This window comes from Manihot esculenta, chromosome 18 (genome assembly GCF_001659605.2).
Source record: "Manihot esculenta cultivar AM560-2 chromosome 18, M.esculenta_v8, whole genome shotgun sequence".
In the NCBI taxonomy this organism is placed as follows: Eukaryota; Viridiplantae; Streptophyta; class Magnoliopsida; order Malpighiales; family Euphorbiaceae; genus Manihot; species Manihot esculenta.
Window position 1 is genome coordinate 1876659 of NC_035178.2, and position 138782 is coordinate 2015440.

The 138782-nt window shown below is 35.8% G+C and overlaps 17 protein-coding genes across 26 annotated transcripts; 8 read left to right on the forward strand and 9 right to left on the reverse strand.

Moving 5' to 3' along the window:
- Window positions 1-1904: 1904 nt before the first annotated feature.
- Window positions 1905-2563, forward strand: LOC110606539 (histone H3.2). The gene has a single exon (XM_021745388.2). The coding sequence runs from the start codon at window positions 2004-2006 to the stop codon at window positions 2412-2414; it is 411 nt and encodes a 136-aa protein (XP_021601080.1). The 5' UTR covers window positions 1905-2003; the 3' UTR covers window positions 2415-2563.
- Window positions 2564-9834: 7271 nt separating this feature from the next.
- Window positions 9835-14451, forward strand: LOC110606537 (protein WALLS ARE THIN 1). Its single transcript, XM_021745386.2, has 7 exons — window positions 9835-9999; window positions 11439-11794; window positions 11908-11970; window positions 12095-12211; window positions 12309-12717; window positions 13315-13466; window positions 13821-14451. Exons 1-7 carry the CDS (start codon window positions 9835-9837, stop codon window positions 14011-14013), a joined length of 1455 nt encoding a protein of 484 aa, XP_021601078.2. The 3' UTR covers window positions 14014-14451.
- Window positions 14452-14792: 341 nt separating this feature from the next.
- On the reverse strand, window positions 14793-18406 carry LOC110606540 (protein NRT1/ PTR FAMILY 8.2). The gene is made up of 5 exons (XM_043953342.1): window positions 17890-18406; window positions 17705-17813; window positions 17374-17591; window positions 16694-17253; window positions 14793-16588 (listed from the first exon to the last, which is right to left on the reverse strand). Exons 1-5 carry the CDS (start codon window positions 17986-17988, stop codon window positions 15703-15705), a joined length of 1872 nt encoding a protein of 623 aa, XP_043809277.1. The 5' UTR covers window positions 17989-18406; the 3' UTR covers window positions 14793-15702.
- Window positions 18407-19471: 1065 nt separating this feature from the next.
- On the forward strand, window positions 19472-22160 carry LOC110606806 (purple acid phosphatase 2). Of its 2 annotated transcripts, none has more exons than XR_006349322.1 (8): window positions 19472-19841; window positions 20008-20208; window positions 20309-20420; window positions 20502-20731; window positions 20818-20956; window positions 21215-21455; window positions 21594-21715; window positions 21817-21957. XR_006349322.1 is itself a non-coding variant. In XM_043952901.1 (8 exons), exons 1-8 carry the CDS (start codon window positions 19665-19667, stop codon window positions 22016-22018), a joined length of 1404 nt encoding a protein of 467 aa, XP_043808836.1. In that variant the 5' UTR covers window positions 19476-19664; the 3' UTR covers window positions 22019-22160. The 2 variants fall into 2 exon arrangements, 1 of the variants encoding a protein (XP_043808836.1); XM_043952901.1 differs by having other exon boundaries at window positions 19476-19841; window positions 21215-21435; window positions 21817-22160.
- A 3029-nt stretch (window positions 22161-25189) lies between these two features.
- LOC110605775 (dehydration-responsive element-binding protein 2D) lies at window positions 25190-27178 on the reverse strand. The gene has a single exon (XM_021744407.2). The coding sequence runs from the start codon at window positions 26058-26060 to the stop codon at window positions 25350-25352; it is 711 nt and encodes a 236-aa protein (XP_021600099.1). The 5' UTR covers window positions 26061-27178; the 3' UTR covers window positions 25190-25349.
- A 137-nt stretch (window positions 27179-27315) lies between these two features.
- On the reverse strand, window positions 27316-41157 carry LOC110606499 (probable GTP-binding protein OBGC2). Of its 2 annotated transcripts, XM_021745331.2 has the most exons (11): window positions 41048-41157; window positions 40475-40944; window positions 40085-40176; window positions 39661-39744; window positions 36592-36669; window positions 36208-36408; window positions 36021-36128; window positions 28768-28842; window positions 28578-28634; window positions 28388-28500; window positions 27316-27854 (listed from the first exon to the last, which is right to left on the reverse strand). In XM_021745331.2, the coding sequence occupies exons 1-11, from the start codon at window positions 41128-41130 to the stop codon at window positions 27755-27757; spliced, it is 1461 nt and encodes a 486-aa protein (XP_021601023.1). In that variant the 5' UTR covers window positions 41131-41157; the 3' UTR covers window positions 27316-27754. The 2 variants fall into 2 exon arrangements, with proteins under 2 accessions (XP_021601023.1, XP_021601024.1); XM_021745332.2 differs by lacking the exons at window positions 28388-28500; window positions 28578-28634; window positions 28768-28842.
- Window positions 41158-42032: 875 nt separating this feature from the next.
- On the reverse strand, window positions 42033-45377 carry LOC110606501 (glucose-induced degradation protein 8 homolog). Of its 3 annotated transcripts, none has more exons than XR_006349323.1 (8): window positions 45095-45377; window positions 44135-44276; window positions 43431-43578; window positions 43277-43352; window positions 43070-43181; window positions 42880-42971; window positions 42371-42587; window positions 42033-42201 (listed from the first exon to the last, which is right to left on the reverse strand). XR_006349323.1 is itself a non-coding variant. In XM_043952902.1 (8 exons), exons 3-8 carry the CDS (start codon window positions 44178-44180, stop codon window positions 42543-42545), a joined length of 519 nt encoding a protein of 172 aa, XP_043808837.1. In that variant the 5' UTR covers window positions 44181-44276; window positions 44727-44856; window positions 45095-45376; the 3' UTR covers window positions 42033-42542. The 3 variants fall into 3 exon arrangements, 2 of the variants coding, with proteins under 2 accessions (XP_043808837.1, XP_021601025.1); XM_043952902.1 differs by adding an exon at window positions 44727-44856 and having other exon boundaries at window positions 42033-42587; window positions 45095-45376; XM_021745333.2 differs by having other exon boundaries at window positions 42033-42587.
- Window positions 45378-66086: 20709 nt separating this feature from the next.
- LOC110607002 (low-temperature-induced cysteine proteinase) lies at window positions 66087-69155 on the forward strand. Its single transcript, XM_021746043.2, has 5 exons — window positions 66087-66612; window positions 67134-67369; window positions 67535-67675; window positions 67760-68191; window positions 68703-69155. The coding sequence occupies exons 1-5, from the start codon at window positions 66189-66191 to the stop codon at window positions 68802-68804; spliced, it is 1335 nt and encodes a 444-aa protein (XP_021601735.2). The 5' UTR covers window positions 66087-66188; the 3' UTR covers window positions 68805-69155.
- Window positions 69156-71276: 2121 nt separating this feature from the next.
- Window positions 71277-73635, forward strand: LOC110606807 (mannan endo-1,4-beta-mannosidase 7). Its single transcript, XM_043953258.1, has 5 exons — window positions 71277-71941; window positions 72026-72220; window positions 72495-72617; window positions 72702-72904; window positions 73030-73635. The coding sequence occupies exons 1-5, from the start codon at window positions 71618-71620 to the stop codon at window positions 73430-73432; spliced, it is 1248 nt and encodes a 415-aa protein (XP_043809193.1). The 5' UTR covers window positions 71277-71617; the 3' UTR covers window positions 73433-73635.
- On the reverse strand, window positions 73499-78512 carry LOC110607081 (glucose-1-phosphate adenylyltransferase large subunit 1). The gene is made up of 14 exons (XM_043953257.1): window positions 77749-78512; window positions 77517-77639; window positions 77163-77336; window positions 76640-76732; window positions 76481-76564; window positions 76320-76375; window positions 76140-76233; window positions 75862-76047; window positions 75658-75738; window positions 75489-75575; window positions 75305-75409; window positions 74943-75049; window positions 74139-74199; window positions 73499-73987 (listed from the first exon to the last, which is right to left on the reverse strand). The coding sequence occupies exons 1-14, from the start codon at window positions 77983-77985 to the stop codon at window positions 73886-73888; spliced, it is 1590 nt and encodes a 529-aa protein (XP_043809192.1). The 5' UTR covers window positions 77986-78512; the 3' UTR covers window positions 73499-73885.
- Window positions 78513-82193: 3681 nt separating this feature from the next.
- Window positions 82194-83021, forward strand: LOC122722508. The gene has a single exon (XM_043953497.1). It carries the CDS (start codon window positions 82194-82196, stop codon window positions 83019-83021), a length of 828 nt encoding a protein of 275 aa, XP_043809432.1.
- An 8521-nt stretch (window positions 83022-91542) lies between these two features.
- Window positions 91543-94251, reverse strand: LOC110606117 (abscisic acid 8'-hydroxylase 2). Of its 2 annotated transcripts, none has more exons than XM_021744878.2 (10): window positions 93936-94251; window positions 93511-93832; window positions 93099-93248; window positions 92815-93004; window positions 92607-92686; window positions 92426-92515; window positions 92190-92268; window positions 91994-92100; window positions 91791-91909; window positions 91543-91692 (listed from the first exon to the last, which is right to left on the reverse strand). In XM_021744878.2, the coding sequence occupies exons 1-10, from the start codon at window positions 94223-94225 to the stop codon at window positions 91590-91592; spliced, it is 1530 nt and encodes a 509-aa protein (XP_021600570.2). In that variant the 5' UTR covers window positions 94226-94251; the 3' UTR covers window positions 91543-91589. The 2 variants fall into 2 exon arrangements, with proteins under 2 accessions (XP_021600570.2, XP_021600571.2); XM_021744879.2 differs by having other exon boundaries at window positions 92426-92512; window positions 93936-94250.
- A 4055-nt stretch (window positions 94252-98306) lies between these two features.
- On the forward strand, window positions 98307-108898 carry LOC110606531 (inositol-pentakisphosphate 2-kinase). Of its 3 annotated transcripts, none has more exons than XR_006349380.1 (10): window positions 98307-98466; window positions 98548-98661; window positions 98805-99011; window positions 99307-99454; window positions 99874-99914; window positions 100038-100148; window positions 100350-100949; window positions 101136-101338; window positions 107398-108025; window positions 108431-108898. XR_006349380.1 is itself a non-coding variant. In XM_043953196.1 (9 exons), the coding sequence occupies exons 2-8, from the start codon at window positions 98560-98562 to the stop codon at window positions 101289-101291; spliced, it is 1365 nt and encodes a 454-aa protein (XP_043809131.1). In that variant the 5' UTR covers window positions 98307-98466; window positions 98548-98559; the 3' UTR covers window positions 101292-101338; window positions 102006-102367. The 3 variants fall into 3 exon arrangements, 1 of the variants encoding a protein (XP_043809131.1); XR_002486525.2 differs by having other exon boundaries at window positions 107398-107561; XM_043953196.1 differs by lacking the exons at window positions 107398-108025; window positions 108431-108898 and adding an exon at window positions 102006-102367.
- Window positions 101962-104702, forward strand: LOC122722509. Its single transcript, XM_043953498.1, has 3 exons — window positions 101962-102112; window positions 103111-104069; window positions 104372-104702. The coding sequence occupies exons 1-2, from the start codon at window positions 101962-101964 to the stop codon at window positions 104061-104063; spliced, it is 1104 nt and encodes a 367-aa protein (XP_043809433.1). The 3' UTR covers window positions 104064-104069; window positions 104372-104702.
- Window positions 108899-109722: 824 nt separating the features above from the next.
- LOC110606532 (bifunctional dihydrofolate reductase-thymidylate synthase) lies at window positions 109723-113834 on the reverse strand. Its single transcript, XM_043953195.1, is given in 9 exon segments — window positions 109723-110177; window positions 110775-110841; window positions 110925-110999; window positions 111074-111135; window positions 111461-111526; window positions 111685-111729; window positions 111857-112015; window positions 112018-112252; window positions 112328-113834. Coding segments are annotated over 9 exon segments (1524 nt in total). The 5' UTR covers window positions 113032-113834; the 3' UTR covers window positions 109723-110066.
- Window positions 113835-114536: 702 nt separating this feature from the next.
- Window positions 114537-121606, reverse strand: LOC110606530 (phosphatidylinositol/phosphatidylcholine transfer protein SFH6). Its single transcript, XM_021745379.2, has 14 exons — window positions 120639-121606; window positions 119924-120239; window positions 118981-119080; window positions 118551-118817; window positions 118361-118438; window positions 118146-118247; window positions 118004-118053; window positions 117814-117913; window positions 117595-117693; window positions 117377-117487; window positions 116781-116913; window positions 116269-116672; window positions 115017-115091; window positions 114537-114925 (listed from the first exon to the last, which is right to left on the reverse strand). Exons 1-14 carry the CDS (start codon window positions 120670-120672, stop codon window positions 114905-114907), a joined length of 1890 nt encoding a protein of 629 aa, XP_021601071.2. The 5' UTR covers window positions 120673-121606; the 3' UTR covers window positions 114537-114904.
- A 677-nt stretch (window positions 121607-122283) lies between these two features.
- Window positions 122284-126018, reverse strand: LOC110606952 (bifunctional nuclease 1). Of its 3 annotated transcripts, none has more exons than XM_021745966.2 (11): window positions 125641-126018; window positions 125095-125413; window positions 124775-124945; window positions 124624-124673; window positions 124428-124484; window positions 124188-124253; window positions 124014-124088; window positions 123710-123822; window positions 123087-123178; window positions 122566-122630; window positions 122284-122473 (listed from the first exon to the last, which is right to left on the reverse strand). In XM_021745966.2, the coding sequence occupies exons 2-10, from the start codon at window positions 125393-125395 to the stop codon at window positions 122569-122571; spliced, it is 987 nt and encodes a 328-aa protein (XP_021601658.1). In that variant the 5' UTR covers window positions 125396-125413; window positions 125641-126018; the 3' UTR covers window positions 122284-122473; window positions 122566-122568. The 3 variants fall into 3 exon arrangements, with proteins under 3 accessions (XP_021601658.1, XP_021601659.1, XP_021601657.1); XM_021745967.2 differs by having other exon boundaries at window positions 122284-122469; window positions 125630-125995; XM_021745965.2 differs by having other exon boundaries at window positions 125630-125995.
- Between the last annotated feature and the right edge of the window lie 12764 nt (window positions 126019-138782).

Here is a 138782-nt window from a genome sequence, read left to right on the forward strand (position 1 = left end):
TTTTCTCAAAATCAACACTAAAAAAAATAAAAAATGTATGTGAGATATATATATACCCATCAAAAGGAGGAGCAGATGAATCTTAAAAAACAATGCGATAACATGTAGATTCACAAAGTGAATGAGATTAAAAAACAATGTGATAACATGTAGATTCACAAAGTGAATGAGATTAGGACACAGAGTTTATTTGAAGTTAGGGGTAGTAAAAGTGTGAGGATAAACTTAGCAAATGAGAGGAGTAATGGTTATGAATTTAAAGTGTTTGAGAGTTGAAAAGGAGTTACAAGCTTGAAAAAGACAAAATAAGAATTCATCTTCTAATGAGGGTAGGGGTGGGGTACTGATGCATCTGTTTATACAGATACCTCTGATACATGTTTATTTGGAGCAAACCATTGCACTTTCAATAGAAAATTTTCAATCGGTTCATTAATGATAAACAATTAGGTCATTTAATGCTTAACTTGCTAAGATCATATTTTTCCTAACACGTGTGAAGTCAGAGTAGTAGAAACACGTGCATTTAAAATCTTGTATGAGTATTCATAAAATAGTATATCTGAATATCAAAACTTAATTAGAGTTACTAAGAGCTCGAATCATTCTAATTCCTTCCAAGCTCTTTTAAACGAACATATAGATATACAACTTTTTTAGATGACCGTATACATGTTATAATCTTACATGGAGTATATTTTATACTATATTATGGTCCTATGTTATTTTAATATTTTGGCAAACTAAAAAAATAAAAGAAAACTTTTGAAATAAATTTTCTTCTCAATTTTTGTGACTTGTTAGTTATACATATATGAGCTATTATCTTATTTATAAGCCAATATTAAGTCTTAACTAAATTTTGTGATTTTCCTTTTAACTTATTAAATAGATAGACAAAACCAAAGATAATAAAATTTGGAACACAATATAAAGCAATGTTGAGAATTAATAGTTACACATTCCCTTGTATCACACTATTCACAATTCTTTTTTCTTGTTTTCAGATTCACAATGTTTTCCATACATACAAAATCTCATCCTCTTGCAAATAAATTTATTAATTATCTTTCAATTTTTAGAGGATGTTATATTTTTACTCATTTATCTTTAATTTATTAAGTTGCTAATTTTTAAAATTATTATTTAAAATTTTCTTAAAGTTATTTTTTATTCATATTACTGAATTCATACACGATAATGTCACATTATAACAATACAAAAAAAAAAAAATCAAAGTGCTACATAAAATATTAATAATATTATCTATCCACACATATTTTTAATTGTTTGAGTTTTTTAATTTAATACTGTGATATTTTTACATTTTAATTTTTCCCTATAAATAAAAAATTAGTTTGGGTATTTTTATGAAATATTTATAAAAATAAGCAATTTTTTTAATAATACTTTTAGAAATGAAAATTTTTTATGTAACATGAAAAAGTTTATGATAATAAATTAAAAACGAGCAATTAAAAAATAATAAACTTCAATTAAGAGTTTATAGGTATGAATTGCCCATTTATCAAAATAACTATTACCAACTTGCAGGATAATTACAGATTAGTTCTCCGACAGGGGGGCAATCCGTGCCACTAGAATCTCAGCCGTTAATAATAGTACCAATCTACGGACGAAAGCTGTTATTAGAAGCGCTTTTCAGTTTATCAATTAAGAAAATACACTACTGCCATTGGTCTATTCCCGCAACGCACGGATCGTCATCCGCGTAGTGCTCCTCTAATTTATTGCTAGCCGTTAATTACTCGCACAATCGACGGCTCAAATTTTACATTTTAGCCTCTTCGAGGTAATACCCAACTGGAAAATCCGGCTCAAAAATTCTCAAAATTTTTGAATTCGCGCTTCTACGCACCCGCTCTTCTATAAATTAACCCCAAATCCAAATAGCCTGCATCACATTCTCCATAATCAAGCACGACCCGAAGATCAAAGCTGCTCTCATTTACCTTCTCCATTCTCCAGTAAACGAAGAGTAAATGGCTCGCACCAAGCAGACTGCTAGGAAGTCCACAGGAGGTAAGGCTCCCCGGAAGCAGCTGGCAACGAAGGCAGCTCGTAAGTCAGCACCAGCCACCGGAGGTGTGAAGAAGCCTCACCGTTTCAGGCCTGGAACTGTCGCCCTGAGAGAGATCAGGAAGTATCAGAAGAGCACCGAACTTTTGATCCGCAAGCTCCCATTCCAGAGGCTTGTGAGGGAAATTGCTCAGGATTTCAAAACGGATCTCAGGTTCCAGAGCAGTGCTGTTGCAGCTCTTCAAGAGGCAGCAGAGGCTTACCTTGTTGGGCTCTTTGAGGATACCAATCTCTGTGCTATTCACGCTAAGAGAGTGACTATTATGCCCAAAGATATTCAATTGGCCCGTAGAATTAGGGGTGAAAGGGCCTAAAATTGTTGTTTATATGTTTGGTAGATCTGTGCTTATATCTAGATTAATTTGTTTCGTGTTAGATCCGTTTATTTCTGTCTCTGGGCCTTACTATTGTCTAATCAATTTGTAATCGCTACGGAAATCTAATGGGCAAGTGGTTTTGCTAAGTTTTGTTTGCAACATGCATGTTTGCTGATTGCTTTCTGCTGTTTCATTGTCTTTGAACCGTTCTGCTTCATGTGGGGAAGTAAGCCCAAGTAATTGACTTGGGTTACCTGATTTGTCTAATGTTCCTGATTTATGTGGCGATCTGTAACTATATTATCACGCTAACTTCGCTTCTTTTCATAAAAGATATCAGTTGGACAAAAAAGAGGGGAAAAGACCAAACTAACCAATCATTTGCTTCCTCCTATTTCTAACCAAATGAGGTCAGATAGCGTTTGATGATTCACAAACAAAAGCGGTGTCCTGGAAACGGCAAAGGTCTGGTTGATGAAGTGTCCGTTGGTGGTAGCGAAGTCATGGGAGAGTCATTCCTGTCCTTCAGATTCTCACCCTCTCGCTAAGGTCGTTCGAGGATCCCTCTGCTTTACAGGTGCTCGTAATCTCTCCCAATTTTCTTGTAACTGCCAACTTCAGTTCAATTCTTGGTGGTTTGCCTAAAATTTTTAGTTCTTAGATGTTGTAAGCCTGCTCTTATAACACCCCTTATTTTTATTCAGTTAAAAGCAATTCTACAAGCGAATGCAAAATTTAGCTAGTATAGTAAGGTCATAAATCAATTGCGTCTGTACTGCACATAATTTACTTATTTAATTGGAGTAATTTTACTGTTATCAATTTATCGTTAACATTATCATCTGCTTACTGTTCACAGTAGCGAGATTTAACTAGGTAATTTATTCAGTTATTTGTTGTTAGACAATATTTTATATGCTAAGTACATATGTTGTCTTCTGTATTGCTTATATTTCTTTGAGTTCCAATATATAAGTAATTAGGTAATGACTTGGTTACAGGGTATTGAATCACATTAGGGGAATTGCAATATTGGTGTAGCAAACTGCAGTTGGAGTCTTATATTTGACTCTAATTGCTATTCTTATATCGGTTCTTCTGTGGCTTTTGCACCTTTCCAATGTGGCTTTTGCAAAGGCACTGATACCGGGTATGTACCTTAGTGTTTTTCTTTGAACATGTTTAAAGACTTTTTTCCAATGTGCATCTTTTTTGAGACGAGTTAAGGTGAGGTTCTAGTTTATATCTTCTGACATCTAAAAAGAATTATATGTTTGTTTTACTAGGTTTGAAATATTATGCGTGGCTATTTAGATGAACCAAGAGGCATGCATTTGTTAGGTAAATGTTCTATCCTGATGCTTCTTTTTTACTTTCATAATTTTTTCCTTGGTTATTGTAAGTGTGAGTTTTCAGGTATTGCCTTTAAATTTGTTCTAAGTAAAGAATATGTAGCATTGACTTTATTAAGATACTGTTAAACATGGTTCACTAAATTTCATAATACCCCTGTAATTCTAAGCATTGATTAATAGAAAAATGAAAAGTCTTCCTTTATTTATGTGAGTCGCTGACTGTTGGCCCTAGTGGAGTTAAAATTACATGTATCATGTTTACTTTGAATTTCTGATATTCAATTAAGATGAGTTTCAACAGAAAAAAAAAAAAAAAAGAAGAAAAAGAAACAAAAATTAACGGTATATATCCCTGAGCCAACATGCCCAACAACAGATGGTAATGAAAGCTTAAGCTGTGCATTTGCCAAATGGCTGAACTGATGGTTTGAAATTGCTGGAATTGAAATAATTTCACTGCTATGGTTGATATTGTTTTATTCTTGCTCATTTTCGGTAAAATTTTCAAGAGTTGCTGGTTTCCTTGTTTCATTGTGTTCACAAGTTGCAATTTTAGCTAGAACCTCATAGCACATATTTCCTTGTCAGTTGTGAAAAATGATTAGGAGACTAGGTTATGTTACTTGCAAAAACACCAACAGCAGCTGCTAAGCATTGATCCCAAACATGTAAAAACAAGTCTAAATTGTTGGTATGAGTTGTGAAGGTCATCTGAATTGTGTGACCTTGACCTCAATTGTGCAAATTGGATGCTTCTATAGACGCAGCTTGTATACCTTGGAAATGACCTGTGATGCTGTTTTCTGCAATATGATATGTACCTTCATTTATGTTCTAGTTTTCTTCCTTGCCTTGGGCAGTTGGGCTCATATTAATAACTGAAAAAACTTATTGATTTTATAGGAAAAGTTGCCATGGAAGGAAAGTGGAACATAAATTTGACGTGAAGCCCAATGGGCCCAATCTTTTATATTTCCGATTAAAAAGCCCCTAAATTTGTACACTAAATCCTAATTTATTAGAGTTGATAGGGTCATCCACTAAATCAACACATAATCAAAACAATAAATTTGACATAATTATCCATATTCATGTTGAAATCTCAAATTTGTAAATCTTCAAGGATTAATCTGGGCTATAATTAAATTTATACACTAATTTAATTAGTAACCAATTTATTATTGAAATTATAATAGATTTTACATAAAAATATGATGGATATTATTTAAATTTTTTATTCATTACAAAACAAATCAAATCAACTAATTCTAGGTTATTCCCATTCCATTAACATTCAACATAGTTAATAACAGACAACAATCAAAGAAGTTGGTATTGGCCGGAGCAACTTTCTTTTTCTATATGTTTTTTGTGCATTCCACCTTCTCCATGATCTGCGCCGAAAACGGTAATGAGAATCTCACTAATGCTGCGGTGAAAGTTGCTATCATTTCCACTTCCACACATCTTCAGAAAATTTTGGCCTGAGGAAATTGGTTGCATGGTTTAATTTTCTTGATGATATGACTACTCAAGACAAGCAACTTGATCCAAAAATCCACAAAGAAATGTTTATGTTTCCCTTAAGAAACAACGTCGTTATATGTAGTTTCATTGAGTGGATTTTGAACGGGATATTAATTCAAGCTAGAAATTGAGCTAGCTCTTGTCCACTGCCAATTGCCACTGAGGTGTCTCCCACTGATCCTGCTTGTTGGACCCACGATGAGCCGAAGTCTCGAAAATGACCAACTAGGAATCTTCTTTGTCATCTTTGTGAAATTTTCTCACACACCAAGCATCAGTTCTTTTACTCAAAGATTCCACTCAAATACCACCTTCTCAACAGAGAAATAAGCGTGCAGTTGAGCAATATGTTGGAAAAATACATTATTGAACAACATAGAGAAATACTTTATTAGATGTAGTAAATTTGCTGTACAATGCCTATGTCATTTATGGGACTAAAAATAAATTAAAATTTCTAATAACTCGATAAATAATTAAAAAAATAAAATTAAAACTTTTAAACAAATATAATCTAAATGTTAAAAGATATTCATATTTGAATTAGTTCCAACACAATATTCATCAAATGGGCTTGGATACGACCTTATATTGGTGTTGATTTTCTTTAGGGTACCCCAGCTAAGGGACCCTTTTTCTCACAAATGGTGCAAATCTGAAGAGGAATGGTAATGGAGACCTGTCATCCCAGGAAGTGGATATCTACAGTGTTGAGCTCAATAAATGAAGAGAGAGATACATAGGCTAGAGAAAGGTGTTTTTGTGATCGGGAATAAGCAAAGAGTGGTCCATTATCCATGATAACATTCTTCCTTATTAGATCAAACATATCCATCCATCCATCCTACCAGATAGATAAGCACCTTTATAATTTTTATTTTGTGTTCTCTGCTATGAGGCCCCTAAAGAAAATCATTTGCCATTAGCCTCTGGTGCTTCTAAGGGTGGAATTTATTGCCTAATACAATATTCATTTTTCCATTGTTAGATTAAGACAGGTTTGGTGGTGTCTGGTTTCATCTAGGGATTTCACAGGTTCCATATTTTCTGGATGTCTCCAAGATCTGTGGGGAAATGATCAATCTAGCTACCTTGCAAAGATTTTCTATAGGCACACACTGTATAATATAAGGCATTAGGGCAAATTTGGATTTTGACAGGACAAAAAAAGAGTTTTCCCTCAAATATTTATTTTGTAAGAAAAATATTTAAATAAATTATTGTAATATTATGCATGTTTTTATTTTCTTTTAAAATAAAAATTTTGTAAGTCAAAGAAAAAATAATTTTTTTATTCTAAATAAGGAAAGTGATAGAAAAAAATTGAATTAAATTGAATTCTTGGGAAATTTTTGATTTCAAATAAAGGGTATAAGTCCTTATTTTTCTTCGCTTGATCTTGTAGGTATACATGTCTATTGCCTCCATAGACCATGGTTTTCGATTTACAAGCATTTGAGAGAGACTGGCCAACAACAGTCTTATCCCTTTGAAGGTATAGTGGCTAGGTTTTAATTTTTTATCTAGACTAAATCTATATAAATTTATAGTATAAATATATAATATGGATAATTTTTATCCAGACTAAATTTACATAAATGTGATAAAATTTATGTAGAAAAATCTTGAATTTACATGATGAAAACTTTATTTATGTTGTATTAGAAAGAATAAGGCTAAGAATAAGTGGCAGATGGTCGTTGTGAAGTTAAAAGAAGCTATCTAATCATGCTGGGTCTCTGTTGAAAAGGGCATATGAAATTATTTTCACCAAATATCTATGTCTTATTAACCTCTCTTATAGTTGAGTGAGGTGGTGGGTGGAATCACTTTACGTACCACAACATCTAAACAAAACCAATAAAGAAGATATCGATCGCTAGCGTGTTCACTGCTAGCTACTGAAAACTCGAAAAGTGCCAACCCACTTAAAGCTTGAGGGATCTTTCCAAACAAAAGCTAGCTGGGGCTACCTTCTTATTGCCTGCTGGTTTGGTTCTATAACATCTCAATCTAAATCTACACTTCCATTGATTGATATGAATGCTAGATAAATGTGAACATTTGGTTAATCAGAAAAAGGGTATATTAACTTCTTTATGAAAATGGCCAAACCTAACCTAATCTATTGATGTATGCCTAGATACTGATTTGCCATGTTTTTGGAAGTTTGCAAAAAGAATAATCCTCTCCCCACAATTATACCTTTTTTGTGATAGAATAATGACCAAATATTTGTATTTATTTAATTTAATTTAAAGTTAAAAGTAGTTTAATCCAACAATTGTAAACTGAATATTATTTTAATTTTTTAATTGAAATTATTAGATTATTTTGTAAAAAATAAAATAAATTGAATTAATTTCTATTGGATCATGATTTTAAAAATAATCTGGAGAGGTTAATTAAGATAACGTCTAAGCTTTTGTTTTGCCTCACCTCAGAAGGGAATTTTCAACAAAATAAAGAGAAGGTGGCCGCTCTATGGTTCAATTATCTTGTCGGGGCCACGATGCTTCAAGAATCTTTAAGAATTGGCAATGTGTAATATATACTTTTGAAGAAAATCCATGAATTCTTTAGAATATAAGATTCACTACAATCAATAATTTAAAAAGAAATCATTATAAATACATCGATTTAATTAATAGAAAATTTTACTCACATAATGTTTTATTTTTTATAAGAATTTTTTTATATACGTTAAAATATATTTAAATTTTAAATGTGGAAAATATCATAATTTTTAATTAATATATCGCTTTTTCCTTAACTGAATGTATATCGGCTTACGAATTTGAGCTGATCTGAGCAAAATTTTAATCTCTACCTCCATCTCTCATGGATTAGCACCAATGTTTTTTAAATTTTAGAAATTTTAAATGAAGACAAGTGGCTAATACATGTAATTGTACAAGAAAAAAGAGATGGAGGATCTGGTCCAGCTGGGGACTAATATAGGAGTTGTCACCCCCACCAGTTGATACAATTTGCATTATGCCTTTTATCTTCTTCCCCGTTAAATCAATGTCACTCACACTGGGCAAGTGACCTAATCCAATTCACACGCTGCTGCTGCAATATGACCCATTCCATTACTGTTGAAGATGGGGCTAAGATTCAGCAAGTGACACATAGTTTTTCTTATTATAATTGTACTTACCAAACAATACCCATATAATTAAAGGTTCCAATCTGAAAAAATATCTACTTATATCAAAATATGCATTTTTGATTTTTTGATTAAGACCCTTCTAAGTTTTTGAACGTGTAAAACTAGAACACTAGTTAATCGTGATTAAGATTCAATGGTATATTGAAACCAACTTTGAAGGCGACTTATCACCAGCAGAAGCCATAATTCAGATGATATGGAATCATCCATGCAGGGGCAGCCACCTTTGTCGCCCATGCATAAATGATCAGTGGGAACATAAAAGACTCACGTTGTCCTCAAAGTGCTCTACATCGTAGTTAGGTCGTGATGAAAACGATTCTAGAAACCATTCAATTTGTCCATCATTCTCTTTCTCATATATTCAAGCCTTCAATTAACTTGACCCATCTCATATATTTTCTTCCTTTTTTCAACCATGGGTGGGCGAAAATGCTTATTGAAAGTTAAAGAAAGGTTAGGCAACGAAAAACTTAATAATTGTAATAAAGAAAAAGTTAATACAACATTATAATTAATTTCAAGCAAAAAGAAAAAAAAAAAAGAAAACATTATAATTGGTAATAATTTGTCTTACGGCACTAGAAATCAAGGTAGAGCTGCATGCCTGCGTGCTCGGCCTCATAAGTAATTAGCTTTCACCGTCTGGATTAATTAACCTGCCTTTTCTTATAATTACTCGTATCTTTTTTTTTTCTTAAAAAAAAAAAAAATTACTATCCAAGAATAAGCAGCAGTATTCGTGGACCGTAACTCGTGCTGTCAAAGTGCCACGTCTCCATCCTGCACATGTAGTGTTGGTGTCAGTGGCAAAGAGATCACCAGAAGGGGTCTGAATGGATATTCACTCGCATACTATATTTTGTAGGTGGTCTATATATATGGTATCTTTCTGCCTTTTCTAAATACTAATAATACAAGCCGAATCATAGAGAAAATGGAAGTCCACTATTTATTTTATAATGAAATTTACGTTGCGATACCCTCTTACTTTCTGCTACTTTCCACATTAAAATCAAAATAAAAATTGACACCCATATTTGATTTAATTACTTTACTTTTCAAGTAAATTAAAATATTTCATGAGAAATTAATTGATATTGACGTTATTTTTAAAATTAGAAGATTTTGAGTTTAAATTTTACTGAAAATAATAAAAAAATAAAAAAAAACTCGTGAAGAGACTTATGAGAGAAGACCATGCTGGGTTAGCTGGATTACCTGAGTTTCCGTGGTGGGGATGAGCGACATACTCATGCATTATATATATATATCTTTTGATTATTAAATAACATGGGCGAATATGGAAATTCTGCTTAACTTAAGAAACTCTTTTGTAATATTCCCTTTAATTTAGTTAATGGAAATTAATTGGGGCCAAACAACTCGACTCAAGCCTCGACCAGAAAGAGAGTTAGAAGATCCACTCGTGCAGAGAAAATCTACCCTAGCTGTGAAGCATGTACTTATGCAACCCAAAAGAGAAAGAAGCTGTGCCAATGCAATTAAGATCCCAACTGGATTGGTCAGGATAGCGTCCAACTGGTTCATGCAACTCGGGTCAGACCCAGTTGTGCTCTTTCAAAACCCCAGATGCTAAGCAATAGAAATTTGCAAAAGCAGGCATTTGGTGTCAGATAAAACACTTTGTAAAGATGAAAAAAGGCTTAATATCCTCTTTTTTTGAAAATTTAGAATGATGATGGTCTCAATGGAGGGTGGCACCATGTCTCTGAAAGCAACCACATTCATTTCAGGAGACTTTTTGCAGTGGAAACACTTCATTAGGTCCTCCACACGATCAACATCTTATAATACTAATCATCATCATTTAATCCACTTAATTAATATTAATTTGTGAAGCTTTTTCATCATTCTTGTTTATAAAAGGAGCAGAAAAAAAGATGGATTCCTCCTCTTCTCTCCTACCTTTTCCTTTTTTATAACAAAGTGAGGTACGATTTTTCTCTTCCATGAACAATGGTGGGGCCTTCTTCCCCCCGTTTTCCATTTTTTTTGGTAATGGTGAGCCCTCTCCTCATCTAAAAGCGACCTCTCTTCTATTTATCTTATACATGTATTCTCATCCAACTAAACCAGCGCCCTTTCCAAAAAATTTTAATTTTTCCTCCGAATCAAACCTAAATGAATATATATACATAAGAATTTTTTCAAAAATATCTTGAATCTTCGCATAAGAAATATAATTTATATATATAAACATTTTTGTGGATACATTATTATTTAATGTGAATCTAAATAGATAAATAATTCAATAATAGTGTCAGTATATAAATATAATATGGCTTAAGATTCTTAAGTCCTATGGCATTTATTTGAGTTTTTCTTTAGTAAAAGAGAGATTAATTAAACAAGCAGCTTAAGTAAAATGACTACAATAATATTTTTTTTAGATTAATTTCACACGATTATTTCGTCCAGCTCTATTTTTTAACGGGATGATTACTCAAATTCTAAATAAAATATATTTATCTTATCTAATGAATGTGGGATAACAAAATTAATTTATCATGTTAAATTTCTAAGGGAAGGGTTAATTTTAATCATTTTGTTAAATTGTAAACCATAAAAAAAATAAATAAATCTTGATACCAGACCGTGCCAATCTTAGTTTCATGGGATGATAAGGCACGGGATACCCACTTCCCCTCGTGGGCACTATCTATCAATGGCGGCTCATCCCCTTCCTTAAGTTTTCATCATTAATGGCATGGATCCTAAACAGTAGCCGTGGATCATATTCTCCCTCCCTCGTTCACTTTCACTTTGCCTTTCTTTAATTTCATGCACTATAGTAGTCGCTTAGCTTAGCTAGCTGGAGCCTGGTGCGATTGGGGGTTGTCTTGTCAGCTGATTAGGATGAGGAGGGTGGAAATAGAGAAGAATGTGGGAGACAACCAAATGAAATTTGAAGGCTGTTAACAGTTGACAACGTCTTTTTAGGCCCTACCCGGGCCCACTGTGGGCCATACTCTCCACGTTCTACTCTCACCCCCTCCAACTATATTTATACCTTCCACTCTTCTCTTGCACTCCACAACTTCCCTTCCCTTGTTTCTTCAGTTTGGTGCTTCAATGGCTGACAATGGAGGTTCCATCTCTTCAAGAAGAATGTGGTGTTCGGTTCCTGAGAGACTTCAGCTGCACTTGGCCATGTTGGCCTTGCAGTTTGGCTATGCTGGCTTTCATGTCGTTTCTAGGGCTGCCCTTAATATGGGAATTAGCAAGCTTGTCTTCCCAGTTTACAGGAACATCATAGCTTTGCTCCTGCTACTTCCTTTTGCATATTTTCTTGAAAAGTATATATATATCTCTCTCTTTCGCAGTCATACTATATCTGCTAGCAAATCTTAATCTCCATACAATGACTTATATGATATGTGACACGTGCTTGTATTTTTCTTTTGTTCAGGAAAGAGAGGCCAGCCATTACTCTTAACTTCCTCATTCAGTTCTTTCTCCTGGCGCTAGTAGGGTATGATAAATATTCAAAAAAACCAAAGAAATAAAGCAACGATTCATCAATATATAGAGATATTCTCAGCAAACTAAAAATATTCTCTTTTTCATCTTTTTTTTTTTTGGTCCTACGTGAACAGAATAACAGCAAACCAAGGATTCTACTTGCTGGGCTTAGATAACACTTCACCCACCTTCGCATCAGCGATCCAAAACTCCGTTCCAGCCATTACCTTTCTCATGGCAGCCCTGCTCCGGTAAAGCCCCCATCTTCCTCATGATTCTGTAGGGCCTTAATAATATTTTCTGCAGTATCTTACCCTTGTTTTTCTTTTCCTTTGTTATATATTGCAGGATAGAGAAAGTGAGGCTAAACAGAAAAGATGGAATTGGAAAAATAGTAGGAACAATCTGCTGTGTAGCAGGGGCCACAGTTATCACTTTATACAAGGGTCCAGTCATATACAGCCCAGCTCCACGGCTAGACAGACCCAGCACACAGATGTTTGTTTCTCTTGGAGATGCGAGGGGCAAGAACTGGACCCTGGGTTGTATCTACCTTATTGGCCATTGCTTGTCCTGGTCCGGGTGGCTAGTGTTGCAGGCTCCGGTTCTTAAGAAATACCCAGCCAGGCTTTCTGTCACCTCTTATACATGCTTTTTTGGGCTTATACAGTTCTTGATCATTGCTGCCTTCACTGAGAGGGATCCACAAGCTTGGATTTTTCACTCCGGAGGAGAACTCTTCACCATCCTCTATGCAGTTAGTACTCATATCCTTAACTATCTCCTTGCTTTTTTCCTTTTTTCTTTTGACTTGATTAATTATCTCCTTTCCTTTTAGTAAAGCTGTTCCTTAATTAATATAATATACGATGGCCAAGTCATTGGAACAATCATACGTTTCGACTTTTTTTTTTTTTTTCAACATACTTAATGTATTAATTTATGTATCAAAATCCTACCTTATATACTTAAGAATCCAAATCATAAGTTTTTTCTTTTTCTGTTTTTTCCCTGCCTTTGTTTATAAAATTCAAATGAAACGATGTGTAGTCAAAGAACAAATAGAGTTATCCCCGTGTATGTACTTTGGAGAGGGTTGAAAAGCCTGATAGTTCTCATTCCAGCAGAAATGAAAGGATGACTCGCTGACTTTGTAGCCTGTGAACATGTGCGAAGCCAGTTGCTATATTGCTAAATGCTAATAGCTATGTTTGTAAGCTTGTTTTTATTTGTTATATGTATTATATGATATGATACAAAAGTGGATATGCAATAATTAAGAGTGGTGGGTGTTTTTCTGAAAACGAAATGAGAGAGAAGCTTCTTTTTGAAAATTTTGTGTGGAAAATTGCAGGGAGTGGTGGCATCAGGGATTGCATTCGCTGTACAGATATGGTGCATTGACAGAGGTGGCCCTGTCTTCGTCGCTGTTTATCAACCTGTTCAGACTCTTGTTGTCGCCATTATGGCTTCCATTGCTTTAGCCGAAGAGTTCTATCTCGGAGGGTGGGTCCTTTTTCTCTATTTATTTCTTTGCATCCAATAGTAGTTTTTACTTACACTGGATGCATCCATTTAATAATTCATTCCTTTGTTAAATTAATAATTTAATAATTTAATATCATATCAACGACTATGATTTAAGTATAAATTGTATTATTAGATACTAATTTAATTGTATATATATATTTCTAAATTGCACTGTCACACATGCGGACAGAATAAGAAAAAGCGTGAGGTAAAAAGTTTAAGACAAACTGACAGAGAACTGCTAAAGAGTATTACTGAACAGTATTCAAAGTTTGAATCTTTTTGACTGATGGGAATCTACTTGTGTTTGCTATGGACGTGGATGTACAGGATCATTGGGGCAGTGCTAATAATAATTGGATTATACCTTGTTCTATGGGGCAAAAGTGAAGAAAAGAAATTTGCAGCAAAGGAAAGTGCAGTGATCCAGTCTGCGCCAGAGCACGCAAACCTCAGGCCACAAGCTCACATCAAGACGTCCCTCACTCAGCCACTGCTCCCTCCGTCAACGGAAAATGTTTGACCAGCAAAACCCTACCTTTAACGACCCAGTTGGCTGGAAAAGCAAGCAAAAGCTAAAAAACAAGCCACTACTTATCAAGAAAGCTTGTGTGTGTATGAAGAAGTTGTTCTATTTCTTTTTTTTTTTTTTTGGCCTTGGTTTAGTAGGAGGTTGAGGACGGGGGAGATTTTGAGGGGATGAAAATGATGATCATTTGTTACTTTTCATGTGGCCCTGTGAGGCCTGAAACCAACCCCTTTATGCTTTTTATATGTTAAAATATGGTTTGTTTTTGAAAAAAAAAAAAAAAAAAAGGATATGCACATTATAATCATAGCTATGCTCACAGTTCATCGTGGTTTGAATCTAATGGACCCACGACTTCTTTGTACTGCCATCATAACCTTTCGCCCCTAAACATAATTTTGGTCGGCAATTCATTAAATTTATCATTTATTATATATATGGTCAAAATGCTAATTTTTCTTATTTATTTTTTCTTTAAATAGTATTAATTTATCTCCTTAATTTATCTTTTTTATTTAACTTTCCAATTTTCAAATTTTAGAATAACTTAATTTTTATGTCTAAAACCTGATATTTCACTTTACTCCTACATCATATAAAGTTATTTTATAATTTAAAATTAAAATAACAATATATACTTATACACTCGTTTACACGAATTAAGTTATTTTTAATTTAAAAATTGATAAAGTAAATAGAATTAAGTTATTTCTAATTTAAAAGTTGAGATATTTGAAATTAAAATGATGTCTTTATCAAACTACGAGAGTGTTAAAAGAAAAATATAAGTTAATTGAGAAACTTGATAAAAATTCCACTCAAAGGCCATTATCTATTAGGTAATTAGCAATAATAAAGGCAAGAGCAAACAGACAAAATTCTAGGTAAGACTATCTTTATTATAGGATCCACACCATTATCTCATCATATAATTAATAAAGAGCTTTTCCAAAAGCAGTGGTGATTTAATGATGTAAATGTGAATGACCATCTTTAATTTATTATCTTGCTTTACCTTTCTTTTTAACGCTTTCGTGTTTTATTTTTAGTCTTCCAGATGCTATGAGATAATCTTCATCCCAAATTCAACGTTAAAAAAGTCTAACAACCATCATGAATTTTGAATAAGGTTGGACTCATGACAGGAACAGCGACATATTGCATCAAAAAGCCAAGCGGCCTGCAGATTGCAACCTAAACCTATTTTTTCCGACCACCGTTGACGAACACAGATTTGGAACTCTTCAACTCCTGTTTCACTAAAATTTAACAGAAGGTCAACACGAGCTGCAACGGGCTTAAAAAGCTGTTGGAATTTAGTTAAACTTATTAGATAGCTCTAATTAATATCAATCTACGTTCAATTGAGCCCAGGCCCATATAATGGATCGGAATAACGAAAATGTGAGCCCAAAAAAACAGGAGTTGGTAATGCGGAAGCCCATAAAAGAATAACACATGAAATCTCACTCTTTTTATTTTTTTTTTAAATTTATTTATTTTGCCACACGACCCTCTAGTTGTACAAATTTCAAATTTTCCCAAGTAAAAACAACATTAGAAAAAAAAAAAAAAAAAAAAAAAAAAAGGGAAGAAGAAGCTACATGTATATAACACCATTAAACGAACTTTTACTTTGGACAGGATAAATTGAATATTTAGGTAAAAGGAAATTCAATTTAGTTAGAAGGCTATGCTTTGAATTTCCCCTTTATTATCCTCCCTTTTCTCTGCTCCACCATCACCAATGGCCTTAAATAAGGACTCATCAATCACACTCCTAGTTGCTCTGCTCCTCCCCTTGTAACGCCAAGCAACCCACAAATAGATGAAGAAATTAAACCCGTTAATGGCTGTTAATATCCAGTAGAAATAATCAAGTCTGCTTTTGTTAAGATTATCCCTTAGCCATCCTTTTTCTTCTCCACCAGTTGTTCTTTCAATGATCTTAACTATTGCTGTGCTTAACCAACTTCCAATTCCAATCTCAGAAAGAAACAATGCGCTACTGATACTTCTAGTTCCATCAGTTGCTTCATCGTAGAAAAATTCTAGTTGCCCCACATAGGTGAAAACCTCTGCTGTGCCTATTAAAAAGTATTGTGGAAACAACCAGAACACGCTCATATCTGATGGGCTGTAGCTGTCACGTCTCTTTTTCTCCACCAAAGCAGCAGAAGCCAAGGCAAAGATTGAAACAAATAGACCCACACCCATGCGTTGCAATGATGTGATGCCTCGTTGGTGGCCTGTGTATTTACTTATGATTGGAACGATCAGTTTTTCATAGATGGGTACGAGAATCAGGGCATTGATGGCACTGAAGACGGTCACAGAACCTGCTGGGATAGTGAAGTTGGAGGAGAGTTTTCTGTCCATGATGTTGGCTTGGCTGGTGAAGAAGGTTGCGAGTTGGGTAAAGGAAATGGATAGAGCAATTGTGGATGCCCATATTGGGAGGATTCTAATTAGGGACTTGAATTCTTCAACTTGTGTTACTGTGCACAGTTTCCATCGATTTCCTGTGTTGGCTTCTGGGTCTGTAACAACAGCAGCCTTGTCCAAGAACCTGCGCCAATAATTAATGTAAGCGATGTAGTTCGAGCGTTTAATTCAAGAAGAGCGATTTTTTATAGATTAATTGCAGAAGTTAACAGGTTATGGCAGTACTAACGTAAATTGTCTGGTGTGTGGAAGCTTTCGAGCACCTCTGATATCAGACTCCTCACCATTGACTTCATAAAGCTGGACTTCAGCTCCCAACTTAACTCCTCTCAAATGATTCCTCGTAGAAGCCACCATGACTTGAAGAAACCTGGTGAAAGCGCTCCCCATAGGCTTTTGGAAACGATAGTGACGTATACCAGCTGCTAAAATAATGATAGAAACCATCATGGCCCCTGTAGGCACCCCAAAGCCCCAGCCCCATCCCTTCTTCTCCTTTATGTACACCATTATTGTTATACCCAAGAGTGCTCCCATGTTTATAGCAAAAAAGAACCAATTGAAGAAAGCAAATTTCTTCCTCACTTCTTTCTTGTCTGCTTCGTCGAATTGGTCGGCTCCAAATGATGAGACACACGGCTTGATACCCCCGGTACCAAGGGCTATGAGAGCAAGTGCAAAGAAGAGGAATGTGTTTTGGCCATCGGTTGCTTTTGTGCATGGTTTCGCTGTGCATGGTGGCGGACGAAGGCTGTCTATGGAGGCTGAGAGTGTCAATAACACCATCCCCTGAAATATTAGAAAAACCAATGCCAGTCACCATACTGAACTGTGGGAGATTAACGGGTACTCTTTAGTATGCAAGAGAATAGCATATGTTCCTTGCATTTGCATATATTAATTTCTTACCACAGCGTAGATGCAAGAGAAGACAATGATGGTCTTGAATCGGCCAAAATAAGCATCGGCTAAAAAAGCTCCGAGGATAGTAAGAACATAGGCAGCTCCCATCCAATCAGTCACATGAGTAGCAGCAGCTGGAAGAGATTGTCGCATTTCAGATACCAAGAAAGCCACCATGTTCACAGCTATTGCGAAAAAAGCTAACCTTTCAGCCACCTCATTCGCTGCAACCACAAAAAATTAATTAACTTCAATCTCCATATACATGACAATTAAATCTTCTAAACTTTTTCCTTTATAGCTAGCAAAATGATTTTGGCTATAGCTAGTTCTTAACCAATGATAAATGGAGAAGCTTTCCATCCTCCTGTAGTCCTCTTATCTGCAATTCTGCCTCGATAATCAACACACCCATTGCTGACCAGTGTGGTCGGCTGTGTTTCCTCCTGCAAAATCCTCTCCAGCAAGCGTGAGAGGCCGAGGAATGTTAACGCTATTAATTAATAAGGCGAAATTACTTACTTCATTATCAGCTTGGCTCTGTTGTTCTACGAATTTCTCCATAGATGGCTGCATAAAGGACTTGTCTAATGGATCACCGGAGGAATGAATTGTATCCATTTGAAGATGGAGATATCAAGCTCTCTTGAGTAGTATCTGTTATCTCTGCAAGTGGCAACAGAGCAACGTATTTGACTAGCAAGTGTTACTATGGTGCGTCATATAAGTATCAGAGGTCAGCTTGTGTTGCATACAATATATATTCTCGTGTCGATGTGACATTTTAACCTTAATTTTGGAGCTTCCTCCCATGTTTGTGGCTGGACTTATTATGTTGCCGGCCTCGGACATAGTATAAATGTTAAATCTGGCGCTGAATAAGAGAGACACATGGTCTCCTAAGAAAGTGTACAATAAGGCTAAAACTGGCGAAATCTGTTGGTATAAACGAAGTGAGAAATATTCAAAGTGCCGCCCTGGGTTGCAAAACCAAGATCATGTCTGACTAAGTCAGTCTATACTCTTATTCATTTCTTTGTGATTAAGAATATATCACCAAGTTTGAGAGAAAAGAGAATCTTATCTGTTGTTGAATAAGCAAAATCTTTCCTCTAGTAAGATTATCCAATAACATTTATTTATTTTTTATTTGCCTTAGGGTATCCGCATAATCTCTTCTACTCTCCTAACCTTTACCAACTCTATTGGAAACAATCAAACTTGCCTTCTTTAAGATAAACTAATATATTAGCTCATATTTTAGCAAAATTTAAATATTTCTCTGTCAATCCTATTATATGGGATACTCTGATCTCATGACCATAATGAATATTTGCTTGCTGACCTATAAAATTTATTTTCTTTAAAAAGAAAAATTAAAGAAAACACGCCTTCATATAAATACTAACTTTTTAATTATTTATTATATATAAAGATGTGTGTATTTAATTAAAAAAATATTTTTATCGTATAGATATTTTTAATTTAAAAAAATTATTAATTAATTTTGAGAAAAAAAAATATGTGTATACTCCTTAATCCCCTTGAATTTTTCAAACTATATTAAACAGAAAATTGAGCTACGCAGACAATAAAAAGAAGTCTTACTCTCATCACTGTATGTATAATACATATAACATAATAAATTGTTATATTTAATTAGAGGTGAAACTAATCTTAATTAATTCTTGGTTAGATATTTAATTTTATTCTTATACTTATTCAGAAGCTTTAAATTTAATACATTTATTTTTTAAAATCTAGTTTAACTTAAAATTTTAATTAAAATTAACTTATCTGAAAATAAAAAACTGAATTCCTTAATTAAATAAAATAATTAAGAAATTAAATTTATTAATTTTTTAATCAAATTAATTTATTTAAAATAAAATTTAATTAATTGAAATAAAAAAAATAAACAATTAAAATTTTTAGATAAATAATTAAGTTGAATTAAATGTTAAATCATTTTCTCAAACAATTAAAAGAATACCGAATATAATCTAAAATTTTCTCAGATAATAAATGGCAAATCTGTTCTGTATGAGTCCTTTTGACTGACAGATAGACATACGTGTACGAAGTTCCTCACTGCCATAAAATGGATTCCATTATTACCATTAGCTTATTGAAAGTAATCAACACTTCTATAGATTATAGATTATCCTTCTTCAGATTCGTATCAAACTGTGGATATTCCTCTCTCTGTTAACATAACTTCAGTATTCAATTATTGCCCATAATCATTCTGTGACGCTTTAGAAGCTGAGAAATTATTTGAGGATTATAAGGTAGAGATGGAAGTTAGATGGAACTCTTTTCTTGTTCTTGTTCTTGTTCTTGTTGTGAGCTTTGCAGAGATTTCTAATGGTGGAAGAACAAGCACTTTTGTAAGAAACGATGACTTGTCTCTTGATATGCCTTTAGATAGCGATGTCTTTAGAGTACCTCCTGGTTATAATGCTCCTCAACAGGTGCGTATGCCTCTGTTTCTTCACTTCCATCTCATGTACTGTAGTGTTAATCAGGCTACTGTAGGGTTTTTGCTTTCCCCAAATTTTCAATTTTTCCCTCCATTTCAAGGTGGGTTTAGTGGGTTCTTGATTTCTGATTCTGAAGCGTATTTTCTTGTGATGAAAGGTTCATATAACACAAGGGGATTATGAAGCAAACAGTGTGATTGTCTCTTGGGTCACTCCAGATGAACCCGGTTCACGAACAGTGATTTACTGGGCTGAAAATAGTGAGCTCAAGAATCGTGCAGATGGCTTAGTTGTTAAGTACAAGTACTTCAATTATACTTCTGGTTACATTCATCACTGCACCATCAAGGATTTGGAGGTATGTGCTCGGAGTTTCACTATTGATACATCACTGTGTCTTTGGCTTTGAAGTCCTATAATCTGCGTAAGCAAAATTAATCGGATTTTATTGTTTGCAGTTTGACACTAAATATTACTATGAGGTTGGTACTGGAAAAGCAAGCAGGCGATTTTGGTTCATCACCCCTCCTAAATCCGGCCCAGATGTTCCTTATACTTTTGGCCTTATAGGTAGTTTGGCTTTATTTTATTTTTAATAGTTAGTCATTTTCTGTAAGATAGTGATCTTACTGCATCTAAAATTTTGAGCAGGGGATCTTGGCCAAACCCATGACTCCAATCAAACGCTTACCCATTATGAGTTTAATCCTATAAAGGGACAGACAATATTGTTCGTTGGAGACCTGTCCTATGCAGATGATTATCCATTTCATGACAATGTGAGGTGGGATACATGGGGAAGGTTTATTGAAAGGAATGCTGCCTATCAGCCTTGGATTTGGACCGCAGGGAATCATGAACTTGATTTTGCTCCTCAATTTGTAAGCATCTTATATCCCTTTTCACTTAATATTTCAAACATGATTGTCAATTTTTAATTTATTAAAGAAGGCCAATGCTGTTGCAGGGTGAACCTATGCCCTTCAAGCCTTATTTGCACAGATATCATGTCCCATATACTGCATCTGGAAGCACATCTCCTCTTTGGTATTCCATCAAGAGAGCTTCAACATATATCATTGTCATGTCCTCTTACTCAGCATTTGGTAATGATTTGAGGTTTTCACTCCAAGCTTGAGGCTTTTTTTTTTCCAAAGAACATAGACTGAGATAAAAATTGGATGAATATATATGAGTTGATTTTGGCGAACTTCTATATTAGCCATTGGTTATCCACTTTATTGTAGGATTTGCAAGGAGTAGCTTCTGAAACTAATGCCTATGACACACTTCTATTGTTACTAGATATGAAAGATGCAAAATTTCTGGGAAACTTGAAATTCTTTTTCAAACATTTATTGCAGGGAAGTACACTCCACAATACAAATGGCTAGAACAGGAGCTGCCTAAAGTGAACAGGAGTGAGACACCATGGCTTATTGTTCTTATGCATTGTCCAATGTATAACAGTTATGCACATCATTATATGGAAGGGGAAACCATGAGAGTGATGTATGAAGCTTGGTTCGTGGAGCACAAAGTTGATGTTGTCTTTGCTGGTCATGTTCATGCCTATGAACGATCTGTAAGTGCAAGGACTCCTGAGTTAAGCTCTGTTTAATGTATGCTTATGAGGAAATTGTTCTGTTGAAATATTAAAACAACAGAACCAAATTAGCAGAGAAGGAAAATTTGATATAAACTAATGATGCATTATGAAACTTTAATAATTTTGCATTGCAGGAACGAGTATCAAATATCGCATACGATATCGTAAATGGGTTGTGCACTCCCGTGAGTGATCAATCTGCTCCAGTTTACATAACCATTGGAGATGGAGGAAATCTAGAAGGATTAGTGACAGAGTAAGTTGTTACTGTTGTTGTTATTATTTCAGGGCTGATCAGCCCATATTGAATAGAAAGTGTGATGTTGCATTTCGTAATTGGTTGTTTTCATCATCCAGAATGACAGAACCACAGCCAAGCTACTCAGCTTTCCGTGAAGCCAGCTTTGGACACGGTACTCTTGATATAAAGAACAGGACTCATGCCTATTTCAGTTGGCACCGCAATCAAGATGGGTACGCTGTGGAAGCCGATTCTGTATTGTTGATCAACAGATATTGGAGGAGCTCCTTGGAAGAATCATCCATAGCTACATTATGAGAAACTGACCATTTCACAATCTTCGCTATAGATAATATACTCGCTTGCCGCAACAAGTTATGTCCTCGTCCTTGCATTATCATAGTGTTCAAAAAATCTTTTGCTTATTAAGTATAAAAATTTCACTCTTTTCTCTTTCCAAGAGAGCAACGCATACGTATGAACTTGATGGTTCAAATTCACAGATAGATGGGAATTATTACAAAAGTATAATTCATGTTAGACAAGCGATGACTGAGACCAACCTCACCCTACGACCAATCAAGTTTGGAAAACTTATTCACTGGGTTTGGACAGAGACAGAAACGAGCTAACTGTTATTTATTGTTGCTTTGGATTTTGGGATATTATTTTATGAGCCGAATTGAAAAGATTTGTGTTGCTATCTGAATTGAATTAAAAGTTTGATAAGAAAAATGGAAATTTGTGTTGGATAGGCCATTGAGGTTAGAGTTCTTAGAATTTGAGAATTTTAAAGGATTATAATAGATTTTATTTCTGTTTTACTAAATTTTATGTTCTTAACTAACTCAAGATATTAAAACTGATTTTTTTTTTTTTAGAATTAAATAGAAACAGAAATATTTGACTAGATTGTCATTTCATGTAAGGCTACATAAATGAAATAATAATCCAATAAAAATTAGACATATGGATGAAATACATTCTATAAATTGAAAAAGTGAAGCTTCAAAAAATAATATCAAATAGTTATATGAGTAATGGTAACAGTGTAACTTGCCATATATACAAGTCCTTACATGGAAATGAATCTTTCATATTTGAGTGGTGGCATAGCATGCAGTAGGGCTGCGCCATTTTTTTAAATCAAATCCAATTGAAATTTTGTATGGGAATGGAAAAAAAAATTGATGAATTTGTTTAACTATTTAATTTTAATTTTTTATTAATAACTGTATTGAAATCGAATCAACTCGTAATTATGAACTAATTATATATATATATTATAATGATTTTAATAATATTATGATTATATTATATTATTTATTTTATTTTATGTAATTTCAACATAATCTTATAATATGTATTACTAAAATTATAGGATTTTATTTGATGAATTCAAATTTTAATTTTATAAATGTTAAATAATATATTAATAAAAAATATAAATAAAGAAAAATATAAATAAAATAGTTATTTGAGAGTTGTTTTAAATATAATAAAAATTTGATTTATTGTGTGCATATACACTCTTTTTTCATTATTTTTATATTTAATATTATTTAATTATTTTTATAAATTAATTTAAATATATCTCTCTTAATTATTAAAAATATTATATAATAACTATATAATCGAATTAATTATTAGAAATTTCTAACAGATATAAATCATTTAATTAGTTTACTCTCTATATATATCATTTTAATTATAAATATATTAATTATTTTATAAATTTTAATTATATTATATGAGTGGCTCACATATTAGTAGTATAATATATTTATATATATTAATTACATATATTTTTTATTAAAAATATATAATTAATAATTATAATGATATAGTTGAAATGTGATTTAAATTTAGAAAAAAATGAACGTACGATGGTTGACATCTATAGTAACCATTAACTACTTTAATTTTGAAGTAAATTGGAAAAAGGTGAATATAATGAATTGTTTGAAACTCAAAATTAGTTGTGTAATAATGCATACTTTAATTTATGTGTTTATGAGTTTTTATATTATCATAGGAAAAGTGAAGTTGGTTATTAAATTTTTTAAAAATTTAATTGGTTATTAAATATATTAATTATTTTATAATTTTATAATTTAATTACTTTGATCTATGATTTATTGAATCCAATTTATATTATTTGTAGGAATATGAATACTCTTGAAAATTAATCTATTCAAAATTGAACTCAATTTATATTAATAATCTCTAAATTCGATTAAAAATTAATATAAATTATCTGAATTCATTCTAAATTCAATTATTATTAATAAAATAAAATCTAGATGCATTTAATTTTTATACATTTTAATTAATAATTTATATAAAAAATATTTTTCATTAATAATTTTCATTTTAAAAATTAATGTTTCTAAAAAGAAATTTAAAATTTAAAACTTAAATCAAAATATATAAAAATTATAAATATTATTGTAAAATATATTTTTTATATTAAATTAATTATTTATATAAATAGATTATTATATATAATTTGAATTTAACTTGAATTTATTATGAATGTTATTTTTTAAATTTAAATTTATTTTAAATTTAATTATAAATAATTAAATTTATTTTATTAGAGTTTAATCGGATGAAATATTTTTAAGTATTTAACTATTAAAAATTTAATTTTTTTTTTAAACCAACAAAAAATAATAGCAGTTGTAATTTTTCACAATTAAGCATGATATTAAAAGTGTATTCCTTCGTAGTCACAATCACTCACGTTTTCTTTTAAAATATTTATTTTTAAAATAAAACCAAATAGTATGAATTACTTGTTCATTAATTTATAGACTAAAATTCAAAAGAAAGCATTTTACTTCCTTATAGAAATTCAAATTAAAAGGTTAATAATTTTTAAATACAAAATATGAAAAAAAAATAAAGACAATACAAACTTTTCTGATAGAACTCAATGGTAGAATGAAAAAACTGAAATAATAGCCACGGTAGAAAAAAAAATAGAAAGAAAATAAAAAGAATAAGAGATGAAATTTTCTGAGTGCATACACTCAAGAGGAAATCACCCAATTGGTGGAACAGCTCTGAAGAATGGTGCAGACAACAGACAAGTTGCCTTTTTTTTAATAGTTGCAGAATAAATTTCACTTTTCAGAGCAACACCAACTGTCTCTTACTTTCAAATATTCCAAGTTCGTCAAAATAAATATGGAAGCGAAAGTTCGTTATGGATGTCAGTTGAAAAAATAAATAAAGCAGCGGTTAAAGATAAACAAGTCAGTGGAATCGCTTAAGAGAATGAAATTGTTTTTTTTTTAATAAATATTTTTTAAAAAGGAAATATAAAAATATAATATTTTCAGTATTCATCAGGAAATTTAAATGCTGATATTAATTAGCTGCCGCAATTGTCTGTACATATGTCTACAATAAAAACTATTTTTTTTTTATTTTTACGTTTATATAATAAACGTATATAATATTATTAGTATTAGTATTATTTTAGTATTTATTACACAGAAAGTATTGAAGTATAGTCACACTGGGGCACGTGACTGATATGTGTATGTATAGCTGCATCATAAAAGAGCCACGACTGCGCCCATAAAACTTGAGGTGGCTGCGTGGCTGGCCATCGGGCGGAGAAGACCAGAGCTGTGCATTTCTACATGCACCACGGAGTCTGCATCGCGTCCCACCCAGTTCCATCCATCAGGTTTCCAGTGAAAATTCCAGGATCATCCATAGCCGGGAAGTCTATTGACATTGCTGCTTCTGCCCAAATTGAATCATCAAACAAGGGCAAATTCACGTTCAGATTTGCCCATAACTCGTCTGTTCCTTCTTGATTTTGCCCTAAGTTCCCTTCATTTTCTGCTACCTTACTATTCGAGGCCACGTTCTCGTTTGAAAGAGGCGTAATCGAGTCATGATTCATTTCACTAGGCTTCATCAGTGTGCTGCTGCTTGATGAACATGTGGCACCCGAATTATGCAGGACTTGGGATTCATTTCCCATTTGGATTTGAGAAACCTGGGTATTGCCAGAAGGGGCTGAAAACTGGTTATTTTTGAGGGGCAACTCCGGCAGGTTTAGCTTGGCTTCAGGGCCGTATAGTTTACGAGCAGCAGCATCGTAAGCCACAGCAGCTTCGTGAGAGGTGTCGAAGGTACCAAGCCAAAGACGAGCACCACGATTGGGTTCTCGAATTTCTGCTACCCATTTGCCCCAAGTTCTCTGGCGGACTCCCTTATAAGTGCAGAGTGCATTCTCTGGGCCTCCTTTGCCTCTCATGCACCCCTTTCTTGAACTAGCCTGTGCAGGCTTTCTGAGTTGCTTTTTCTCTCCAAGAGGACCCATGATTGATTTTGACATATTAAAAAGAGATATCCAAGTCGAAAGTAACGTTACCGATGGTGTTAAGCAAATTGTAGAAAACGAAAGGCAGGTATTTATACAGCAGCAAGGAGAGATAAGCACATCAAATATCACAAGAGACGTGTCCCCATGTGGGCTTGGTCTGATACTTGGCAAGAAGAACCAGAACGCTCGTGTCAACTGAGATTTGTGTACTAGACACACTTGGCTGAAGGAGTTTGTCAGTACGCGAGCTCAGGTGGCAAGCAAGCAGAATGAGACCTTGTGCGATTTGGGTGCTATGTTAATTTTGATTGGCTAATGGCCATTTACTATTGGAGACGGTGTGCTTGGGGGGTAAAGAGGTTATGGATAAGAACATATTGGCTTTCCCAAAACCAATAACACGACAAAGTAGCAACGGTCTATTGATACGTGGGGGCTCCCCAGTCTCCCGACGCAGGGAGGTCCTTGGGAGTCAGCAACTCAGTGTGTGCACACAGAATTAAGGTTCAGGCTTGGGATTCATGCACCAGCGCAGGGACCCACGATCCAAATACTGTACACTGAATCTCTCTCCCTCCGGGTCAGAGAGGAAAACCCTTGGAGTTTTTCCAGCTCGCAAAATATTTAATCGCTCTCCATTTGGCATCCAGTCCCTGACTGTTCATGCACCCTAGTCATATGCTAAAATTGAAGAGCATATCATGAATTCAATTAAATTTCCTCCACAGCATCTACAATGAATTTTTTCCACTCTGCTAGGTGTTGATCAACCCATTGTTATAAGTATTATTACTACGTACTTGGTGCTTGCTAAATAGGCCATTTGGCCTGGAATGGATATGACAATTTTCAGTTGTCAAGTAAATTAAATCTCAAAATGGTAAAACTTTCCCACAGCATTTTATAATCCACATTGCGATCATTTACAACCCCCTGCCTTGCATAATGTACATCAGTATACAAAATATAAAAAGAGAGAATTTTTTTACATTTATTAAAAAAATATAATAAAACATAAGTAAAGCAATGAATTATATATATATATTTTTAATATACTCTCCTCTAACGTTTCATTTGTGCAAAATTTTCATCAAACTTTTCTTCGATTAAATAGGCGTTGATCGATCCATTGTTTTAAAGTATTACTACCACGTAGTAGGGGGCCATTTGGACCCGATACAAGTAAACCATTGTCCCATACCAATACCCAACCCATGTCGGGACTTTTTTTCATCATGAGGGGGGGAAATATACGCTTCACACCCAATTTGCCAACATTTCCACAATTTTCATTGTCAATTTAATAAAATCTCGGAATAGTAAAATTTTCCCACGAAATTGAAATCAAATATTTACAAGCCCCTGAAAGCAGCCAGACACTGTAGAGACTATGCCTTGCAAATCAGTATATGCAAATACAAAATTTGCCACAATTTACCAACGATGACATTATACAGGAGCTAGAGAATCAAGCCAAATCCTATGGATCCAATCTATATGACGAAGACAGAGATTCAAGGACTATAGTAAGCGCTTCAGCGTATAAGCAAATCTCCAGCATGGATAGGTTTTTGGCAGCTCTAGACCAACAATTGTGCTTCACTTGATTAAGAGTTTTTATCCACTGATCCAGAAGTATGGTAAGGTTCGTTTTGACGAATTGGTAGCCTCAAGTGTGATGAAGACTTTCTACGACTTGTATGCTCTCACCGTCCCTCACTTGGCTCCAACGCCTTGTTAGAATCGCTGCACTTTTTTAAGGCAGCTCTTATTTCCTTCAACATCCCATTCACTTTGATGCCTTTCCTGGAAACATTCCAAAAGAACATTAATAGAAAAATCAAGTTCATTTTCTTTTTCGCCTAGAGATATTTCATCAGCAGATTCGCATTGATCTTCCTACAAAATGACACATTCACTAACATAATTGTGATTAACTGGAAATCACGAATGGTTATAACATCATTGATATTCCCACCAAAACAAGATCTCTTTCTCTTCTTTGTTAATCATCTCCACACAAAACAACACGGGAATGAGGTACAAGCATATTATGCTTGTTTTTGTGTGCATGTTAGCATGGCTAATGTACGTACACCAAAAGGAGAAGAGAAAGCAAAAAAAAAAGGAAAAAAGAAAAAGCTCGAGTTTCCAAATAGCATTAAAGGCAACGCTTGGATAATGAAAATCTGAGTATAAGGAAAAATGAAGTCCACCCTCGCAAGCACATGCTAATGGATAGTAATTGTAACCCCAATGCTTGGTGTACATAGCAGAACCAACCCTGTCTTACAATGTCCAGGAAGATAGGGGTAAAACGAAATGTGCATTGAACTTACAGGACGCTAACACCCACGACAGCAAGAGGGGCTGGATAATCCTCTATTTCTTTTTCAGTTTTTGGGGCAGGATGGTCCTCTCTCTCTTTACCAGTATTATCTCCATTATTGACCTGAGAACACAATTTATCATCTCCAGTAAATAATGGTTGAAATGCATCATAAGATATTGTTTCTGGCTCAGAAGTACCTTGTCACTACCAATTCTTGATATTTCTTCAGTCAAAGATGGAAGCTTATCCCTTGCCTAAAGAGCAACCAATATACATATCAAAATTACAGCAGGAAGATATAATATTTCATATACCCACACCACCAACAGCAACAAACAATTATAAGAATATCTGAAAAGAAAAGATCAAAGCTACATAAGGACATACCTCAGGAAGATCAATCTTATTTAGCACCACAATGTATGGTCTTTCCAGGTACTCGGGATTGTACATCCTCAATTCCTGTAGATTCACAACCAATTTACTAGGAGCAGTAAAAAAATTTGCAACAGAAAGGAAATGCCAATGCAACACACAGCAAGGACAGATTTCTATAGCATATTCTTTATAGCTCTGCACAATATCATATTCAACAAAAAATTTAATGAGTTCATGTAACACCCCTTACCCTATCAAAGAGTAGATAGAGCAAGAAATGTCACAAACTATACCTTTTTAGATATATCAGGACTAAACAATTTCTTTTATCTGTAAATACCAAGTTTTTAGGTAATGCATGTAACTTTCATCAATAAATGTGAGATTTCTAAACCAAAATTTTTCGGCAGAATTTCCTCTGTTTCATTAGCACTTTAACCTGTAATACATATGAACATCACACTTATAATTACACTAACAACTGTCATTTGATATCTTACTATTTTTTTATTACATAATCTTTACAACTCACTCTATTTAATATGTACATGCCAAAATAAAACTGTACTATGACTCAGAGACTCAAAAGAACCAGCTATGATAATGGCCTTGATATCTGATGTAGACCTTTGATGAACTTCGCGTGCCTACTTTATCTACAACCTGCGTGAGGTAAAAACCAACACGCTGAGCTAAGGCTCAGTGGGTGATAACAACAAATAACAAAATAGCGTAAACAAGTTCACGTTTACAGATAAACAGAATAAAAACATCTTCTTTTTCCTTTATTGCACATTTTCTATTCATAGCAAATCACCACAGCTTAGTGCATGTAATAGATGCAAACATATTAACACTCACTAATAAGTTCACAAAATCAAGTATCAATCTTAACTAAGATCTTAGCCCTTATAAACACATAGTAGGATCGACTAGGTAGATAAGGAGTTATAACGGTAGGCACAGGGTGCCGAACGGTAGGCTCAGAGGCCAAATCTGTGATAGCAGAGCTCTGTGGCCATGCTTATGAGGTACCAGATATGTAACCTCAAATATAGATCATGTATAGGTAGCAGTACTGCGAACTCTGTATGTTTATATGGCATGCCATACCCTTAAGCTAACCCCGACTCCTATTATGTTTACCAGGGCCAAGCACTATTAATTCAATGTATCAATGTAAAATGCATACCATTTGAAGCTATTTGAATTCATTTTCCAAGTTACATATATCATATGCCAATATTTACAATATGGAAAACTCATGGCAAATAGTGCAAAACTTTATTGACTTAGCATTTTAATGTAGAAAACTACATTCTGCCATATATTGCATCAACTTTTCAAGTAGTTTAGAGTTATCATTTAACTTCAGTTTCTTCATAAGAAATGTACATTTATGTCTTATCTTTCCAACAAGGTATGATTCATGCAATTCTGGTCATCCTAACTTAAGTTATGAATTTTTCTTTACAAGCTGCTCAATCAGGTCTTAATCAGTCCAGTATTAGTACCTGTTTATAGTATCACAAAAATTATCAGATTCATACATTTCCATACAAATTAAAGCTTACGTATCTTCTACAAAGTTTTAGGTATACTTCTTAGGATTCATTTGGCACTGGTATTAACAAATTTCACTGAGTACATAATTAGTTATAGTATAATCAATACACACTGTTCCGGATGCACTAACTCTGTATCCAGTTTAGGTTCACTTCAAATTTTCATCATCTTACCTACAGATTCAGAATTTGGTCAATTCATGAAAGTTTTAGCTCTTTGTCTTAGCTTTCATTTGGTATATCTTAGGCTTAATTTCAATAACCACACAATAAGTTATAAGAATATCAACACAAGCTGTCCTGTTACAACCTATTCTGCCAGATTTGCACTTTTAGCTCTCATGTTAAATTTCTTTACTCTAAGCCTTTCAAACATCATTTTAACATTCATATAACATATTTATACAATCAAAACAACATTTCCAGCAAGTAAAATCAACCCCTAATTTCACTTATTCATGGCAGAATCAAAGGAAAACAGAAAAATCATACAAACACCAAACCTTTCTTGGATTCCTTCTTTCTTTTCCTCTTCTAATCTCTAGCTATCTCCTTTCCCTTTGATGTTCCTTCACCTAGGTAGATTTATGTCTTAGGAAAGGATTGAATAAACTATAAATTAAAGCTCTATAATGAAAATTCATGCATGAAGAAATGAGAAGATGTTATTTCCTTCACCTTTCTAAGCTTACCTTGAATTTTCAAGCTTGGTGTATATGGAACCCTAAACCTTTCTTCTTCAATTCTTTCACTATATGGCTGTTCCTTAAGCTCTTGATCTTAGGATAGATTTTGATTAAAGGAAGAAGTTGTTTTGGTGAGGTTTGGCTTGGCTTTGGTGGAAGGAAGACAAAACAAAGCTTTGGTTTTTTTCAATGGGTGAGCTACGGCAATGGTGGAGGAAGAAAGAAGAAAATCCTTTTTCTTTTTTAAATTTTCTTTTTCATTTCTCCTTTCCTTAGTTAGGTGACACATGGAAAGTAAAATTTGACTTTTATGTTTTAACTTTCCATATTTACACTTTAACCCACTAAACTCTTTACCATGTTTCAATTTAGTTTTTTAAACTTTCAATAATCATAGATTGACCTACTAAAATATGCTTTTAGCCTTTAAAAGTCCTTTTCATTTAAGCAAGCATGACGAATATAAACAAGCACCTCAAGCAAGCACGTCGGAAAACCCTAAGCACCTTTCGAAAGTGACTCGTTCCCGACTCGCTAATCACACTGTCTGCTTTATTTCTGAATACGTCTGTTTCTTTATTTGAGTTTTCTATGATTCAGTTATTAGCAGTTTAGAGTTATGCTAGCACATTCCCTAAGGCCACATAAAAGTCAAATTTTACTTTCCATGTGTCACCTAACTAAGGAAAGGAGAAATGAAAAAGAAAATTTAAAAAAGAAAAAGGATTTTCTTCTTTCTTCCTCCACCATTGCCGTAGCTCACCCATTGAAAAAAACCAAAGCTTTGTTTTGTCTTCCTTCCACCAAAGCCAAGCCAAACCTCACCAAAACAACTTCTTCCTTTAACCAAAATCTATCCTAAGATCAAGAGCTTAAGGAACAGCCATATAGTGAAAGAATTGAAGAAGAAAGGTTTAGGGTTCCATATACACCAAGCTTGAAAATTCAAGGTAAGCTTAGAAAGGTGAAGGAAATAACATCTTCTCATTTCTTCATGCATGAATTTTCATTATAGAGCTTTAATTTATAGTTTATTCAATCCTTTCCTAAGACATAAATCTACCTAGGTGAAGGAACATCAAAGGGAAAGGAGATAGCTAGAGATTAGAAGAGGAAAAGAAAGAAGGAATCCAAGAAAGGTTTGGTGTTTGTATGATTTTTCTGTTTTCCTTTGATTCTGCCATGAATAAGTGAAATTAGGGGTTGATTTTACTTGCTGGAAATGTTGTTTTGATTGTATAAATATGTTATATGAATGTTAAAATGATGTTTGAAAGGCTTAGAGTAAAGAAATTTAACATGAGAGCTAAAAGTGCAAATCTGGCAGAATAGGTTGTAACAGGACAGCTTGTGTTGATATTCTTATAACTTATTGTGTGGTTATTGAAATTAAGCCTAAGATATACCAAATGAAAGCTAAGACAAAGAGCTAAAACTTTCATGAATTGACCAAATTCTGAATCTGTAGGTAAGATGATGAAAATTTGAAGTGAACCTAAACTGGATACAGAGTTAGTGCATCCGGAACAGTGTGTATTGATTATACTATAACTAATTATGTACTCAGTGAAATTTGTTAATACCAGTGCCAAATGAATCCTAAGAAGTATACCTAAAACTTTGTAGAAGATACGTAAGCTTTAATTTGTATGGAAATGTATGAATCTGATAATTTTTGTGATACTATAAACAGGTACTAATACTGGACTGATTAAGACCTGATTGAGCAGCTTGTAAAGAAAAATTCATAACTTAAGTTAGGATGACCAGAATTGCATGAATCATACCTTGTTGGAAAGATAAGACATAAATGTACATTTCTTATGAAGAAACTGAAGTTAAATGATAACTCTAAACTACTTGAAAAGTTGATGCAATATATGGCAGAATGTAGTTTTCTACATTAAAATGCTAAGTCAATAAAGTTTTGCACTATTTGCCATGAGTTTTCCATATTGTAAATATTGGCATATGATATATGTAACTTGGAAAATGAATTCAAATAGCTTCAAATGGTATGCATTTTACATTGATACATTGAATTAATAGTGCTTGGCCCTGGTAAACATAATAGGAGTCGGGGTTAGCTTAAGGGTATGGCATGCCATATAAACATACAGAGTTCGCAGTACTGCTACCGATACATGATCTATATTTGAGGTTACATATCTGGTACCTCATAAGCATGGCCACAGAGCTCTGCTATCACAGATTTGGCCTCTGAGCCTACCGTTCGGCACCCTGTGCCTACCGTTATAACTCCTTATCTACCTAGTCGATCCTACTATGTGTTTATAAGGGCTAAGATCTTAGTTAAGATTGATACTTGATTTTGTGAACTTATTAGTGAGTGTTAATATGTTTGCATCTATTACATGCACTAAGCTGTGGTGATTTGCTATGAATAGAAAATGTGCAATAAAGGAAAAAGAAGATGTTTTTATTCTGTTTATCTGTAAACGTGAACTTGTTTACGCTATTTTGTTATTTGTTGTTATCACCCACTGAGCCTTAGCTCAGCGTGTTGGTTTTTACCTCACGCAGGTTGTAGATAAAGTAGGCACGCGAAGTTCATCAAAGGTCTACATCAGATATCAAGGCCATTATCATAGCTGGTTCTTTTGAGTATCTGAGTCATAGTACAGTTTTATTTTGGCATGTACATATTAAATAGAGTGAGTTGTAAAGATTATGTAATAAAAAAATAGTAAGATATCAAATGACAGTTGTTAGTGTAATTATAAGTGTGATGTTCATATGTATTACAGGTTAAAGTGCTAATGAAACAGAGGAAATTCTGCCGAAAAATTTTGGTTTAGAAATCTCACATTTATTGATGAAAGTTACATGCATTACCTAAAAACTTGGTATTTACAGATAAAAGAAATTGTTTAGTCCTGATATATCTAAAAAGGTATAGTTTGTGACATTCCTTGCTCTATCTACTCTTTGATAGGGTAAGGGGTGTTACAATTAGTGGTATCAGAGCAAAGGTTTAGGCGATTCTAGGTCATAGTATGTAGGTGTATATGTGTCATATATGTACATGCCAAAATGAGTTACAGCTATGATATGGTTCTGATGTAAATCTCTTCTTTGTGTCTTTAGGTCATATAAAAGATGTCATTTGAGTCACAGAGAGCAGCAGATGAAGAGGTAGAGAGTCATGCTCCCTCTGAGGCAGCTGCTGCTCCTCCACCTGCTGCTGCTGGCGGACCAGGGCAGGATGCATTGTTTCAGCAAATAGCTGAGTTGATTAGGAGGGTTACACAAAATGTACCAGAGGTACCACCACCACCTGTAGCAGTCCAGGTTCCCCCACCTGTGGTAGCTAGGCCTCCAATAGAAAAACTCAGAAAGTATGGTGCAACAGAATTTAGAGGTAAAAAGGAAGATGATCCTTCAGCTGCAGAATTCTGGTTAGAAAGTACAGAAAGGGTTTTACAGCAGCTACAGTGTTCACCAGTAGAGAGCTTGATGTGTGCAGTATCATTGCTAAAAGATGAAGCGTATCGATGGTGGACAACTTTAACACAGATGGTTCGACCAGAGCGCCAGACTTGGGAATTCTTTTTGTCAGAGTTTAAAAAGAAGTATGTTGGGGCCTTATATATAGAGGAGAGAAGGAGGGAGTTCTTATACCTCAGACAGGGCAGGCTTACAATAACTGAGTACGAGCGAGAATTTGTCCGACTTAGTAAGTATGCCACGGAGATAGTTCCTACAGAGGAAGAGAGATGTAGACGCTTTGAGCAGGGATTACATGCTGATATCAGGATGTACCTCACAGCTATGCATATCAAGGAACTTTCAGTTTTAGTAGAGACGGCCCACAGCCTAGAACGAATTAAAGAAGAAGAGCAAAGTAGAAAGCAAAAAGGGCAACAGAAAAGGAGCCAGAGCCAGTATCAGGGACAATCCTCTATATCTCAGACAAGTAGTAAGAGACATAGGGAATTTCAGCAGACAGGGCAGAGAGGACTACCTAGACAGAGTCAGAGACCGGGGCAGAGTTCAGTAGTGAGGTCTGGACAGCAGACTACTTCAGTATCCAGTACAGGAGGACCAGGCAGAGGGTTGCCACCAGTATGTGAGCATTGTGGCAGGAGACATGGTGGAATATGTAGGAGATTGACTGGGGCTTGCTACTTATGTGGAAGCTCAGACCACTTTATGAGGGATTGTCCTAGAGGCCAGTCAGTGCAACCTATACAGACAGAGAGATCTTTGCCGACAGGGTCTAGAGGCAGAGGTAGAGGTAGAGGTGAATCTAGCAGTGCTCAGAGTCACAGAGTATCAGAGACAGTAGATAGACCAGACACTAGAGCACCTGCCAGGGCATATGCTATTCGTGCAAGGGAAGACCAGGAAAAACCAGATGTTATTGCTGGTAAATTTTCTATCTTTGGCAAACATATTTATGCATTAATTGATCCTGGTTCCACACATTCATACACCAGCATACCCATCAATAATGAGAAGGGAATTGAAGTAGAACCTTTAGAGCATGACATAGCAGTGACCAATCCCTTAGGACATCTTGTGATTGTGAATAGAGTTTACAGAGATTGTCCTATATGTGTGCAAGGTCATACCTTTTTAGGTGACCTGATAGAGTTACCTTTTAGAGAGTTTGATGTGATTTTGGGCATGGATTGGTTGTCTAGACATCATGTCATAGTTGATTGTAAGTTAGCCTAGCCCTACCTAGTGATGTCACTGCTCTAGCTATGTGTTTGAGGATGTTACAGTTCAAGTTCGGCAGAGGATCATAATTCATAGACAAATTTAACGGGTTCAAGTTTTCTTCCTCTTCTTCATGGATCCCTCTTTTTTTGGAATTATCATTAGCAAGGGCCATTCGGAATCCTATAAGAACACATAAATGTAGCTTGGAGATCCTGATCAGATTTCATTGACAGACATGCTAACATACCAACAGAAGAAATTAGCATGAGAATGAGAAACGTGTAATTAATCAAAATAATCATATGAATAACGAGAGATATACCTCTTTAACGGTTCTATAATCATTCACAGGGTCCTCAGCAGCTGCATCAACAACATGGACCAATACCCGAGTTCTTCTAAGGTGCCTCAAAAAGTTTCGACCAAGACCCTGAAGGATGACAAGATTCCATCTTTAGCAGCAACAATTATTAGATAAACTGCTGAACTAGATGCAATACATATAATACCTTCCCCAAATGAGCACCTTCTATAAGACCAGGCAAATCTGCCATTGTTGCTTCTGATGAATACATCGCTGCCCCTAATGTTGGATCACCATCTAGGCGCCCAAGATTTGGCATCAATGTTGTGAAAGGATAATCAGCAATATCAGGTTTAGCATGTGTTATAGCTGCCAAGAGTGTCGATTTTCCAGCATTTGGAAGACCCTAGGAAGTAAAGTAAACCTCTACCAATTAGAAGGCCAGCATACTTCCTTTGTAATTAAAGTTGATACAGTTTCCTACTCTGTCAAAGTGTTAGCTAATGAAATTTTGTCTAAAAATGGTAAAGACAGATTTCACAAGTATTAGTATGCTTATGAACATATAAAGAGAAGTAGGGATGCTTACAACTAGACCAACATCAGCAACAACTCGAAGAATCAACTCCAAACTAACCTCCTCCCCAGGCTGACCAAGAACTAAAACCTGCAAAAGAATAAAAAGTAAAGTAAAGGTTTAGGATTCATATTACCATAACAAAAGAAGACCAATCACGCAGGCTGAGAAGTCATACATTGTTACGATGGTATCTTACACCTCCTTGATAAATTTCAGGATTTCTAGATCAGTTACTTTTAGTAAAGCATCTGGAGGAAGGTCCTCGACTCTCAAACTAGACTATTGTTTTAAATCGCGGTCGCGAGCAACGGAAACAAACCTATAACGGCTATAACGTAAGGGTAACGGTATGGCGCTATGCAAATTTTTCAAAAAATTTGCAAAGTTCATAAATGAAATGATATTAATTAGATTTAATTCAAAATAATGCACACAAATGTATAATAAACATAAATACATGAAATATAGATTATTTAATTTAAGTTAAGCATCATATAGTCTAAAATAAGAAAAACCAACATAATCTTTATAGATCGAACAATCTAATAGCTCAAAATACAATTTTAACTCAAAACTAACACTTTAATCCACAAATTTAAAAAAAAAAAAAAAAAAAAAAAGAGAGGGAAAAAACAACTAAAAATTAAAATACATAAAATTTAACTAACTTTTTAGAAGAAATAAGCTTGAAAATACAGTAGTTTATGACGGATCTAAACTTATATGAGAAATACGCAAAGAAGATTGAAATTTGAAAGAGAAATGAAAGAGAAAACTTAAAAAATATAGCCTTTGAAACTCTGAAAAGTCTAGAAACTAATGAAAATAAGAATAAGAGGCAAAAGAGGAAGGATATAAAACAATTTCAATTGCCGCTACCATTACTTCTGTTAGTGTATTTGCTCTAGGCCATTATCTTGGACTTTTTTGTATATCATTTTGTTTATTAATAAAATAGATTTTATTATCATTATTATTTATTTGCATGTTATATAATAATGATTAACATCCCTGGTTACTTGTTATTATGATGATAATAATAAAATATGACTAGTATGATTATTGATTGATAATCATGAGATGATTATGTGTATGTTGATATAAATCAATAACCACATATACTTGTTAGAGAATAAAGTATTGGATGGATCCATATTAAGATCACTACGTGGGTTATTGTTATAAGTGAATCTCAAGATAGTTAAGTTTTAATCATTTGACTCGAGATTGTCATAGTTTCCAATATAAAGACTTATATTTTGACATAACTAAACATTATCTTTAATCGGATAATCATAAAGGTTATGATTGAGAATAATAGAAATTATGTAGAGGATATTGAACAATTAAGATAAAATTTGTCCTTCTCTTTGAGAGAGATATCTTTTGGGCCCCTCGATAACTAAGACTGAAAAATGCATGGTTGTGCTCAAATGAATTGATAATGTGATCAATATCATTCGATTTTATCAGTCTACTTAGAGATCGAAAAATCATAAATTTGAACATTATAAGTTTGACATTGATCATAACTTATGTTCAAACTGGATATCGTGGGACAAATGGATTAATACATGTTCTGTTTGTTAGGTTTTATAGGACTATCGATCCTTATATTAATTGGGTAGTCATAATGTTTTGCTAGAGGCCGCTTATGATTTATGGGCCTTGTTGGATTGAGCCTATTGCCAATTAATGTGAGCCTATAGAGTCACACACAAAAGAACGTCATTTATGTGTTATGTCATATTAATGGGCTAAAAGCACGTTGGTATAATTAATAATAATATTAATAAAGATATTATTATTATTAATATTAATTATTTATTATTATTATAAGACAATAATATTTAAAAGATAATATTTAAAAGATCTACAGTCTATCTATAACTGTTACAGATAAAAAAAGATCTTCCATTTTCTTTTGAAAATGACTTATCGCATAGATATATTAGTATCTGCAATATTGTGACGGTTGTCATGAACACAACTCTCTTACGAAAATAAGTGTGGAAAAACGAAAAAAAGTGTGGAAAAAGACTGAGAGAAAATGAGTGAACATAAAACACCTTTTTTGAATTGCGTGAGAAAGGTCTTTTTGGTAATCGTTTTTCTGGGTTGCAGATTGGAAGCACATAGTTAATCCATCCGTTCAGAGAGCTAGCACTCCAGATGGAAAAGTTCGTGTGGATACCATTGAGAGTGTTCGTTTCAGAAGCAGCACCATCAGTCCGAATCAATTTCTTTTCATCAAGTCTAAAAGGTTAGTCTCTTTATCCTTCTTTTTGAATTAAATAGAAGCATTCGGATCCTGAAAGAGGAACAGACATTTTTTATTTTTCCACTGCGTAATTTTGGATTACAATGATCTCTATGGTTTTTTACAGCTTCACGGTAGGTAACGGCCGTTACCATTATGGCTGCAAATGGAGTAACGGGTAACGGCCCCCAAAAACGGCCGTTACGTTATTATTTAAAACCATGGACTAGACATACAGCAGTAACTTAACAATAGAAGGTAGGTATCAGGTGGTTTGGACTTTGGAGTTGGTCACCAATTGACTGTCCTATCATCTTTTTTTTTTTGAAATAGGAATTGGAGATTGGGAGAGTAGAACCTGAGACCTCTCAGATTTACTCAGATGCACTTACCGCCAGACTAAATCTATAAGTGCGACTGCTCTATCATCTTAGATGCTCAAAAATCCTCTGACGCAACTAAATATTGCACACAGAAACATCAACAACCTAAAATTTTCAGCAGGTTGATGCCTGAATATAAACTTTGAGTGAGCTTAGTTATTTGAAAACTTACTATCTTTCTTCACACTACTCAAATATCTGTTGTCTAAAATCAAAGAAAAAATTGCTGTGCCTTTATCATCAAAGCTATTGAAAAAGATAAAACTACAAATGCCTTTAGTAAATTATCAGTATCTAATTCACATAAAAGCCACTATAAACAAAATAATTAAATAATCATACCCATCAAATGCACAGCTTGAACAACATCAACTCGAGAATAATTGAACTAGTGAATGCAATATTCATTAACGAACCAAAGGAATTCCTCTTTACCTTGTCATTGTCATCTCTTAGCACATTTGTGGTTAAAGCCATTAACCTTTTCTTTCTATGATCTGGTGCTTCAAGCAAGCTAATCTGTTCCAATAGCCAATACAAACAACTTGTGAATTCCTTAGCAAAATGAGCATACCATAGAAGCAAGCATTACAGTCAATAACAATATGCCACAAATACGTTGACTATTAAACAGAATAGGACTTGTAATAAATGATTTTCTCAAGCCATTCTCCAATGTTTGAAATCGTTTACAAATTGGAACAATACCATTTTAACAAGCACGATATATTCATAATATTTGTGCAAGAATATCCTATAGAAAGAAAGAAAGAAATAAAAGGAACGCATTTGTGACGCATCCATAAAATAAAACAAAGACGCTAATTCAAAATTTCACATGAAAGCATGAACATCTAACCCCTCCATGGCCACCCCTTGCAACAAGTACTTCATCGCCTGGTTGAGCTAAATCAGCCAGTAGCTTCCCTCTTTTATGCTTGACGACAGTACCTGTCAAATGACTGAACGTAGTAAGCTAAGCCTTCGTCTGAGAGGGGTTTTCTTTAAAGTAACGGGAGATTCTTCGAGGTTTAGATACCTTGAATTTGAGTTGGTTGGGGAGAGCTTGGGTTAGGTTTTTAGAGGTCTTTTTTACACCACAAAATTGGGGAATTGAGACAAATTTTTCTCATTAAAACTTCCAAATATCTTACTATTTAGAGAATTGTAGTAAAACATCTAATTGTTCATGTATCCTCTGAAGAAGAATTTTCAGAAAACAAACACTTATAAAGAATAACGTACAAACCTATAGGCACAGGAATACGCAGAGTTGGAGCAGCGAATCCATCATGCAACTGCGAGGTTAAAACACACATAGCATCAACATTTCCACCGCGTTTTGCGTTAAATCGGCCTTTCGCGTGAAACTCCAATAAGGAATCTTTTCCCTCATCCGCATAAATTACTACATCCCCTCCATGCCCACCCGTAGGAAGAATAAGTGACCCATCAAAATCTCTTTTGAACGAGCTCTTCTTCCTTGTCTTGTCTTTATCGTTGCCCTTTGAGTTAGCAGATCTCTGCTTAGGTAAGCTAAGAATTGCACCGTGGCCTCCATCTCCAGAACGAACTGTGATTATCACCTGATCGAAATACTTGTGAGGTTCTCTTATGAAAGAAGAAGAATTCGCCGGAGAAGCCTCTTTGGGCCTAGTAACTCTGCACTTAACCGTGTAGGGCCTGAAGCTATCATAATTGTCATTGCGATGACAACACCTAAACATAACAAGCAACAAATGGATTCATTTCTTCGTACCTTACATCACCAAGTGAAAAGTCCAATGGCAGGAGAATTACGATTTAGAAGTAAGAGGAATACCTTTCAGGAAGAAGATGAATGAAGAACAGCTTACGGATACCAAATTGGAGACTGAGAAAGGAAGATGAAGGAAGAGCAGCCATTTAGAGTTCAGACCGTTATCGCTGAGAAACAGAGACGCAGAGATTTTAGGGGCTTAGATTGCGTCAGGGTTTTGGCCCACTTACTATAATATATTATGGATTAGTTGCGATCTTTGTAAGCCTAAGAAACACGTTGCTCTGAGTGGATGTGAATTCGTTCGGCCCAATAATTCATTTTATAAGCCCAACAGTTACCCATTTTATTGTCAAGCCCTTTTGCCGCCTTATTTTTTTCAAGTAAATTAACGCACCAAACGCAACCAAGGTGGTTATCACTCACCAGACCAGCATTTTCGATTCTAGGGTCAGAAAGAATGAAATCGAACTTAATTAATTTCACTTCAATTTTAATATGAATAAAATTGATTTCAAATCTTCAACTTAATTCAACAAACCGATTTCAGTCCTATTGGATTCATACTAGAAAAGTTTCGATCATTTGATGGCCACCTCATGTATGATAATTTTAAAAAAAGGGGGTACCACGAGTATTTTATATTTCATAAATGATTTTTACCCTTAAATGCTCACCCCTTTTAGAGACATTTGTATATGCAATCCAATGTATGTTGCTTCGAGAAAAAAATGCATTACGTAACCATATCATATGGATCAACGGAAAAAAAAAAAAAAAAAAAAGGGAAGGGTTGATCATCTCAAGGAACATTTGAGAGTAGCTTGGCTGATAGGAAACTTGAGGAAAAAGTCCACTAAAAAGGGAAGGGATTAAGGATAATCATCTATCGTTGTTATCTCGTTTACCGTCGGAAATCCTCACCTAAGAACTGAACTTCCGAATCCAATGTGGTAGCGGTCTCAAACGCTGATGAAAACATTGTCATGAGAACACAATGTACGCATAAAATAATAATAATAATAATAATAATAATAATTAGAAATGGTTTCAGATGATAAAATGTTACTCAAATATGAATATATTTACAACCACACAACTGCCGGCAGATTTTGCCGCACAAGACATACCATAAAAAATTTCCTTCTGTTTTTCCCATATGAGAAATTATATAAAATGGTCTTTGAATCTCGACCTTGCTTCACCAAACAAGACTCCTATTTATGCCAAATAAAATTTTGATGTTAGGCTACACAAAATCTTAATTACTAAGGTCTTAAATACTGGCAAGTGGATCATCAAAACCACCATCTAGAATAAATCCAAACTGTGCAAAGTTGAACCAAAATGCACTAGCATTGTGGCCAACCATGAAAAGAGGCATACCTCGACAAATGCAACACCCATACACATGAGACAGCCTACTTGGCAACTTTTTACAGATGTGAAGGCATCGATGACCATTATCTACCCATGAGAAAACCAAAACCAGATGGTGGCAACTATATATGAAGTAACCTTGGCTAGCCCTACCAAAAGTACTTGAATCGCATCATATCTAGCCTTTGAGAAAATCCTTCAAAGAAAATGGTGGAAAACCATCCTACAAAAGTCATATTGAATGGTAAAAGATCAGTATGTTAGAAGAGTGAAGCATCATTTTTTGTACACAAAATCACAACCAACTGAAGCAATCAAAAACACCCAAGTTCAGTCTGTCAGGGCAAGACAATATCAGAGTAGTATAATCAACTAGAACATAACTAATTAATATCTAATACTAGACCATGAAATGATCCGTCCAGAAGATACTCAATGATACAATGTCGAGATATAAGCAAGTTCAGCAGAAACACACTGCCAGTTCAACAAGAAAACCACTAACTATGCCTTACCTTGCCGTGATCTTGATTTAAGCATTGCCTCACTACTGTTGCCTGTTGTATCAGTCTCTCCATTGCTGCATAGCTTGGGCGGTTTGCATGAGCTTAATCATTGAAGGTAAGAGAATTAGAAGTGAGATCAACAATATTTAACATTCTCGAAGGTAAAATGCAGATGGGAGAAGTAACAAAGGAAACAAACCAAGAATAGCTCGGTTCAAACTATCTACAACTTGCTGCCGATACTCCAAGCTAAGCAGATGAAACATTGGAGATTTTTCTGGTTCTTCATAAGCAAGCAGAGCCATAAAATCCTGAAACAATAGAAAACAGTTTTGCAATCTCTGACAAGAACTGGAATAATGGTATCAGATATGTTTAAAGTAATTTGACTCTGAAAGGAACATACTTCAAGCTTTTCAACATACTTCTGGACTTTCCCAAATGGGGTCAACTTTGATTGAGCAAATTCCAATGCTTCTGTGCTGCCATGTAAATAGAAGATATTACAGTAAGGAAATGCAGAACTTCCTATTTTGATACATCAGTCTTTCATTACTCACCACTTCCTAGTGCAGACAAGCTCAATAAAATGGAGGCTCAAAAGACCAAAATGCAGGTCCTTATTATTTTCTAGTAAGTCATGTGCCAGCTCTTCTGTTAGCTCTATGGCCTTAAGTGCATTCCCCTCTAGCGCATAGTGAAAAATCCCTGAACATAAAACGTAAGATTAGATAATGAAGGGCATAGCTCAATTTAGCAATTAAAATATAGAGTATCAGATGATTTATATTATATAAAAAAGACTACCAGAATAATAGCATACTAAAACAAAGGAGAGCCACCATTATTTCAATAATAATAAACATGCAGTTCATTTGTTTTACCCAAGTATTGCTGCAAATGTTTGACAAAAACACAGTGGGCAATGTTAAATTGTGACAAGTTCGCAACTCCAAGAATGCTTTCAAACTATCTGGTTTAAGCTCATAATTCTCCAAAATTAATATCAAAGGCCACCAGAAGTTATTTAAATTTTATGTTTATACATGTTAAACAATACTGCTGCAAATATTATCAGATATATGTATTCTGCATGAAAAACTTGCAAATAACATAACTAAGGAGTTGCAGAAGTATAAAACAATACACATAACTTGAAATAAGAACATGCACATTTTGCAAACCATTTTGAATGTGCCAATAGTCATCAATTTTTAATCATAGATCCTTCATTTCATTACAAAAACTGAATATCTTCACATACTTTTTCTTTTATCCATGTCCTCAAGACAATCTGCAGGTTGCTTCATCCCTGTACATGCTATAAAGGATTCCACAGTCTCTTTATAACAATTATGCACCAGATATGAGAGAACAACATTGTGAATTTCATTGTCTTTGATGGCCTGTAAATAAATATATAAAGGAGAGATAAAGCAACCTCAGAAGACATAGCAACAACAACTCAAAAAATGCATATAATTTTTGGTTATGGAACCTTATCAGTGAGTTGGAAATGTCGGAGACAGTAGAAAGCACATCTAAGACAGCAAAATCAATCCCACAGTAAAAACCCATGATTCCCTAAATGCCAGCAGCATACAAAATCAATTAAATACATGCTTCTACTAACATTGAGATGTTTCATAGCTTAGCAAACCAAGCACCATTGAATTTCCATCCCGCACTAACTCACATTTTGCACAAAATCACAAGCCATTTGTACCAGTAAATATTTTCACACCCCAGTTACAGACAAAAACCTAATCACTAATGCCTGTACGTTAAACATCATCTTCATTCACATAAACTGACCATATTGAGAACCATATAATGAGGCAAACCCACAAGTTTACCGCTGAAATTTTGTGCCTCAAGCACAAAGCACTGATGTCTTTCCTATCTCTCTCCCACTCCAAAATCGTGTTCTGATGGGAATTCTATATGCAGAAAAAAGTTCCACCAGACTTCCAATGGCAACGATTTCTTCACACAATCATTTAAGAAAAAATTAAAAATACATTAATTAATCAGCAATAACCGAAAATATGCTATGTAGTAGCTGAATCGAGCAAAAAATTACACAAGCATAAAATAAAGTTAGGGTTTCGTCAATCAATCTAGAGAGGTCAACGACTTGAAAATGCATCATTGCAAAGCGAACGGAGAGCTTTATAAGACTGCAGGTAATTTCAGAAACCTATATGGAATGGTAAACACTTACAATTTGTTCATAATGGCGGGGATCGACGTCCATGATTGAGTGGGATTACAGTAACCTAATTATAATTAAGACGAGGGGAGAAAAAATTAAAGATCAAAATAAGGATGAGATCGTTGGTGTTTGGAATGTGAAGGGTGAAGAGAAGAGAAAGGTGATCGCAGTGACAGAAGATGGAGAGAAGAGAAAGGTGTGCTCAGTAGCGGAGAACACTTGGATCCCTATCTTGTATCATTATGTATCCAACTGCTCCTTCTGTCTATGGTTACTCTTCCTCTGCCTCTTTACACGTGCTTCTCTTCTTGCGGCTAAGTTCTTTTTGTTTTTTTTTCCAAAATTATTTTATCTTGTTGCAAAGACTACAAGCACATAAAATTAATACTTGATATAAACATTCTATACAAGTAATAGTTGATATACGTTTAAATAGTATTTGATAAGTTTTAAAAACACATAAAATTAGTAATTAATACAAACATTCTATATAGTTGATATACATTTAAATAGTATAAATTTTAAAAAAAAATAATAAATAGTAGATAAATATCTATATGGAGTAGCTTAGAGAAAATATAAATTCAGAATAAAAAAATAAATTTATTAGCCGATAAAAGAGGATCTTTGACCTCGACTTTCCCTTCTTATTTTTTTTCAAAATATATAATTTTGCAAAATTATTCATATTTTATACATTTTGTGGAATTTTGAATCTAATTTTATATTTTATTTTTTGATATGTAGGTTTCATTCGTATTTCTAATTAGAATTGATGGCTAAACGTGAATTTAAACTTATTTTGGTTTTTATATACACAGTGAAGATTATATAACGAAAAATTTAGTCTAACTATAATTGCATTCTGTTAAAAATTATATTAGTTACTGGAATTGCATTTAAATTCAGTAGGCTTTTAATGGTGGCTTTATATCTATTGTAAATTGAAATTGATATAGGTCAACTTATGTCTTTGGTGATTATTGCCTATGGTTATGGAAGCCATTGTTTTTTACTTGGATTTATGGATGTATTATTGTCATCGATTGAGTTGCTATTGGGTTTGTAGAGTTTCAGTTGTTTTTGCTGTCTTATTTATTGATTTTATTAGTTGAATTGAGAACAATTTTTTTCGATGACATTTTTTTGTATGAGTTTAAAAATAATTAGACATAATTTATTAAACACTTAAAATATATAAAATATAACTAGTTATTTCTATCCATTGTAATTAGTTATTTATTACGTGTTGTCACCCATATGAAAAGCACTAAAATATGTAAAATTAAATTAAAGAAAACTAAATCATAATTAATCTCATTTCATCTTATAAAATTTAAATTATAGCTTCAATGATAATTACTGTCGGACAAATCAGATAAAAATATTATCAAAATGTCTCTGACTACACATTTAAAATCAAAATATAAAAAAATAATAAATAAATTATTGATGACTCGATAAACTTTAGGCTTTATAATTTAAATCTAATAAAAAAGTTATTTCGGATGGAGAGAGAAAATCCATACTCAAGCAGAGCTAAAACAAATGTAGACTAAATACTACTGAAGTCTTTCTTTATCCAAAAAAAAAAAAAGAAAATATTGTAAAATAAAGTTTGGCATTTCGAGAAATAAAATAATACAAAAAAAGAAAAATTTCTCTTAATAGTTTTTAAAGGGATATTTTGACTTATCACTAAATTTGTTATTATATAATATTTAAAACAATATAAAATTTATTTATATAGTGTTAGTTGCATTTAAAAAAAGATTAATACCTTAACAATAGTATGAATGTCTTATACTTAATTATAATTGATTTTATATAAAATTAAGTATAATAATGATAATAGTAACAACGACAATATTGAGTTATTTTCTTTAAGCGCAAGGCCTATAAATTGAGAAATATCACATAACAGTTAAGGTCCAATTATAATATATAACCCAACTAAAGAGGAGCCCAGAGAATTAAAACCTAGAACCTAAAATCCATCACTTGACCCAATAAGGGATCTGAAAGAAGCTTCATTTCGGGCCTCTTCCTCTACTTACTTCTGCCCAAGGGAAGGAGAAAATTGTCTTCTTGCCATCGTAGCCATTGTTGGGTTGGCCCTTAAACACACATTAAGGCCCAAACGGAGATGAAAAAAACATAACCTTTAGGGGGAACCCATAGTTTTCAGAAAAGAAGACCCAGTCTCAATCATTTAGCACATGTAATTCCAAATCTAGCAAGGATAGTGGCTAAAGAGTCGCTATAAGAAAGAAAATACGACGGACCACAATTTCTAATCATTAACTCAATTGTAATACTAAATAAATAAAATATTTATACTTAACTGAATAATGAGAAAATACATTTATTGTCAAGTTGAGAGAAGAACTCCCTTTGGTCAGAGGAGCAAAAGACAAATGCAAACATTTATAGTTTTGTATTATCAACATTGACAATAATTATTATTTACCGAGGTGATGCAATTAGTGATTATATACTTGATTTATGTGAATTTCATGTATATTGATTAAAATTATACAAATTTCAATAATATAAATGAGTTCATGACGTTACCGTGATCAATCAAGCATCGATCTAAATTATTAAATTATTTTTATATTCATATAAATTTAACAAATGTTAAATGATATAAATTATATTAATCATTAACTTTTTGTTGTTAGCAACTAGCATTCCAAAAATGTGTTTGCTGCATTTTTTACTGGAATTAAAATAAAAATATCATTTTAAATGTTGAAAAGAAACATTAAAATTAATGTTTAAAATTATCATATTTAATATATGCAATTATACAAATTTTAAAAATTATTTTTCATGAATATTTAAAATAAGGTATGTTAGCTAGGCCCAGTGGGCCAATGCTTACTCCAAAATTCAATGCACTTTCAAGTTCAGTGTTTGTAGAGTTGGAAGTGATGATGAAGAAAGGTAACTTACTTTATTTTATTTTATTTTTCCAACTAAAGGTGGAGGTGTATACGCTAAGTTCTACTGCGACCCAAAGAGGTTGCCCGACCAAACAGGTCCAAGCCCCTACAAACAAACCCAAGCAGAAAACACAGACCCAAAAGCCTATGAACAGTGAAATCCTACCAACCTAAACTAGAAGGCAACTTGAAGCGCCGCCGATGAGAGAGTTGAAGCAGTACGGCTGAAAAGGGGCAAAAATTCCACAGCTGAGTCGATTCCACCATCAAAACAAAAGAAACTCAACAAACTTAGATATGAATATGTTTTAAATTTAATTACTTGTTGATGATCTGAGATCCAGAAAATAGGATTTTACAATGGGTTCTGTAAAATTGGGAAAAGCCCCCCACCTAGAGGAGAGTATTTCTCATTTTATATGTTTCCTGTTGGCCTTTTATATGTTTCCTGTTGGCAGCTAGTGACGTGTAGCAGAACGTGTATCATTGGACCATCTGTCCCTGCTACATTGATACGGACGTACGAGGGAATCAGATCTCTGTCCCATGCATAACGGCCCCTGATTCTCCCCAGGTACGTATGCGGATGGTCCTACAAAGCGAATGGGCTGAACTCCTTCTGGGTTCCGAGCTGGGCCGGAAGATAAGGGTAAGGCTAGGCCCAGAGGAGATCTGTTCATTGGGCCGAATGAGCTGGGCCGGCCTGATTGGAGAATCTGACTGGAGTCCGGTTTTTGAGCTGAGCGAGCTGGACCTAGCTCTTAAAAGAGATTTAGAAGCCTTCGAATTATGGGCTGTCCTAATGGGCCTGGCCTCAGTCCGGGGTGAAGAAACCCAGCGGTCATCAATTGCCCCTTTACCTTCTCGTCAGTTATTGCTTCGACTGATGAGGGGGTAAATTCCAAGAATCATTATGACCGCGTCTGTTTATGTACTGCTTCCTTCGTAATGCCTTTTCATCTTTTTGTCCTTTTGACTTTCGAGTCCCCTCTGTCTTTTTCCATTTCTGGCTTTCCTCTGTTCTTTGTGCGTACTATCGTCTTCACTTTCTTGCTTTTATTTTCCAGATACGCCTTCCTTCCTTTTCTATGAATATCCTTTAAGGATCTTGACGCCGCTAGCCTAGAGTCTAGCATCAAATCGTTCAGCATAAGAACCTCCTTCTCGGGGTATCTCTCGATATCGCCCCCTTCTTCCCTTTCAGGACCTTCGCCAGGATGGAGGGGTCTTTCCTTCTGATCCATATATCTCTGGTATAATCGATCTTCATGCAGGTGTGAACTCCTTTCTCTTATTCCTTTTCTTCCATGGGATTTTTATAGCATTTCGAGATTGCTTCTTAAGTGTCAGCCACTAATTTTATTCTCTTCATATTTTCTTTTGAACCTATCTGTCCGAACGGGGGTTTCACGTTCATGAGGCATCCGTTTGGTACCTTATTCGGGTTGGTCAAGGCGAGCCGAAAGTTTTATTACCTTGTCCCTTATAGATGTCCGTTTTGATCTTGCTTTTGTGATTCTTGTTGAGAGCCGTTCTAACTTGCCCCGGTTTTGGATTTTTTTGCAGTTTCTTAGGTGAAGATGAATCAGATTGAACCCCCTAAAATTCTTACGCTGCCCAGGGGGAGCCTGAATGTAGCCCCGGACGCCCTCCTGGTTGGACGATCGGCGGGGGGGTTTACCCAGCTAGCGACCGAAGTTATATCGTTCGGGTCGTCCAGCCGACCTCCTTCTCTTGTTCCTGCCCAAGCTCCGGAGCCGAGCTTTCGCGGTGCCGAATCTTTAAGGCAGCCAAGTATTGACAAGTCTGTTTCAGCCGTGCTGGTTGTTCAAGCTCTCAGGTTCTCTCGGGCTTCAAGGCCGAGCGAGGACTCCGGTTTGACGACAGTGAAGCCTGCCCCGTCTTTTGGCGATGCTTCTAGAGAGAGGCCTGAGGCCTTCATAGCTGAGATGGGGACCCTTGCTAGCAGGGCTGAGATCGCCTCTGTGAGGAATGTCTATGGGGTCCCTTCTGAGGTCGGTCCGACTGCCGAGGATAGGGAACTCAGCTTTGTGGATGATGGGGGTGTAGCGGAGGAGGTCGAAGGCAAGTGTCCTATTCTCCTCAAAGTGCTTGTCTTGGTTCGCGCTCTAAAGAAGTCTTGGGCTTCCGGAAGATCGGCTCCTGTCTTTCTTTCTCCTGGGGAGGAGGAGAGGATTCTCATGGTGCCCCTAATGTCTGCTCCTGACTCAAACTCATGGAATAACATGGTTTCTGAGGCTTGTCTGTGAGATACAAGATGCTGTTCACACACGTAATATTAGCAAGGGTAATCTGCTAATGGGCGAGCTTTTTCTCCCCATTTCGGCCAAGGTGAGCATTCCGTCATCCTTCCCCAATCTTGAGTTTTTCCTTCCTTTTTCCATGATCTTTACAAGTTTACAACTTTGGTTTTGAAGATCTTTGAGCTTAGAACAAGTTTTGGAGCTTGGAGACCAAAAGTTGGAACTTCTTCCATCTCCAAGTTTAGATCTCCTCAACCCTCGATCTTCAAGAGGTAAGAGCCGATCTTAAGCTCTTCATGTGTTTTAAGTAAGTTTTAAGTGATTTTATGGGGTAGAATGACATGTATAGGGTTGTATGAGTTTTTAAGCAAATGTTAAGTTTTAAGTGATTTATGAACAATGTATGATGTTTGAGTATGCTTGAAGTGTTGTAGTTGGGGTATTTGATGTTTTGAGGCCCCTAGGAACTTGTATGCATGATTTGGGTGAAGTATATGCATGATGTGAGAGTTGGGAGGCATTTGTGCATAGAGGAGCCAAAGTTTCTGCCCTTTGGCAGAAACCAGGTTCGGCAGCCGAAGGCACTTTCGGCCGCCGAACATGGCTTGAGAGGCAGCTTTAGGCTGCCGAAGCTTGCCCCCGAAAATTGGAGTTTCGGCTCTGTCCGAGACTTTCGGCCGCCGAAGGTGCCGCCGAACCTGCCTGACTTTCGTCTCTGGAGGGACTTTCGGCCGCCGAAGGTGCCGCCGAAAGTGCCCTGTCCAGCCTTTTCTTGCATGTTTCCTAGGAGTGTTTTGGTGATGTTTTAGGAGGTTTTTTGGGGGTATGTTTAGAGTTATGTTCTTGTTGTTTGGTGCCTCATTTGAGTCCACCTGTGTAGGTTCGGACCCGAGGAACCGAGACCCCCGGTTGTGAGATAGTCGTTCCGAGTTCGTTGTTACAGCTTCAGTCACCAGGTGAGTGGAACAACTTCTTAAGTTTTAAAGTAAATGAATAAATGAATAAATGAATGAATCATAAAGCATTGCCCATGCATCATTATGCCATGCAATATTTCAGGATGTTTGCATTAGAATTCACGAATATGCTGCATTGCATAAATTGATGTTGATGTGGATGGTTGTTGGGTGATCCATAGTCCTCTGATGACATGTTATGATGATATGTATGGAAGACCAGCGAGGCCCATTCTACGCCCCTGGCACTATGAAAGAGAAAGACCAGCGAGGCCCATTCTACGCCCCTGGCATTTGGAATGTTATGATATGTAAGAGAAAGACCAGTGAGGCCCATTCTACGCCCCTGGCATTTGGAGATACTGAGGACTAATGGTGACAATACCATCCTTTATGTGATTAGCTGTGATGTGATGCATTTCATGAAAGCATGAATAAGAAAAAGTTAAATAATAATAATAAAAAGAAGAATAATATACCTAAAAATGGAGGAATCATAATAATAATAAAATGAATAATAATATACCTAAAAAGGGTGGAATTAAAGCAAATATTTTTAGTTTCCTCTCATTGGGCTTTATAGCTCACCCCCTCTCCCCTAACCCCAGTCTTGCAGGTGCAGAGTAGATAGAGAAGTCAGCAGAGTAAGAGAAGTTTATGTAATAGCTTAGCTGTGGACATGATTTGTTGGTAATGTATAAGTATGAGATGTAATGTAATGTAAGTTTGTTAATGTGCTTGACTAGAGTCTGTTGTATTCCCTGTACACATGGTCTTGTATGAGATATAATGTTTTTCATGATGATTATGTAATCCAAGCCTATGTTATGTCATGTTACCCCATTGGAGTATTTGATGAGGACTCCAATGAGAGATTTATGTTATGTTGTGCATGCACAGGCTAGGCTTGGCAAAGAAATGTTTGAATGAATGAAAGAAAAGTTTTAATTTTTATGTATGTTGTTGACCATGTATGGGATTAAACAGGTTCACAGGATGTATGTTTGGCTTGCTACGGGTCCCGGCGGCCTTAAGCCGATCTGGATCCTAGCGCCGGTGGCGGCCTGATTTTCGGGTCGTTACAGAGTGGTATCAGAGCCCTAGGTTCATATGGTCGGACCTAGAGTGTCGGGCTCATAGATGTGATAGAAAGTCAAGCACAATAGGAAATCATGTCCACTAGGATAGGATATAGAGTCCTGTCTAGAATGAAAGTATGATATGCCATGAGATATGCTATGTATATGATGTGGGTTCATGTGTTTCCACATGAACCATTGGATGCTAATGTTTTGTTATCTGTGCTGTTTTTCAGTAAACAGAATGCGAGGAACTCGTCGATCAGCTAGATTGGCTAGAGTACCACCGGAGGATGAGGGCACGAGCGCCCGTCCTCCAGCATTGCCAAGGGCAATGTCGAGTAGGTCCCACAGGGACAGAGCAGTGGGAGATCCTAGAAGATCTCTGGATCTGGGTAGAAACAGATCAGTAAGAGGAACGGTTCAAGGAGACAGGTCAGTGGATGTGGGAGAAGAGATGGATGTGGACCAGAGGAGGGATGGTAGTCTTGGTGTGAGCATGCCAGAAGAGGGCATGGGTGAGTCTCAGGGAGGCACTCAGGCCTCGGGGTTTATTCCACCACCCCAGTACCCACCTTTTTCACCATACCCCGGGTATTCGATGGGAGGTACATCGGATTACCCCAGTGTTAATCCTTACCCTTCTCACATGCCATACCCACCTTTTTACCCACAGTATCCACAGTACCCTATGTACCCACCTCCATCCTTCCATCCAGGCACAGCAAACCCTATCCCAGGGGATGCCGCACCTCCACCACCAGCAGAAACCACAGTTACAGAAAACCAAAGACCTCAACCTACCTCATCTGGAGGGAGCAAGGCCAAGATGACCGACTATATGAAGTTGGGTGCTCCTCAGTTTGATACCGGTGATGATCCGTTTGTGTACCTGGAGAAGGTCAAAACAATTACAGATGAGATAGGGGCTGATGACAGTAGAGCCATTCAGATGGCTGGTTTCACTCTGAAATGCAAGAAGGCACGAGAATGGTTCAAGAACTATGTGAAACCAAAGGTGGACAGTTTGTCATGGGAGGAGTTTGCGAATGAGTTCGCAGGATGGGCTTTCCCTGACAGTTCCAGGGAGCTGAAGGTGATTGAGTTCGAACAGCTGAAGCAGACAGATGAGATGGGTGTCGATGAGTACACCGATAGATTCTTAGAGTTGTTGCCATTTGCTGGGCAGCATCTGGACACAGATCCGAAGAAATCGAGGAGGTATGTCATGAGGCTCAATTCCAGGTATTCCTCTTTGATTCAGTCAGCTGATAGAGAAAGTTTTCATGCCATTATAGACATGGCCAGGAGAATGGAGGCTAGTGCCGTAATAGAGGGAAAAGTCAAGCAGTCTGTGGCACAACCTTCTGGTTCTAAGACCCCAGGTGGGGGAAGGATAGACCCTTCATCCTTGAGTTCAGCTAGTAAGAAGTGGGGCAGTACCACTAAGAAACCAAAGAAAAATAAGTTCTGGAGCAAGATCAAATCAGGTCTGGGATTAGGAAGTGGCTCAAGCTCTGGTGCTGATAATGCAGTGTGTGCAAGGTGTGGTAAGCTACACAGGGGAGTATGCCGGTTTGGGACGACAGCCTGTTATAGGTGTGGGCAAGAGGGACACATGTCTTGGGAGTGTCCGAGAGCAGTTCCTACGGCACAGCCCCAGCAGACAACTTCGGGTAGCGTAGCACAGCCAGCAGCTTCAGCCGCAACACAGGCTAGTGGCAGAGGCCGAGGGAGAGGGTCAGCCTCTTCTTCATCAGTTTACAGAGGGGAAGGTCCGTCAGCTCCAGCACGGATCTTCACAATGACGCAGCAGGAGGCAAACGCATCCAACACCGTGGTGTCAGGTAATATCATCATTGGTTGTTCAGATGTTTATGCCTTAATGGACCCGGGTGCATCCCATTCTTTTGTTTCTCCGAGAGCGGTCGAGAGGTTGGGTTTGATGGTCTCTGGGTTAGAGTGTCCCCTATGGGTCAGCGGACCCAAATGTGACCCGTCAGTGGCAGAGTCAATCTGCCAGTACAGTACAGTTTTCATAGAGGGAAGATGCCTATCCGCCGACCTAGTGGTTCTAGACTTGACAGATTTTGACGTCATTCTAGGGATGGATTGGCTATCTACCCATGGTGCTACCTTGGATTGCAGAGACAAGGTGGTTAAGTTCAGATGTCAGGATGGGTCAGAGGTCGTCTTTAGAGGAGACAGGGGGAGTACACCTAGAGGTTTGATATCAGCCCTACAGGCTCGTAGGCTGCTCAGGAGGGGTTGTCAGGGTTATCTAGCTCATGTGAGAGAGCTAGACAGAGATGTCAGAGAGCCCGCCTCGGTGCCTGTGGTTAGAGAGTTCTTAGATGTTTTCCCAGACGAGCTGCCAGGTTTACCGCCTCCTAGGGAGATAGAGTTCGAAATAGAATTGATGTCAGGAACCAGACCGATCTCTATCCCTCCCTACAGGATGGCGCCAGCAGAGCTGAAAGAGCTTAAAGAACAGTTGCAAGAGCTGGTAGACAAGGGTTTTATCCGACCGAGTGCCTCACCTTGGGGTGCTCCAGTGTTGTTCGTGAAGAAGAAGGATGGATCCCTTAGACTTTGTATCGACTATAGACAGTTGAACAAGGTTACTACCAAGAACAAGTACCCGTTGCCTAGGATCGATGATCTATTCGACCAGCTAGCAGGAGCAGGTTGTTTCTCCAAAATAGATCTGAGATCTGGGTATCATCAGCTGAGGATCAGAGATGAAGATGTGCCAAAGACAGCATTCAGGACCAGATATGGGCATTATGAGTTTCTTGTGATGCCGTTCGGGTTAACTAACGCCCCTGCAGCATTCATGGATCTCATGAACAGAGTATTTAGCCAATACCTGGATCACTTCGTTATTGTCTTCATAGATGATATCTTAGTGTATTCCAGGAATGCAGAAGAGCATGCCCATCATCTGCGGTTGGTCTTGCAGACTTTGAGGGAACATGGCTTGTATGCCAAGTTCTCTAAATGTGAGTTCTGGCTAAGGAGCATTTCGTTCTTGGGGCATGTAGTGTCAGAGAATGGGATAGAGGTAGACCCCAAGAAGACAGAGACTGTGGTTAACTGGCCTAGACCCACTTCAGTAACGGAGATCAGAAGTTTCTTGGGTTTGGCAGGTTACTACAGGAGGTTCGTTCAGGACTTCTCAAAGATAGCAGCTCCTCTGACCAGACTAACCAGGAAGAATCAGAAATTTCTGTGGACCGACCAGTGCGAAGAGAGTTTTGAAGAGCTTAAGAGGAGGTTGACTTCAGCACCAGTGTTAGCACTGCCATCTAGTGGAGAGGACTTTACAGTCTTTTGTGATGCGTCCCGTGTGGGACTGGGATGTGTGCTTATGCAGAATGAGAGGGTGATTGCTTATGCTTCTAGACAGCTAAAGAAGCATGAGTTGAATTACCCCACGCATGACCTTGAGATGGCAGCAGTAATCTTTGCACTCAAGATGTGGAGGCACTACCTCTATGGGGTAAAATGTGAGATCTTTACAGATCATAAGAGCCTGCAGTACATCCTGAGTCAAAGAGATTTGAATTTGAGACAGAGAAGATGGGTAGAACTGCTCAGTGACTATGATTGCAAAATCCAGTATCATCCGGGTAAGGCTAATGTTGTAGCTGATGCCTTAAGCCGGAAATCACTCGGCAGTCTATCCCACATCACAGCAGAACGAAGACCAGTAGTAAGGGAGTTCTACAAGCTCATCGAAGAAGGGCTACAGTTAGAGTTGTCGGGTACAGGTGCCTTAGTGGCTCAGATGAAAGTGACACCCGTGTTCCTTGAGCAAGTCGCTCAGAAACAGCATGAGGACCCCGAGTTAGTGAAGATTGCCAGGACCGTTCAGTCAGGCAAGAATGATGAGTTCAGATTTGACGACAAGGGGATCCTCCGCTATGGGAGTCGATTATGTGTACCAGATGACATAGGGTTAAAAGGAGACATTATGAGAGAGGCTCATAATGCAAGATACAGCATTCACCCTGGAGCCACCAAGATGTATCAAGATCTAAAGAAGGTTTATTGGTGGCCAGCTATGAAGAAAGAAGTGGCGCAGTTCGTGTCAGCCTGCGAAGTGTGTCAGAGGGTGAAGCTGGAACATCAGAAGCCAGCTGGAATGCTTAACCCGCTACCGATTCCAGAATGGAAATGGGAAAACATAGCTATGGACTTCGTAGTAGGGTTACCGGCGACGTCCAACAGATTGGACTCCATCTGGGTGATTGTGGACAGACTCACCAAATCTGCTCACTTCCTCCCTGTCAGGAGTGGCTACTCTGTGGACAAGTTGGCGCAGGTGTATGTAGATGAGATTGTCAGGCTGCATGGGGTTCCAGTGTCTATAGTGTCAGATAGAGGGCCCCAGTTCACTTCCAGATTTTGGCGGAGTCTGCAAAATGCCATGGGTACTAGGTTAGACTTCAGTACTGCCTTCCATCCCCAGACTGATGGACAGTCAGAGAGGACCATCCAAACAATAGAAGATATGCTCAGAATGTGTGTGCTAGATTTTGGCGGTTCTTGGAGGCAACATCTACCTTTAGTAGAGTTCGCCTACAATAACAGCTATCATGCTAGCATCGGGATGGCTCCATATGAAGCTTTGTACGGAAGGAAGTGCAGATCACATGTTTGCTGGGAAGAAGTTGGAGAGAAGGCCTTGGCAGGGCCTGAGCTAGTAGAGATTACCAGCAGGGTGGTACCCATAATCAGAGAAAGAATCAAAACTGCTGCAAGCAGACAGAAGAGTTATGCAGACATCCGCAGAAGACTAGTTGAATTTCAGGAGGGGGATCTGGTATTGCTTAAGGTGTCTCCAATGAAAGGAGTGGTTAGGTTCGGGAAGAAAGGTAAGCTAGCCCCACGATACATCGGACCCTTTGAAATCTTGCAAAAGATTGGGAATGTGTCGTACAAGCTGGACTTACCTGCTTCAATGGCAAGAATCCATCCGGTTTTCCATGTTTCCATGTTGAGGAAGTTTGTGTCAGATCCGAGTAAGGTTCTTAGTGAGCCTGATGTGGAGATCCAAGAGGATCTCACCTATGTTGAGCAGCCAGTGCGGATCATAGACACCCAGATCAGAAAGCTAAGAAACGAGGAAATCCCGATGGTGAAAGTCCTTTGGAACCACCACAATATAGAAGAATGTACCTGGGAGACACGGGAGTCCATGCTCCAACAGTATCCCCACCTCTTTTAGAGGTTAGTATCTTTGTGTTCTATGTGTTTAGTATGTATGTTATGTTCTATGTTATGCATGTATTAGTTGAGGAACATTCGGGGACGAATGTTCTTAAGGGGGGGAGAATGTAATACCCGGCTAGACTCCGGTATCGGAATTCCTACCGTCCGGTGGAATTTCGGATGTCGGGAACTTCTAGAAGGGTAAAGACATGTTTTATGAAATGTTTTCATGTTTTTAATGGTTTTAAAGTATGAAACTAAATGAGTTTTTGCATGAAAATAGCATTGGAGGAAAACCCAGGTTCGGCCGCCGAAAGTCAAGTTCGGCCGCCGAACATGCATGCGTTTTGGAGGCACGTTAGGCCCCCGAAAGCACGAGTTAGGGAAGTTCAGGTTCGGCCGCCGAAAGTCGAGTTCGGCCGCCGAACATTGCATGGATGCGGAGGCACATTCGGCCCCCGAACGTGGCCTGGCCAGCCACCTATAAAAGGGTCCCTTAGCCGAAAATGGGCGAGCTTTTTCTCCCCATTTCGGCCAAGGTGAGCATTCCGCCATCCTTCCCCAATCTTGAGTTTTTCCTTCCTTTTTCCATGATCTTTACAAGTTTACAACTTTGGTTTTGAAGATCTTTGAGCTTAGAACAAGTTTTGGAGCTTGGAGACCAAAAGTTGGAACTTCTTCCATCTCCAAGTTTAGATCTCCTCAACCCTCGATCTTCAAGAGGTAAGAGCCGATCTTAAGCTCTTCATGTGTTTTAAGTAAGTTTTAAGTGATTTTATGGGGTAGAATGACATGTATAGGGTTGTATGAGTTTTTAAGCAAATGTTAAGTTTTAAGTGATTTATGAACAATGTATGATGTTTGAGTATGCTTGAAGTGTTGTAGTTGGGGTATTTGATGTTTTGAGGCCCCTAGGAACTTGTATGCATGATTTGGGTGAAGTATATGCATGATGTGAGAGTTGGGAGGCATTTGTGCATAGAGGAGCCAAAGTTTCTGCCCTTTGGCAGAAACCAGGTTCGGCAGCCGAAGGCACTTTCGGCCGCCGAACATGGCTTGAGAGGCAGCTTTAGGCTGCCGAAGCTTGCCCCCGAAAATTGGAGTTTCGGCTCTGTCCGAGACTTTCGGCCGCCGAAGGTGCCGCCGAACCTGCCTGACTTTCGTCTCTGGAGGGACTTTCGGCCGCCGAAGGTGCCGCCGAAAGTGCCCTGTCCAGCCTTTTCTTGCATGTTTCCTAGGAGTGTTTTGGTGATGTTTTAGGAGGTTTTTTGGGGGTATGTTTAGAGTTATGTTCTTGTTGTTTGGTGCCTCATTTGAGTCCACCTGTGTAGGTTCGGACCCGAGGAACCGAGACCCCCGGTTGTGAGATAGTCGTTCCGAGTTCGTTGTTACAGCTTCAGTCACCAGGTGAGTGGAACAACTTCTTAAGTTTTAAAGTAAATGAATAAATGAATAAATGAATGAATCATAAAGCATTGCCCATGCATCATTATGCCATGCAATATTTCAGGATGTTTGCATTAGAATTCACGAATATGCTGCATTGCATAAATTGATGTTGATGTGGATGGTTGTTGGGTGATCCATAGTCCTCTGATGACATGTTATGATGATATGTATGGAAGACCAGCGAGGCCCATTCTACGCCCCTGGCACTATGAAAGAGAAAGACCAGCGAGGCCCATTCTACGCCCCTGGCATTTGGAATGTTATGATATGTAAGAGAAAGACCAGTGAGGCCCATTCTACGCCCCTGGCATTTGGAGATGCTGAGGACTAATGGTGACAATACCATCCTTTATGTGATTAGCTGTGATGTGATGCATTTCATGAAAGCATGAATAAGAAAAAGTTAAATAATAATAATAAAAAGAAGAATAATATACCTAAAAATGGAGGAATCATAATAATAATAAAATGAATAATAATATACCTAAAAAGGGTGGAATTAAAGCAAATATTTTTAGTTTCCTCTCATTGGGCTTTATAGCTCACCCCCTCTCCCCTAACCCCAGTCTTGCAGGTGCAGAGTAGATAGAGAAGTCAGCAGAGTAAGAGAAGTTTATGTAATAGCTTAGCTGTGGACATGATTTGTTGGTAATGTATAAGTATGAGATGTAATGTAATGTAAGTTTGTTAATGTGCTTGACTAGAGTCTGTTGTATTCCCTGTACACATGGTCTTGTATGAGATATAATGTTTTTCATGATGATTATGTAATCCAAGCCTATGTTATGTCATGTTACCCCATTGGAGTATTTGATGAGGACTCCAATGAGAGATTTATGTTATGTTGTGCATGCACAGGCTAGGCTTGGCAAAGAAATGTTTGAATGAATGAAAGAAAAGTTTTAATTTTTATGTATGTTGTTGACCATGTATGGGATTAAACAGGTTCACAGGATGTATGTTTGGCTTGCTACGGGTCCCGGCGGCCTTAAGCCGATCTGGATCCTAGCGCCGGTGGCGGCCTGATTTTCGGGTCGTTACAGTTCGGTTGGCGAGCAGGGGACCTCTAAGGGAGTATAAGGAGTCCGCGGAGCTAAAAAGGGAACAGGGTAGATAATAGCGCCTCTGGTTGTGTAAGTCCTTTGAGGACAATTTTTCCTTCAGTGGAGTAGGCACTTGTAACATGCTATAAATGTACTTTTCTTTTAATGAAACTTTATTTTTACTTATTTTGCTTGCTGTTTCAGCTTCATTGGACTACTTATTCTGTTAAACAGTCTAACTTGTTTAAATTTTAAATATTTGACAAGAAACACTTAAGCTGTGCTTAATAAACTTTGTAAGGAATTGACTACATCGTTTTTCATTCCTTGTCTCTCAGCTAATCAAGGCTGAAAACTTTAACCAGGGATTTAGTCTCTGACTCATAAACTTTTCTAATTTCACAAGGCATTTTTTATCCTTAAGCTCTTTCCGAGCTGGGTTAGCCGCACTCACGAGTTCTGTTTTTAACAGTGGGCTGAACTCTCGACTCGCGAGTTTTATGATTTTGGTAAGAACATTCTCATTTTTTCTCTTATTACTTCGTTACTATGAGCTCGGGCACATAGCCTTTGCTTAATAACAATAAGTTAGATCGTGTACCTTTTAAGGTGACGACCGTGGCTGGCCTTTTTGCTTTTAGTTCTGGTTTGACAAGAACTGAAGCTGGGGTCTCATGTCTCATTTGCTCACGCCATTGGATTTCTCCCCGGGTTGACCCCGGGTTGCCCCTTTACCTCCTCAGAGTTTATTACATGAGTGGTGAGAGGGTAAATCTCTAGACTTCATTCGTCATCTTGGGCTGTGTGCTCCACTGGGATGGAGAGCTCGGCTTTTTGTCGTTCCCTTCTTCTTGGGTTATTCTTGCTAAATGTTTGTTCATTGCAAACTATCCAGAGCTGTGAGCACGATCCTTTGCCTTCGTTTATCCTCTTATGTGTTTCTGCATTTATGGGCCTTTTCATAGAGGGAGCTCGGTTCTCTGTTATTTTCTCTATACTTAGCTTTATTCTACCTGAATGTTTCATGTCGGGAGTTTATCCGAGTTGGGAGCTCGGTTCCTTGCCCCTTGCTTAGGCTTTTATGCCTACAGTCTGTGACGCTTCTTGTATCGCGAGCTCGGGAGTTTAGAATTTCGATTTTTTCGCTTTGGTGCCCCGAGCTCGTTTGTGAGGTCGGACTTAATTTTTTATTTTCTTGTCGAGCCTTATATGGGCTATGTTTCCGTCTGACTGCTTGTTTGTTCAGTTCTAACCTTTCTTTTTTACCCCTGAATATTTTCCGAGCTGCCTAACTCGAGGTCGGTGCCTCTTATGATTGCCCCAATCTTTTGTGTGAGGTCGGAACTATGTTCTTATGAGTTGTTTTTGCGTGTTGTCATTGCATATCGCTGTTTGCTATGAGCATGTGACACCGGCGGATCTTTGGGGATTCCGGTCTTTGTTTTGAGATCTTCCCCGACCTTTTTGGCTCTGGGAGATCTTTGGGATCTTCGGCCTTGTACTTCTGAGGTCTCTATATATCAGGGTCTTTCATTGCCAGGAGATCTTGGGGATCCTGGACTTGTATTTCCGGGAGATCTTGGGGATCCCGGTCTTCTACCTCTGAGGTCTCTATGTCTCAGGGTCTTCATTGCCAGGAGATCTTGGGGATCCTGGACTTGTATTTCCGGGAGATCTTGGGGATCCCAGTCTTCTACCTCTGAGGTCTCTATGTCTCAGGGTCTTCATTGCCAGGAGATTTTGGGGATCCTGGACTTGTATTTCCGGGAGATCTTGGGGATCCCGGTCTTCTACCTCTGAGGTCTCTATGTCTCAGGGTCTTCATTGCCAGGAGATCTTGGGAATCCTGGACTTGTATTTCCGGGAGATCTTGGGGATCCCGGTCTTCTACCTCTGAGGTCTCTATGTCTCAGGGTCTTCATTGCCAGGAGATCTTGGGGATCCTGGACTTGTATTTCCGGGAGATCTTGGGGATCCCGGTCTTCTACCTCTGAGGTCTCTATGTCTCAGGGTCTTCATTGCCAGGAGATCTTGGGGATCCTGGACTTGTATTTCCGGGAGATCTTGGGGATCCCGGTCTTCTACCTCTGAGGTCTCTATGTCTCAGGGTCTTCATTGCCAGGAGATCTTGGGGATCCTGGACTTGTATTTTCGGGAGATATTGGGGATCCCGGTCTTCTACCTCTGAGGTCTCTATGTCTCAGGGTCTTCATTGCCAGGAGATCTTGGAGATCCTGGACTTGTATTTCCGGGAGATCTTGGGGATCCCGGTCTTCTACCTCTGAGGTCTCTATGTCTCAGGGTCTTCATTGCCAGGAGATCTTGGGGATCCTGGACTTGTATTTCCGGGAGATCTTGGGGATCCCGGTCTTCTATCTCTGAGGTCTCTATGTCTCAGGGTCTCTTGGACTTATATTTCCGGGAGATCTTGGGGATCCTGGTCTTCTACCTCTGAGGTCTCTATGTCTCAGGGTCTTCTTGAGCTGTGTTCTTTCTTTTCTATGGAGAATTATCATTCATAATAATAATAGAGATAATCTCGTTGTGTAAACAATGGTGTTATTTTATTCATTCATATTTTTCAGAGTACAATGCTTTTCTTTACAAATATTTCAGGGGAAGTACCTCTTCAGGTGCTGGATATTCCAGGCGTGGGGGCTCAGGGTTTCCCTGCATATCTTCAATTAGGTATACTCCTGGCCTGACCACTTTTGCTATCCTGAATGGGCCCTCCCAGGTCGGTGCCAACTTGCCCACTGCCGCTCTTTTTCCCGTAGCTTCCAAGTTTCTTAGGGCCTGGTCCCCTACCTTTAGACTTCTTTCCCTGACCCTTTGGTTGTAATAACGGGCTGCCCGTTGTTGATAAGCAGCAGTTCGGACTTGAGCTTCCTCCCTAATTTCTTCGAGAGCGTCCAAGTTGTTCCTTAACTTGTCGTCGTTAGTGTTCTCGTTAGCAAATTGGACTCGATGAGTGGGGATTTGCAGCTTAACTGGGACTACGGCCTCTGTGCCGTAAGCAAGTGCAAAGGGCGTTTCTTTAGTGGACGCTCTGGGGGTAGTTCGGAGTGCCCACAGGATACTGTTGAGCTCTTCTGCCCAGTTCGCCTTTGCCCCATCCAGCCGTTTCTTTAATCCTTGGAGGATAGCTCTGTTGGTAACCTCTGTTTGACCATTGGTCTGAGGATGGGCAATTGAACACCTTGAGCATCTTCCGGAGAGAAAGTGATGGCCACTGGAGAGTGCTCGACGACCTGCATGACCTCGGCGCCATTGCCTTCCCCCTCTCGACTCCTCTTCTTTCCTCTACGGCTTATCCGACCTCCTGTTCCCCCCACAATCATATTAATGGTCCCACTAGACCCATCATTCACTACTCCCACTCTCCTCGGCGCTTGGGTTGCCGGATTAGGCTGAGGTCTCTGTCCCTCCAGTCTTTTCACGAAGTTTTTCAGGTGCCCTCTCTTTATCAGCCTTTCTATTTCTGTTATCAATTGGAAGCAGTTGTTGGTGTCATGGCCGTGTGCGCGATGGTACTGACAATACTTGTCAGGATCTCTCTAGTTTGCTTCTGCTCTCATGGGCCAAGGCCATTGGAGGAACTCCTTGTCCTGGACGGCCATGAGCACTTCGGCTCTAGAAATGTTGAGGGGAGTCGGTGTTTCCGGGACCCACGGGGGGAGTGACCTTTGTTCTGAGGCCCGAGGGAAAGGTCTTTGGTCCCTACGCTCCCAGGGTTGTCTGTACGGTTCAGGTCTCTTGCCATGCTTTTTCTCGCGCCTCTCCGGCCTTCCCTCCTCCGGTGCTTTCCCCTTATCTGTCGCTCCCCTGGCGAACCTGCTTGTCTCCAAAGCATCGTCCTGCCTTATATACTTTTCGGCCCGTTTCATCAGCTCGGCCAGTGAGGTCGGAGGCTTCCTGCTCAACGAGCCGAAGAACTCTGCTGAGGTCGTCCCCTTCTGCATGGCTTCTATAGCCCTTCCTTCATCGAGCTCGGAGATCTGCAGGGCCTCTGTATTGAAACGAGCGACGTACTCCCTGAGTGATTCGTCTTTCCTCTGCCTGATTGTCTCCAGGTAGCTCGTCTTCCTATCCGCAGGCACCCCGGCAATAAACCTGCTGATGAAGCGGGTGGCTAGATCTCCAAAACTGCCAATGCTTCCTGCATCAAGGCTGTTGAACCACGCCCGTGCTGGCCCCGAGAGCGTCGTAGGAAATACCTTGCACATCAGGGCGTCTGACAGAGTTTGCAGCTCCATGAAAGCCTTGTAGTTCAAGACATGCTCCCTAGGATTCCCAGCCCCGTCGTAGGCTGCCATTGGTGGCATCATAAACTTTTTAGGCATAGTCTCCTGCTGTACCCATTTTGAGAAGGGTGAAGCAGTGGGTAGAAGAGTTTGGTTCTGATCCTTCGCTCCTAACTCGGCCAAGAGTTGCTCTCTCATTTTTTGCAACTTCTGGTCTACGCTCTCCCCTTCCCGCCTGGGCTTCCTCTCCTGGTGGGCCTCCTCTTCCCATGTTTCACTCCCCATTCTTCCGGTGGTTTCGGCGGAGTAGCTATCGACTTCATCATTGTCTATCATCTCCCTCGCCCTTCTCCCATGAACTCGAGCTGCTGGCTCTTCCTCTTCATCGGCTCTCCTCCTCCCGTCTCCGGTTTCTTGGCTGACAGTTCTGGGGTGGTTGAAGGTAGGCTGAGGTTCATTGGTCTGGGGTTCTTCTACCACCGGTGATACGTTGGCGGGGTGCTAAGGCCCCGTTGTTGCATTATCTGCCCCAACCAGTGGGCGGTGCTCTGTAGTTGGAGGGCCATGGTTTGAAGGTCCTGGTTAGATAAGGTAGCGGTGGGAGCATTCCTTGCCAAGCTTGGCGAGGGATTGAGAGGAATAGGTGTTTGGTTGTGTGGTGTTGTAGGACTGGAAAAAGAGAACTGCTGCCCCTCTTGGGCAGAGCTCAGGTCATTTGGAGTGACAAGATTGTTTTCATTGTGATTAGCTATCGTGGATCTCAGTGGGTTTTGTTAAGAGTGGAACTCCGGTGATGAAAAGATCTCCTTCGTTTCCCCACAGACGGCGCCAATTGATGATCTGAGATCTAGAAAATAGGGTTTTACAATGGGTTCTGTAAAACTGGGAAAAGCCCCCCACCTAGAGGAGAGTATTTCTCCTTTTATATGTTTCCTGTTGGCAGCTAGTGACGTGTAGCAGAACGTGTATCATTGGACCATCTGTCCCTGCTACGTTGATACGGACGTACGAGGGAATCAGATCTCTGTCCCATGCATAACAACCCCTGATTCTCCCCATGTACGCATGCGGATAGTCCCACAAAGCGAATGGGCTGAACTCCTTCTGGGTTCCAAGCTGTGCCAGAAGATAAGGGTAAGGCTAGGCCCAGAGGGGATCTGTTCATTGGGCCGAATGAGTTGGGCCGGCCTGATTGAAGAATCTGACTGGAGAATCTGACTGGAGTCCGGTCTTTGAACTGAGCGGACTGGACCTGGCTCTTAAAAGAGATTTAGAAGCCTTCGAATTATGGGCTGTCCTAATGGGTTTGGTCTCAGTCCGGGGTGAAGAAACCCAGCGGTCTATCACTTGTGAATACCATTTTAGCTAGACTCTGATTTTAATATTTGAATACGTTTTAAATTTAATTAAAATTTATTTAAATTATCGAATCACATATTAAACCTATCTGATGTTGTTTAATTCGTTTATTTTTCAATTAATAATTTATATAAAATACCCAATCCGCGAGTTGCAGAACCGAAGCTTACGCATGAGGTGAGGGCGAAATCATTTCTAAATTCTCACGGTCCACGACCCACTTGAACAATTGTAAAAGCATTAAGCCTTTTATCTTGTCTGTAATTTCATGGAGAAAGAAACAGCGTAGATTACCGGAGACGGACAGGAGAAAAAGGTCCACGTCCATCGCTGGCTTTTTTTTTTTTTTTTTTTTAATTTCCTCCGAAGCAACTGGTAAGGAACACGTGCAAGAGTTCAGGAAGCTGTCAGGAAAGTTCCTATATAAACGAGACATGTTTCATGACTTCCTTGGCTCACCACGTTTCGAGGCCAAGGACATCTGACGCCCTCTTACTATTCGCTCGCCTTATTCATTCTTTTGATTTCTTTCCTCCAGATAAAAATGAACTTCCTTTTTGCCTTTTTGCTTACTCTCTTTTTCTCTTACCTTTCTCTTTATTCTTCCTTTGCTTCTTCACACATCTCCGGGCTCTTTGAAACCTGGCGCTTACAACATGGCAGGACATATGCTTCTCAAGAGGAGAAGCTCTACAGACTCAAGGTCTTCGAGGACAACTATGATTTTGTCATGAGACATAATAGCCAGGGGAATTCTTCTTACACCCTTTCTCTTAATGGCTTTGCTGATCTTACCCACAATGAGTTCAAGGCTTCTCGTTTGGGTCTCTCTGCTGCTTCAGCCTCTGTGAATATTGACCATCACCGGCCAAATCTACAGACGCCTGATTTTGTTGGCGATGTTCCCGAATCAATCGATTGGAGAGAGAAAGGGGTTGTGACCCATGTCAAGGATCAAGGAAGCTGTGGTGTGTTAATCTTACTTTTTTAATTTTAATCTTTTTAATTTTTTTAGTATTGAGGCTGTGTGTTAGCTAAATAAAAATGTATGAGCATTCTGAATAACCAATTTCAAACTTTGATGGTTTTTCTTGTCATCTTAGCAATACCCATTAGTATTGTTTCTCTTTCCTTTTTTGAAAAAAAAAACCGAAGGAATTTAGGAATCACCTGCAGTTACAGCATTCCACGAGCCATCTTATTAGACCTTGTGTCTTGTTTTAGGCACTGAATGTTTGTTTTTTCTATGATGCATGAGATCTTGTGTCTTGTTTTAGGCATTTGATGATTGTTTTATCTATGAAACATGCATCTCTTTGCAATTTTATTCTTGTAATCTTTAATAACTTCATAATTTTAGTTCTGAATTTTGCCAAAATTCTGTTCTTCAAATTTTGGATTTCTCAGTTAAAAGAATCTATAATTGTAGTTACTCATCTGTTTCTATTAGGTCTATGCTCGGGAATAAACAAGTTATTGTATTTTGCAGGTGCTTGTTGGGCTTTCTCAGCTACAGGAGCTATTGAAGGCATAAATAAGATATTTTCTGGATCTCTTGTGAGCCTCTCTGAACAAGAGTTAGTTGATTGCGACAAATCATACAATAATGGTTGTGAGGGTGGACTCATGGACTATGCATTCCAATTTGTCATAAAAAACAACGGGATTGACACGGAAGAAGATTATCCGTTTCAAGGACATGAAAGGTCTTGCAATAAAGAAAAGGTAATTGCTTGTTCTAGGTCAACAAACTTTCAACTTTATGTGTACTTCCCTTAATATTGCCTTGTCAATTTAATTTTTCTACCTTTTTTTCTCCTAGTTAAGCTTTGATGCTTTAAACATAAATATATATTACTAGACTTTTTTACAGTCGAATCTAAATTGCAGTTGAAAAGGCGTGTTGTAACCATAGATGGATACACTGATGTGCCGGAAAACGATGAGAAAGCACTATTAAAGGCCGTTGCTACTCAACCTGTGAGTGTGGGAATATGTGGCAGTGAAAGAGCATTTCAATTGTACTCAAAGGTTAGTTCTTGTGGTTAACCTTACTGACTGATAAAAACTATGAAATAAACATGATGGTAAGTGTTATGATTATTTGTGTGATAGGGGATTTTCACTGGCCCATGTTCAACTTCTTTGGATCATGCTGTATTGATTGTAGGATATGGGTCAGAAAATGGAGTAGAATATTGGATAGTGAAAAACTCATGGGGAAGTAACTGGGGAATGAATGGCTATATGCATATTCGGCGCAATAGTGGAAGTTCTAAAGGTGTTTGTGGAATCAACATGCTGGCTTCATATCCAAAGAAGACCACCCCAAATCCACCTCCTCCATCTCCACCAGGACCTACTAAGTGTGACCTCTTTACTCACTGTGGGGAAGGAGAAACTTGCTGTTGTACTCACCGTTTTATTGGAATATGCTTTTCGTGGAAATGCTGTGAACTGGATTCTGCTGTTTGTTGCAAAGACGGACGCCATTGTTGCCCCCATGATTATCCAGTTTGTGACACAAGTAGGAGCATGTGCCTTAAGGTCAGTAATCAGTCTTCTTTCCTTTGGATATTTAACTATGGATGCCTATGAATGCAAAAACATTAAATTGCCCCTTTAATTTTCTAGTTAGTTGAGAACCTTTTCATATTAGTAATTCTAAATTGGCATTCTCTGAAGATTTTGACAAATTACTTGACTCCATTATGATCGTTTTATTATCAAGCATCATCTTGTTTGTTCAGGTTAGAATTACTAGGTAAACAAATTTAAGGTTTTGGGTATAGGGCCAAGACCAAATAGAATAAAACACAATGATAATACCAAAACGAGTTGTAGGTCAATTTGCAATTTACATCTCGTATCGCTCCAGTGATTATGATCCTTGGAAATCATTGCAAGAAGGAGATATTTATTCAATTATATCTCTTATTGAACATTGATTGTTTAAGACTTCATTTGACATATATATTCTATCATTTTTAGTATTAGCAATTTACTTCTTGGAATTTCAATGTTTCCTTAGTAAATTAAAGCTGCCTTGTGCTTGCAGTATCATCAAAATAATGACACAAGAATGGAAATAGTTGCAAAGAAAAGCTCGTTTGCTAAGAGTGGCAGTTGGAGCTCCCTTCTTGAAGGTTGGATCCTGTAAATGCAATTTCTTGAGGTTTTTTTGTTGGAGCTCCAATAGAAAGTATATGTTTCATCATTAAAGGAAAGACTATCACTATTACCATAAACACTGATTGGAGAGATGGTTTGTAAAGATGTCATTGCATTCTTGGCTTCTTTACAAAGGAAGGACGAATTTAACAGGTTGGGAGGCTTGTACTAACCTCTTTCTGAAGTCCATCAAGTATTGAAATATTTGAGACTTTGATTATTCTAGATGTAAAATTGTTTTAAGCATCTCTTTTCATTCTTATGTGTAATATGCTTCTCACAGGCTACATAACCGTAATTTTGCTTCTTGTTCGATAAATTCCTGAGTTTTAGACGTAAAGTGTGCTAGTTTTCATCTGTAGATGAGTAGATAACACACAACATATCCATTTAAACTTTTTTTTTTTGGCCGAAGATAAAATTGATATTTGATTAAACAGGCTACAAGTACAACACCAGAACAAGCGGGGCTCAGAGCCCAAGAGTCCTATTCTATGCAACCTACCAAGTCCCAGCAGAAAGCCGAAGCCCCTAAAAAAACCTAACCCAATCAGCCTATGTAGCATTCAAGCCTAACAATGGAAGCACCAGAGTTGGGCAAATGGATTTTTTGCGAAAGCATGATAATTGTAATAATTACAATAGCAGCGGAGTTGTTGCATCATAGCTTGATTTATACATCTAACAGTTAATAATTCAACGTACCACAATTTAACTTAGTTAAGACTATATAGGAGCATTAACTCAAGACAGCAGAAGCAGCATCTCTGTAATGTTTAGTATCTCATGGTGTTGATTCCGAAAGAATTCCTAATTGGAACCAATTGTACTAAAAAAAGAAAGAATTCTTCCTTGAACAAGTTTTGTGAAGTGTTAATGTTGTGGAGTGTATATTATCTCAGACGCCTTCGAGCTTTTCATCTTCGAGTTGTCAACCCCAAAGGCTAGATGGGAAAAAGATTGGCTTGATCTTCTCTGCATGCACCACCCTCCAAGGCTATTGATTGGATATGGGGCATCAGAGGTGCAGCATTAGAAATGACTGCTCGACTTTGGTCAAAATGCCTTGGTCCTCATTGTGATTTCGATCCTTCCTTGGCGATGGTGTGCAGCCAACGGAAGAGTTATGCTAGTTAGACTTTGATGGGTTTATGGCCTTGTTGTGAGGAGCATAGGCGTTTATATGCTTTTTATATTTTTTAGCCTGAAGCCTGTTAATGTGTTTGGATTGGGGCCTTTTGGGCTTCTTATCTTTGATTTTTTTTTTTAAAAAAAAAAAAAAAATCAACCGGAGTTGCTATCTAAAGAAAGAAATTTTACATTAACGTGTATAAATTAATCCAAAAAAAAAATGACAATAAACTAAAAGCAATGAATAATGAACAATGAAAATTCTCGGTTTCAAGTATAATAGAACTTTTTTTTTCTCTCTCGTTTCTTGTCTTTTTAAGCTAAATTAATCTATACTAAGGTGCTTGATTTGGTTTTTTTTATATTATTATTATAAAAATGAGAAACAAACAACTGAAAATGTAGTGAGAGATTCACACATCGAAATAGTGGATCATGTCTCGTTCTAACTTTTAATTTTTATTTTTATTTTTAATGAAAAAGGAAGAACAATGCGCATGCAGCAGCAGTGGAGCCGTATTTCACATGGGTTGATGCCGTTGAGTGCTTGGAGTGGGTTTCATAAAAGAAATCATTAAATCCGTGACTCGCCTCTGTGTTATTAATTATTGTGGTTCTCAGTTAAACTGTTACTTTCTCTATAATAAGTTGAAGTTCAAGCTGCCCATTTCATGACGACCACCGCCATCATTTGGACCGTCTTCAAATTCACAATGGGAAGCCACTAGCATCAACCACCATCGGCAATGGCATTCCTTATCCACTGCCACGTTCACTTGTCTTTAAATTATTTAAATTATGTAATATTTTAAGAATACGATGTTTCGTGATTTAGTGACCACAGCCAAATGCGCCTTGTCGTGGTGTAAAATCACCCATTGGAATTAAATGCGGTGTCGTATAGTATAACGTCGCTATCTTCTCATCTTAGAATCCATATTACAGAAGTTTCCCGGTGAAAATGAAACATGTCCCTTTCTCGTCCATATTTCTGATGTGGGACAGCACATGCTTTCCAGAGTGCGAAAGACTTTCCACGACCATCAATGAAGGCGGTGGCCAAAACGTCGCCGTGATGTCCGCTAATTTTGTGAAAAAGGTAATTGCTCAATTTCGGCAGTGCGCTTCGGTCAGGGGTACCAACTAATCTTTAAACCCTGTGCAATAAATAAATATGTAAATTTCGCTTTCACGCATCCATTCAAATACACTAGGAATTTGTATTTCACCCACGATAGATTTCATCACTTAATTAATTAGGATAAACCGATCTAGACTTATAAAAGAAAACAGACGAAGTGGTGGATGGGAAGACAAGGAGGGAGGGTGAGTTCTGGTTCCGGACCAGTGACCACCACCACATACTTTTTTGTCCGCTTCATTAAAGACGTCCACTAAAGGCCATTATGAGTAACCGAACTTCACCTTGACCACGAGATTTTCCTTCGATTTTTGCTAATATTTAAGAAATTCTTTTACACTTCGGAAAAGGGTATTGAAGGAAATCACGTTTTTGGTCTTTTCTACTTGCCTTCTTTGTGAAATAATCGTTTCTTTGAAGAACGAACCGATACTTTTCCACCTACATAAGCAATTCAGCACACCTAGAACCTTCATTGAGTTTTTATTTGTGCGTGTCTTCTCTTTCAGCATCCAGCCGAGAAAACAGAAATGAAGCATTGGGGTCTGGTTTTCTTTGTTTTTCTTCTCGTTCAAAAACAGGGGATTTTTCTCCCAGTTGAAGCAGATGATGGGTTCATAACTACGAAAGGAGTGCAATTTATGTTGAATGGTAGTCCATTTTATGCAAATGGATTCAATGCTTACTGGCTTATGTATTTTGCAACTGACCCTTCTACTAGAAACAAAGTCTCCTCTGTTTTTCAAGAAGCTAGAGACCATGGCCTTACACTAGCAAGAACTTGGGCTTTCAACGATGCTCAAGATAGAGCTCTTCAGTACTCTCCTGGCTCTTACAGTGAACAGACCTTCCAGGTTAGTCTTTGCTAATGATCATTGATCTGCTCTATCATTCATTTTTCTAGATTAAAATTTCCCATTTTTGTTATTTTCTTCTAGGGATTGGATTTTGTGATATCTGAAGCTAAGAAATATGGGATTAAACTAGTGTTGAGTATGGTGAACAACTATGACAGCTTTGGAGGAAAAAAGCAGTACGTGAACTGGGCAAGGAGTGAGGGGCAGTCTGTATCATCTGATGATGATTTCTTTACAAACTCTGTAGTCAAAAGCTACTACAAAAATCATATCAAGGTTATTCAATACAATTCTTTTTTCCCCCATTTTTCTCTAATATTAGTAATTAATTACCCTTAAAAGGTTTAATTTGTGGCTGATGAACATTCACTTTTTTAATTGGTTTATTTTGATTATGGAGTAAACTTTGGCATTAATATGGAACCATTTTTAATGAACCTTTACTGCTTCAGTTTCCTTTTTTTATTTTCTGATTTTTCTCTGCGTCTAAGAATTGGAGAATTGGTGATATTGGTTAATTTGGTTTTTAAATTTTCACATTGTATGACAGACTGTTCTTACAAGGCGTAATACAATAACTGGAGTTGCTTACAAAGATGAACCAACAATAATGGCTTGGGAGCTTATGAATGAACCCAGATGCACCTCAGACCCATCAGGAAGAACCATTCAGGTGGGTACATCTCATATTGTAAAATCTTGCATGTGATTTGGATACCAAAATATATGTAATAACTAATCCTGCTGCTTGCTGCAGGCTTGGATTACAGAGATGGCTGCTTACTTGAAATCCATAGATAGCAACCACTTATTAGAAGCAGGCTTGGAAGGGTTCTATGGGCAAGGATCATCTCAGAAACAACAATACAATCCAAATTTTCAAATAGGGACAGATTTCATTGCAAACAATCAGATCCCAGGCATCGATTTTGCAACAGTTCACTCTTATCCTGATCAATGGTGAGTTTTGGTAACTACTTCCAATTATCCAGCCAAAGCTCTCAATCTCAGTATATTTCTAGATTATAATGTCAAATTTGCCAACTGAAATCACTGATGAATTGGGTTATTTTCTTTATGAACAGGCTGCCTAGTTCAGATAGTGAAAGCCAGGAGTCATTTTTAAATAATTGGCTGAACAATCACATCCAGGATGCGCAGAACATCCTTCGAAAGCCGGTCCTCTTTGCTGAGTTTGGAAAATCATCTAAAACCTCCTCTTACAACCAAAGAGACCAGCTGTTCAACACAGTCTACTCAGCAATATATTCGTCGGCTAGCGGTGGAGGTGCAGCTGCAGGTGGCATGTTCTGGCAACTTTTCACCGAAGGAATGGACTCATTTCGAGATGGTTATGAGGTAGTCTTCAGTGAGAATCCATCAACAGCTGGTATTATCGTTGATCAGTCTCAAAAACTTAACAAGATCCGAAAGATGTATGCGAGACTTAGAAACATCGAGAAGTGGAATAAAGCACGGGGAGATTAGAACTAGAAGAAGCTCTCTGTGGTGAACTTAAAAAATCTGAGTGAAGCAGACAAGAAGCTAGGCCTAGGAACATAATATAATTATCATAATACTACTTTGAATGCTCAATCAATTAACAAAGTTTCAAGAGTGTAATTTCCACTCTGTTGTTTTTCTCCTTTCTGTTAATTCCAAGCAGTAAGATGATATTCAATTGTCTGATACATATCAGCCAACTGAGTCTTCACAAGAGAGAGTATCATTCACATGATGATAGGGTAGAGCTCTAATTATTCTAAAGAGTTACATTACTATCTTAAATAGGATGTTCTTTGTGAGTCATTAAATTTACACATATGATCATTCTTAATTTCTGCTCGCTGCCACTAAGTTAAAAAGATGTTAGACCAACTTGCTTCCTCAGCTTCATCAATGGCATAATCCAAAGAGGAAGTTCTTGGGAGGTCAATGACCCTAGATGATGGTCCCATTCTTAACTGTTGCATTCTTCAGTATGACTGTGATCCCTGATCTTATGTAAAATCCTTCTTCTGGTTTATCTGCTTCTTCAACACCCTGATAAGTCAAAAAGCATTTTATTAAGCACAGGCATGCCAATTATACACAAAATAAACTTAATGGGTTATTTTATGAGTAATTTTCTGAAAACAATGAGAAATGTACAAGGAAATTTTCTTTCGAACGGCAGAAAGAAAAGCTTACGCACATCAGCATTTGTGATTACCACATCTCTTCCTATCTTGGCATTCTTGTCAATAATGCAGTTCCTTCAAAGAAAAGGACGAAAATGTAACTTAGATCAATAAAATCAATTGTATATAATTTTATATAAAAATATTAATATGGTCATATTTGTGAATCAGTCAAAAGTACATATTAAATTTTATATATTTACAAAAAGAATATAAGCAAAATTCCTACCATCCTAATCTTATAAATATTCCTAAATTTACTAATATCATATATTATTCTCTATTACTATAATTTTAATAAATCCTAAATTTCTTTTTGTATTGTGCTAACGTAATTTTTGTTTTGAATTGGGTCTCATTTTAATTTAGAGTTATGCAAATTTTCTATTATCTTTCAAAATTATAAGAAAAGTTATCAAAAGTCTAATGACGAAATTATATTTGAATGGATTTTTAGACCATGCATGCAGTCGTTTTACTTAAATTTATTTAAATAAATTGATTTTTTCAATATGGATTCAAATATTCGCCATAAAATAATTTTTGTTTAATCTATAAGATAAATTTATAAAATGATATCTGGGGACAAATTTCAATGCTTTTCTTTAAAATAGATTGAAAATTGACGTGTATTGTATAGTCTTTTTTCTCGATATTTATCACTCGCAGAAAATTTTATGCAGTATCTATTTTGAGAAAATATTTAAATTTTAGAACAACAAATTGAGAGTTTATTCTAGATCTACCAAGCAGAAAGCCATTTTTTTTTTAAGAAGTTGGGGAGGAGAGAGAGATCCCTTGGACCTTCCTAAGTTCACCTGATTTTGGTATTCTGTCCAACGCCAACTGGAACCTTCCCTTCTGCAAGGAGGGAGGCAATTTCAGATTCAGTTTGATAGAAGTCCGCACCCATCATCAAAGTATCCTGTAAAAGTTTTGATTTTTCCCTTTATCAGTCTTCATTTTCAAAGGTAAAGAAAAAGGAAAAATGACAAGTTTCATCATAACCCCATCATCTATTGCATATGATTTTCCCCATTAATCAGGCTAAATTGGGCGAGCTGATCAAAGCAGAAAACAACCCTCTGCTTCAGTTCTCTCCAAAAGGAGCTCTTGCTCTTGCTCTTCTGCTAACCCATGATTGTGGAATAATGTAAAAGAAAAGGGAAAGAATTCTCACAGCAAGATCAACACCAGTCTCCAATCGTGCACGGAGACCTACAATGGAGCGCTGTATGCTACATTCTCGCAAGAAGCAGCCATGTGAAATTATGGCATCCACAATCTGCAACAACAGGTAACTGTTGAGATGCAACATCAACAACATATTTGCAGAAGATTACTTAGTCTTAGAGATGTCATACCCTGCATTTATCGACTTTTGTTGGAGGCAAGAATCTAGCACACGTGAAGAAAGGTGTCTTTGGATCATAAAATTCAAACTTTGGTGACTGTCAAAAGAAAAAATGTTTGATAAGTTAGCATAATTGTAAACTTTGTCCGAGGAAGTCTAAAGTGAAGCAACACACCAACCTGTTCTGTGAGAGCCAAATTAGCATCAAAAAATGACTTTATGGTCCCAATGTCTTCCCAATAGTCATTGAATAAATATGCCTGACAAGATATGCAGCATTTCCATTACAAGACAAGAAAAACAAGAAGCAAAATAAGGTCATTCAGAAGATGGTGCTTCAATGTTAAAAAAAAGAAAAACAAAAGAATCAACCACATCCTCACCTGGACATTGTGGTCCTTCACAGCAGATGGAATAATTTCAGATCCAAAGTCATTGCATGATGGACAACTACTTGTAAGAAGCTTTAATAGGACATCAGTTCTAAACACATAAACCCCCATGGATGCAATGTAAGGAAATTGTGAAGCATCTTGCTTAGATAACCCCAGCACAGAGGTATCAACTTGCTGCACAGCAAAAGAGAAATCACCAACTTCAAATATTAGGTAGAAAAGATATAATGTAAACTGAAAGTGCAAAATGGGTTGAGAATTTCTACCATTGCTTTAAGGTCATCTCCCTTGGGTTTCTCAGCAAATTGGACGATGCGTCCTGTGTTGTCAATCTTCATCAGTCCATAATCTGATGCACGACTGCAGAACAAATAATTTGGGATGAATCTTATATTTCATAGAAAAGAAAGAATATATATATATATATATATACAACATCAGACTACCTGTCATTCATGGGAACGCATGAGACAGTAATTTCTGCATTTGAGTCAATATGCTTCTGCTTGCAGTAGACATTGATAAGCACAAGAAGCCATACTTAAAGAATCAAACATGTAAAGGAAAACATCATTATTTCAACAATCCATTGTAATTAAATCTTGACCTGCACAAACTCCATATAGTTTGTCCGATAAAGATGATCACCAGACAAAATCAACACATGCTCCACATTCTTGTTCTTTGCATCCTGCATGGAGTGTATGAAAACTAATTATTAATCTCCTCCACGCCTACAAAACCTACCAAAATTCTTAACCCTCACCTCAAAAACCCAAACGAATTGCCGGACGGCATCAGCTGTTCCTTGAAACCACTTTTTTCCTGCCTCTCCTGATGTTTGAGTAGCTGCTAGAACCTGTTCCATGGGGAATTATGCTTATATTGAACTTGATAACAACACAACTTTCAAGTATTGGTCCATAGGAATGAATGTCTGTCTTAAGCGCAACTAAATAAAATCCATATGCTGCAATTAAATAATCCAAATTTGATATTTTCACCTAATTATGTACAAAATTCCAAGAGAAAACTTACATGAAGATTACTTGGTGGCGTTCATTTAGATAATTAGGTTCAATAATTAAGAGACAAATTAATAATTCTGGTTTTTATAATACTAAAAAAAACATCTTTCCCACAAAAAAAATAAAAAAAGGTTATAAAATTATAAGAGGTGGGATTTTGCCTGGAATCATTAGAAATCACCCATAAAAATTGTATTTTTCACCTAATACCAGTGTAAATCAGTTCAATAACAGTGTTGATGGAGAAAGAAATATAATTACCTCCACAAACCCATCTCCGAAATTAACACCATTTCCAAAGTTATAGGTGTTAGCAAGATAACGGTTGAGGGAGAAGGAGTTGTACTGTGTTAATACAAAGATCTTCCTAATACCACTATTAATGCAGTTACTCATTGGAATATCAATCAGCCTGTAACACCCTCCAACTGGAACCTGCAATTAAAATAAAAATAAATGTTTAATAATTTCTTCACAAATAAGGATTCCTTGTCCTGTCCACATAGCATAATTACCTACACCAAGTAATTGAAACTTTGATAATTTTAAAAATGTTTTCGACTCAAAAAGTTAAAGCTAGAAAAAGCTAGAAAACATGAGCCAGTGAAATCTTACCGCAGGCTTGGCTCTTTGGCTAGTAAGTGGAAAGAGGCGTGTCCCAGCACCTCCACCTAATATGATCGAAGCTATGTTTTTGGGGTTAGCCCTTGGTGTCTCAAAAGCCGTTTCATCAAATGTCTACGCCAAACCAAACAACACTTGGGAGTTACGACTTAATGGAATCGAATAAACTATTAATCTCTTTTGGCTTTCTGGGCAGAAAAGAAAAGCTAAGTGTATTACTCACCTGAGTCTCTTTATTAACATTTGATGTAACAATGGAGTTGGTGACTCCAGGCTTGACAATTTTCATACCTTTATTGCTTTTTGTTCTCAAATTCTTCCATAATTGAGTATTAGGACGCCGGCATTTAAGGTTCTCACTGATACTCTCTCCCCCAAAAAGAGTACCTCCATTACTCATACTTGTGTAAAAATCGACGACATTGGTAGAAGCCTTCATCGCAGCACAGCAAGAATCCATCGTTGAAATAACAAAGAAATTAGAAGTCGAGATGATACTCGGTGAGAATGAGAGAGAAAGGGTATCCTAGGATGTGAGATCCAAATTGTTTAAAATTCTTAACAAAGATTTATGACATTGTGAGAAAGCAAAACAACTTTCCCAGATGTTCAGAGCTAGCAGACAAAGAAGAACAATGGTACCAAGATGTCAAAACGATCAAGATTCAAGGCTTTGTATAAGTCCCAATAAACAATGAAAAAGGAAACTAAAGGGGCAGAGAAGAAAAGCCAAGGGCGACGATGTAAGAATGCAGACGTTGGAGGGGGAGCTTTAGGAGAGGAGCTTTAAAATGGGATTATGAAGAAATGGGAGAATAAAACAGTAGAAGCCAATATTGGAATAGAAAATTGATAAAAAATGGAACTTGTGATTTTGGAGTCTGTGATCTGTATGCCACTCCTAACTCCACAGTATGCGGTTGCCACAGATTTCCAAGGCATTTGAAAGAGTCCTTCCTGTACTTTTAACTTCTTTTCTATTTCAAGCACTGCCCTTCTTTTCATTTGTTTTAACAACTTAAGCCCCATCTTTATATTATTTTATTTATTATTCAAAATATTGTTTAAATATATTAATAACCTTTATATCAATCTATTGGTATTTAAGAGATGAGGAGAAGGAGAATCAATCAAAATTTTCAAATAATTAATTACAGTAATTTTTTTAAAAATAATTGCATTATAAAATATAATAAATTTCAATTAATAAGTGAAAATGTTAAAACTCCAAATATTTATTTAGTGCATCTTCATCGGCAAAGATTTGCAGATTCCCACTACTATTAATTTCTCCAATCAAAATCATCACCTTCTAATTCTTTTTTTAAAAAAATAAGATTTAATAATAGGATCTTTTAATTATAATTACATTTGATTTTGATTGGTTAATTTATTGAATATAACGGTTAGGAACTTTTTTTTTTTTTAAACTAAAAAATTTGATTCAGCTCTCAATCGAACCAAAGTAATCAACCAAAAACGGTGATTCGTATCCGAATCAGACTATTCATACAACGTACGGCTATAATTATAATCGATAAAGTGATGGTGGAAGATTTTTTTTTTTTTTTTGTTTTCTTTGGGGTCAGCGGTCGAAATTGCCACGTTACGGTGACTGGGTTTGGAATTTTAGCGGGATTTTTGGGGCCATCAACTGACACGTGGGCCATCGTCAATGAACCGCATTTTCCACTGCACAATTAATGATGAGTGGCTTTTATTTTACTTTACAAAACGTCACGTGTCTGTCTTTGTCCTGTCATATCACAGCCACCTCACATGGCTTTCTAATTTTTTTTATTTTTTTAATGATGTGATGACGTAAAGGTTTGTTTACTAAACCAAAGTAAGAAACCATTAAACTATTACCTCGACTGAAATGATTATTAAATTGTTTGAGTTCCAGGTGCCGAAGGTTTAGATGTACTGCCCCTCTTGACACTCACTTAACTCTGTTAATCCTGTTATGTGGTATATTTTTCTTTTAATAATATTATAAAACTTATATTTTTCAAAAAAGTTTAATTTAATTATTTAAATATTATAAATATTAATGATTACAATATCAATAAACTAAAAGAAATCACAACGCCACCGCAAAATCAACACGCGAGCGGTGAGCCCAGATTCGGCTTCCCAACTGGAGGGGAAAGTACAAGCGGCTGGGAACAAAATAATCCTACAAATTTTGGTTCGATTTGCTTGATTTGGGTTTTGGTGGGTCTGATTTATATTATATTTTTCAAGGCCCTATTGCTGATTATTGATTGCGACATTTTTAGATGCAGAAAGTACATGAATCATGGCCCAAACTGCTAAAATCCAAATGAGGTAGAAAGCAAGAGCCCACAACCAAAAGGGAGCCTCATCTTCAGTCTTCACCACGTTTTCGCTATAACACTGGTGATGACCACTGGTGGGACCGAGAAGGAGTACGTAGTGGACGTTTGGTCCGGAAACCACCCGTTCTGTCTTGGTAATCGCTCGGCCGTCGTTGTGGACGCCGACCGGGTCGAGAAGTTCCGCAAGTAATTCAGGGAGCTATCTCAGATTATGGAAATCCCTGTCCTTAAAGGCGAAATTGCGTTGCCCTCTAGACGCAAATCCTCTGGCAAGGGGAAGAAGAAATAGAAACAAGAGATCGAGGTTAAAAGGCTACGTGTTTATTTGGTGTTTGTAATTTGATTGACAGTTGTTTGATGAAATGCACAGTTCGGAGTTGTGCTTGTGTAATGCTGCATTCTGTTGAATCTAGATGATTATGCATGGGTTCATATGTTCAGCGACTGAAAATTGTAGCAAAAGACAACTAATTGAATCGAATTATACCTTCACATTTTTTAATGCTTTTCTATCCTGCAATTGTCTGTTGTGCTGTTTGATTGCTTCATTCAAAGTGTTGCGAATTTACTAGGAACATGTTATTGAATCCTTGAAAACTGTAAGCAGGGATTCTTTTTTTTTTGAAGAAAAAAAGGCGACTTATATTTGATAAAGATATATAATTGAGATATCGTTTATAATTATGATGAGTTTTATCTAAAAATACAATATATAAAATCAAAAAATAAAATGTATATGAATCAAGTTAATTAGAGAATTTTTAAGAAATTGAGAAATTGAAGAATTAATAAATAGGCTGAACTAGACCGGCAAACAGTGATAGAATAATTCCCACGCGGCTTGACCTTGGGTTGGGTCTTCGTTTCGCAGTCAATTAGCAAAAGAAAGTGTCTCGTCCCATCATTGTGCCACGTGTTTGAGTCTCTATATAGAATAAAGAGGTGATGCTATATTTTATATTGGATTGTTTATATGAAATAAAAATAAAATTAATTATAAATTTATATTTATATCCGTATACATATTTAATTTAATAATAAATACATTTAAATAAATTTATTCACTCGATTTTATTTATAAAAAATAAAAATTTATATATATATAATAGATTTTCTAAAAGTCAATATATATATATATATATTTTTAATTCAAAAAAATATATATCAACTTTTAATTATATCATATTATCTCATATAATATAATTATTTTAAAATATAATTAATCTTTTACTCATATGTCGTAGTTCATTATCTATTATAAAGCAAGTTAATTTTAAAGTGAGTCTATTTTCAAGTATTTTCCTCCTTTTAATTTAGGAAAATTTATTTTTTAGTCCCTGAAATTTAACGTAATTAACACTTCTGTCCCTCTATTTTGGCGACCCAACACTTAAGTCCATCACTTTCTCTTCCGTCCAAATTCGCAGTCCTTCCATCCAAAATAGCCGTTTGGGATACGTGAATTGACAAAATTAACCCTCACTAAATCCAAACCCAAACCCAAATATCCCTTCTTTTTCTTCTCCTTCTTCTTCCTATCCTTTTCTGCAACTTCTTCTTCTTTTTCTTCTTTCTCCTTCTTCTTCTTCTTCTTCTTTCTTCTTCTTCTTCTTCTTCTCCTTTCTGCAACTTCTTCTTCTCCTTTCTGCAACTTCTTTTTCCTGAACCCTGAACCCTGAACCCTGAACCCTGAACCATGAACCCTGAATCTTGAACCCTGAACCCTGAACCCTGAACCCTGAACCCTGAAAGTGAGGGACTCAAGTGTTGAAAGTGAGGGACTCAAGTGTTAGATCGCCAAAATAGAGGGATAGAAGTGTTAATTACGTTAAAACTCAGGGACTAAAAAGTAATTTTCCCTTTAATTTAATTGCTATGATAAAAAAGTTGTCTCATTTTTGTTTCAATTTAAATGTTAATAAGGTAGTGGATTAATGATTAATAAAAATTATTGAAATGGATGATATTTTTTAATATTAATTTATGGTCAACGATAACTAATACCTATTTTTTAAATTAATTTTTTTAAAGAAATAATAGATTCTCTTACAGCAAGTTGGATAAATAACGCTTATCAAAGAGGAAACATAACTCTTAGACGCTGGATGAAGCGGATGAACGATGAATGGTTCGTCTCATCTCTATAAAATCCTCGCTTATATTCATCTATCTAATCGCAAGTTTCCTTTACTGCTACGTCTCCTAAACAAGAAACTCCAAATCTTACCCAACAGCTCACGCTCACTTCTTCACTTTCCTTCTCTGCTCTCTGCCTCTCTCTTATCTATCTCCCATCGTCTCTTTCACTCGGCTTCCTCATCTGGAAATGTCTTCTTCTGAATTCGATGCAGTCCAGGCCGAGAAATCCGATGCCATGAGAAGATACAGGAGTTGCAGAATCTTTAGATTCTGTCTTCTTCTATCAGGAGCCTTCACTCTCTTTTTCTGCTTATTCACATGGTTTCCCTACGTCCAGAAGATTGCCTCTGCTTATCTCTCCGACTTCAACAGCCAGTTATTCGTTTTCCTTCTCATAAATGCCCTGGTTTTCTTTATCTACCATTTATCCAACGCCAGCGCCGCCGGAAAGAACGATTCCGTGTCTCATCGTCCTGATATTTACGATCAATACGTCTCCTCATCCTCCTCTCGCCGGAAAAAAATTGACGACGAGGAAAAACGGTTGGTAATAGTGCCACCGGAGACGGTGGAGACCGTTCAACGCAACGAGAATATATTCCACAAAACACAGATAGTTATTCGTTGTGAGAATGCTGATTGTGCTCTAGTGGAGGAGAATCCAGTTGGCGACCTTGCTGTGAGTATAGAAACTTATAAGATTGATAGAGAAAAGAAAAATTTCAGAAGAATGCGATCAGAGAAGTACTCAGTAGAGAAGATAAAAAGAAGTGATCGTCCGCGAGAGCTGAGGCGATCGGAAACGGAGAACGGAAGGGAAATGGTAGTCGGTGGTGGTCATACTCCGACGAGAAAGTCGATGCAGGAAATGAACAATGAAGAATTTAGACTTACAATTGAGAGTTTCATTGCAAGTAAAAGGAAGAATTTGAGGGATCACAACTTGGCGGTCTTAATGGAAGAAAGAAAGGAGTCATTTACAGAAGTCACCAGCATACAAAATCGAAGAAATTAAATTACGGGAATTTATCTAGCGTTTTACAAATTAAGGTCAGGAAGTAAAATGTAAAATAATTAAATATTTATTTATATTACATTTCGTTATGTTCTATTAAACGTAACATTGAAATAGTTTCTTATGATTATTATATAAGATTTTTCTCTCTCTCTTTTTTTTTTCCCCAATTCGATACATATTGAATTCTAGCAATTGCTAAATGGGTTGGTTTTCATGCTAGTCGACCGTGAAGTCTTCATTAATTTTTTTTTTTCTTGGTCAATTGTACATATACCTAGTAGGTCATGGTGAAACTTTAGTTTGGTGGAGTTGATATTTGTCGTACTTTGTATTTTTGTGTCTAATTTTCCAATTTTTTCATCAAGTCCACCAATAATATCCAGCTTTTTAATTACTTGCGTGGTCTGAACTTGAAAATGATGTATAGGGCCCTTATTTTATTATAATTTATAAAGCAAGGGAAGATCTTTTTTCTTTTCTTTTCATTTTTTGGCAATTACTATTTTATTTCTCATAAATCACATATACCATGCCATGGGTGGTTGAGGACCAATTAAGAAAGGAGAAGACGAAGGCTGAGGGCAACAGACATTGAGTTTGTTTATTCGAGTTGCATAAAAGAATTGTTTTGTGTGCAAGAAATGAAATTATAATAAGGATTCTTCTCTTGTGTTGTATTTAGCTCTGTCTGTGCACTCAATTATTTTCTTGGACTTCCGAACTACCTCTTCTTTGTCTGCACAGTAGCTTATTTATTGGGACCATTCTTTAATTGCATTTTGGATTTAATATAAGCAACAAGCCAAGCTAATTAAAACCTGGTCTGGTTGGTTTTTCTAAATCTGATTTAAACGTTCGATCTACCCACATCTCTTTTGACAATTTTTACAGGAATATAGAACATGAGTTCTATATTTTATTGCCACAAATATGTAAAATGCGTGTTATTTTTTTATTAAATTATAGTGTTATTAGAATATATTTAGACTTCTTATCATTATGAATATTTTTAATTATTATACTTGCCATTTGCAATAGTAAGCTGATGGAACCAAGTCACCTTCTCCTGGTCCCATTTACTCTTTCAGGAGTACAAAATTGAAATCTCATTGCCATGTGTACATCTGCTTGGTGATTTAAATAATATTTTTAAAAATTATAATTTTATATATTGAAAAAATTATCGAAAAATCTTAAATATATTTAATAATTTATGTTTAACTCTTTATAAATGATATATTTAATAAGGTTATAATGTCCCTAATAATAAATAGACTCCCAATAAGTATAGTTTATTTAAATAATTTTATTTTTATATATGAAATAAAAATTTATGTTTGAAAGTAATAGTGTATTGTACTCATAGATTTAGTCTAGTAGTAAGTGCATTTGAGTATAATTGAGAAGTCTCATGTTCTATTTTCCTAATTCCTAATTTTCATTTCAAAAAAAAAAAATACTATATTAATTATAATTTAATTAAAAAAACAATTAAATTTATTAGAGCAAAATCAACCACTTAAATTTCTTTTATATTATAATTCTGATAGAGATAACGTGGTTCAATTTTGAAATCACAATCAAAATCAACCACTTAAATTTATTTTCTGTTATAACTCTATTAGTTTTGTGTTGGTTGAAACCTTTGTATATTAAACTCTCTTATATCTATTTATACCACACTCATATCAGAAATAAAATAAGTTTTCATTTTGATAAAAATTTTTTTATGGTATCAGAGTCTAATTTGAAAAATCTTTCAATTTTTTTTTTCTGTTTTTTTCATTTCAATTATGGCATCTAGTAGTACAATACATATTGCTCATGCCTCCGGTCATTCTTTTGTATCCATCAACGGTACTCAATTTCTATTAAAGTTTATAGCTACAAATTATTTGACATGGAGAGTTCAAGTTTTTGCTCTACTTAAAAGTCACAGTCTTATGGAATATGTTCTGGATACTATCCAAATTTCTCATGTGTTTGTTATTCAAGAAGGAAAACAGGTTCTCAATCCAGATTATGAATATTGGGAGTGTCAAGGTCAATTAATTCTTGTTGCTTTTCGATCTTCACTCTCGTTTTCTTTTATAAATGTGGTTGTTGATGCTGAGACTTCTGCGGAGGCATAGAAAAAACAGCAGATTACTTATACAAATAAGTCGACTACAAGAATTTTATCACTGCATAATAAGTTGTCTTGTACGAAACGAGATTGTCATTCGATTTTTTATTATCTTAATAATATGAAAAACATAGCTGAGGAATTATCTTTGTATGGTAGTTCGGTTAGTGATGTTGATTTGGTTGTTCATATTCTAAAAGGTGTTGGACCTGAGTTTCGCGATATCGTTGTTGCCATCCATGCGCATGATACTGTAATTTTCTTTTATGAGTTTCAAGACAAACTGTTAGCTCATGAGTTGTATCTAAAGTGGATTGATCCATCCTATGAGGTTGCCCTATGAGGTTGCTACGATTACTGCTAATTATGTTTGAAAGTCAAACTATAGCAAGTTTTCATCTAAACAAGGCTCCTATGATTGACAATATACTGGTACTGCATCTGTTCCTGCTGTTAATCAATCGGATGAATATTCGAATGACAAATCCAAATCTTGTGGGTTTGATTGTAATCAAAACTCTTAGTCAAAAATTCAATATCAGTTTTGTGAACAATATGGCCATACTGTTAGATAGTGTTTCAAAGTTAAGAATTTTTTTCGGGCTTTATTGACTCAACAGCAGCAAGTAAATTGTGTGAGTAAACAATAGAATGGTGATTCTCCATAGTTGCTCGATATTGCAACTTCGCACCATGTGACGAATGACTTGCGCAATCTCTCACTTCATGCTCCATATGATGGGAATAATGAATTGCAGTTCACGGACGATTCATGTTTGTCTATTACTCATGTTGGTTCTAATACTTTTCCTTTACCTTCCAAGCTTTGTTATCTTTTCAATGTGCTGTTTATACCAAAAGTCAAAACAAATCTTATATTTGTTCCTCAATTCTGTGATTCTAATCAAGTTTCGATTGAATTTTTTTCTCGATTTTATCTCACAAAAGATCAATCTCCAGAGGAGACTCTAGTCAAAGGCCTGCTTGACTAATCTTTTTATAAGCTCAGGCCATTTCAAAAATTGGTATCTTCTGGCTGTCATCATTCATGTTCGTCTTTTGTCTGTGTCGTGGTATTAACGTCTTGGTCATCGAAATTTTGTCTTCTCGTGTCTATGGTTAAAGAGAGCGTGTGCGATCCTTGTCATTGTACCATTTAGTATTTTTTTTCTTTAATTAGTACTCATCCATTTGAACTTCTTTATTTGGATTTATGAGAACATGCTCCAGTTTATTCTGTCGATGGTTTTCACTATTATATAATATTTGTGGACCGTTAGACAAATTATATTTGGTTAGACCATTTAAAGATAAAATCTGAGATTTATGAAAATTTTTCAATATTTCAAAAACTTATCCAAAATACCTTTAATTCTAAAATAAAGATCATTTACACAGATGGGGTGGTGAGTATGTTGCTCTTAAGAAATACTTTTAAAAACCTGGTATAAATAATTTATAAACTCTGCCATACACACCCCAACATAATAATGCAGCTGAATGTCGTCATCAACATTTGGTTGAAACTGGTCTTATATGTTACAAACGGCTAGTTTACCATTCTCCTTTTAGACCTTTAGTTTTAAAACGACAGCTTATCTAATCAACCGTGTGCCTATCCCAGTTCTCAATTATATGTCTCCCTATCAGAAATTGTTTGGTCGATCACCAAATTATTAGTCTCTATGTCTGTTTGGTGTCTGTGTTATCCATGTTTAAGGTCCTACATGCATTCTAAGTTTGATACTAAATCTATTTCGTGTGCGTTTCTTGGTTATACTTCAAATAAAAGTACATACATTTATTATAATATCAGTCAAAATAGGTATATTGAGTCTCGTCATATTTTATTCTTAGACAAAACTTTTTCTTTTTCAACTCAACAATCTCTATAGTCCTTGTCTTCGTCATATTGGTATAATGTTCCATCTTCTTATCTTATTTCAACGATTATTCCGTTTACATCCATAGTAGTTTCATCTTTCTCTTCTGTTGTTACTACAGACTCACAGACCCCCGAGTCAACAAATGATCAACTAACCTCATCTCTTTCATAGCCCTTACTAAATTTCACTTCTTCTTCTTCTTCTTCTTCAACGGAGACTGTTATTCTTTCACTGCTGAATATCGTTTTTTCAACCATGAATAATCATCACATGATTACACGTTCAAAGAACAATATTCGAAAATCCAAAATTTTAAATCATGTCTCCACACACCCATTACCTGAAGTACCAGAACCAGCAACAGTCAAACAAGTTTTAGTTGTTTCTGAGTGGCGTAATGCTATGTCTGATGAGTTTAATACCTTGATAATAAAACTCAAATTCTTATTCTATCTGAGTCTCATCATAATCTGGTTGGTTATAAGTGGATTTACAAGGTTAAAAGAAATGCGGATGGCTTTATACAACGATATAAGGCCAGATTGGTAGCTCGTGGATATAATCAAAGGCCAAGACTTGATTACAATGATATATTCAGCCCAATAGTGAAACCGGTTACAATTCGAATAGTGTTAACCTTGGTAGTTTCGAATTCTTAGATATTAATACAGCTTGACGTTAACAATACATTTCTACATGGTCCTTTGTAGGAGGAGGTCTTTATGCAGCATCCGCTTGAATATAAAGATCCTTCGAAGCCTTACCACGTGTGTAAGTTACTTAAGACTCTTTATGGCTTGAAGCAGGCGCATAGAGCATGGTATCAAGCTCTTTGGTCTTTCACTATACAATATGGGTTTCATTTATCTCAATGTGATCATTCCTTATTTTTTATCGGAAAGAAAACATCTATTGTTATTTTCTTGTGCATGTGGATGATCTCATTATAACAAAGAATAATTCATCGTTTGTATCTCGGTTTATTTAAGCTCTAGAAAATAAGTTTTCATTGAAAGACCCTTAGCCTTTGTCATTATTTCTTGGTGTGGATGTTCATCAAATGACAAATAGCCTATTTCTTTCACAACATCATTATATTTGAAAGCTTTTGGAAAGAGGTAATATGGATGGGTTAAAGCAGTGTTTACTCCAATTGCTATAGATAGCAACTTGAGGAAATCGATTTCTGAATCTTCTGTTGTGGATTCTACTGCTTATTGAAAATTAATTAGAGAATTACAATATCTTAGTCTTATTAGACCAGATATTGCTTTTACGGTTAATAAGTTGTCACAGTTCATACAACATCCGAATCAGTCGCACTGGCTAACCTTGGAACAGCTGCTCCGATACCTCAAGTCCATTATTGATTTCGGTATTACTATCACCTTTCAATCAAAGCTTATTATTCATGCCTTTTTGAATGCAGATTGGGCGGAAGAGTAGAACTTCAACTATAGAGTTTATTATGTATTTTAGCAAAGTATTGATAAGTTGGAGTTCTAAAAAGCAACGAACAGTTGCTCAGTCCAATATAGAAGCTGAATATAGGGCAGTGGCTTCAACAACAGCTGAAGTTCAATGGGTTAAGTCCTTACTAACTGAATTCGGCTATAGATATCACCGCCGGTTATCTACTACGACAACATATCCACGATGTATACGTGTTTGATATTGACAAGGAGCTCTTCCTATTTTCCATATTTCGTCCAAGGATCAATTAGTTGATTTATTGACAAAACCATTGACAAAGACGCAGTTCCATATTAATAGGTCTAAAATTGATCTCCATGATGCATCCTCAATCTTGCGGGGGAGTGTTAGAGATAATGTTGGTTTGATTTTAAAATCACAGTCAAAATCAATTACTTGAATTTATCTTCTATTATAACTCTGTTAGAGATAATGTTAGTTTAGTTTTGGAATCACAATCAAAATCAACCACTTAAATTTATCTTCTATTATAATTCTATTAGCTTTATGTTGGTTGAAATCTTTGCATATTGGACTCAAATTGTTCACTCTTAGCCAAATTGCTCAGTTGTCTCAAAGCCAAGTGGAGAACTCAGTGGGTAATCAGATTCGAGAAAATTTGAAGAGGGACTCTCAAGCACTGGCCTTGTGGAATTTAGCTCAAGAAGGGAAGACTCACCAATTTTGAATGGATAATGATCTAATTTTGACGAGGAAAAATCGAGTATATGTGCCAAAGGTATAAAATGTCAGAACACTATTATTCAAAGAATACCACGATACGCTATGGGTTGGACATTCTGGTTGGCGACGCAAGCTAGTTTTGCTAAAACAGGGCTATTATTGGCCTCACATGGAAGATGATGTGAAAGAGTTACACAAAAACTTGTTTGGTGTGTCAACAGAATAAAGTGGATAGACAAAAACCGGCGGATCTTTTACAACCTCTACTAATTCCAAACAGATCTTGAGAAAGCGTTTCCTTAAATTATATCTATTTATGTCACACTCGTATCAAAAATAAAATAAATTTTCATTTTAATAAAATTTCTTTAAAATTAACCAATTGTTTGATTTTCAATAAAAAATTTACAAACTGACATTAATAATAATAATAAAAAAATGTCCCCACATTCGTTTTAAAGATTCCCAACTAGCAGAGGCCTTCTACTTTTGTCAATTCTCATGACACATTGATGTTTGTTCTCTTATGCTCATACACAGACGTGTATAGATGTATATTTGTCATGTTATAAATAATAAAAATTAATAAACCATTGATGTAGAATAACTAACTGAATCGTAGGCGTATGTTATATATATATATTAGCTTTTATTCATAACACAACAATATATTTTTTTTTAACATGAAAAAAGGAAATTTTATTAAATCATGGACCTGAATATCAGGTCCCACCGCTGGTAAAATAGTTTTTGTATAAGAGAGATTTGTTACTCCAACACTCACCATAGCCTGTACTGAAGCAAGCGAGCCATCTTCCACTCTAGCTCTTTTCTTTCCATCCACAACAAATTCTTCCTCAACAGCTGCCAAACCAGAAGCATCCCCAGGTTGAACACAGTACCAAACTCTTCTTTATTTTTTGATCACACATCAGTCCAGGTCGTAGTACCATCCAAAGAAGCACTAGTTGCATCACGGAGCCATTGCTGATTATCAGAGTAAACAGAACTCCTTGAGGAAGCACGCAACCATAGTCCCCATCCAAATTCTTTAATCGGATTATCAAGATCCATATTAGGGGAATTAAATAGCATATCACAAAACGGGTCAGTATGACCTAATTTGCCACACAGATACTAAAAAGTTGGCAATTTCTCATATTTAAAATTAACCAAAACCTCAGAACCATCCTTATTGCGAAACCTTTTTTTACGCTTCAAAGGCAACCCACATCCATCCGTGCACGAACTCTCTTAAACTTCCGACCAGCATCCTTATTCTTAGGATCATATGCAACAAACAAACCAATAAAATCTCCCACAGTCTTCCCAACTTGTTCCGTCATAAGACCAGCAACATCATGTACTTGAACCCAGAATTTCAAAAAGAATAGTGGAACATCCTGTGGAAGAGTATCCGTAGAGATTTTGTCCAACACCAATAGATGATTTTTAAACGACCATGGACAACACATCCAAGCCCATCGAAAGTCTAGGACATGAAAGAACTGAAACATAAAAATCCTAGGTTCAACCTCAGACGCATAAACACCACGTCTTGATTGCCATAGGTCAAGAAGAGTAGTTTGCATAGCCTTAAAATTAATCCCACGACTCGTCTATTATTCTTTTTTTTTTTTAAATATAATGATGACCGTGAGTGATTTTGATAAAGAAATATTTAGACTCAAGAGTTTTAATCAATATCATTCGGATAAGAGGAAAAATAAGTTAAAAATTTAAAATTTTTATTGAAAATTTTCAAATATTGAAAAGTGAATTTGTAATAATCGAGATAGACTATTTATAATAGAAATAAAACACTAATAAACAAAATTACGAAAATATTCAAAATATCTAAAAAAATAATTAAAATGTAAAATTCACATCTAAACGATGAAATTTTCATATCGAACTTTGTAACGAGACTTGCGGCTCTCGTTACACTTTTAAAAGTCGTACGTTTCGAAATTTTCTTTTTAAAAAATTATCATGAATCTCTATTGGACGTCGACAGTAAAAATTAGATCCGGTCTAAATCTGTCGTATAGTTAAAAACTAATTGTTCCATGTGAGATTTGATGAGCATTTATACATACACACTAAAACATTAGGTAGATGTTGACATTTTGGAGTTAATTCAGCATAAAGCAAGGTCTCTGTTAATTAAAAAAAAAATAATTAAAAACTCAATTGAGCTTGAATATCTTTTTTAAAATATTTATTTTAAAGCATGACTAAATAGGAGGCCCACCATCTAATTATGGCGAAATGTCATTTTAATGAATTTTATTTTATTTTTTTAATAAATTTATTCAATGAAAACCTAAATCAATCGAGAGACAGTGGATTTTAAACAAAACAAAATACTTATATTATAATATAGTGAAGTGATCCTTAATCAGGAGTAATAGGTGTTACATGTATTGGACAACCAGTTCTTAATCTAGAAAAAAGGGCCCATTTTTCAATACTGGAGTCTGAATCTACCACCTTCCACCTGCATAAATTAGTTAATTTTTATTCTACTAATTACTATAATTAAGTCAAATTAAATTTATGTCAAAATAATAAAACAGAAAGAAAATTAAAACTCACTTGTATGAGGTGACGAGACGGTGGAGGAAAACTAGCATCATGGCTCTACCCATGTTCATTCCCAGGCATGTCCTTCCTCCCATTCCAAATGCCAAGAAACTATATGGCCTAGATTCATCCTAAAACAACATTCGATTTAGTAATAATGCCTAAGGAATTTAATTAATAAAGTTTCATAAAATCTATATGCAGAGTAGACTCACATCAAATCTTGAAGGATTGAAAGTGTTGGGTTTCTCATATAGAATGGGATCACAATGTATTGATTTGGCATCAACGTTAATGTTCCACCCTTTCATTATTTTAAATCCTACATATATGACAAAAACCACAAAGACAAAAAATTAAATTAAATTCAAGAAATTACATAATTTGATTAGAGGGTATTGGAAGGCAAACCTTCAATCTCACATTCATCAAGTGACAATCTTGGGAACCATGGTACTATAGATGCCAACCTTAGGGATTCTTTGACTACCTGTTTTTCATTAGCATTAACATTTTTTTTTTCACTTGAAAAAATTGAATATAATCCAATCAAAGATCATTCTCAGTTGAAAAAACAAAAGGAAAAGAAAACCCAAATCATCAAATCCAAAATCCACCTCTGGGAAATTAATCCTGGTTTTGTGTACCTTGGAAGCATAAGGCATCTCATTAAGATCTTCCAGAGTAACAAATGGCCTCTTTGATGTTTTGTGTGCAATGTGAAATTGCTCAGCCTGCTCCAATCAAACAAACAACATTGATTGACTTTAGTTACTCGCTTAGTAGTCAGATAAATCATAAGGAAAAATAATATAATTTAAAACTTACAGAAAGTCTGTCTAAAACATCTTGATTTTCGCCAAGATACTTGACCATCCATGTGATAGCGCTTGCTGTTGTGTCTTGACCTGCATTAATGCATATAAGGCAAAATTTACCTACACTAGGTCTATTACGTACCAAAGACACAAACATGTAGTACCCTGCCGAGTATTCGGTAATCACACTATCTAAAAGGCTCAACCCTGTTTCTCACCTGCAATAATCATGGTTAATATATTATCCTTGATTTCTGAATCTGTCAGCTTGGAGACTTGTTCAGAACATGCTTTATCATCGTTGCCTGTCATAAGCTGTTGCAAAAAATCTTGTTTATTGTTGGGATGTGAGCATCTTCTTCTTTCAGCCATTATCATCTCTAGCTTGCTCATGATTCTTTTCCTGGCCTGAAAATGTGATTTGTCCATAACCAGTTTGGGATGAATAAATTGTATCCTGAGAATCAAGAGTTCCATAACTATTATATATGTAGGAGATTACCTTGAGCCCTTTGTAGAATCTAGTCCAGGGAAACCTCAGAGGAAATGCCAACATCGCTTCACAAACGTGGGTTATGTCCTGTTGCAACATTTCTAGTTCTTGTCCATCTTCTATGCTCATCAAAATCTTGCACATGGCTCTGAAGGTTATCTGCGAAGCAAGTAGAGTATCAAAATTGAACAAGTTAGGCCTCAAAATTTGGACCCATGATGCCCAAATCAATTGAGTTTGAGGCATGTGCATGTAGTCCATTATAAATCAATTGGGTCAACCGATCAAGTGAACTATGGACCAACTCTATATATTGGCATCACATTTGAGGCCCAGAGAGTTGAAAACAAGTAAATTAGCTGATAAATAACCAAATAAATAAATAAATAAATATATATATATATATATAAAACTGTGGGACCTTAAGTGCATGGTCAAGTACAATGACAGTGCCCTTATTTTCCCAGGTGTGAAGACTTTCCACGATTAGTTGATCAAATTGTTGGATGAAAAATGAAAGCGAATTGGTGGAGAAGAGATTTATGAGTCTGCTACGTATGAGCTTGTGGTGCTGGTGAGAAGCACACAGTAGGCTTTGGTCTCCAACAAGCTCTGCAATTGATTTTATGTATCTCTTGCTAAATTTACCCGATTCATTGTTTAAGATTGCCTTAGCTGACTCCATACTCGAAACAAAAACATGGGTCTGCCCGAATATATTGGTCTTGAAGCAATTTCCATACCTGTACTCGAAATAAAATCACAATTCTTCTTTTATTTTTTCATTTTTTTCATTAAACCATATTCATAAATGTCAAAAAAAAAAAAAAAAAAAAAAAAAAAAACCTTAAGCGGCGAATCCTGACAAAGTCATAGAAACCTTTGGCACAATTGATAGCAGCCATGAACTGTAGGGTCTCTCCAATCAAGGGGAGTCCTTGGCTACCAGGAGGAATTTGAGACATGGATTCCTGATGAGGAAACAACAGCATCTTCACAAATTGGCAAATTGAAAAAACTAAAATACACATAACAAGTGCTGCGAATAAACAAAGACAAGGATGTGCATCGGGCCAAAGTAGAGAATTAAGCATTTTGGTTAGAATTATATTGTGGTGGACGATGTTGAAGAACATTAATGCTAAAGCTTTCTAGTAGTGTATGTTATTCCCTTCTCCTATAAATATTGGAAATTTGGGACACGTGTACGGTTCAGAATTTAGAATATAATGGGTGTTGGTGTTCTGGGCTACAAGCTCTTATATGGAGTTTGAATCTAAGGTTTTCAAAAAACGAGTGCCTTATTTTTATTAATTAAGATTTATTTCTCATAAAGAAAATACTTGAGTATCATTTGTTTTAAATTGATATAAAAGAATGCAACCTTAAAAGATATTCATACATGATATTTAATTTGAATTTAAAAGTGAAAATTATTTTGAAAAAAAAAACTCTTAATTATAAAAATTTGCAACTGAAAATTATTAAATATATATTCTTTTTGTAATTCATATAGATGTGAATTTTAATTGACATAATTTAAAAAAAAATTTATATAGAAATATAAATGTAAAAATCCATTATTTTGTTACGTAGCAAGAATATTGAATTTGCTGCCTCATAGTGGCTGTCTCGTCAATCTTTTTATGTAATGCCCTAATTCCAACTTCAATCAATACTCCATTGTCAAATTGCAAAAACATAATGGGGAGGGGAATCATTAGAGGTATGGTTGCACCGTAAATTCAAAATATTTTATTTTTTTATTAATGTACTAATATAGTCATATTTAATCTTTATTAACAAAAATAAGATTAATTAGTTTTAAAAATAATATAGTAATTTTAGTTGTTTAATTCTGATATATTAATATAAATGGATAATATATTCTGAAAAAGTAAATAACATTTATTATTTTTAAATATATTAACTAATTTTTAATAAATATGAAAAGTAGAATTAAATCTACTGAAAATTTAAAGAAATTATTTTATTGAAAAAAGTAATTTTTATAAAAATAGAAAATCTTATAATATATACTCTACAAATTTTTATATATAACGTAACACAATAAATATTATTAAAAAAACCTTCCTAAATATAGGTGACTAAAAAATATTTAATAAATCATTAATTTTTATAACGTAACACAATAAATATTATAAAAAGAACCTTCCTAAATATAGGTGACCAAAAAATATTTAATAAATTATTAATTTTTAATTTTAGTAAATAACTAATTAATTTCTATTTTTATAATAAAAAATAAATTTTCAATTAAATATAATTATGACCAAAACTAAAGTCATGAGCTTATAAATTAAGCATTTAAAAACTTAATTTAAGTCGTTCATAGTAAGGATTTTTTTTTCAATTTTTTTAAAGAAATGATTTTTTTTTTTTTTAAGTAAAACTATTGATTATATTAATAAAATTTTACGAGAAATATCATCTCAAATAGAGAGATGATTATACCTAATAGATTTTCTAACCAAAATATAAGCAGTTAGAGTAGTCTTATGACAAATTTATCTAATATAAATATCAGTTATAGAGTTCAATAAAGATTTACAATCATTTAAAATCAAACTCTGCATAAGCTAATTTAGCAAAAATATTCCTTAAGTGTCTCTTTAAACTTTTGCATAAGACAATTTTGTAAAAATATTTCTCATTCTTTCTCATCTCTCGAGTATAAATCATTAAAGTCTTCCGAATAAAACCACGGAAAAAAGTTTCTACGAGATAAAACTCGAATAAGGTTTTAAGACTGACGTCGTCATCGTTGCAATTCTAGAAACCCATAATAACCAATAAATCTCTATTGAATATTACCTTCCGAAACAATAAAATCAATAAAATTTAAAGAAAAACCAACTCTAGAAATAAATACGTGACTCTTCCACATTAATGAAAGGTCTTCTCCCGATTCTTGTATATTGACTGAGAAGTAACTATTAAAATATAAAAAATTACGAAAAAATTCTATACGAGAATTAAAAATTTTTATTTCCATTAAAAATAAAATGTCCACTTATAACAAGTAACCAAATCCTTCAATACATTAACTGTCCGAGAATTATCGAGTTATCGGTAGTTCCAACACAGGATGATTATTACTTTTAGTTATTTCAACCTTTGACGGGATGAGCCGCTTCACTGTTGTCTATCAAATTATTTTTTTATTAATGTACTAATATAGTCATATTTAATCTTTATTAACAAAAATAAGATTAATTAGTTTTAAAAATAATATAGTAATTTTAGTTGTTTAATTCCGATATATTAATATAAATGGATAATATATTCTGAAAAAGTAAATAACATTTATTATTTTTAAATATATTAACTAATTTTTAATAAATATGAAAAGTAGAATTAAATCTACTGAAAATTTAAAGAAATTATTTTATTGAAAAAAGTAATTTTTATAAAAATGGAAAATCTTATAATATATACTCTATAAATTTTTATATATAACGTAACACAATAAATATTATTAAAAAAACCTTCCTAAATATAGGTGACCAAAAAATATTTAATAAATCATTAATTTTTATTAGGTAACACAATAAATATTATAAAAAAAAACCTTCCTAAATATAGGGACCAAAAAATATTTAATAAATTTTTAATTTTTAATTTTAGTAAATAACTAATTAATTTCTATTTTTATAATAAAAAATAAATTTTCAATTAAATATAATTATGACTAAAACTAAAGTCATGAGCTTATAAATTAAGCATTTAAAAACTTAATTTAAGTCGTTCATATAGTAAGGATTTTTTTTCAATTATTTTAAAGAAAGGATTTTTTTATTTTTTTTAAGTAAAATCATTATTATATTAATTTTTTTTAAGTAAAACCATTGATTATATTAATAAAATTTCATGAGAGATATCATCCCAAATAGAGAGACGATTATACTTAATAGATTTTTTAGCCAAAATATGAGCCGTTAGAATAGTATTATGATAAATTTATCTAATATAAATATCAGTTATAGAATCCAACAAATATTTATAATTATTTAAAATCAAATCATTGCATAAAATAATTTAGCAAAAATGCTTCTCAGTCTCTTTAAACCTTACCCTTGCATATAAGACAATTTGGCAAAAATGCTTCTCCTTCTTTCTCATCTCTCGAGTATAAATAATTAAAATCTCCCAAATAAAGTTATGGAAAAAAGTTTGTACGAGATAAAACTCGATATTTTAAGACTGACGTCGTCGTTACAATTTCGAAAACCCATAATATACAGTAAATTTTCATTGAATATTATCTTCCGAAATAATAAAATCAATAAAATTTAAAGAAAAGCCAACTCCAGAACACGTGACTCTTCTACATTAATAAAAGGTCTCCTCCCAATCATTGTATATTGACCGAGAAGTAACCATCAAAATGTAAAAAATTACAAAAAAATTTCATATGAGAACTAAAAATTTTTGTTTCCATTAAAAATAAAATGTTCGCCTGTAACTAGTAACCAAATCATTCAATATATTAACTGTCCGAGAATTATCGAGTCCTCGGTAGTTTCAACACAAGACGATTATTGCTTTTGGCTATCCCAACCTTTGACGGGATGAGTCGCTTCACTGTTATCTGTCAAATTAACATTAACATTCGCATATTGTTAGAGACATCCTGTTGAGAGGAAGCCTGTAATAATATTATGTTTAGTGTTTATTGGCCTTTTTTTAGCATCATCATTTATTTGGATTGCACTCTCCTCATCAAGTTTAAAATTCTCGATTAATTTAGCCAATGTCTCGTTATAATAATCAGATTGGAAATATTTAATCAGAATTCAAAAATCAAAATAGATTAGAAGGATACGAAGAGAATTTTTATTATCTTATATCTCCTTCCAAACAAGTAAAAATCGACTGTATAAATAACGGTCTCATTCATTAAATTTTTAAAATTAATATTATTAAAAAATCAAAATAAATATTTCTTTATCTCTAATTTCATAATAGATACTTAAAAAGTTATATATATTTTAAAAATTAATTAAATTATATGTAAACAATATGTTACTGTACAGAAATCAAAATATTTATGAAATTTTTAATAGGGATCAGTAGAGAAACTTGCGAGTAACGATAAATATTAACTTTAATTATAAAATTACAAAAATAAAAATAAAAGAAATTTTAAAATTAAAAGTAAAAAACAAGAGAAAAAACAAAAAAAGAGAACGTGATCAATTTGCGCACCTTCTCTTAAAGTGGCTTCGCCACTGGATCTCTCCTTGTGATTCTTTGAGATAAGGAAGTGTGCGAGCGTTAGTCTCTTAGGTTCTAAAACTGATAATAGTTTGAATTTCGATATCGGAGATTTTTTATTTTTGAACTCTTTCTTCAGGTAATTATTTATCCTTTTTCTTCTTCTCGGTTTTTTTCCGGTCATCTGTTTGTTTATTTGGCAAGGTCTAATGAACTGTAGTGAGCTTACCAAATGGAGGTCAAATTAGAGAAAAAGGACGCAGCTGATTGGGTTTATAGAGGCGAAGGTGCTGCTAACTTAGTCCTCGCTTACGCCGGATCATCTCCCCTCTTTGTGAGTTCATCGACTCTTCATAAAATTTTTCCCTATTTTTTCCCATTGCAGTGTAATCAATTGCCTAATGTCATATAGAAAATTTATCAACCCTTGTTTGAACTGTTTTGCTGATATGCTATGTGTAATACTACAATAAGCAGAATGGGAAGGTAACGAGAATCCAAAAGATAGCTAGGAACGGTTCTTCACATTGTCTGGATGATCACACAGTTTTAACAGAGCATGAAAGGTTGCTATGGAGAGAATTAGAAGAACTAGAATCATCTCCTACAAAAGAATTGGCGGAGTTGCTTTATGTTCGGCATGTCATGAGCCCTTTGTTGGGTCCCAAACACGTTGATGCTGGTGTATGCCTTTTCTTCTTGCTTTTTCTCGTGCTTACTTATTATTATTTTTTCCTTTTTAATGTAAAGCTGGTCCTCACTTTTGTTAATTTCCCGGGGTTCAATTTTTAATTTGGCGTCTTTATGGTCCTTTGAACGCAGATATTTATAGAGTATAATCTATGTATGGGACTTGTGGGTATGATATTGGTTGTCTCTTTGTGAAGACGGTTTAGAAAACCACATGTAACATTTGCTTAATCAATTTGTATAAAACAAATATGTTTAATGAGTTGTTTCTGTCCTTTTAACTTGGCAGATGCATGTCCTAGTTTCTAAAGAATTTCTTGAAACTATAGAGAAAAAAGTGAGCTGCCAGCGTCCTGCTTGGCGAGTTGATGCTGCCAAGATTAATACAGAATGTGATTTTGTGCTTATCATGACCGATCATTCTCTATTTCCTAATGGTAATTACTATATCATGTTCTCTGTGCTGTACTTCCCTTGGATAATTATAATCATTTTTTTTTCACAATTAACTAGTTAGAAAAAGAGTATATTTAATCTGATTGGCTGAGTTTAGTCCAAAGGATATTAATAGTTCAATTCTGTCTTCATGAAACTAAATTCTATTATATTTATTTTTCTTTGATGCAATCACCCCCTTTCTTTTATAGGTTTCTGACTTTTGAGTCAACATTAGGGCATAGTATACATGCTCCCTCACTATAATATGTGCAACTGAATATAAACTACAGCCCCTATCACATGTAATAAATTTGTGAACAGAAGGTCCAAGATTTCCATAAACTGTTTAAAATTGGATTAATTTATTTTATCACATAATATTTACAAATTGTAATTTATTGGGTGGCCTTCATTCCAGGTGTTCGTAATGCTGGGCCCTGCATATCTGTTGAAATAAAGGTATTGATGAGCAATTTAATGTTTTTCACATTTATTTTCTGATTGATGTTAGTTTTGTTTGTTTGTGAGTGTTGTTTTTTCCTTATAGGCTTTATAACTTGCCTATTTGTTTCCATGAAGTAGCCCAAATGTGGATTTCTTCCTTTATCAAGATTCATGGCTGAAAGAAATGTCATTAAAAGGAGCACAACTCGTTTTAGATTACACCAAGTCCTAAAGTTGAGCCAACATGAGGTAATTTTCTACCCTTTATCTCATGGCGTAGTTGCTTCATGCTATATAGATTTACTGTGACAACAGTCATATGTTACTTGATCTGGTGAAACTACCGCTTTTCATATCAGTGTTGTTAATACTAGCTTAAAAGGCTTGTGAACCTCATTGATGAGGCCTTCTCACCATAATTCTGTCCTCTCAAACATGATAATTTTTCAGATATTGGAGTTCAGCCAATATGATCCTCTGGATATTTTCTGTAGTTCCAAGGAAAGAATACATAAAGCTATCAATGATCTCTACAATACTCCACAAAATAATTTCCGTGTGTTCTTAAATGGATCCATTATATTTGGGGGCTTGGGTGGTGGCACAAATAAAACTAGTATCATGATTGAAAAAGCTTTTGAAGATGCATTGAAGGGAGTCATCCAGGCAGAAGATGGTTTGCGTACAAGGAGTTTCATAGAGCTTGTTGCTGAGACAGTCTATAGCTCTCAAGTGCTGGATCGGCTTCTTGAAGTTCAAAAACTTGATAGTTTTGATATCGAAGGGGCAATTCATGCTTATTATAACATTATTTCTCAGCCTTGCATGGCATGTAGTGAATTGGATGAAGCAAGACTTCAACCTAGGTTTGCCTCGTTGCATTCCATTCCTTTGGATGAAAGCTTGAAGATTGTAAGGGATTTTTTAATAGCTGCAACTGCAAAAGACTGTAGTTTGATGATCAGTCTTAAACCAAGAGAAGATATGGATTTTGGGTCTCCATATAGCAATATATATCTGAAATCAACCCACCAAAACTTTGATTACAAGGTAGGCTTTTAACCTATTTCATTTTATCTTAAATTGCATAGTTGATATGAAGTTTCAGAAATTTGGCCAAAATCATGGTGGTATTATTATTTGAACGCATACCGCTTAATCACTCTATCCATCAACAACTTGTGCCAAACCTTTGCTTATAGTTTGATTTTTTCATTTATGCTGCAACTTCCTTAGGTGAATTTCATTGACCTGGATTTGAAACCTTTAAAAAAGATGGAAACCTATTATGAAAAAGACAAGAAGATACTGAAGGCCTATTCTGAGGCAGCAGAAACAAAACATATTAAAGGCAACACTCTGGTTATGGAGGCTTATGAAACTGTAAATTGACATTCAACAAGACTCTGGAGCATTCTCACTTAACTGAAACTCTACCGGTAAGTGCAAGCACGTTTTCTCTTAGTTATTGATATAAGCATGACAAATTTTCATGAATCTGCTCACAAATTTACCATTTTCTTAACTTGGTTTAAAGATTGAATTTCCCTTATAGATATAAATAATTCTATTTCTATTGTCATATATTTCTTGCCTTTTCTTTTTGCAACATGAATGGTCTTTGACTCTTGAATTTGAGTTTATTTTATCCATTGCAAGTTAGGAATGCTATTTTTTGATATATGATGTCTTGAGAACTCTTTAAATCAGACTGAACTACATCTGTCATTCATTGTCCTTGATGTAAAAACTTGATGCTTGTGATAAGTCACATTCCAGCCAACACAGTGAGCCTCAATCCAAGCAAGTTGAAGTTGGCTACTGTGATCACTCTTGCATTCTTTTCTCAATTTAGAGCTAAATTTATGGAGAGGTCAAAACACGCTAAAGCTTAACACTTCTCCGCGTATGATCTTAGGTTTAGCTTGCATCATCTTCTCCATTTCTATAACATAGATGTGTTTGTTATTTCATGCCATCCATGGGTCTATTAACCCCAAAAATCTAGATGGTCGTTATTGACTTTTTCAAAGGTTTAAGAGTGCTATGAGAAATTTTCTATATGATTGCATCGATTAATCTGCAAGCAATTGCATTTGCTGATAGATGTTTGTGGAGATTATTCAGCGGTTTATCATCTGATGGGAATTTAATGAGGATGGAGGATAGAAAGCAGCAAGAGACATTTTTGAGATGTACTCGGAAAAATGACAGTTAACTACTTTCAGTTCTATTCCATCCCAAGACCACGTGAACCCCAAATTCATTTAGGTGGCTTGAATGAATTGGGCATGTTGTAACTCAAATAATAAGGTTTACTTTCAATGATGAAAGTTGAGATTAAGCAGATTTCTTATGACTAAACTTTAAGATCTAACAATCTGTAGTAGACTTCATCATAGATATTCTGCTCTCTTTCAGTTGCTCTTTTCTATGAAATGGCTTATAGGCTTTTCCCTCTCCTTTTATATATCATTTGCAAGAAGAGATAGTTTTGTTTCTTTTAGATTGATTTTTCTTTTAAAGTTAAAAGAATTAAATTCTGGGGAACTAACAAAACAAAAATCAATTGGATTGAATTCTTATAAATTTTTGTATTCCAAACAGAGTTACTGGTTTTGACTTTTCTTGGGAGAAAAGAAGGATTGCACTAAATAATTTGTGTTACCTTTCTGCATTTTTAAGCAACATGATTTTATATCTGATTTTCTGAGATGTAATTTAATGTTGAGCGAACTAGTGGCATTTGAATGTTCAACTTCTATTTTTGTGTCCTATGAGGATTCCAAGTCAACCTATAATAAGGTCCCGTTTGATATTTGAGTTTTAAATTCAAAATGCTTAAAAAACAAGTTTAGATGCTAAAAAAACTGTTTTTTTTTTTTATTTTTATTTTAGTGATTTTTAATTGTTGACTTATTTGCTAATCCTAATTGATTCTAGAGATTTGATTTGATTTGATTAGGATCCTTAATTATCTCTGTAATTATTATTTGATTATTTGCTTCCTGTTTAGATATGATTCTTTGTGTATAAATAGCCATGTAGACATATTGTACAAATCAAGAGTGAAATACAAGAATACTCAAAATTTTCCCAAAAATCTTCATGGTATCAGAGCCTTTTTCCTGATTTTTTGGGTTCAAATTCAATTTTTCCTCTTTAGGGTTTCAAAACCCTAGATTTACTTTTTTGGTACTAACCCATTTAGGAGCCCTTCACTCTCTCACCGCCGGCACCAGAAGAACCGCCGGACTGCCGCCGGCCGACCGACCTGCTCCGACGCCGGAAAAGCTTGCGCGTGAGGCTCACGCGCCACCTTATGTCACTGGTAATAAAAAGCAACCTGATGAGCGTGATCCAGATTTTCCTCAATGGGACTCAAATAATTGTCTTGTTATGACATGGTTACTGAACTCGATGCAACCTAATATCTCTAAGTCCTATTTGTTAATTGATACTGCTGCAAAAATATGGAAAGCTTTGTCCTTAACTTATTCCAAGATTGGGAATGATGCCCAAATTTATGATATTCGGAATAAGATTCATGGTACTAAGCAAGGAGAAATGACTATCTCCCAATTTTATTCTGAGTTATGTGGCTTATGGCAGGAACTTGATTACTATCAAGACTTTCAGGCAGACTGCACTGGAGATACAGTCAAATTTCAGAGAATGATTGAAAAGGAGCGGGTCTATGATTTTCTTGCAGGGTTGAATAATGAATATGATCCAATTCGAGTCCAAGTGTTGGGAAGAAATCCTTTTCCTTCTCTACAAGAGGCCCACGCTCATGTTCAACAAGAGGAAAGTCGTCGACATGCTATGCTCTATACTGCACCAGTTGAAAAGGCTGGGTTGACTACTAGTTTGAGCACACCACAGCCTCCTACTTCTGAGAAAGATCAATTACACTGTGACTATTGTGGGAAACCGAGGCATACCAAAGAGACTTGTTGGAAGTTACATGGTCGTCCCACTAGAGGTCGTGGAGGAAAACGAGGTACCTCTAGAAATCAAGCTAATTTAGCAGAAACTGTGGAGGAGCCTTTAAGGAGACAACAACGACTGAGTTTCTTTCCGCTAATGAACTTCAGAGTCTCAAGCGCCTCTTGTCTCATATTGACACCTCTTCATCCTCTGGTGCCACATCTAACTTTGTAAAGTCAGGTAATGCTTCCTCTTTTAATAATGTTCCATGGATTATCAATTCTGGTGCGAATAGACATATGACAGGCTCTTCTAAAGGCTTTCTCAATTATTCTCCTTCTCTAACCAAAGATAGTGTCAGAATTGCTGATGGCTCTTTTACTCCAATATCCGGAACAGGTTCTGTTATTTGCACATCCAACATTAAATTATCATCTGTCCTTCATGTTCCCCACTTTCCTGTCAACCTTTTATCTGTCAGTGCTATCACCAATGCCCTTAACTGTAAACTTGAATTCTTTCCTGATCATTGTATTATTCAGGATCTTCGCACAGGGAAGAGGATTGGCAATGGTAGGCTGCATGATGGCTTATACATGTTGGAGAGTGATCCGGGTTCTTCGATATCTCAAGCTTGTTTTGGAGAAAATAAGGATGTCAATCGGGAAATAATACAATGGCACCGGCGATTAGGACATCCATCATTTTTTGTCTTAGAAAAACTTTATCCTGATTTGTTTGCTAAAACCCAGTTTGGCTCTTTATTTTGTGATGCTTGTGAGTATGCTAAACACACTAGAACATCCTATCCTTTGAGTCATAATAAAAGTCAAATTCCTTTTGCAACTATTCATTCTGATGTTTGGGGGCCTACTCAAACTGTCTCCTTATCTGGTAATCGATGGTTTGTCACCTTTATTGATTGTTGCACTCGAATGACTTGGGTCTATCTGATTAAAGCTAAAAGTGATGTTTTTTCTTGTTTTCAATCTTTTCATAAGATGATTTGTACTCAATTTGATACTAAGGTGAAAATTTTGAGAACTGACAATGGAAGAGAATACATGGATAGTAGCTTTTCTGCCTATTTGGAGAGTAATGGGATAGTACACCAGACTAGTTGTCCTTATACTAGTGCTCAAAATGGCGTTGCTGAGAGAAAAAATAGACATCTATTGGAGGTAGCTCGATCTCTTATGTTCACCATGAATCTACCCAAAGCATATTGGGGAGATGCAGTTCTTGTATCTGCTTACCTTATAAATAGAATGCCTCTCAAGACCCTTGACTTTATGAGTCCTTTGGCAGTTCTACAAGGGAAGAATTCATACGTTGTTCCACCAAAATATTTGGGTGTGTTTGTTTTGTCCATACTAGAACGGCAGGGAATTGGACCCCAAGGCCCTTAAATGTGTGTTTGTTGGGTATTCTCCGACACAGAAGGGATATAGGTGTTATCACCCTCCCTCTAGAAAATACTTAGTCAGTATGGATGTTACCTTTCGAGAAACTGAACCCTACTTCAATACCACCCACTCACCTCTTCAGGGGGAGAATAATGAGCAAGAAGAGGTGATCCAAAATTGTGTGATTCCGGATAATATGGTTCAACTAGAGAGTTTGAGTTCTAATCGACAGGGGGAGATGTCCAATCAGGGAGGAAGAATTGGTCGTTTGGACAAGCCAGATTTGAGAAGGTATTCAAGGAGAGACAAGGCAGAAGAGGCCATTATGCAGTCTACTCAGAGTCAAGAATCTTCTTCTGGTGAGTTATCCACAACTCTTGAATGCTTCAATGATTTAGATAAACCGATTGCACAAAGAAAAGGGGTCAGATCTTGTACTAAACATCCTATTTCTAACTTTGTTTCTTATGAATCCTTGTCTCCTTCCTATAGAGCCTTTGCCTTGTCTATTTCCTCTGTGTCTATTCCACAGGATTGGAAGAAAGCTCTTGCAGAACCTAAATGGAAGGAAGCAATGATTGAAGAGATGAAAGCATTGGCTAAAAATGAGACCTGGGAGCTCGTCACTCTTCCACCTGGAAAGAAACTCGTTGGCTGTAAGTGGGTGTTCACAGTGAAACACAAAGCTGATGGTACAATTGAACGATTTAAGGCCAGATTGGTTGCTAAAGGTTTCACCCAAACCTATGGAGTGGATTATCAAGAGACATTTGCCCCAGTTGCAAAAATGAATTCAATCAGAGTTCTGTTATCTTGCGCGGCCAACTTGGACTGGGACTTGCAACAGTTTGATGTGAAGAATGCTTTCCTCCATGGAGATTTAGAGGAAGAAGTATTCATGGAAATTCCTCCTGGGTTCGCTGATGAGAAGACACAAGGAAAGGTGTGCAAGTTAAAAAAGGCTTTGTATGGGCTAAAACAATCTCCCAGAGCTTGGTTTGACAGGTTTAGCAGAGCCATGATGTCCTTCGGTTACCAACAAAGCAATGCTGATCACACTCTGTTTATCAAACATCATAAGGGTAAGACCACCCTTCTTATTGTGTATGTTGATGATATAGTGGTGACAGGTGATGACAAAGAGGAAATGGCTCAACTAAAGAGGTTGTTAGCTCAGGAATTTGAAATCAAAGATCTGGGAAAACTGCAATATTTTCTAGGTATCGAGGTGGCTAGATCAGAAAAAGGAATTTTCATCTCTCAAAGAAAGTACATTCTGGATCTTTTGGGAGAAACTGGTATGATGGGGTGTAAACCAGCAGAATCTCCCATCGAAAGTAATCACAAGCTGAAAGCAGGAACTGGTGAGTCCGTGGATATTGGAAGATATCAGAGATTGGTAGGAAGGTTGATTTATCTCTCACACACTCGACCGGATATAGCCTATGCTGTTAGGTTAGTCAGCCAATTCATGCATGACCCTCGCGAGACTCATATGCAAGCTGTACTTCGCATCTTGAGATACCTAAAGTCTGCGCCAGGGAAAGGGCTTCTTTATTCCAAACATGGTCATCTCCGAATTGAAACTTTTACAGATGCAGATTGGGCAGGATCTCTCGATGACAGGAGATCCACATCTGGCTACTGCACAGTTGTGGGGGGAAACCTTGTCACTTGGAGGAGTAAAAAACAAAGTGTTGTTGCTCGGTCAAGTGCGGAAGCAGAATACAGAGCATCTCAATTAATGTTGTTTGATTAATAAATTTAAAAAAGTGATTCTCTCAATAACAACTACTGATGACAAGCAGGCCCTAAATGGTTTGGCTATTTCTTGAATTTTCTTAGTTGTTTTTCAACTTGTATAGCATCACCTCTTGAAGTTATACCTGAAGATTTTGTAGAAATTTAATTGTGGGGTTGGTAAGCATATTTCATTGACTATGAATAGTGCTACATTGGGCTTTTCACATTATCATTTTGAAGTACTTACTATTATTTTGCAACTTTTCGTCAGTACCCATTTGCATTTTTTATAGCACTAGAATCTCTCTCTCTTTTTCTCTAACACATCCATTTTAGAAAATTTTAGCATTTCAATAATTTACATGTGATATACTCTTCTGGCCCCTTGAATTTCTAAATTTTGTCTGTCTTGTGCACAGCAACTGTATGAAGATAAGCAAGACTGATAACCGGACATGGTATCCTGCAGCCAAGATTTGAAGGTCTGACGGGTGTTGTGGGATTTTCCAAGTAGAACAAACGGGCAGAAGTGGTCCAATACATTGGCAGCAGAGTGCAGCTTTGCCATGTGCTTGATAATGAGGTGCTTAATTCATTGAATGTATCTGTGTCTATAAGAACAGGACCTTTATAGGACCTCTGAAGTATGTACAACAAAACAATGGCATAAAAATGGAGTAGATTAATGCACTGTTGCATTAATTTAAACAAATTCATTTCTGCAACTTACCCATCACCAGAAATCCAATAATGCAATTATTGAATAAATTTAATGGAAGGAACCATTTTGGGTGTCAGTGCTGAATCTGGTCTATGTGTGGACATGGACGCAATTTCCGTATCCATGGAGGGTATGGATGAGCAATTGTGAGCCACTAGCATCCCTTTTAGCCAATAATTTTTCTTTTTTGGGTACAACTCTTAGCTAATAATTTGCTAAGCTGGAGTGTGAAATCTGAAAAATTAACTGTTGCTAATATGAGAAGATCAAATGTGAAGGCATGTTCAAAGTAGCTAGTAAATTTTGCATTCGATGAAGTATTGTGGGTAAGAGTTTATCCAATCAAGAACCTTCTGACAGGCTAAGTAAATGTTGTATTATATAATTTTTTTGCATGATGAGAGAAAAACAACTGCAAAATAAAATTTTATATGGCACTCTGGATCTTTCCATGCCTACTGTGCCAACCTGTTCCACTTCACTACAAAATTTTCTGGCTGCTGTCAGAAAAATGTCCTTATTTAACTTTGTTAGGAGTTGGCTTTTTCTCTAAGTTGGGATGTTTTATCTGTTATTATTCTATTTATTCCTAAACATTTCCCTGGGCATGTTCTTCTTACACTCACGCTGCAGCACTTTATCAGGGTGTAGGATATGGCATAAATATTTAATTTTTCTTATACAGACACTCTGAAAGTACAGAGGAATCTTACATTATTTTTCTGGTGCAGAAAACTATAGTGGAGCTGCTCTGTTCAAAATGCAGGCAGAAAGTGATGAAGTTAATTGCAACAATAGAAGGGATAACTTGACTTCTGTGTTCTTGACTCGACTGAGTATACAGTGACCGTGATTGGTGAAGCTGACCCATTGAAGATTGTTAACAAGGTCAGGAAATCTCGAAGCTCTGCAGCAATTGAGAGCATAGGGCCTTCCAAGGAAGAGAAGAAGGATGATAAAGGTTCATTGAGGAAAGAAGTGATCGTTCCTTGTGCTCCAACGACATGTCAGAGATGCGATGTCTGGTACGTGGTTGGTGATGAATTTTGAGAGTTATTGTTGTATCATGTGAACAAGAAAAAAAGAAATTTCCCCTTTACGAAGTAGATTTTGTAGTTAGAGTTTATCAAAATGTTATGTTTCATGTACCAATCATCTGTATATTCTATTGCATGTGAATGAAAATTTTCTTTTAGCTACTTTGTTCTTTCTCCCACATATCTTTTGGTTCCATTTCTTGTATATTATACTTCCTGATTGAACTCCTCATAAGATTTGAATCAACCAGGGTTTGCAGTTGCAGGCATTTATCTTGAATCTGAACAAGAGCAAGTTAGATTTTATTTACTTATGGTTACTGGCCTTTGATTTGATTTTTCTTAGCAAGTATAACACCAATAAAATAGATTTAGAGGCTGTTTCTTCTTCTTCTTTCTCTTTGAATAGTAATAAGTGGTGTTTGCCTTGGGGCTTCAGCCTTCAAGGTTGCTTGACAGCTTAAGCAGTTAAGCTCCTCAGCCCCATTTGTCGCCACCTATACATGTCTCGTGGCAGGGCCATGTGCCTTGGAGAAAAAAAGGAAGTGATGGTTAGAGTAGCATTGAAGACTTTTAACACTTCCTTCTTTTAATAACTTTATATATATTAAAAAATATATTTTTTTATTAACGTTTTAATTATATCTATTTTAAATTGATTAAATTTTATTAAATTTTAAAAAAAATTTTAAAAAATTTTTAAAATAAAATAAATATAATTATGATAATTAATTTATATATTATTATAATTTTAAAAAATAAACTATAACTTTAAGATAATAAATAAATAAAAATTAAGGACTAATAAAAATAAAAAATTATATTCTTTCTCAATTAAAATGTCTTATCTAATTAATAATTCAGATATTATCTCAAGAGTAACCGTCATCGTAAAACTATATACTGAAATTAAATATTTTATTTTTGAAACTTGAGGTAAATTCATAAGGGAATACCCAGTTGAAAATTTCCAAGGACATGGCGTCTGGATTAATAATCTGTTTGTTTATTGGGGGCACGAATAACGTTATTCAAATCCTTTACTCTAATTTCGAAATCATCAGTGGCAATGAGTTCGAAATCATCAGAGACAATGAGAGAATACTAGTTCTTCAAGCCAAAGTCCAACAAAAGCCTTAACGTCTATACGCTTGAAGATGTAGAAGAAGAACAATAACATGCCAGCTCTCCCCAAAACTGAAACAGGCAGCTTCTGCCATTCTCTTTTGTTCCATAGCCAAAAATCTCATTCATCCCCCAAGCTGTTGAGGAATATTCTTCTTCAACCCTTGACAATATATCCACCCGTAGTTCGTTCTGCTTTAGAGATCTACACTGCCATTTTCATGTCAATTCTCTCATAGGGATCATAACCTATAAGTTCAAAGTCTGATGCCCGAAATGAACCAATCTCCATTTTATGGGGATTTATCCTCAGAATCTGCAATCAAGGAACAAGAGCATCTGTAAGTAAGAGAAATAGGACACAAATAGTAGCAATATAACAGTAAAAAAATTGAAATCCACCATAGATTGGCATCATCTACTTAATGTTTCTTATTTGTATGTCATTCCAAAGTATGTAGCACTCCTGCTGTGGAGGATATGGTCTGTCATTTCTCATGTTTAAAACATTGCCATAAACTAAAACCAGCCTAGCCGTTGAAAGATTCTCGGAAGCAACAAATAAAAGATTCTCAGTCATTAGGTGGGAGCGTCAAAATGTAATTTAAACAACTCTCTCTTATTGCTGAAGCAAAAAGGTGAGCGTAGCTACCTTCTTCAAATTTTATTTCTCTCTTGGTGAAGGTTATGAATTTTTTCCCTCCATTTTCATTTTTTTCTGATCCACCTCCTCAAGTCAAAGGTATCAATTATCATGGCATGTAGGTTTTAAGAGTTTTAATCAATCTAACTGAATTCTGAATACTATAATATCTCACTGGAAAAGGTCTAGGAAGCTTCTGAAGCTGCTTCTGCAGAGGCCCAATGCGGTTTTTATAAATATAAGCATCTCCAATCACATGGATGAAATCACCTTGTCAATAACATCATCTAGTTGATTAAATCCTTGGCCAGTGTAATCAGCATGCATGTCTGTATATCTGTAGAAAAAATTTAAAGACGATAATCTAAAAATTAAACAAAAAGACATTGAAATCTCTTACGAGGAATCCTAACCACTAACCTAGCACCAAAATGTCTCCATTAGAAGCCACATATGGGTCCTAAGTTACCCTCTTCTCTATTTTTCAGGCCAATACTAATAAAATAGATGCGTCAGTTGTGTTTGCACCGACAAGGTAATTTCTCTTAGTCTGATGCTCAAGAGGTTACCTGTCAAGGTAGTTTCTGGAAGCATTTCCATCCCATATGTGAACATCTTTCTCCTGTAGAACCTATTGCAAGAAAACCAAATTCTCTCCAGAATGTAATTAATATAATAAAGCTACAAAACTTCAGTAAATATATCTTCATGCTCAAACTTGGTTATTGCTTAACCAACTGGTGTATAATTGCTTAGCCTTAGTAACAGCAATGGAGTAAAATTAAATGACATCATACACAAATCTTGTCACGAGTAGAAGTGGAAGAACAAAAAAATTAAACCAAACAAATTGTTTTTAATGAGTAGGGTAGCAGTGTTTTTCAAATTGTTCAAGTATTTGATTGCTTAAGGAAAAAGAGAACAGCATAATTCAAAGCTCTCGAAGATATTATCACCTTTGCATTTGTTGAACCACTAATAAACCATAGAAGTTCTTCAACAACTCCTCCCCAAAACACTCCCTGTGTATTCAGAAAATGATAGCCACAAGTAGCATTTTAGATAATGCAGATGAAAAATATTCCATAACCGCATAATAACCTCTGGCGAGTATTTGACAAGTGAAAACTATCAATATTTATAAACCAAACGAGATGAATTTTTAGAAGGGAACCAATACCTTGGTTGTAAAAAGTGGAAAAGATCGGCGCAGATTGAAATGCATCTATAAGTGTAGCAATTATCAATAGTGCAGGACAACATATCTTTCAATGAGGCAGAAGAAACAGAGATAACAATGTGAAACAGAAATGAACAGAAACATATATAGAGATTTCAAGTTTGGTAAATACCTGACACCCAAATTTTGATGGAGTACCACTCCCTGTCTGGTCATCTTTCAGGGTTCCACTTGAAATAATTTTCTCAACTAATCTTAGATATATATACCCATTGTGTTTCTCAAAGATAAACTTTGGAAGACTGGGAAAAATTCTCAAAACTGGTTGAATTTAGATTACCATTAGACTTTGCTGCAGTTCTTTCAAAATGAGTTCTATTTTTCTGAATTCTTTACACGAACATAAGTCACAAAAGAATATCGAATATTGTTTTCCACTAATGGCAGAGAAGAATACCAAAGCTGAAATAGAGAAGAATCAACAGCTGGAATGAAGGTGTCACATTTGATGCTGGTCTCAATTTCAGTAATGTGGATGGCATCACATCCTGGTGCATTAATTGTTTCCCTGAATCAAAAATATCAATATTTGCCAATGTGGACAGCTGCTAGTGTGCAATTTATTTATTCAGAAGCACATTACCTCAATATCTGACCACCTCCTATAATAAACACCCTCTCAATTGAGAAAGAGTAAGGTGCTTCTGCTAATAATTCCAAAGCTGATGGTATGCTTCCACAAACTACAACATTTTCTGCAGCTGTAATATCAGAACTTCCAGAGCGAGTCAGGACAACATTCAAGCGTCCTGGTAGGGGTCTGTACCTGAGGGGAATGCTCTCCCATGTTTTCCTACCCATCACCACTGCATTCTTTTTCCCAGGATTTGATGTGGTCAATGTAAGCTTCTTGAAAAAATTAAGGTCAGATGGTAATCTCCATGGTAACTTCCCATCCTTCCCAATGCCCATATCATGAGTTGCAGCAACCACAACTTCATAACTCCTAGGATCAGGATGCAAATTGGCATCACCACTAGGAAAGCTCCTTGAAGCATCACCAGACACAGTAGAAGATCTTCTGTAAGTTCTGTACTCTGAAGTTATGTAAGATGCTCTTTGTAGTTTCGAGGCTGCCGAAACAAGACGATTATTGCAGAAGCTATTTTTAGCAGAACTCAGTAAAACCTGAAAATGAATAAATGCAACTAAGACAAAGACACAACTTAATTCAGAATAACAATTCCAAGAATCATAACAATGCTCACATAAAAAATATTTTAGAAAGCAGATAGGGATGTAGGTGGATAATTTTTTTGGGTTCCAACTGCATAGAAACATGCTCATTAAAAAACAAATTGAATGTTCAGAAATCAATGAGAAGTCTGAAAGTAGTCCTTATAATGACCTCAGCAACCTAGTTACCCTGTTGATAAAGATTGCAACTTTGCTCAGTACTCATATAAAGGTTCGCCTAGAACCCACAAGAAAGAATGTAGCAGTATGATAGCTGAGAGAACAATAAGGATATTTCATAAAAACCTTCGAAAAAAGCATACTCTTCTGAGTGCAACTCTGTATCAACATCTGCATATCTGCTGAAGGCTAGCCAGATCCAGTAATCTGTCTCCAACAGGTGAAAAAAAAGGAAATTCTTCTTCACAAAAGAAACAACGAAAATAAGAAAAAGAGAAACAGCAGTACAAGAACACTTCCAAATTTGTTCAGTATTACAGAGATTTTCTGCAATCAAAGAAGATTAAAAAAAAAAAAAAAAGAACTACATATAATTCGTAAATAGCGAGCGTCTTCCAAGCAAACATCGGTCACTCTGTGAAGACTGAAGGGTCCTTTCCGTTGAATAACAAATTGGTTACTTTTAAAAAATATAAAATTATCATTGAAGGAAGTCGCATAACTCATACAAGTAAACTCTATAAGAATTTCACTCGCACCAACAGAGAAAGGGAGAGTGGTTAGGGTTTCCAATCGCCAAAATGTCACGAGCGCTTAGGCGATTTTCCGATGACGGAATTCGGAAGAAGCTTTCATTGATGGGAAGGAAAGGTATAAACTACACAGGGACCAGAGAAGATAACCGGAGGCAAGCAAAACTGAAAAGAACAACCATTTTTTCGTATAAAACATTTTAAAAATAATTTTCTGATTATAAAAAATTAATTTGCCTTAATTTGCTCATTTAAAAATATATATTAATACAATTACGTACATATTGTTAATATGTTTTATCTTTTAATATAACAATTAAATAATAAAAATAATTTTAAATTTTCAAAAATATTTTTATAAAAAATAATAATAATTTCATATCAAAAGCTATTTCCTAAGTATAAATTATTTTGGCTTGGTTTGATAAACATACATGGTTGGATTATATATACTGCACTTGCAAAGACTAACTCATTCTGAACCTTTCATATAATCATGAGAAATAATGTTTTGCAACAGTAAAACGGATACAAAACGACACTAAGTTCAACAAAATTGTATTAAATTAAACTTAATCAAATTTAATTTAATTTAATAGTCAAAATTTATATTACTCATAAACTCAAGTTTGACCAGCACTCCTCAATCCCTTACCAAAAAAACAAAAAAAATTTGGTTGGACCCAATTTAGGACTTGGTAAAAACTAAAATCCACTTTACCTTAAAATTTAAATGAAATAAAACATGATTAAATCATAATCTATCGAAATTATTGTTAAATTGGATTAAAATATGTTTGCTGATGATGCATATTAGATCCAAAACAAGGAGAAACGGAACACAGATGAGAAGAATTTATTGAGAGAGGACAAAGACCATAATTCTCATTTTTAACACCAATCACAAATAATATTTTCCCCTTTTATTACCGCACGCCAATCAATATTAGACACATTATTCATCTTCTTGCAATAGAAATGCTGATTGTCTAGTCAGTCCATGACCTACTCGGACATTAAACTTTAAGCAGGAAGGAAACCCTTTATCCTTCTTTGTTAACTTACAAATCAAATTTTCAGAGTTTATCCCATCTCAAAAGCTGTATACAGATTCTGAACTCAAAACATAACAAGACGACATTTTGTTTTTCGTTTTCTTACACAAAAGGGACCTTGTCTGTATCAGCATCATCAGCAGTTCTCCAGAAGAAGAGCCAAGGTCATGAATGAAGAAACATGGGCACACCTCCTCCTGTACACAGGACTCTTCTTTACCAGCAAAACTTCTTTTTCTGCAATAGAGAGGGAGAGACAGAACCAACTTGGTAAGATCAAAGTTTTTATCTGTTCAGCAACCGTGTGAAATTGTAATAATTGATTTACCCGAAATCTGGCTTCCTCTTGCCTATCTATATATGCAAGAAGCTCTTCTTGTCTGATTAAAGCTTCGTGTAAAGCCTGCAAGGAATAAGCATTAGTAGATAATTAGAAGCCAACATATACTAGAAATTTACTACACATGCTATGATGGTGAGGAAGCAATGCTAATTCCAGACGAAATAATAGTTTAGTTTTTTATTTTGAGACAGAAGAAGATGACTCCCTCAGTATATTGACACACTGAGGAGATTGTTTGGGCCCAAAACCACTGGTTAATTATTACTACCCCTCAAGGGTGCAAACACAATTTACTTCTAATTAACACAGTTGTCCGCTTAACAAAGTTCATACTTCATACTCCAAACTATTTGGGAAAGTTACACGGATTTCCTATTTCTTTCCATGATGTTGAAGGCCAGCTTTCTTCAAGTTATTATGACACTCATTTTTACAGCTTGACTCCAGCTTGTGCCATTTTTGGTCTACCTATATAGTTGTCTGCTAAATGCCTAAACAAAGTGAGGATGGTATAAATATATAAGAAAAATTTACTATTTAGTCCATGTGGCATGGATAAATTATTAGTTAATACCTTAGTTTTGAAAAATATATTACAACGTTCCTCAACTTTTAAAATATTTATAATTAATTTTTCTATTAATTTTAATAGTTAAATATTTTACTATTTAGTCCATATAATATAAAAAAATTTATTAATCGATTCCTCAGTTTTATAAAATTATCTATTAGTTAGCCTCTTCGTATTAAGAGTTAGACTTTTTTATTATTCTAAACAGCTAAAGTTATTTTTATGGCGTTTTAATATATTTTTTAAAATTAAGAAAATAACTAAGGAATTCTACTACATCACTGGGACCAAATATTAATTTTCCCAATATATATATATATATATAATAGCCGGGGATTAGTTGCTTTTCCAATAACATACATTTACGGGAAGAGAGAGATAAAGAGAGAGAGAGAGAGAGAGAGAATTCCAGTATTCCAGGGCACACAGTAAAGATGTCAAGCGATCTCCTAGATTTTACTAATAAAGGGTAATACAAGTGAGACCATTTACTACCACAACTTTAAACCAAGGAAAAATGTCATGGATAATGGATAGAGCTTGCAACTACGGTGATGAACCTTAAAGATTTAGCTTTTTAAGTAGGTAAAGGAAGAAAACCAATGAATTTGTACCGTGTCACTATATTTCTGCAAGAAGGGTAGGATGGAGAAGAGAAATGATAACCTTTTTTGTAGAAATTAGCTCAGCTTCTAGAGCATCCACCCGACAAACAGCTGCATTCAGCAACTCCTCTTTCTCACAAGGCATCTGAAAAGGCTTCATTTGTAGCATGTCAACCTTCGCTTCGAGTTCCCCCAGCCTTTTCAACACAGATGAGAGCGAGTCTGCCTGAGTAAATCCTGGAGCAGGAGAAGGGGGACGGAACTCCTCCTCGGTCACTGTTTCAAGGGTTGGATCAGTAGTATCACAGACAGAATTTGGCACAGGGCTTTTCTTAGTCACCCAAATTGGAAGTGAATGGATGACGGTGAGGAATCCTATGAAGAACGCCATAAGCAGAGCCCAAATACGAGCAAATAATCCTTCTGGATTTTTTTCTGAACTCGGTGGAGGTGGAGGCAGTGCTCCTACATCGAATTTCATTAAACCCGTTCAGTGTTCCAATCAATATAAAGTAGAGCTACCGTTAAATCCAATTTGTGATGAACCCAAATAATGCAGTGAAACTTGATAACCTCTGCATGTATGTGGCTCTCGAAATGGCACTTGTTTCTTCCATCCACCATCTACAGTCTTGTCAATCATGGGGACATATTCGTCATACTCTGAGAAGCCTCCAGCAGCACTTGCCTTGCCAAGCCCCCTAGCCTGAATAACATCGAGGCAAATATACCAATGAGTTGAATTTAGAATCTTTTAAACATTACATTAGCATGTGTATTTCAATCCACAAGTAAGGATTACTACATCAATGTCAAGATATCAAAATGTAATTATTGTGATCTCAATCTACAAGCAGATTTATCCAGTGTCCAGCAAGTCAAAAAGAACAGGCCAGAAACTCCTAGCTGCATAGGTAGCTGGTCACATCTACTGCTTAAAAGAAGCTGGTGTAAGTGCATATAAGCTTAGTTTTTCACCGAGACACATTCCATACACCACCCATGCTACCTTATAATGCGACAAGTATGCATAAAGCAGAAGATAAAACAGAAGCTGCATTTGCAATCAAGCAAGAGAATTTTAGCTCTCCAAACTTGCAAAAAACAGACATCCCAAGTAACCTGGATGTTTCTAGCATGTATTAATTATCTGTTGCCAAAAAACTCACTTCTTCACAGACAGGAGTCAACCTTGGGAGCAAATAATTCCTGGTTGGTTTAGGAGATGCATCTTCCACTTCAGATCCTGACTCTGCAGTAGATGTATCACTAGTTTTTATCTGACTTACAGAAGAATGAAACCCACATTAGAAAACATCTGAAGTTAAATTTTATTGTAAGAAAAGATGCTGGCTCTCTGTGGTGAAAGAAAGTCTATTTACAATACCATAGGATAATGTTGCTTATCAGAAGAAATCACCATTCCTTCTCTGTTTGAAATTGTTACTATTTGTCTGGAATATAGTGCTTCACCATTCTCAACCATCTGCATGGAGACGGCCAATCTTATTTGTTAAACATAAAAGATTACCTAAGAAAGGGACAAAAAGTATGGCGAGTCAAGTTATACTAGAGAATTATCATTAATTTCAAGATAATCACAAACCTTTAGAATGTTTGGATCTTTCCATGGCCCCTTGTCAGATCTCATACAACCTCCCTGATCAGCACAACTACAGGTACCACCCAGAAATTCGGGCAACTCACTGGACAAGTTTGAATATATTTCAAAAGTTTTACACGGTTGAGATAATTGAATGGAAGCCACCAGCCTCAAAAGCATAAAACTTAATTACCTTGCATCTATTATATCAAGTAATTTGCTTTGGTACTTATTGCCAAGAACCTGATGTTCAATTCAAAAATCAGCCAATCCTATGATTCACTTCTTCTAATTATACTAGATGGTTTATGTGAATAAGGGAAAGAGCTACTCACATGAATCTTGCTAACTGTTTGAGAATCAAGAAAAGATTTCACTGTGTTCCAGAGCAACTTAAAACCAGGACCAGCATTAATTATAAACATTTGGCAAAGTGTCTGCGAAATTTGGGATTTAAGATTGATTTACTTTCTATTTGATTTTGAATCCCACAACAAAAGGATTACAATTCTTAGAAAACTTTTGAGAATCCGAATGCAAAACTATCTACCTCAGGGTAGTTATCACCATCAATCTTCTGTAACCGTATGATGAGTTCCCGTGCAGACTTGGTAAAGTTTTTCAAACCCTAAAGAACAAATTCATTTGAAAAGAAATGCAGGATTACTTATATTCTAGGCCAACTTGAAATGCTGCCTTACAGAACTTAAAATGTCAGAAAAAAAAAATAGAGAACATACTACACCCTGCACATCCAAAATAGTTGTACTTGAATCTATGTGTCTCTTTGCAGCAATAGAGCAAGCTGGAAACTTGATGGCAAAACTCTTTTCAAACTCCTGCACATGATATTTCAAATATCGGTCTATTGTGGTCACTTGCATCAGTTTGCTGGGATCAACTTTCCCTAGTCTCTCAATGTACACAGGCCTACCCTCTTTATCTACACCATGATAACCCTGAGGATAATACTTGATAACTTCATTCAACTCATTGAACTCAAAATCCTGGTTTAACCAAAAAAAAAAAAAGAAATCTTACAACATAAGTCAGAAATCCATGCATCAAAACGAGTTTTTTTTTTTAAATAAAAATAAAAGAAATCGCATTCATACCACACTATCTACTAAACGGAGGAATAACCAAGTTAAAATAATAAGATATTAGTACCTCTGTGATTGTGTCAGTGCCGAAGTCCTTCCTCCACTGAATCATATTGGCCCACATTTGCTTTGCTTTCTCAATGTCAAACTTTCTTGCTTTCAAGAACCTGAAAGAAGGATAATTCTTAGGACCGACCGTGATGCTGTGCATAAGCACCCAGTAAAATGAAGCAAAGCAAGCATAGCTTCCTGATAGCAATAAAAATCTAAATTTGTGCATAAGAACGAAATCTGTCAAGATCAACGTGAACGTAACTTAAGAGGCCAATTCTTACTCACAATACAATAAGTTTACAAAGGTAAAGACTAGACTGAAATTATTCAACGTGCATGGAGCTAAAATTAGAAAAGCGTCACAATTGGAAACACTGTAGAAAAATCATGCGATCCAAGAATAAGCCAAACTTTCAGAGCAAAGATGTAAAGAAATACTAGGTGCCAAGTTTAAAAAATGGTTCTTTATATTTTATGTTCCTAAAAAATGTATGGTAAACACATTCAATCAATTAAAAAAAAAGGCGTTGTGTAATTTAAAAATTAAATATATATTTATCATAATAAAAGAACAAATCATTATCAAATATATGAAAAGAATTATTTTACTTATTTTAATAAGTTAATTATTTACTTTAATAATATTATAATTAATTCAAAACTAATAATATTATAATTAATATTTTATCAGTGTAAATAAATATTTTTTTGCAAATTAATTATCAAAAACTATAATATAATTTTGGTTATAGAAACAATTATTTTCTAATATAAAGTAAGACTTTTCAAATCTTATTTATAAAACGAAAATTAAAATTTTTAGTTCTATGCGTGACCATAAACTTATAATTTTCAATTTCCTGATCAAATTTTTCCAAAAATTGTCACAAATTTTTCGCAAGCAAGCAGGCCTGTGTTTTCATTCATAAGCACAAATCGAAGGAAAGGAAGAGCACCTGAGAAGCATGTGATAATCATCATGTCTTTCTGGAAGCAAGTCATCCGCAATGAGTGCCTGTCTAAAAGCATCTACAACTTGCAGCTCCTCAGCATTCCGAACATCCTCAATTGCAGCAGAAATCTCTTCATCGCTACTTTTAGTCTTCCTCTTTTGAAGAGAACCCCTCTTATGAAGGGAACGTCTGAGTTTTTTAGACGCCTTTATTGCTTTCCTCTTTAGATTCCCAATTCTAGTCTTCCTATCTTCCTCCGAGTTTTCAAAATCTGATTTCCTTTCCCTCCTTTCATCACTGCCGGAAAAGCCCTCAAAGCCTAGAAACATGGAGAAGTATTAGCCCCATGAAGCTAGTATAGAACTAATTACCAATCAAGTCTTCGCCTCCTTTCCGCAATTAAGAATTATTAGACATAATATAGTAGCCACTATACAATTTGAATCAGTACATTAGCTTAAACAATGTTGCCAAAAACGTCACAAGAATTATCAGTGCATAATTTACTACCATTAACAGGAAGCTTAACAAACAAACCGAAATAACATATCATAATTAACATAAGCAGAACAATTCCTAACAAACTAACTAGCACCAGTCCAAAAACTAACAAGTAACGAAAATTTAAAACCCCCATAGAAGATCCACAAAAATAGAAAACGAAAAAGAAAATTATTCGGTGATGTATTGAATCAGTCAAAGAAGGAGGCGCGCTTACAAGGCCTCGCGAAGCGATCCAAAGGTCCCGACATGTCGACTTTCGGCTCGCAAGATGGAATTCAATCACAGAAGAGAAAGTAATCGTTCCAAAAGAAAAAGAAGACGAAGAAGGAAAAATAAAAGATAATTTAAGGAGCGAAAAATCAATTGTTGCTAATATCGCTGATCTTTCGTCGGCCACTGATCCAACTGGTAGAGGAAAAGCAAGCTGTAGCAAAAAGAGAGAGATTTGCGTGGCGTCGGTAATAAACCAGAGGGAAAATGAAAAGAAAGAAAAAACAAGAAGAAGAAGCTGATAAAGAAAATTGCAGTAATTGTCGCTGAAGCAAATTGAAAGCGAGAGGCTTGGAAATGCCGACACACGGTACCGAATAACCGCTGAGAATCGGGATCTTTCTTACACCACGTGGCAGTCAAATACGGAGCCGAGCTTAAGTACTGCTTGGCGGGAATTTCGCTTGGTTTCTTCTTGTGAGTGCGGGTTAACTCATTTTTAACCGCTCTTTTTGGATAACGGGCTCTTTTTTTTTTTTTTGCCCCTTTTGTGGAGGAAAATTTTATTACCCAAGTCAAACAGACTAGAGAATGTAGCAAGGGAGGAGTCTCCTCTTAGCCAGATCTGCTCCTCACATGGATGAGAGAGAGCAGTTTTAGCAAGACAGTGAGCCACTGGATTGGATTCTCTGAAAATATGGACGCAAGAGAACCATGCGAAGGTTAAGCAGCAGAGATCACCATTGACATTTCGAGCCAAAGTTAACGAATCTGACTCCATGACAAGCTAGGAGAAGCCTCCTGCTATCCACAGAGGACCAAACCGCCGAGTAGAAGATCTCCAAAGCAAGGTCGCTGGTTTAAACTGAAAATCTGCTAAAACCAGCACCGCCACATTAAGTACCTGGTTTTTCCTCGAGGATCTTCTACTATGAATCTCTGTTTTTAACAGCACAAATGACATTCAAAATGAATACTTTTCAATCTATTTTATTATTTTCAAATTTATAAAATAGAATGAATATTATTTTAACAGTTCAACGTCGAACGAGTGAAATTTTTTTTCTTTAATTTTGTATGTGGACTGGCCACAAAGGAACAATATGTAAACAAATTGTTGGAATCAACCTAGCGAATGCGATATGGCCATAATTAATTTTTAGAAGAAAAAAAATTAACCAAAGATGGGATGAAAATTTTCAGCCTCGGAAATTTTCCAAAGCCATCAATTGCGACTTAACAAGCCGGAAAACAGAGAAACTAGGTAGCTGATGCTGAAAATTCAAAGGAAATATCCTCTTTTCCGAGGAGCATCCTTTCAGATGTTTTGAAGTCGACCAAATTTCGACTTTTAATTAGAATTATTTAAATGAATAAAATGTTCTCTAATATTATGTTAAGAGTTTTGCTGAATCAAACTGCTGCTAACGTTAATTAACCAAGGCCCGGATTAAAATAAGAAACCAAGTGAGTAGGTAGCGATCAGATATCTTCAACCAGTTTTAGCCCATCCAGACAATTCTCTACAGTTTGTGATTTCATTTATTTCATATAACAGCTTTGATAGAGATGTCTGAACATGACAGCAAAACGCAGAACCCCTCGCACAATTAATAGCTAATAAGCTTCAGCATCAATAACAGAATACGGAGCAGAAATCAACTAGTGTTAATTGCTTCAACGTCTCATAAGCAAAGTTTATCTATACATATATATATTCACAAACTTGTTACATACACATTGGTAGAAAAGGAAAGGGACGTGGCTGGTTACTGCTGTATGCAGCTAATCTCATGAGCATCCAACAATGGTTTCTATATACAATTTCTCGTGGACTAACTGAAACAAGAACAAATTCTCTGTTAAGCTCCTTTAATTGAATCAGCGTCCACCAAATGTTTCATTAAAATTAAGGGTACTGATGTTCTCACCTATTATATATGTTTCTTCAAGTTCCTTTTAGCCCTAAATTGACCAAGTTTGTCTCTCCATTGAGCTGCAATAGAACATGTAGATTATGAAATGTAAAAGATGCAAAATTACTAATAAAAGTCAACATCATGAAAAGTATATGGGAATTGCAATATCCAACGGTAGTACTCCCAAGCAAAAGTATTAACTAAACAATATATATATATATGATATCATTGTAAAAATAGCAATTTCTAAACTCAAAAGAAAACAATTATATTGATGTGATTCACAAGAGGTTTGTTGTTGTGCAGTTCCGAAAGCAAATCTAATTTCGCGTTATTTCAAAATGATGGCACAACACTACCTGCATTGTTCAAATAATGATGCCATATTTTATATACATTGCTAATGCATTGATTTAATCTTTACCTTTAATTTAGAACATAAAAAGGAACACCAAGAGGAAGTCCCAAAAGATTCAAAATTCAAAAAACTTCCTTGACAAGAAAAATGGAACACAAATTGAATTGAAAGGTACCTGCATCTTGGTAACGTTCCTCAATGGCAGCTGTAATCATATTGCGGACAAGATTAAACTCCTTGGTGTCAAGACAAGGCTGACCAGTAGGCCTGCGAACATATTGCTTCCAATCAAACACTCTTCTATCTTGAAACAAGGGTACAACATGGATAGATACTAATCCACTTTGTAAGTATCAATTCAGTTATCTATCTGTTTGATGTGATTATTAATTCAATCATCATGACAGTGTTAGCATTTATGAATTTAAGCTCACATTTCAATTATTACATTATTGAATCTTTCAGTCTTTGGGTAGGATCTAAATGAATATTTCTGTTCAGAACAACATTTAATTTACAGCTCTTATATTCTCAAATCATAGACTAGTAGCATAAATCTCCTAGTCGAACAATGAAAAGATAACCACTTGAATGAAGTGGGAGCTTAACCATTGACACTACATCACAAAAAGAACAAGCTGGAACTGCTGCCGCATAATGAAACCTCTTGCAATGGAAATCCAATTTTTACTTTTTCTCCACCTCTTCAACCCCATTCCCCTCACCAAAGAGAAAAAGACAGAGAGAGAGAGAGAGAGAGAGGGAGAAATTTTAAATTATAAGGATTTCAAGGCTAACCGATCTTGTTCAGTGAATAAAACATCTGAAGCAGGAGATTGTGTTAGCTTTCCAGATTCAATAACTCTCATCCCATCACTGTATGCCAGGTACTTATTGACTTGAATCGGTACCTAGACAGAAAATATTTTAAAAAAAATGTAGCTGCTGATAAGTAATTAAAACACTAATATATCTCGTGGAGAAGATGAACGTGAATATATATTTATATCCACACGCACTACAATCCTACTTAAAGAAATTTAATTCAGCAGCTCTTAAAATGCTCAATGAAGAAAAATAAATAGAACATGCACCAAAATACCTTGCATCTCACTGCAATATTGATGGCATCTGAAGGACGAAGGTCAAAGCTGACACATTCTGTCTCATTACCCACCTGTGAGACATCCAGGAGTTACAGTAAAAAGTTTACGCTTGCAAACATGAACACAATAACACCACCCAAGATTCAACTGATTGACAATGATGTAAGCACCTTTGTGAGGTATAACTGAGCAAAATATGCCTCATGCACCCTCTTAGTAACTCTAACCAGTCTGACCTGCAATTGAATGGGAAGACAAGGATCATAATCTAGGTAGAATATACATAGCAGGATTCATGATTACAACTGCAGAAACGGACACAATCTTCATGTCAGCTCCATGGTCTTTTTATCCCCTCACAGTAAGTTATGTTTCTTAATAAAATGAAAAATAAAGGAACATAAACATACTTCATAGCCCATTTTCTCAATCATTTCCTTCACCACTTGATACAAAGTTGGTCTAGCCTGGAACCAATATGCAAATAATATTGTCAGTATGTAATATGAAACAAAACAAGCAGTTGCATAAGTCCAACTTTGACATCTCCTTTGGTCCAAAAATGTAAAGATCCCAACATAACAGAGGAGGGTATAATAAGCATACTATCTGAACGTTGCGAACAGCTGCCATGAGCAACACACTTGGCATCTCCACTGCAAAAAGGCAGATCTTCAAAATGAATCAAAAGAAAATTTCACAACGAAGGTCCACTTATCATAGAAACTATTAAATGCAAACAATGAGATGCACATACAAACAATTATAGGGAGAAGAAGACCGGTCCCATCTTCCATCTTCAATACAATTGCAGGATGTGGTGCATAGTCTGGCAGATGCCCACCTTGAGGGTTGTTATGGACGCATCGCAAGTGCCTCCCATCCCTCATTTTGATCATGAAACCCTCTACCCCGCTCTTAACCTCAACTACACAAGAAATCAAGGGAGACATTAGTAATTGATAGTATTTTACAAGCTGGGGCCCTCCTGAATTGGTGATTAATATATGCATATATACCTTAAACCTCATGGAATTTAAAGGGCAGAAACATAAGCTAGCTGTTATATGCACATACCAGCTTCAACTATGCTAGAGTTGACATAGTCTTCATCGTTCTCATTGAAGTTCTCGGCCGTGCTCCCACTGCCATTCGAGGATGAACTTAAACAACACTGCAGAGTATAGCGCCCATGTGCAATTAGTTGAGGAGAAAATAAACCCACTTTCGTTTTGTAACCATTGATCCTCTTGAATCTCCATAACCCATTTCCAACAAGCCTAGCATTCGCCAAAGGAACATTCACTGGCAGAGTGTAAAATCCTGCTTGTTTTGCACGCACAGCAGGGCAAATAACTGGTCCTTGCAATGACGCCATCTCACCTCCTCACAAGTCCTACTCGGCCAGTATTAAAAGCAAGAAAAATCCATCAGCCAACTAACAGAAACGGAAGAATATATATAATAGGTACGTAAGATCATATAACAGAGGTCAACGTTAAAATTGAATCTCCTGATTTTTCCATTATTAGTTCAAAATTGCGAAAAAAAGGAAAGGGGGGTTACATCGGACAAGCCGAAATATCATAAATACCAAAACAAAATCCAATACCTGAAACACACCTGAAATCCTCCAAAAGAGGCAGCTCTTTCTGGACCTATTTACAAGGATCAATGGTCAAAACTCACTGATCACAGCTAGTAGCTGGCTATAAACCTTAAGCGGATTCTCGAAGAATCGAGAGAGCCAGACCAATTCAATAAATTCCTCTGCACGATAAGAATAGTAACTTAGAGATAGAATTAAAGCGAAGTGATCAAAGGAATGATAAAGAGGTCTTGCAGTGTATGCTATTGAGATGGTAAAAGATCTGAAGGAACCGACAAGAAAGGATCAGATAAAAGAGGAATGAGAGATTGGCGAGGAGCGAGGAGATAAGGAATTCTTACTAAGAAAGGGGTGTCACAGTTTGAGGAGTAAGATGCATCACCCAGAAATAAATCGTACAGGTGACGCCAAGTGCCGATTGAGCCAACTTGTCTATAATGTCAAATGACAATTTTAACCCAAATGGGACTCCTCAATGACATTTGCAGTAATTACCCAATTAGGCTCCTAATGCCATTTCATCGCTGATGTTATTGAATATGGCGAATGTGGTCGTCCTTTTAAAATCATATGTATAATAATAGGTTTATTTAAGTGTTGGATAAAATCGATAGGAGTTACTAATAATTCATAATGGATAATTAATTATAATTAAATTGTTATAACTAATGTATAAAAGGAATAAAATAAATATAGAAATATTAATTTATTATATATCATGTATAATATTTAAAAACAAAATTTTAAAATATTATTACTTTTCATGCATATATATAATTATTATAATTTAATAATGAATATTATAAATTTTTGAAAAATTAATATTGTAATTAATTTAAATATTATTTATTATATTTTATAAGTTTAAATAATTTATTGATGTGAAGATTTAATATAAAAAATTATAATTAATAAATTTTAAAAAGGTAATATGATATAAATAAATAAATAAAAAGTTAAAATAACTATTTATTTGTGAATGAAACTGCTTTAATTATACAATTAATCTAAAATGCAGCTAATAAATTTTATAGCAGTTATTTATCTATCAATTTAATAAATTTTATAGCAGTTATTTATCTATCAATTTATTTTTTTAAAATTTAGGCTTTTTTTAATATATTAACGGTTTTAATATATTAACGGTTTGAATAAAGGGAAGCTATTTTTAACTTTTAATTATTATATATTATTTCTTTAAAAAAATATTATGTATTAATCGTTAAAATAAAAGCATTCCATATAAACTAAATATTAAATTAATTATTAAATATAAAATAATAATAAAATATATAAATAAATATTATTTAAATATTAATATAAATTATAAATTAATATTTTTCGATAATTTAATAATTAAAAATATAAATTATTTTTAAATTAATAAAATAATTTTATTTATTTTTTTTTAATAGAGATTGAAGATTGAAGGAATATAATTTTAAACATTTTAGATTTACACATCAGATCAAATATATGAATGTAAAAATAATTACATCTATTAATATGCCACAAACAATAAGTAATATTATTATTTGAAAGTAACCCACTAGGAACATGACAAAAAATAGTAAAAAAGTAATAATAAAAATAATTTATATATTAAAATTTAAATTTATAAAATAAATAAAAGAATATAAATATTAAAAAAATACTAATGTTTACTAAATATTAAACGTTATAAATAAAATTTCATATTATTTATAACGTTTAATATTTAGTAAACATTAGTATTATTTTAATATTTATAAATAATAATTTTTCAATAATTATTAATTCAACTATTAAATACAATAATAAAAAAATTACGTTTCCTCTAATTTAGGGGAGGATAAAAGGGTATAAAAGACATATAACTAAAAATGGATAAACAGAAAAAATATCCCACGGATTATGACGTCCGATGGCTGAAAATATCAAGACCCCAGATGACTGCCACGTGGGAATGATCGATATGGATAAGCCCTCTCTTTCATCACCTCTCTGCAAAAGAATATCTATTTTCTTTTTTGATAAAATTATTAAATGTATTTTTTTTCTTTTTCTGAAATTAAATTGTTAAACGTATTTAAAATATTAAAAAAATATTATTTATCTTTTAAATTTAATAAAATTTATCAATTTATTTATTTATTTAAAAAATTTATTAAAATATTTTTAAAATATTAAAAAATTTACTAATTAATTATTTATTAACTTTAAATATTAAATATATTTTTAAAATTAAAAAGTTAATTAGTAAAATTTTCTGTAGAACAAAAATTAAATAATAATTTTCTCAAAATATTAAAGTGTAGTCTTTTTAATACTATTTATTAGGAAAAAGAAAAAAAAAAGAAGAGTGCCCTTGGGAGAAAAAGCTTTTGGAGAGAAAAAGCTTAGGAAGTAGAGAGGTCGTCACTTGCATTTTTTAGCTGGGGATTGAGAGTTTCGATTTCGACTTCTTCTTTCGCTCGCCGTTGTTTAGTTTTTACAAGTCCTATTTTTAAATGTTGCCAATTTGTTAGTTAAATTTTGTCCATTATTATTTGGATATGTGTTTGATTCAAACAACGTTCAGTTGTATTATATGAATATTAACCATTAACTCTTTAGTATCAATATTTGATAAGAGTCCATTTAGCGGCTTCATAATTATAACAGATTGAAAATATTATGAGTCAAACGTTTTTTTTAGATGGTCGATATTAAATTTTTAAAATTTTAGATATATTGTTTGTAAATGTGATTTTAATAATTTTTTATACAAACTTTATTATTTTTAACTCTTACCTTTCTTATCTTTGATCATATCTGTTCTTTTGAATTTTAATTGAATTTTTTTTACATATTAGCAACTAGATGGTTTAACAATGATTTTCAAATATCACATGAACATCTAGATCGTCAATTGATCTGTTCATCGTCTCCAACGGTATGAATGGATTGGCATGTAAATGTTATAAAATTTATAATTGTTCTAATTTTTTATCTGAATTGAGCTATTGGATGAATTTTTATTTTATAATATTGTGGACTGAGTTAAATGTGTATTAACTTAGTTTCTCATACTCTAATATGTATTCTGAATTATTATCTATTGAATTTTTAATATAATTTTATAGTTACATAATAAAAGATAAACAGTATTATTTTTTTTTAACTAAGCCAAATACCATTTTGTTTATTAAAACCCAATTATGAAAACCTCAACCTTAAATTAATACATCTGAATTATTAAAAATATAATTAAAATATATTTATAATTTATATAATATTATAACAAACATATTATTATATATTTATAAATTTAAATTATTAATTAAATTTATTAGCAGCGGTCATAATCAAGCAATAGTAATTCCCATGTAATATTAAAAATATGCACTTTAAATTTAAAAGTATATCCTAAACGGTTTAAATATATAATGGGATAGTTTTCAAAAATTCAAAATGACCCGTAATATTTTTTGATAAAAGTTTAGAGATATAAAAATATATTAGCATTCTTAAAAAAAAAAAAAATTATAGACAGTAAATTTCAAATTTATGTAAATTAAGGAATATGTTTAATAATTAATCAGTGTTATTAAATTGTGTTGCATATTTTTAAACTCGTTATAATATTTTTAAATTTTATTTATTTATATATATTATAAATTTAAATTATAATAAAAAATGAACTATAATAATTTAAGTATAAACAATAATAAGAATTTTAAAATTTAAATTTATTATGTGATATTGTAATATTATTCTAATAATTTCATATTTAATATATTTTTATATTTAATTATTATTTTTATTAAATCGATTGATATTATTAACTATTTTTAATAAATATTACATTATTTTATTTTTTTAATATTATAACATTAAAATTTAAAATTAATATATTGAATTTTTATAATTTTTTCTAAGAGTACAGAATAAATTTTATTGCACTTTAAATATAATTTTATTAGTTATTAATTAAAATTGTTAACAATTTTAAGTTGGTTTTTGATATTATGATTTATTACTTTAATACTTTATAATTTTTCATTTTAAAATTAAATATATTATTAATAATTAAAAATATTATATTATTTAAAAATTTTATATTGGAAAATTATTTATATTTTGATTTTTTGTAATTATCAAATTATTTATAGCATTGTCTAATAATTTTATATTATCAAATTATCACTTTAATAATTTATAACTTTTATCTTATAAATTTGGTTGAATTATCACCTACTTTAAAATTTAAATATTATTTTTAATAATTTTAAAAATAATATCTATATACATTATATAATTTTAATTTCATAAATTTAGATGTTTTATTAAATAATTAAAATTATAAAATATTTTTATTAAAAATTGAATTGTTATTATCCGATGACTTGATTATATTACCGTTTATTATTTTATAATATTTTTTTCATTTAAAATTTTTATTTAATAATTTAATATTATCAAAATTAAATTTATTTCAATAATATTATCTTAATTTGATATTTTTATTTATTAATGTATATAAACAAAATTTAAATATTTATTTAGAATAAATATTAATTCTTCAATTTAATATTCAAATATAATAATTGATAATTAAAAGAATAACATATTATCTAATAATTTTATATTATTAAATTATTTATATTTTTTATAATAATTTAATTTTTAATTTAAAATTAAAATATTTATAAAAATTATATTTTTATCAGAATTACTGATATATAAATGATCTAAATTGTGATGTAATACAAGTAAGTAATAAAAAGTTCACAAGATCATTAGAAATGAGAGTCTAAACTACTAAACATTTACCCCTATTACTAATCTACTTTTATATATATATAATATAAATAATAAAATTTCCATTTAAATTATCCTTATTTTAAAAAATTTAATATTATTATATATTTTATATTTTTCTTAACTAATTAAAATTAATATAAAATATAATATTATCATTTATTTTAAAAATTAAAATTATCAATTATTTAAATAATTAAATATAATTGTTGATGATCTGAGATCCAGAAAATAGGGTTTACAATGGGTTCTGTAAAACTGGAAAAGCTTAGACCTAGAGGAGAGTATTTCTCCTTTTATATATTTCCTTTTGTCTGCTAGTGACGTGCTAACAGAACGTATATCATTGGACCACCTGTTCCTGCTACGTTGATTCGAATGTACGAGGGAATCAGATCTCTACCCCATGCGTAACGGCCTCTGATTCTCTTCACGCGCGTGTAGATGGGTCCACAAGGCAGATGAATGAGTCTTCCTTTTGGTTCTAGGCTGGGCCGGGAGATAGAAGCAAAGCTGGGCCCAAAGGAGATCGGCTCGAGGTGCAGTGAAGGCGAGGCCAGCCTGGTTGAGAAATTCGGAGGGGTCCGGTATCAAGGCTCGAAAGGGCCAGACCTGTTAGTGCAGAGGATGTGTGGGCTTCTGAGCGATGGGCCGCGATCGAGGGCTTGGCCCCTGACTGGGGTGGAAAAATCCAGCGGTCATCAATTGCCCTTTTACCTCATCGGCAGTTATTGCCCCAACTGTCGAGGGGGTAAACATCAAGGATCATTATGACCACGCCTGTTTGAATTCAGCTTGCTCCATGACGCCCTTTCATCTTTTTGTCACTTGTAGCTTTAAATCTTCTCCGTCTTTTTTCTATTTCTAGATTTCCTCTGCTCTTTGTGCGCACTGTTATCTTCACTTTCCTGCATTTATCTTCCCGATACGCTTTCTTTCCTCTTTTGTGAATAGCCTTTAAGGATTCTGATGCCGCTAGCCTAGAGTATAAGGTCGCCCTGTCTTACATTAAAATCTCAGCCTCTGGCTATATATTAATAACACATCCTTCTCATCCTCGGGCTTCTTATCGGGACAACGGGATCTCTCTTTCCGATCTTCCTTCCTCTGGTTCAATTGATCTCCCGAAAGATGCAAGTTTAGTTTTCTTTGTCATGTGGAAAAGGTATGGTTTATCCTTCTCTTATCTCCTTCTTTCAACGGGGTTTTTCAATATTTCGGAATTGTTTTTCGGACGCTGGCCCCTGGTTTTACTCTTTTTATGTTTTCTCTTGAATTTGCTACGTCTTTCATAGGGGTCTGTCCTAACCTTGCTTTTGTGATTTTTGCAACCTTTGGGGGTAAAGATGAACCGGATTACGCCCCCTAAGACTTTTACGCCGACCATAGGGAGCTTGAACGTTGCTTCGGATGTCTTCCTAATGGGGCGATTGGCGAGGGAGGTTACTCGACAAGTTGCCAAAATCATGTTTTCCAGGTCGTCCGGACGACCTCCTCCCCCTGCTCCTGCCCAGGCTCCTGTCTTTCTTTCTCCCGGGGAGGAGGAGGAGATTCTCGTAGTGCCCCTGATGTCTGCTCCTGACTCGAACTCATGGAATAACATGGTTTCTAAGGCTTATTATGAGATACGAGATGTTGTCTACTCACGTAATATTAGCAAGGGTAACCTGCTAAAATTAGTCCAACATAGTATGTGTGTAGATTTGCAACATTCACTTGTTCCATTGCTCTTCAGAATGCCTCGCCGATTTTCCTCGGCTTACTCGAGTGTATCGTGCATCACACTTGGGCGATAGGAAGCCTGCCTATGGCGGAACAGTGAGAGATGCTTATGGGAATCAACTCGTTCAGCTCTCCTATAGTGACATGGCTAGGCTCGGCTGGATCGAGAGAAATGTCTAAGGGGGAATCCAGCAGGCCTGCGAAGCTTGTCTCCCGATCTATAAGGATTCTCTAAAGTTGAAAGCTAAGATAGTAGTGTAGGTGATAATGATGTAAACGTAGATGATGATGTATCCGGACATGTAAATCCTTTAAGGGTAGCCTTTCATCCCGAAGTGTAGGTATCTGTAACATGCTGTAATGTATTTTTCTTTTAATGAAATTTTCATTTTTCGCTCATATTCGAGCTGTTCTTTCCTTATCATGAGCGAAGTATTTAGACCGCGTGTTTCGTAAATTTTTCTAAGGAATCCACTATATTGTTTTTCCTTTTTACCCTTAAGCCCATCAGGACCAAAACTCTATCAATTGTCTGAACTTTTGACTTATCCATCTATCTATTTTACTAAGATATTCTTGTTCATAAGCTTTTTCCGAGCTGAACTAGTCTTTAACCATGAGCTCGGTTCTTAGCTATATGTCTGATCTTATAAGAAGTCAGGTCACGTACCTTTTAATGGTGACGAGCAGGGCTGACTTTTTGTTTTTAGTACTGACCTGTCAGGGGATGAAGTTGAGGTCTCTTCTGCTCATACCATTGGGTTTCTCTCCGAGTTGCCCCTTTACCTCCTCAACATTTCACTACATGAGTGGTGAGGGGGTAAATCCCTAAACTTTATTTGTAATCGCGTGGGCTTATTTTAGCCGACTTTACGTTTCTTCTTGGTTATGAGTTCGGATGTCTGTTCATGGCAAAATGACTCGAGCTGTGAGCACAGTCCTTTGCCTTCGTTTATCCTCCTATGTGTTCCTGCATTTATGGGCCTTTTCATAGAGGAAGCTCGGTTCTCTGTTATTTCCTCTATACTTAGCTTCATTCTACCTGAGTGTTTCATGTTGCGAGTCTATCCGAGCTGGGAGCTCGGTTCTTTGCTCTTTGCTTAGGTTTTTATGCCTATAGTCCGTGACGCTGCTTATTTCGCGAGCTCAGGAGTTTAGAATTTTGCTTTTTTTGTTTTGGTGTTCCGAGCTCGTTTGTGAGGTCGGACTTAGCCTTTCTTTTTCTGAGCTACCTACACTCGAGCGTTTTGTGGGTTCTTTGCTGTTTATACCTCTCTCTGGGCTAGTTGAGCTGGTTTAGGACTAGCGGTCACTTTTCGAGGTCGGTGCCTCTTATGATTGCCCCGATCTTTTGTGGGAGGTCGAAATTATGTCCTTTTACCTCCCTGGGATCCGTGAGGTCTTTTACTTCTCTGAGATCTCTATATCTCAGTGAGGTCTTCTGGTGTCAGGAGATCTTGGGGATCCTGGTCTTCTACCTCCCTGGGATCTCTATATCTCAGTGAGGTCTTCCGCTTCTCTGAGATCTCTATGTCTCAGTGAGATCTTCTATCTTTCTGAGATCTCTATATCTCAGTGAGATCTTCTGGTGTCAGGAGATCTTGGGGTCTTCTGCCTCTCTGAGATCTCTATATCTCAGTGAGGTCTTCTATCTCTCTGAGATCTCTATATCTTAGTGAGGTCTTCTACCTCTCTGAGATCTCTATATCTCAGTGAGGTCTTCTGCCTCTCTGAGATCTCTATATCTCAGCAAGGTCTTCTATCTCTCTGAGATCTCTATATCTCAGTGAGGTCTTCTGACTCTCTGAGATCTCTATATCTCAGTAAGGTCTTCTGCCTCTCTGAGATCTCTATATCTCAGTGAGGTCTTCTGCCTCTCTGAGATCTCTATATCTCAGTGAGGTCTTCTATCTCTCTGAGATCTCTATATCTCAGTGAGATCTTCTGGTGCCAGGAGATCTTGGTGATCCTTGTCTTCTACCTCCCTGAGATCTCTATATCTCAGTGAGGTCTTCTGCCTCTCTGAGATTTCTATATCTCAGTGAGGTCTTCTATCTCTCTGAGATCTCTATATCTCAGTGAGATCTTCTGGTGCTAGGAGGTCTTGGTGATCCTGGCCTTCTACCTCGCTGAGATCTCTATATCTTCAGTGAGGTCTTTTACCTTTCTGAGATCTTTATATCTCAGAAAGGTCTTCTGAGCTTTATTCTTTGTAGAGAATCATTCACAACAATAAAGATAATCTCGTTTTGGAATGAATGATGTTATTTTATTCATTCATGTTTTTCAGAGTACAATGTTTTTCTTTACAAATATTTCAGGGGAAATATCTCTTCAGGTGTTGGATATTCCAGGCGTGGGGCTCAGGATTCCCTTGCATATCTTCGATTCGGTATACTCCTGGCTTAACCACTTTTGCTATCCTGAATGGGCCCTCCCAGGTCGGTGCCAACTTACCCACTGCTGCTCTTTTTCCCGTAGCTTCTAAGTTTCTTAGGGCCAGGTCCCCTACCTTTAGACTTCTTTCCCTGACCTTTTGGTTGTAATAACGGGCTGCCCGTTGTTGGTAAGCAGCAGTTCGGACTTGAGCTTCTTCCCTAATTTCTTCGAGAGCGTCCAAGTTGTTCCTTAATTTGTCGTCGTTGCTGTTCTCGTTAGCAAATTGGACTCGATGAGTGGGGATTTGCAGCTCGACTGGGACTACGGCCTCTGTGCCGTAAGCAAGTGCAAAGGGCGTTTCTTTAGTGGACGTTCTGGGGGTAGTTCGGAGTGCCCACAGGATACTATTGAGCTCTTCTGCCCAGTTCGCCTTTGCCCCATCCAGCCGTTTCTTTAATCCCTGGAGGATAGCTCTGTTGGTAACCTCTGTTTGACCATTGGTCTGAGGATGGGCCACTGAAGAAAACTTGTGCCATATGCCCATGTTTGCTGTAAATGCTCTGAAGGTGCTGCAGTCAAATTGTCTGCCATTGTCAGATATGAGTACTCTTGGTATGCCAAACCTGCAGATGATGTTTCCCCATATGAAGTCTATCATCTTGCGAGCTGTGATCATGGCTATTGCTTCCGCCTCTGGCCATTTGGAGAAGTATTCTATAGCCACTACTACGAATTTCCTTTGTCCCGTGGTCTTGGGGAAGGGTCCCAGGATGTCTATTCCCCATTGTGAGAATGGCCATGGACTGGATATGCTGGCTTGAGGAGTGGCTGGGACTTTGATGGCGTTAGCAAATCTTTGGCATACGTCGCACCTTCGGACAAACTCTTCTGCCTCCTTTTTAACAGTGGGCCAGTAGTATCCTTGCCTGAATATTTTATTGGCTAAAGTCCCTGCTCCTTCGTGAGCTCCGCATATTCCCTTGTGTATTTCTTCCATCACCTTTGTAGCCTCATCCGGGCTCACACACCGAAGCCACGGGCTGGATTTTCCTTTTTTGTATAAGGTCTCCCTTATTGCTTGATAGTTGGCAGCACGAGCTGCTATCTTTCTAGCTTCATCTTTATCCTCAGGGAGCTTTCCCTTCTCCAGGTATTCTAGATATGGGGTCATCCAAGTCGGGCTTTGTTCCACCTGCAATACCGTGTTTGTTTTATTAAAAGCAGGCGTGTGGACGTGCTGTATGTACACTTCATTGGGGAGCTGTTCTAATTCTTCTTTGGACAATCGACTAAGCAGGTCGGCTTCCTCATTTTCTTCACGAGGTATTCTTTGAAATTTGATGGGAACATCTCGATCTATGAGTTCAGCTTCTATAGCTTTTACTTTTGCCAGGTAGCTCTGCATGGTTGGGTCTCTGGCTTGATATGCTCCAGTTATCTGGTTGACCACTAGCTGTGAGTCGCTATTTACTTCGAGGTCAGTTGCCCCTACTTCCATTGTCACCAGCATCCCGTTTATTAAAGCTTCATACTCCGCCATGTTATTGGAGGCTTTGAATTCTAAGCGTAGGGCGTAGAAAACCTTAAATCCTCCAGGCCCCTTAAGCATTATTCCAGCACCGCTGCCTTCGGCGCTTGAAGCCCCGTCTACATATAACTTTCAGCTGAACTTTTGGAAAAGTTCTTCCTTTCTTTGCTTCCCCGACACTTCTGAAGAGGATTCTCCTTGTTCCTCACTGAATGTGCACTCTGCTATGAAATCAGCAAGGGCCTGATGTAATACCCGGCTCGAGTCCGGCATCGGAATTCCTGTAGTCCGATGGAATCTCGTGTGTCAGAACCCTCGAGAAGGGTAATACATATGTTTTCCAAGGTATTTTCACTTGTTTTCATGTTTTGCAATGTTAAAAGACTTGAGTTTTGAAAGCAAAGCAACAAGGGAGAAATGCAAAGGTTCGGCCGCCGAAGGTCACTTTCGGCCGCCGAACATTGCATGGTTGCGGCTTCACGTTCGGCTGCCGAAGGTGGTCTGGCCAGCCACCTATAAAAGGGCCAAGGGTCGGTGGAAGGAGGTTAGTTCTCCTCCACTTGCAGCCAGAGGTGAGTTTCAGCCTCTCCTACGTTGACTTTCATGTTTTCCATGATTTTCATCAAATCTTTCAAGAGTTTTAAGAGGTTTGGTGACTTATGAAGGTTTTGAGCAAAAGAAGCAAGTTTTGAAGCTTGGAGCTTTGGAAGAGCTTTTCTTCATATCTCCACGTTAGGATCCTTCATCCTCAAGTTGTGTAAGAGGTAAGTGAAGATCCTGAGCTTCTTTGATGATTTTGAAAGGTTTTATGAAGTGTGTATGGGTAGTTTGCATGTTTAGGTTTTGGTGAGGTTTTTGGTGATTTGTGGTGTTCCAGCATGATTAAGTGTTATGTGCTATGTTTGTTTGGGGTTTAGGATAGGTTTAGACCCCTTTGTGCATATATATGTGTATATGCTAGTTGGGAGTAGTTGATATGCATGTTTGTAGGTTTTTGGGCAAAGTTTGCATGAAACAGAGCAGGGTTCTGCCCTTCGGGCAAAACCAGGTTCGGCCGCCGAAGGAAGGTTCGGCCGCCGAACCCCTTGTGGAGGCAGTTCGGCTGCCAAAGGTTGCCCCCGAAAGCTAGGCTTTCGGTTTAGAAAGGGACTTTCGGCCGCCGAAAGAGGGAGTTCGGCCGCCGAAAGTGTGTGAGTTTCGTCTCTGGACGAGACCTTCGGCCGCCGAAGGTGCCGCCGAACATGCATGAGTTTCGTCTCTGGAGTGGGGTTTCGGCCGCCGAACCTGCCGCCGAAAGTGCCCTGTCCAGCTTTCTTTTGCATGTTTTATGTGATGGTTTGAGGTTTGTTTAGAGGGGTTTTGGGGAGTGTCGTAGAGATGTTCTTGAGTGCGTTTAGTCCCTCATTTGAGTCCACCTGTGTAGGTACGGACCAGAGGAATCAGGGAGGTCAGCAGTGAGTCCAGTGTCAGAACCTGCAGAGTCAGTTCAGAGATAACCAGGTGAGTGGAACTTAACTTAATGTTTTAATCTGACAACTGAATATTTTATCATGCTTCATGCATCATGAATATGCTCTAGGGTGAGTGCATTAGTGTACACAAAGATGATGCATTGCATTTATCCTTGTACTTGGCATGGCTCCTTGTACATTGCTTATGTGAGACGGCACGGACTTCGTGAGGATTCATTAGCCCTCAGAGGAAAGACCTGGAACAGCCCTACGGGGACCAGGCACATGGTACTCCGGTACCCCAGATGAGATAGAGGGAGTTTTGATCCGTCCGGCCGAGGTGATGTGATTATGTGATGCATTCCATGAGAGCATATTTTATCACCTGTTATGTTATTACTATTCTACTCACTGGGCTATCGTAGCTCATCCCTCTCCCCTAACTCCAGTTGTGCAGGTTCAGAGCTCAGAGAGAACTCAGCAGGGTACAGGAAGAGTACAGAGTCTTGTAATAGCTAGTGTGGACATGTAAATGTAAAGAGATAAGGTTTATGTATAGTGTATAGAATGGTGCTTGACTATAAGAATTGTAATCCCTTTGTGGAGTCACATGATCAGTTTATGTAGGTTTCTTTATTGTTGTATGTTTATGAGCAAAACCAGGCTTAACATTATGAGATTGATCCGCCTAGAGCCATGAGGAGCTCTAGTAGGGATTGGTAGAGCACAGAGAGAGTGCATGCACAGGTTAAGCCTTGGAATAAAGAAAAGTTTTATGTTTTTACAGAAAATGTATGATCATGTATGGGATTTCACAGGTATACAGACAGAATAGCAGGCTTACTACGGGTCCCGGCGACCTTAAGTCGATCTGGATCCTAGTGCCGGTGGCAGTTCGATTTTTGGGCTGTTACAGATTGGTATCAGAGCCCTAGGTTCACATGGTCGGACCTATAGAGAGAGAGTTGGGCTCATAGAGAGGTTTAGCAGGTCAAGCACTATAGGAAAAACATGTCCACAAGGATAGGATGTTCTGCTGATGTGCAATGCCCTGAGTTATGCATGTGCATGTGTTTGATGTGTTGCTGATATGTTATGTGATTTGTTGTTTTCCAGAAAGTGAAGATGCGAGGAACTCGTCGATCCGTGAGATTGACTGGAGTCCCACCTGTAAGTGAGGGTACAGCTGCTCGTCCACCTGCCTTGCCAAGGGCAAGATCGCACAGGTCAAGCAGGGAAGGAACGTCACGAGACCCGAGAAGGTCTTCTGACGAGAGCAGGAGAGGAGTAAGCA

What these genes read in the sequence shown, in the direction of transcription:
- LOC110606540 (XM_043953342.1), bottom strand. Translation starts at nt 17,988, where the DNA reads ATGGATACAATTCATTCCTCCGGTGATCCATTAGACAAGTCCTTTATG. An exon ending in AGCTTCTCCATTTATCATTG is followed by an intron (nt 17,592 to 17,704) that starts GTTAAGAACTAG and finishes TTGTGGTTGCAG; the next exon opens with CGAATGAGGTGGCTGAAAGG. An exon ending in CCACACACCAGACAATTTAC is followed by an intron (nt 16,589 to 16,693) that starts GTTAGTACTGCC and finishes TTATTGGCGCAG; the next exon opens with GTTCTTGGACAAGGCTGCTG.
- LOC110606499 (XM_021745331.2), bottom strand. Translation starts at nt 41,130, where the DNA reads ATGGCTGCTCTTCCTTCATCTTCCTTTCTCAGTCTCCAATTTGGTATC. An exon ending in ATTCATCTTCTTCCTGAAAG is followed by an intron (nt 40,945 to 41,047) that starts GTATTCCTCTTA and finishes TGTTATGTTTAG; the next exon opens with GTGTTGTCATCGCAATGACA. An exon ending in CAAGGGGTGGCCATGGAGGG is followed by an intron (nt 39,745 to 40,084) that starts GTTAGATGTTCA and finishes CTATTGGAACAG; the next exon opens with ATTAGCTTGCTTGAAGCACC.
- LOC110606501 (XM_021745333.2), bottom strand. Translation starts at nt 45,127, where the DNA reads ATGGACGTCGATCCCCGCCATTATGAACAAATT. An exon ending in CTTGTCTGCACTAGGAAGTG is followed by an intron (nt 43,353 to 43,430) that starts GTGAGTAATGAA and finishes TTTACATGGCAG; the next exon opens with CACAGAAGCATTGGAATTTG. An exon ending in TTTGAACCGAGCTATTCTTG is followed by an intron (nt 42,972 to 43,069) that starts GTTTGTTTCCTT and finishes TCAATGATTAAG; the next exon opens with CTCATGCAAACCGCCCAAGC.
- LOC110605775 (XM_021744407.2), bottom strand. Translation starts at nt 26,060, where the DNA reads ATGTCAAAATCAATCATGGGTCCTCTTGGAGAGAAAAAGCAACTCAGA.
- LOC110606539 (XM_021745388.2), top strand. Translation starts at nt 2,004, where the DNA reads ATGGCTCGCACCAAGCAGACTGCTAGGAAGTCCACAGGAGGTAAGGCT.
- LOC110606807 (XM_043953258.1), top strand. Translation starts at nt 71,618, where the DNA reads ATGAAGCATTGGGGTCTGGTTTTCTTTGTTTTTCTTCTCGTTCAAAAA. An exon ending in ACAGTGAACAGACCTTCCAG is followed by an intron (nt 71,942 to 72,025) that starts GTTAGTCTTTGC and finishes ATTTTCTTCTAG; the next exon opens with GGATTGGATTTTGTGATATC. An exon ending in CACTCTTATCCTGATCAATG is followed by an intron (nt 72,905 to 73,029) that starts GTGAGTTTTGGT and finishes CTTTATGAACAG; the next exon opens with GCTGCCTAGTTCAGATAGTG.
- LOC110606531 (XM_043953196.1), top strand. Translation starts at nt 98,560, where the DNA reads ATGGAGGTCAAATTAGAGAAAAAGGACGCAGCTGATTGGGTTTATAGA. An exon ending in CCAAACACGTTGATGCTGGT is followed by an intron (nt 99,012 to 99,306) that starts GTATGCCTTTTC and finishes TTAACTTGGCAG; the next exon opens with ATGCATGTCCTAGTTTCTAA. An exon ending in GCATATCTGTTGAAATAAAG is followed by an intron (nt 99,915 to 100,037) that starts GTATTGATGAGC and finishes TCCATGAAGTAG; the next exon opens with CCCAAATGTGGATTTCTTCC.
- LOC110606530 (XM_021745379.2), bottom strand. Translation starts at nt 120,672, where the DNA reads ATGTCGGGACCTTTGGATCGCTTCGCGAGGCCTT. An exon ending in GATTATCACATGCTTCTCAG is followed by an intron (nt 119,081 to 119,923) that starts GTGCTCTTCCTT and finishes TCCTTCTTTCAG; the next exon opens with GTTCTTGAAAGCAAGAAAGT. An exon ending in TTTTGGATGTGCAGGGTGTA is followed by an intron (nt 118,439 to 118,550) that starts GTATGTTCTCTA and finishes TTTGTTCTTTAG; the next exon opens with GGTTTGAAAAACTTTACCAA.
- LOC122722508 (XM_043953497.1), top strand. Translation starts at nt 82,194, where the DNA reads ATGTCTTCTTCTGAATTCGATGCAGTCCAGGCCGAGAAATCCGATGCC.
- LOC110606537 (XM_021745386.2), top strand. Translation starts at nt 9,835, where the DNA reads ATGGAAATTAATTGGGGCCAAACAACTCGACTCAAGCCTCGACCAGAA. An exon ending in TTTCTCCTGGCGCTAGTAGG is followed by an intron (nt 11,971 to 12,094) that starts GTATGATAAATA and finishes CTACGTGAACAG; the next exon opens with AATAACAGCAAACCAAGGAT. An exon ending in CTCATGGCAGCCCTGCTCCG is followed by an intron (nt 12,212 to 12,308) that starts GTAAAGCCCCCA and finishes TATATATTGCAG; the next exon opens with GATAGAGAAAGTGAGGCTAA.
- LOC110607002 (XM_021746043.2), top strand. Translation starts at nt 66,189, where the DNA reads ATGAACTTCCTTTTTGCCTTTTTGCTTACTCTCTTTTTCTCTTACCTT. An exon ending in CAAGGATCAAGGAAGCTGTG is followed by an intron (nt 66,613 to 67,133) that starts GTGTGTTAATCT and finishes TGTATTTTGCAG; the next exon opens with GTGCTTGTTGGGCTTTCTCA. An exon ending in GTAGGAGCATGTGCCTTAAG is followed by an intron (nt 68,192 to 68,702) that starts GTCAGTAATCAG and finishes TTGTGCTTGCAG; the next exon opens with TATCATCAAAATAATGACAC.
- LOC110606952 (XM_021745966.2), bottom strand. Translation starts at nt 125,395, where the DNA reads ATGGCGTCATTGCAAGGACCAGTTATTTGCCCTGCTGTGCGTGCAAAA. An exon ending in CTCAGTTATACCTCACAAAG is followed by an intron (nt 124,089 to 124,187) that starts GTGCTTACATCA and finishes GATGTCTCACAG; the next exon opens with GTGGGTAATGAGACAGAATG. An exon ending in ATATTGCAGTGAGATGCAAG is followed by an intron (nt 123,823 to 124,013) that starts GTATTTTGGTGC and finishes TTTTCTGTCTAG; the next exon opens with GTACCGATTCAAGTCAATAA.
- LOC110606806 (XM_043952901.1), top strand. Translation starts at nt 19,665, where the DNA reads ATGGAAGTTAGATGGAACTCTTTTCTTGTTCTTGTTCTTGTTCTTGTT. An exon ending in GTTATAATGCTCCTCAACAG is followed by an intron (nt 19,842 to 20,007) that starts GTGCGTATGCCT and finishes TTGTGATGAAAG; the next exon opens with GTTCATATAACACAAGGGGA. An exon ending in TTGATTTTGCTCCTCAATTT is followed by an intron (nt 20,732 to 20,817) that starts GTAAGCATCTTA and finishes ATGCTGTTGCAG; the next exon opens with GGTGAACCTATGCCCTTCAA.
- LOC110606117 (XM_021744878.2), bottom strand. Translation starts at nt 94,225, where the DNA reads ATGTTCTTCAACATCGTCCACCACAATATAATTCTAACCAAAATGCTT. An exon ending in GATTCTACAAAGGGCTCAAG is followed by an intron (nt 93,005 to 93,098) that starts GTAATCTCCTAC and finishes TCACATTTTCAG; the next exon opens with GCCAGGAAAAGAATCATGAG. An exon ending in TCAATCCTTCAAGATTTGAT is followed by an intron (nt 91,910 to 91,993) that starts GTGAGTCTACTC and finishes ATGTTGTTTTAG; the next exon opens with GATGAATCTAGGCCATATAG.
- LOC122722509 (XM_043953498.1), top strand. Translation starts at nt 101,962, where the DNA reads ATGATTGCATCGATTAATCTGCAAGCAATTGCATTTGCTGATAGATGT. An exon ending in ATGTACTCGGAAAAATGACA is followed by an intron (nt 102,113 to 103,110) that starts GTTAACTACTTT and finishes TAACCCATTTAG; the next exon opens with GAGCCCTTCACTCTCTCACC.
- LOC110607081 (XM_043953257.1), bottom strand. Translation starts at nt 77,985, where the DNA reads ATGGATTCTTGCTGTGCTGCGATGAAGGCTTCTACCAATGTCGTCGAT. An exon ending in ATGTTAATAAAGAGACTCAG is followed by an intron (nt 77,640 to 77,748) that starts GTGAGTAATACA and finishes GGTTTGGCGTAG; the next exon opens with ACATTTGATGAAACGGCTTT. An exon ending in TCGGAGATGGGTTTGTGGAG is followed by an intron (nt 76,733 to 77,162) that starts GTAATTATATTT and finishes CCCATGGAACAG; the next exon opens with GTTCTAGCAGCTACTCAAAC.